Below are 144,179 nucleotides of genomic sequence, written 5' to 3'. Positions count from 1 at the left end.
ATGCAATTGCAGACTGCCCATGTTCGGAATTTTTATATACTCAGTACTTAGCAGCACGCTTTATTGCTAATTAAATTACAACTTGGAAGAGATTGAAATTGTTTTGGTTTGACATGCCGACGTGACCATTTCGAGCGGAGAAATCAGACCATTATAATCCTTTAGACAAAATAAGAAGCTTATGTTTAGCGTTTACAGCGCACTAAGCACTGAAATGTAAACAACTCTATACAAGTATATATCATGCAGGAAGACACTCATTACATTGCAACGCAAATTTTGGAGTGATATTTGCAAAAATAGACATTTATTTCACGTCTTTGGAAATGCACTTTACAAAATTATCATGTTTCGTATTTACATCTATCATGTACATTCTTAAGACACAACATTCAAAATCTTAACATTTGCCAAATTTCCAGCTTCTTCAACCTCGCCCAAATGCCTTTCATTCCCAAAATTTGTTCAGACTGCTCGCACCATTATAAATTCAGGAGACGATTTGCTGCAGATCAATCAAGCTGCAAAAATGAATGGTCGCTTTAGTGAAGGGCGTGTGTGTCACGTTTTACAAATTTTGTCTTGTTCAAGCACATAACTTCGTGATCGATTTTTAATTTTTTTCATCCGTATTCTAAGGTTGCTTATTTTACTGGTGCTAGTTCCACACCGAAAAAACACGTCATCGGCGGGATAATAAACGGCAGCGTTTCGCAATAAAATATAAAACGCGTATAGAAAACTTGGCGTGGCTTTAGTCCATGATCATTAACGGTGATTCATATTTTCTACGTAGAAAGCACGCAGGCTTGTTCTTATAAACAAGACCAGTTTAACGTCAAACAACAAAAATGTTTATCCTTTTGCTTTTTGCTTCACACACCCAATTTTGATTACTTTAAGAAGCTATTTCTGTGATGATACATCCGCATAAGCATATGAGTCAAAAAGAGGTGCATGGTTTTCAGAAGCGGCCAATGTGTTAATAATAAGCTTCTTGTTTTTCTTCTATAGTTACAGCTGATTGAAGTTCAGCTTTTGCAAATTAGCACGTTGTTATTTTTGTACAGGATCGTCCTTTAAACCTGACTTGCAAGAAAAGAAAAGTCAAGGATATGCTAGAAATACCACCCTCTCCAAATTCTAGAAGAAACCAAATCGAGATGTTTCAGCCATGGAAAGATACAGCACCTGCAGAGTCCAATCACTTGCCTATCACATCTTCCGAAGCCGTTGAACGGGCAATGTTGCAATATCGAGCACAAATTTTTGCCTCAGTTTTGCAGCGAAGATGGAACCAGGAAATGGCATGTGCAATGCAGCAGATGCAAGCTATGCCCGTTTCTAAATGCTTAAATAGCGCTGACGGTCAATGGTTGCCCATGGTGAAGCATTTTGAAAGTGTTCCGCAAGGATTTGCAATAAACAGCTACGAAACATTTCGCAACAGAGCAAAAATGTCATGTGAACGTGATTGCACTAAATCTTCATTTGTCAAAGCGTTTACTTCTCCTTCATCAATTTCAGCCTCTCCAACGTCTTCTCCGCCTATATCGCCATCTGTGGAGAAAACCTTTACACCGCAAAGCTCTCCTCTTTTTTTAACTCCAGCAAGAAAAAGCTTGTCTCCACCATCCACAGAAAAAATTTCACCAATGTATTTTGAGAAACAATTTCTGTCGCTAACTAAGCAAAATGAAGAAAAGCCACTAGATGTTACTGAGCTGTTGCCGGAAAAGGAATATATAGCGTCACCTTGTTTATCCTCTCTTAGCTCTGACATGAGCAAACGCCGACGCCGCTGTAAGCGACCTAATGAAAAAACGAGCAATTCCTCAACTAACGTGGAGTCATTTCCATGCTCATTATGTAAAGCTTCTTATCCGCACAAATTTGAGTTAAATCGCCATGTCAAAGTCAGCCATGTGCGACCTCACAGATGCAATCAGTGCGGAAAGGGCTTTGGCCATCGCAATTATCTTAAGGTTCATATTGAAACGGTGCATATGGGTAGGAAGTCGCATCAGTGTCGTTTGTGCGGAAAATACCTTTCAACCGGGGGTAACCTCAATGTTCACGTTCGTACTATTCATCTGGGCGAGAAAAAGTTCAACTGTCCCGTGTGCAATCGAAGTTTCGGTCAGCAGTGCAATATGAAAACTCACATGAAGAGACATTATGCTAAGTCTGATGACTTGTAGGTTCCGCAATTTAATATTTGAGTACCTTATAATTTCCTTGTATGTTAGTTTATCTTAACTGTTATACATAACGATCTTGCCATTGTCATTATCTTTTGCCACTTCAAATCAATCATGTCATTTTGTGATGTAGTGGTTGTTCACGTGCCCTTATTTTGCTTTGTTATGCATTTACACAAAATCGACAAAGACGTTTGCCTTATTGCATCAATTAGCTAACACGTTTGCAATAAAATTTCTTATGCAGAAACTGCAAGTTGGCATATTTTTCTAAACGAAAGACGTGCAATTTTAATTTTGAAACAGATATTAATTCAGGGCAAAAATGTAAAGTTTTTAAACCTTAAAATCAGTGCATGAGCAATTTGCATGTATGCTAATGTTGTGGAACACAGAACACATTACATTTCGCAAATGTAGCTGAACCAATATTGGTTTTCTAATGTTGAGAAAACAAATAAATATTTTACGACTAAACAAAATAATATACGAAATGATCCACTCACGATTGATTGATACTTAAAATCTATAACTGCTGCTGTAATAGGTGACATTCAAACCTTCCGTATATGGGAGTATGAAGATGCACACATCTTGTTGTGTGGTATAGGTTTAAAATAAATATGAGTATAAGGACAAAGCACTTTTCCAAGAAATTAATAAGAACATTAAATTTGTAGTCTATGTAAAGATGTTTTTGTTAATACAAGATAAATCTCAAGCTTCTAGTTAAAATCGTGACCGGAGTGAAAATTATCATAAGCTTTTAATCCGAATCTGTTTGAGTTAAAGAGGACTATTTTAATTAACTTAATTTCAAATGAATAACGTATTTCACAAAACAAAAGCTTTCTAGAAAAAGATGTTAAATGGAAATAAAACTTGCGGTTAATTCATTTGAGACGGTATTTGTCCCGCCCCGGGTCAATCCAAGAAGTCCGTCCAATTCCGCCCACTGTTAATCATGTCAGGCTGCACATGATTAAATAATAAGCTAATATTTAGTGTCAAAGAAAACGTGCAAATTAATAAGAGTGTAGACAAGATTCCAGCAGTAAACATGTTGATCATCATGTAACAATAAATCCGGTTTTCTGTTATATTACAAGTAAACTAATTAAGTCACCAGAATAAAATGTATATCTGTGAGCGTATTAACTCTATGTAGTCATAGTTAACTTCTTCTTTTATGTTCATGAATTGCTTTACAATATACACGATCGAATCCCTGTGCCATGCACATTTGATATACGGTTGAAGAGCAATAAAGAAGATGAGCGTACAAGTGATAATTTCATAATGGCAAATATTTGATCTAAAAATTTGGTCTGCACAACTCTTCTTCTCGGTGCAAATCGAAACGTATATAATTAATAAATATAAATAAACGTCATATATATAGTTGTTTGTTGAGTCTTAACTAAGCGTAAAGGACCTACATTTTATAAAATTTGGAGCATTGCTGCAACGTTTATCGAAAGGCTCATTTTTATGATTGAAATTAAATCTACGCCGCTGTTTGTTAAAAATAGAAGACTTGAAAAAGCAGATATAAAACCAAAATTTAAAAGTGTGTTATTGTTTAAAAACAGAATCTATACTGTCAAGTAAAAGAACATTTTTGCGCTATCTGCTCTTGATATAACAGTGAACGTCAAATTTTATTTTTGATCGGAGAGTGCAATTTTATATTCGTTCCTGCTCAGTAGATTGAAAGTATTACAGAATTAATATTATATGTACGAGTAAAATAATATTACTTTAAGTTTATCCATTAAGAAAAGTACGCAACTTTAAGAAAAATTTTCATGGTGGAATAACCCCCAAGTTAAATGAATTGCGCAAAAAATTCTCTGCTCCAGCCACCAAGAGTAACCTTTCGATGCCAAAAAAATTCACGTTCTTTGACTTAATTCGTAAATGTACGGTTATAGGCTATATACATGTTGATGTTTGAGTATAAGGGCGCAGAATAAAGATGGTGGATCCTCAAATTTCAGGATGAAGAAACATATTTCAAGTATGAGATAGATCAGCCTTCAGGTAGCTTGCCATTGCCGTGTGATGGGTGTTATAGGATATGTTTTAAGGTTAAGAAAGATATTTTAAATGTTTTCTATCTATGGTTCAGTGAGGTTGATCGATAGTAAGGTAGAGCATATAGTGAAAGTCAATCTATAGGTCCGTGGTTCACAGTTAAGAAACATTACGATGAATCGTAGTGCACCAGCCCCATCATACGGTTGATATAAAATTTGTGGACAGACACTAAGAGAGAAAAGCTTCATAGATAAATACCTTAGGGCTTAGGGTGATGTGGTCAAAGAAAGTAGGAAAGCAGAGAAGAAAAACTTGTTCCTATAGAAACTAGTTTTTATTTTGCTCAGACAAAAATAGAAAATTCGACGAAGATGTTTGTACTTTTGAAAAGTCTTTGAAGTAAACAAATTTTTGAAAAATGCAATTTGAAATGAAAATTTGTTATGATATTCTCCGTTTGGAAGAAGTGATTGTCGTAATATTTCGATGTCAACCTTGCGGAATGCTTTTGACCAAGCCACGTTCAGATTTTGCTTGTGTTGGTGTGATATTTTGCTTTTGCTGAACTGTTTAGTAAAGCAGATGTTGTTTATCATAAAAGGAATTTCTGATAAATTTTCAAATTTCTGCCAATGTTTTTTATCCAAAATATATTTTCAAAGTGTGTGCACAGTCAAATTTATTTAAAAATATGTTTCTAAACATTGATTTGTTATTTTATTTGCTTCTTGTTCTGATAAAAAAAATTAGCTAAAATTGTGTTATATGCAATGCGATTTCACAAATAATATAGACCGACTTGTAATGCAACTTAAATGTAAGTGTTTGTAAATGTAGCCACTATAGAATAAACCGGGAATTGAATGAAAATCACACTTAGAAATTTGTTTGTCTGTCAGTGACTTACACAACGGAGCATAGCTTGATCAAGACACTGATAGTTCGTAGGTTACTATTTAGTTGTTCGCAGCCTGGTCCGCCGACAAACCCTCACCAAGATTTCTTTTGCCTAGACCTAGATGCTATGTTATTGCTTTTTCTTGTGGTTTGTATGATGAAATGTTTTGATTGTTTGCTTTGACACCCATTCCGTTTTCCTGCAAGTTGGTCCAGAACATCTTTGGTCGCTTTGGTCGGAAGGTTGTTGAAGTCTTCAGCAGTGGTGTTATCATTTAGGTTAGCATTTTGAAGTTGGAATTGTTCAGTTTTTTTGATAGTTTTTGTTGTTTCTTGGTTTTGGAAAGGACCCCTCCCAGTTTTAGCTACGGTTGTAACCAGGTCATTTTTTCAGACTCAACTCAATTCAAGTCTTTTTGAGTTGTGACTCGTGGCAAGTGGAGTCGGTTTAACCTGTGGCTTGAGTCAAATCAAGTCAATGCTCCTAAAACTATCCTGAGATCACAATGTGCGTTGCATTAAACTGATTATTAGCATAACGTTATGGCTGTTTACAAATTACTCTGGTTGATACTTATTACAGAGATTAAGATGATGGTAGCTGAACCGTGTTAACCCTGTATATAGTAAAATGGAAAAAAAAACAGAATATAAGATGGCACTCTGGGATTAAGTTTTATTTATAATTTTTAATTCTTCTACACTAGCTTTCGCAAGCATAAACTTGCTTCATCAGGTGTACTAAGAAATTAAGACGATGTCTCTACATATGATATTCTAAAAATATTTATTAACCATCTTTTACACCTGATCAAGCAAGTTGATGATTGCGAAAGCTTGTGTAGAGAAATGAAAAATAGACGTTAACCCTAGAGTGCCATTTTATTTCCTGCTTTTTATTATACTGTGCTGATTATACTGGGTTAAAAACACCCGTTCACTAATCATCAACTTAGCCTTTTACAGAGAGTTATAACTGTTAAGGAAAATATCTAATTTTGTTACCTAAAGCTATTTTTCTTGCCCTCACGATTGTGACTCGAATCATTTCGGAATTTGACTCAAGTCGAGTCATCAAAAAACATGACTCCAGTTCACTTGAGTCATTACAACAATGGTTGTAGCTTTTACGTACCTCGTACTTTTCATTCTTTCTGCTTGGTCGCAGTCGGATATGACAGGATACAATTCTGTTGTCTAATACTATTTCTACAATTTGAATACCTTCTGCAGTTTTGAACTGAGCAGACCCAGTTTGCATTTATGGCGATGTAATCCAACTGATTTTTTCTTCCGTTAGGATGTATCTACGTCCATTGTCGACTTTTTTTGTGGGGGAAGCAGGACTGTAGTTTATACAGGTTGTTTTCCAAAATCTAATCTAATCTAATTAGTGCAAACCCTAATATCATGAAGGATATATAGGTCGACACCAACGAATCCCAAACCTATTCCTATCAGCACCAAACGAAGAAAATTTATCCAAAAATTGCCAAATCTTTGTTGTAACATGGCGTAACCGCTAAACAAATTGTTTTGTTTCAAAAAGTACTGTTTCTATGGCAATTGAGAAAGCAAAAACACTACGTAAATTGGGAATGTTGACTTCACTTTAGCCTAGCCATTAAACTAGATCATCATTTCCTTACAAAATCGATATACTAATACGAAATATTGCAATCGGGTTCGCCATTGTTACTGCAGTTTTCGTGTTCGTCTGGACTTTCTATTGGTGATATTCGGCGAATCTACTCGGCTTTGGGTTCGTATCAGCCCATTTCTATAGTCGCAATATGCAACTACTCGTGAGAGTAAAAAAATATAACAAAATTAGTATTGGCACTCTTTAAAAGTATTTTAACAGTTTGTTAAACAACACTAATAGAACGCTCTGAAAGTGTTTATTTTGTTGAAGAAAAGTCCCCCAACTCGTTGTTAAAAACGATGGGTAATCAATAGGGCCCGCAAAAGTCAATAAAGTCAAAAATTTTTAAGGACCTCGTCTGACCACGAATCAAAGAATAAAGTTGTTTTCAGCACCTAGGGGATTGTTTCTAAGAAGTTTATAGGTCAAAATAAAGTCAAAATTTACAATAAAGTCAAAATTTTCAATAAAGTCAAAATTTGTCAAATTATGGCTTTTGACAAAGTTTTTGTGTTTCTCGAGAGTAATTTTTGTAAAAATCCTCGTGGAAGCATTGTAAATCAGGAACTGCGACACAATTAAACCATATTAACCCATAAAAGCAGGAAATAAGTCACAATGCCCACTTGGATCAGCAGTAACTTTTATCGCAAATTGTCCATTGTTTATTCATTGTTACGTATTTAAATAAGTCTTACAAAACACTTCCTCTTCATAAACGTGGTCTTTTCGAAGATCAACAGTTTGGATTTTAGGAATAGCCTACTGACATTCTGTAATACAAAAATGCCTAAGCAAGCTAAATCGTCTTCAGCAAAAGTTTGACAGATTTGTCGAGATTTTTCTGATGAATTTAATGCAACTCAGTGGGGTGATTTAAGGTGCAATTTTTGCGAGGTTATAGTGAAGTGCGATAAAAAGTTTTTTGTTGAAGGCCACAGGAAAAGTAAACACCATCAAGCTGGATTGGAGCAACAACAAGCATTCCCTGTTTAATTTGCTGTTTATTAGAATTTACCATGCGGAGAAAATCGAGGCAAAGTGCCCTTTTCACAAGGACAAAATAAAACAAGCTACCTAAATCTATCGCCAAAGAACACGACGCACTTTTTATAATCAATATAACACCTTGACTTTTCGACAAAATATTACTTTGGGTCTGAAATCGACAAAATATTATGTTTGGGTAACTGGAGGAAGAACTGTGGCCTCTACAAATAAGCAATTTCGTCAGGTCAAAATAAAAATGGCCCTAGTAATCAAATTAGCAGATGACCCGGTGCTTAAATGCTACTCAGTTTTGTTAAGTGGAAATGGCCTGGGGCACATATTCAACTGGCTCTCAGCTAACAAATTATCTTTGGATATAAACAAAACAAAATATATGAGTTTTTCAACCTCTTCGAAAAGATCTTATCATACTAAACAGCTAATCATTTACAACTCTCCAATTCAAAAGATTAAGGAAATCATGTTCTTAGGAATAAAATTAAATGGTAATATTCTATCTTGGAACCAACATGAATTATTTGCTATGTAAACTAAGAAATAACTAAGCAATAACCAGGAAAATGAAACCTTATTTAGATATAGCTGTACAGATGTCTTTCTATCACACACTCATGGAAAGTCATTTACGTTACTGTATATCAGTTTGGAAGCATGGCCACCAATCTGTTGAAAAGCAACTTCAACACCAAGTATTTTTATATACTGTATTGCACTATACACTCGTTTTTCTCTATAGCAGGGGTTCTTAAACTTTTTGGCACACGCCCCCCTTGACGGTACCTAAAAATTTCGCGCCCCCCCTCATTGCAAAATAAAAAAGCATTAAACAAAAAAGCAATTTATTTTCAATTAACTTTAACTGATGTGAAGGATGTAGTTGTTTTTTGGAAACCAAATGTTTAATTCGAGGCTTTGTATAAGATAATGCACATCTTAGGTCGGCTTCACAGTCAAGTTTGTTCCTTGGTTTTGTCTTTATATTCATGAAGATGACGCTGCAAACGACTTGGTCTCAAAACGTCGTTGCTTAGCTTTTCTAAGCATATCACGCATTGCGGTACGACTTTTCCGTTCACTGTGGTATCTATAAAGCCATACTTCAGATAATTTTGGTCATACTTTCTCTTTTTTCCACTCATTTTGTGTCAATACAATTAGTTTAATTACTAAAATACCTGGTTATTAAATCAATACTAAAATTAAATTTTACTTCATTTTACGGTTTTAATATTGGCTGACGTTGGTTTTAACCTATTTAAACCGGGTGCGCGACATTACTATTTTTATTATGTGTGGCCGACACTGCACACCAATTTTCAATCTTTAATGACTCGAAAATTATACGTCGTAAACTGATCGGATATTTACAGGTTAGTAGCAAAAAAATCTGGCTTCCTGTATACATCATAATTGTAAAACTAAAGAAAATGCATTTAGTGCAAATTAAGTATTTTTACACGTGATACATTTGTAAAAGTTTTTCTTGTTCTTGTTCACCTATAGTGAAAGTCAAGAAAGCATGTTTAGACATAGCTCATATAATAGACAGTTTGTCATCTCTCGCGCCCCCCTTACGAATGTTACACGCCCCCCAGTTTAAGAACCACTGCTCTATAGGCTATTATGTATATATTTTCAATTGCATTTCACTAATGAGTGTTTGCTCATATTCAATGTTATTGAGTGTAGGCAACAGCTGTGTATTATTCGTAATACTGTAACATTAATTATGTTGATGTATAGGTTTCACAAAATTTGTAATAAACCTTCACTTGCTGTGTCTTTCTTTCAACGTGTAAACAGTTACTGCTTTTCTCTACCACCTACCACCAAGTTCGAAGTTGCCAAACTCTAGACATACCCAGTAAATCCATCACGGCATGTACATGATAAGTTTGCTTGACAAGCTCTTTAATAAGACGATGGTACTAGAAAACTTTATATTAAACTAAGAAAAACAAATATGCATTGTGGTGATACTCTATTATGGTTTCAATGTGTGTCTCGTGTGGTTACTTCGTGCTATGCGTTTAGATACAAACGTTTACCGCTTCAAGCTAAGTGTTTCAGACTTGCTGTGCAATTTCATGACTTTTTCGTTGCTTGCTAAGCTTAGATTGAGTGAAACTGTGTTGCAAGTGTCTACTACTGTAGGTATGCTTATTGATTATTATATACTCTGTTGATAATATCTTTAGTTACTTACTGTATATATTTTTTTTTTGCGTATAGGCACTTGTGTCTTAGGAAATACAGACCTGTTTTCCTTTGGCTATAATTAAGATTTAATTCGAGCAGGTTACAACATGCATCTGTTTAGTTAAAAGTAACTTGTAAAATTTTAACACTTAATTCATAACTATTTTAGATATTTACTGGACCAAGACCAAGGATTAACCAGTTGCTGGATTGAGAACTCATCAACAGCGTCACTCTATTCATCAGTTTCGGAAAATAGAGGGGTTTCCTTTCAACACTATCATCTATTTCCGTACATCATTATCGATGTACCAGAGAAAATTAGATCTTACAACCAGCAGCAATATTATCACATCTTCCAAAGGTCATCATTGGTGTGCACTTTTGCTGTACAAACTTGGGTTCGTCAAGAACGCCCTATAACTTATTATTGTCATGGCCACCCGAAACCGGACTCTTGCTCGGGATGGAATTTCTTTTACGGTGGGTTTTCTTTTCCCATCCACTGATGTCCAGCATTGAAGCAATTTTCAACCATATGTTGCTTGAACACACCAACTACTCGTCTGCTCAGCTTCGCTTTTTTAACTTTTGTTTTGTGGGTTTAACTAATTTTAGGTTTAGTTGCCGTGCTAGTTGTTACCAGCAATTATTACTTTTTATTTTTGAGCACGTTTTCAGCCTTCTCGGCTTTGTTAATTTTCCCCGTCCATTAGCTCAGGCAAAGACCCAACTGTGCTCCTCCCATCACAATAACCGAGAAACAAAGCGCACACTAAACATCATGTGAAATAGAAACAAGAAAACTGCGAACACCCAAAACCCGAACACCAATATCTTGGTGTGACCCTTGACCGATCTCTGACGTATAAAAAACACATTCAAAATTGCAAGGCCGAGGTGAAGCAAATTCCTTCACAAGCTTATCTCCTCGCAATGGGGATCAAATCTACAATGCCCAAAGTTTTTATCCTGCTCTGAACAACAGTTAGGGCATCATCACAGGATATCTAAAACCTACCAACATCAGCTGTCTGTACCTGCTTCCTGGAATAGCTCCTCCGGACATCCGACGAGTAGCGGCTAGCAGGAAAAAAGATACAAAGCAATACACAACTCGGGCCACATGACATACGGGTAAGAGGCATATAAACAATGACTAAAATCAAGCAAGCTTTGTTCTGTACACCTCCCTTAGGCGCTCTCGCTGAGGAAACAATAATAGGGTTGTGGAAGAAACGGTTGAAGGACTGCCCCCCAAAGCATGACCTTATTATCAAACCAGCTGAGACGCTTGTCCCTGGAAATCAAGCCTCCTGGAAACAATGGATATGCCTCAACAGACTCCGTTCGGGAGTTTTCAGAACTCGAAGCGCACTTGTCAAATGGGGATTTCATAATGGTCCAACCCAGTGCAACTGTTGCCTCGCAGAAGACACTGCGGAACACCTGCTCCAATGCCCTGTACTAACCGACCTTTTGGTATACACCAATGGAGCCGAAGAAACTGTGGAGTTCTGGAAGGACCACGTTTAGAGACACAATCATCATCACCAGCGCATGCTAATAACAACTGGCTTGATCTTTTCGTCCCCACCGCGCTTTTGACGAAAAATAAATTGTTTGATTATGATGAAACTGTAGCGCAACCAGAAGTCATACGCTATATCCTGTATAGGCCTATTGTTAAACTGCTTCTGGTTCACGACTGCGGCTGACTTGAACTCGTGTTATTGGCGAAAAACATGTGCCTAAGCACAGCAACTTCACGTGGGAAGACGAACATCTCTAAACAGCATCTGTGCTTCTTCTTGTCTAAAAGAGGACTGACTCGAAATGCAAACTGTGGAAAACAGGAAAAACACAATGACTTTTTCAACAAATAAACGTGGTTTCCTGCTACTACTTCGCGGACAGGTCGGCGAATGTTACATAAACTTTACCATAGATATAATATAAACACTATTGTATTATACTTATAGTCTACTAAAAGATAAGATACGTCTTGTATACTATGGTTTTAAAGTTGGTTATCGTTATGGTTAAAAGATATGTTTTAGTATACATTGCTTTCATATTATTACCCTGTGTTTATATTATATCTATGTGCCTGCTACAAAAAAATGACAAAAAATTAACGCTCTTACACTGGGGAGATCCCCAGTAATTTTTTTAATTTGTTTCTCATGTTTTTCATTTTCTTCTAAAAAAACGACGTCTATCGGTCTATGTTAGTGTGTACAGATTCACCGTCTACCAACGCAATTCAATGCGAGTTTAGGATTCTGCTTGATTGACAACTGGTAAATAGTATGTCATTACAACAACTTATGTACATACCTAAAAGAATGCAAAGAAACTTAAAAAGACATGTTGTTTATTATGTTGCGATGTAAAGAAAACATGGTTGTTTGAACGCCAATTAATAATTAATAAATAAACAAATAAGTGAGCCTTAAGTGCACGCCATCGCGCTAAATTTTGTGTCTTTTTACGCACGATTTCTCGTCGAAAACTGCCATACTTTCTAGTCAGGATTATGTACGCCGAACTTTTTTATCTTCACACTGGTTTATAATAAATAAACAGAAAAAAGCTAGTTGTTTAAACGACAGTTTATAATAAATAAACAAAAAATTGTGGCTTCAGTGCACGCTATCATGCAAAAATTTGCATCTTTCTGTGCATGAATTCTTGTCAAAACTGCTGTACTTTCCAATCGGTTAGTAGGTTACAAAGTTCATTTGGGTCTAGTGCAGAAGTGCACAACCACAGGATACACTTGTTGACACTAGATCCCAACTACTCAAATTGTGACATCATTTGGTTGTGCACTTCTGCATTAGGTCTGTTCATTTTAAAAATTGTTGGAAATATAGAATATATATACATAACTAAACTTTTTTGAAAGAAATCTGGATCAATTGAAGTTTCATTGCTGGTTGTCTAGCCAAAATTTGTGTTTTTACTCGCACAATTGCTTGTCGAAAACCACCATATTTTCCAGTCAGGATCAAGCCTATTGATTGTATTTCATATTTTTCCTAACACAAATTACTTGTACAAAGTTTATGTTTACCATTAAATCAACATGTTAATTTTTAGTATAGGTCTATCACAGGGGTGGGCAAACTTTTTGTACTGAGGGCCGCATTAGAAAAAATGTTGCAGCCGGCGGGCCGCACACTCTCATTACAAAGTAGGAAAATTTACCCGGTGTGTAAATAAACGCATATTCATATTAAACACAATTTTTGCATTTCACACTCAGTTACGTTTAAAGCTACGCAATCTTCATCACAAAGGCCTACGGTAGCCGCTACCGTATTTGTATTTTATGATCAAACAATTGAATCAAACAATGCGTGAGAAGTGTACGGCTAGTTGCTGAAAGCATGTTGCAATACATGCGCGACTGAAGTGTGTGTGTTTACGCACTGAAAGTGAAGAGAAAAACACACTCGTAAAGGGAATAATATTTTGTCATGTAACCTGTTTAATTAAAACAATAAGTGATGAGTAGGAGTTTCTGCAAGTGCCGGCGGGCCGCATAAAATGGGACCGCGGGCCGCATGCGGCCCGCGGGCCGTAGTTTGCCCACCCCTGGTCTATCAGGTTGTCACTTGTCATTCATACACTAAATGATATATAGGCCTACTGCTTTCAGATGATGTTCGTACGATGTTTTTCCAATTTGTGTAAGTGGCCTGTTACTGGAAGGTCTATTTTGAACTATAGGAGACTGTTGTCTACTTCTGGCAGAAAACATGATAACAATGAATTGGTGGTGGATAGACTAGAAGGCAACTTAAATGGTGTGATATGTGCACTAATGAGATTAAACATTAAATGACCTTTTTTATACTGTAACTGTTGTTACAAAGTTGTATATATGTTGTATATATCAAATATATAAATATATTTAACTGGACATGTTTTGATATTTATTTAATAAATAGGCTATCAAACTATTTGTTGTTTAGGAATTGTGGTTCTTGGAATGAATAGACCAAAAGCAAAAAACTCGTTCAGCAAGAATTTGTCAAATTTGGTATGGTTTTGGAATTTCACCTTAATTATGCATATATATTGTCCATTTCGTCTTCTGAAATTAAACTGTGGTTTATTAAAATTGTGCCAAAATAAGTTGCTATAATTAGTAAAGTTGTTCATTCAGCCTATCATCATTATTAGCAACCTGTGTGTGCCTACTGCAGAGCAAAGACTTTCTTAATCTGATTCTAAGTAGATCTGTCTTATGCCATCTTGTAAATACTAGTTTCTAGGTTTATGTATTGTGTCCAATATGTCTTTCCAGCAGTTTTTTGGTATTTCTTACTTCCTTTTGTTTTCAAGTGATGTCCGTATTTCATCTATTATTGTCAGTTTTGTAATTGTCTGCCATTTGATGTTTTGAGAATCTGGATGATATCTCTCAATTTGGTTTGGCTTTTGATCCATTCTGCTGTTTTTTTTGTCTTGCCGTGTTATGCCTACTATTAGTCTTTCATGCGCTCTTTAAGTTGTTTGGAACTTATGTTCTTTGTTAGATTCCAAGTTTGTTCACTGTGTCATGGCAAGGAAGAACATATTGTTCATCATTTTGTTACTTCCGTGACAGTGGTATTTTTGATTTGAAGATCTGACCAACCTACTCAAATGCCTATCATCCTAGCAATACTCTTCTTCTAATTTCAGTGAACCAGTGAAATAAAATTTGTTGAAATATTTTTTCATTGGATTTGTGCAATTCGAACATTAACTTTGTATTGTATTGAAAACGATTTGCTTTAAGATGATTCTTGCATATTTTTAAATGTGTAATTTAATATAACTGTACTTCAAACTTCCAAGATTGAAGCAAAACAAATTTTTTGTTAATATTTTTAACTGTATTGGTTATGTAACACTCCATTCGCTTGAATACGGAGCTTTGCACAAACCCATAAAGAAGCCTTTAACTAGGCTAGGCGTAACTGCAGTAACGTGGATGGCATAAAAAAGTTGCATGACAAACTAGTATGAAATGGTATCACAAACTTTATTCTCGGACTGAGGAAAGTGTTTGCACAACTTAAACTCGACGATGTATCCTCATCGCTCGAACCTCGGCTACCAATCTTGTCTTTGTGCAAGTTCCGATGGATATACACATTTTTTATTATTGTTTTGTATTACCCGAATTTGGAAGTATCCATCAAGACCACTGAACAAAAGTCTTTGTCTTTCAAACTTTGCTCATGAAAATAACATTGGTAGCACAACTGGAAATCGAATCCTGTTCGCATTTGGCCTTTGGTAGTTTAACCTTGACGTAATGTGCGCTTAAAGCAAAGTAAAACTCTCACGTAATATTTCAAGACTATGTTAGGTGTGTTGCAATTTGTTTCCGTACAGGTGGAATTGGAGTTACGAATACTGAAATACAAATTCTGGTACAGATGGTATTATACAATGTTTAATTTCAACAAGTAGTACCAAGAAAAAGTGAGCAAATGACGAAATCGCCAGTCTGCCAAATGTTTTACAGCTTGCGGATGAGATTTTCATGACACCAAAAAGTGTGAACTGTCATCATAAACGTTAAAAAGCACTGGTTTAGGGAAAAGTGGCCAGTGGGGTCACCTTGCTGTATACCTCTTTGATGGTTAAGAATCTCTGTAGTCGGATTAAATTTCTGTCATTTTTTTAGTAGGTAGATGTAGATTGGATGGATCATTTGGTTGCATATTGCCTAAACAACTGTACTGTAGTATGTTTTATTGAGTGAAATGTCATTTTGAAATTGCCTACCAAACCAAAACATAATTGTTTAATTTGTTTTGTTGTATTCTGTTGTTTTGTCTGTAAATTAGTTTGTTACGTGCAAGTGGTCAATTGTTGTATATCTTTTTTTGAATCCTATTTTTCCCACCTGGGCTATAACCTAGTCCTTTTGGAAAACAAAAAGACTGGTATGCAGCAATTTAAAATCATATAAGCAGTTTACGAAATCGTTTTGTATGGCATTTCAAAATTGTACATCATAAATTGACAGCTATTGTTTCTATAATAATGAGAATACATCTGAGGCATTTTAAAGCATGTTGGATAGCCATGTATTGATTAACTGCATGAGCTGTACATGTTTTGTTTTATATTCCTCCTTGTATGAGTTTAAATATTCATTTGAAAATTTTAAAGCATCGTTTGGCATCACATTTCTTTAAATAACTGTCAGTGCAGGAATTAATATTATGCATACATATTTTCTAGTTGTGCGACACTGTGGAAAAATTAAAATATGACCAAAATTTACGAGTTCTTATTGTTAGAAGCATGGTTCCTGGAATTTTTTGTGCAGGTATTTTAATGATACACAGTTGTTTAGTCTACATGCAACTTCTTTTTTGTCATTTAAATTTAGTTTATTTTATTATGCTGAAATGTTTTTTTTTTTCTAAATAAAGGTGCTGATTTAAAGGAGAGATTAACAATGACTCCAGAAGAAGTTGGGCCTTTTGTTGGAAGACTAAGGCAGCTAATTTTGGACATGCAGAAGTTTCCTGTACCTACAATTGCTGCCCTAGATGGAACAGCCGTTGGTGGTGGATTAGAGATGGCTCTGGGATATGATATGAGAGTTGCATGTATATAATATATCTTGTTGTCATGGACTAATGTTTATGGTTTCCTTAGTCATCACACCACTGGGTTTAGTTTAACTCTCCTTGATGATGTTTTGTTGTATTGAAATGGTTTTACCTAAACCCTGTCTAGGCGATGCTACTTGTAATTTTTGTTTGGCATACTGACAGTGACTTTTTGCAATGAGCCATGCAACGCAAGATACCTTGTTTGACATAAGACGATAAATTCACTTAACCAGTTGCATTTGTGTTTTGTTAAGATTTAACGTTTTGAATGCATTGTTATTTCTGATTCACCATGCTAATATTGAAAGAATAGTATTAAGCAAGCAGATGTTATGTTTCAGTTTGTATGACTCAACTATAAAATCATAATTTAATGAGTCAATGAAAATTTTAAAGTTGAACTGTCACATTAAGTTTTGATTACATTTTCAAGCATGGTAAAAGGATACTTGATAAGAATCACGAATATGAACAGCCAATTGATAACATAAAATACTAGTACCTTAACCACAGTTTGGGTAGTGTTGTCCTATATCATTATCTCAGAAATGTTGGTTTGATTTGTATAGTATCCACACTTTGAGTGTACATTCTGTGCCAAAGGTTCAAGTGTTATGCTCAGGCATTTAAGAAAAAGAGGTGTCTGTGTAATTGTTTTCATATTATCTCCTAAGCGAGACAAGCTGTCTTCCCCTGAAACTGCTGAATGCAACCAAATCAGCAGTTAAATTTTTCACTAAATCATTATACTACTGCTTATGTTAGTTCCTATTCTAAATCTGCACAGTCAAGTTTTTATTTCTCTATTGTATGATTAAATTATAGGTTTGATTGTTTGAAGTCAAACCCTACACTTACATGAGAAATAGGTTTAGAATTGTTTCTGCATATTTTAATGTAACGTTGTTTGTTATTAGCTACTGATGCTAAGATGGGTCTTGTTGAAACCAAGTTGGCCATAATTCCAGGAGGAGGTAATTTTACCTGCTATGATTATTTTTTCATCACTCCCTGTATGTTTTGAACACATTTTTGTTTGTTATGTTGTCAGGTGGTACGCAAAATTTGGCTAGAATTGTTGGCCCAAGTATCGCAAAAGAGTTGATATTTACTGGGCGTACACTGGATGGCAAACAGGTATATATTATTTCCATGAGATTAGGTATTCATTTGCAGTATATTTCGACTGTCCTTAAAATTGGCTTTTAAATTTTTGGACAAACTTTTTTCAATCTTTATGCGATTCACTAACTAGTGATGCAAGCAATCATGAAAATTTGGTAGCAGTACCTTGTTGAATTGGAAATATTCATGTTTTTAGTTGATGTTGAAAAAAATTTTTGTGTTATGTAAAACTTGACAAAATGTTACTGGGGTGTGGCTGATGTTTGTAGAGTTTGTATGGCATGATTTTTCAAGATAACTTCTTGTCTTTATAATTATATATATGTATTAAATGAAAATTTTACCATTAGCTTATAATGAACTTCATGGTTCTATAAATCGAATCGTGTTTATTACTGGCTGTGTTATAATAAGAATGACTTCTGCATGTAACACATGTTACGTTTCCGAGTATAAATTTTCATTATAATATAAGTTCAGTGCATGGATATTTTCTGGCGTATTTAAATCAAGTAATGTTCCGTACTTCCGTTCCATGTTCCAAAAATAATGCTTATTTAAATCAAGTAATTAATAGCAATAAGTAATAGCGGCTAATAGAACAGTATAGAAAAGACTTGTAGCATTTATATTAATAGAAATTACAATTTAGAATTTGCTAACGTGACATTAAGGATTGCTAACGTGACATTGAAGTGGTAGAATCAGAAACTAAATTGTATTAACACTTCATATCGCTACCAAGTTAGTTCAGTTGTGCAGAGTTTGAAAACTATGTGACAGCCTTGAATTTCTCTATGAAGTGTGTATGATTGGACAGACGGTGACAACTAACATGGTAGCATGGCCACTAAAACCAACTTATCAAATGAAACGAAATCTTAGAAAAGCTGACTCACTAAAACTAATTTAGAAAATGCAAATGATAGTTTCTGGTTGTGAAGTAGGCTACTTCTGGTTGTTCAGTATCTTCGTGCTCTGTAGAAAAGAATCTGGTTAAATCATTAACAAAAAAAAGTAGCCTTGATCTACTTATTTGGAATCGAATGCTTCATTCTAGTTCAGTAAAATTTCTACTAAATTAAATAACTAATGCAAATAGTTGGAATGATAAATTTTATTTTGTTTATAGGCGCACGATATTGGATTAGTTAACCATGTAGTTGAGCAAAATGAAACTGGAGATGCAGCATATCACAGAGCTTTGGAACTTGCAAAAGAAATTATTCCTCAAGTAAGTCCTTTAAGAAGATTTGTTTGCTTATATTTTTCTAATTTCTATTTAAGAACCGCCTTGCATACTGTGTGATGCATCAATGTTCTTGTAGGGTCCAATTGCTTTACGAATGGCCAAACAAGCAATAAACTGTGGGACAGAAGTTGACCTTGCTTCAGGAATGGCTTTTGAACAAGCCTGTTATGCCCAGGTATTTATGTATTTTTTGTTTGTTATAGTTGTAGGTTCATTAATCTGTTCATTGTTAGGAGCTTAGTGATAAACACAGGGTAGCATTTTCCCACATTCTCATCAAGAATTATCCAGTACCGTGTTTTCACAATTGGGTAGGACATTGTATTAAGATCAATGACTAGCGGTCGGCAATAGCCGTAAGCTGCAGTCGGAGTAAGGTACAAACTAAGAAACAAATGCATGCAAATTGCAAAGCGCTTTGTTCTTAAGCTTTAGGTGATTTGGAAATGGAAATTGGAGTATAAAATTCAATCGAAGTTTAACTGAAACTGTGAAAATAAAGAAACAAATCTGAGACTTAGAACTTGATATAGAGTAAAACAATTTTTAACTTAATAATTAATAGTAATAGGTCCGCCACATTAAGCCAGTTCCAGAACATAATACATGATTGATTTGCCTGTATTATGCACTCGCCTACGTAGCCTAATTGCACTTACTGGAGTATGTGCGCTTAGTGGACTGAACTAAACGTGCGCTACTTGCTTTCTGTGTATTAAGCGCACTACTTTCGAAATGCGAGTCAGTCAGACTTTTCTCAGTCCGAGGATAAAACTCAGAAGCTTTGGCATGTCGTAGCATTTTAATGCAAATGTTTGTATAGATAAGGTATCTATGCTACTAGGCACTGTTGTTACTGAACATGACTGTTGTGACACTACTGCGGTGGATCTTTACTTGTGATGCACGTGTCACTAGTGATAGGGGAAGGCTTTCCAAATGGTACGCGAGCATCTTTTGGGTCATATGAGACTTCTGTTGCTCTTCGCCGCAATACTGCCAAACCCACAATAAAACACAGTCCATAGCACACACAGTACACGGGCACATGTTAGTAGCTTTCAATGTTGGTTCGTCAATTCTTCCCTGACAGCTCGATCTCGTTCTGTTTAACTTCTTTAATATAATTTATAACTAAGTTAAAACTAGTTATAAGTAAAACTATGACTGGTGGCAACTATTTATTAACTAAAACTAATTACAACTTTCATTTCTTTAATATTTCTCACTATACTATGGTTACCACCAGTCATAGGTTGGCCATAGTTGAAAAAGATCACAACTGAATCATCGGTAGAGTTGACATGGAACTGTTTTCAATACGTTAGATCCAGTCTGCAAAAACTCGTAAAACGTTGGGTCCTGGCGAGAGTGTGTTACTTTTCCCTGATTAGGCCAACCTATGCAAAAACAGATCGCGTTCATATTACGTACAGTAACTCCGTTCGTAGTATATCCGCCTCGTCTAAAATATGTTGTCATTCCGTCTAATTGTTCCGAGTGAACTTCGGAAAATTTCGTAAAAGTGGTTTGAGAATTCTATTGCTCTTGTCCTTCCTAAAGCTCGTACACAGACTGTAGAGATTATTCTTATTACAGATTACGTTTGAGCAAGTTCAGTTAGATTCCTTAGGGCTTAGGACCTAGTTAGAACCTTCAGTACAAGGTACAACTGGTGATATACAGAAATTTATTTCTCCCAACGTTTCGTTAACTTATATCAAAGTGCGAAAAGGCTAAAGTATGACATTGTTCTTATTGGTATATAATAGCATTATGTAGTATATAATAACTTAAAATATATTATAGTATATCATATATTGATTTATTTTAAACTTACTTTAGTTATTGACGTGTAAAGATTTATACAGATCCTGAAATGACATGTTTTCAGGTTATACCAACGAAAGACCGCTTGGAAGGCCTGACTGCTTTCAAAGAAAAAAGGCCGCCTCAATACAAAGGCCATTGAAAAGCACATTTGGAAAACACGAAGAACGTAAATCATGATCATCGTCATCATTACAAACTAACTTGGTAATGTTTTTTGCAGCCTATTTTAATATGTCTTCGGGCGACGACGGTCTTCCGAAAGAAACGTCATCAGACAGCGCGATCATAATTCCGCCGTAAATAAGGATGCTTTTGCTCTAGGTAAAATGACGTTTTTCTTCCCACATACAGTCATACAAAGATTGCTACCGCTATTTTTATCGTACCTGACGCAGCATAGTGCCTCATTGCATTTGTAAACTTGTGTATCATACAGCTTATACGTTACGACTTGGTCGATACTACCGCCACCAAGCAATTATGAAGCTTAATGTTGCCAATTAAAAGTAGTTAAATTGCGCCAATGGGTGACCACGATGAGGAAAAATTGCCTACCTTGTTGATTGATATGTTTATCTTTAATCAAGCTTACCGCTGTCAAAAAATCTATGCAATTATTTATATATGGTGGAAACGTGCTGTTTAGTAATTGCTGGTCTTGGTCTATGACGAAAAGTATCATGTCATGAATTTAGACAGGCTAGACTTAAGTGTGGTATGCAGAAAGTCAATTCGTGGGTAAGATCAATTTCTTCACTATCAGTTAACTTAATATGAGCTATTCGGTCTACTTTGCAATGAATACGATAATTCAGCCTGTCAGGTGAGGTATCTTCTGGCCAATTCAGTATTTGTTTCCGTTTCCGTGAATCAGAAGTTATCTTCAAATAGACCTTCCACAACTGTATCACACTAAGTCAGTACTCGCCTACAGGTAAACTCTATCCCCAACCTGCCCACTGCCGAGGCTCTACCGTACCGGTACAACACGGGTTGCTAACGTTTAATCCACCTTTAACCAGTAGTTTTCATGCTTCATACCTGAATTTAATAAAAAAAAGTAAGCATTAATACTAATAAATCAAATTTATACTTTGAAAGGCAAAACAAAAATGGTCTTGCCATTTGTACTTGACCTTATTGCACAGGCACAGCTGTAGAACAGCGCACAAGTGACTCGCAAATTTCTTTCCAGACTACAAGAAAAATTTGATCACAAACGTCATGATTTCGTGATCAATTCATTACAGCGAACAAATATCAAAAAAATTTGACCGACAACCTCGGATCAGCTGATCCGGGTTTCTGCAGAGCGATCACATTTGATCTACGATTGTGGATCAGCTGAGCCGTGATCCGAGATCAAATTTGATCCGATTTTCTCCATACCACCCTTAGTGCTTTATGCCTATGGGACTATGTAGGGACTATTGGAGTGGGGACTTGTAGGGACTATGTTGTTGCCATTTGTGGATTGATTTCTTGTATATATCTTGCTGTGGTTTGCGTTGTGAAATATATGTGACTAGTTTAAATTTTTAAATACACTACTGTGCAGGATTCGGTCTGTGAAGTGAAGTGAATTGCTATATGGATTATTAAAATATTTTATGGCAATTCTGACAAGGTTACGAAACGCGAAGCAGAATGTCACACAGTTGTAGATGTTAGTAGCAAGTTATTACCTTTACCATTTTGATGCATGTTAATGATTTTCGGCTTTTTTCTGTGTTTTAGCGCATGCTAATCGCAGCTGGCATTGTTTTTTCCCCACCGCGCTTATGATTAAAACAAAGAAGATAGTTTGATCAATTCTTGTTGGTAATTTTTGTACGCTAGATGTCGTGAATGTGCTTTTTCGTTCTCAGCAAATGTATTGTCAGATTGCGTAATCCTCAATGTATCAACAGCAATACTTTTAATTACATCAGAAAAAACGCTAAAGCAAACCTTTTTTTGCAAATTATCAACATGTAAAACACATTTCCTTTTGAATGATGTGAAGAAAATGTTTTAGGCATTACATTACAAAATAACAACTTATGTAAATTGTAGACATATAGCTTAATCATTTTGTTCTCAGACGTTGTGTTAAATATTAATTTGCCGCGTTTTTATGCCTTTGCTTTGACCCAGTAAGGTTTCACAACCCGTTTCTGTTTTTAATGAAGGTTTTGTATTTGCTGGGAATCATAAAAGCACTTCACTGAAGGCTAATTATAAAATTCAAAGTAAAACAGGGGTAAATTAAGTTAGAGTAAATTTCGGTGTAAGAAGCAGAGTCGTAACAAAGCCATCAAACTCGAGTCAGAAGTCATGTTATTCACCTTTAAGACTCAAGTCGAGTCTTTTGGTAGATGTGCCTCGAGTCGATTAATATTTGAAACCAAGCCAAACAGACAACAAAAATACCATTTCTATATCAACCACAAACGTTTAGAATTATTTCAGAAGTTGCTTTATTTGGCTGCACCGTACTTTTTTAGAAAGGGACTCGAGTCAAGTCGAATCTTTGAAAAAAACGAGCCGAGTCACTAACTCAAGCCATTACGACTCTGGTACTGTCACAAGAAAGTTGGGGAAAATATTTTGTTTTATAACTAAAAGATGATTTGCTTGTAAACAGCAAAACATCAGGCCATAAAACTAATAGCATACTAGCCTATACATCCACACAGTACCGTAGGCTAATTGCAAAATTGTTCGAACGCAATGAAGGTGAAAGTTACAACTAAGTATTGTTTTCGCAATAATTGGTACATTTTAGTAGAATCTTATTTCGTCACAAATGAAAACCAAAATCCATGCTGCATTGGAAGGGTTCAAAGAGGTTCTAAGTTTAATAAATTTAAAAACAATTTTCTTTAGTCTCAGTAAAATTTTGAATTAAGGTAATACCATAATTTCACTTTAATTTGGTTGACCAAGTCATAAGTCGTACTCATAATATCAATACATATACGAAGTGCGGTGAGTCCTCGTACTATAGTGCATGTACACAATATATACTGTAAGCGACACCACCAATGGTATGGTGTCATAACCTTTAAACTCGGATTGAGAAAAGTCTTTGCGCAACTTAAAATCAGCAATCATTCCTCATCGCTTTAGCCCTTGTTACCGAGCCAGCCTTTGTAGATAGATCCGATAGATACACACAGTTTTACTTGATTTTTTCTTCAAATTTTCCAATTGTCTTTCCCAAATTCGTAACCGTCTATCTGGACCACTGAACAAAAGCAAACGTCATTAACGATGGAAAACATGCCACGAAGTATTGAAAGGGTTAAATGTACTACTTATGACAACCATGCTTCAACGAAAATTCTTCAATGAAGGGACTACCTCATAATATGTAAGTGTTTGGTGTTCTTCGAGTGGAAAGTACAAAATTTGTTTCAGCTACAGCAATTTTATCATGCTTGCCATAAATAGGCCGATACAATGTTAAGTCAATGCTTGCACACATCACATTCTACATAGTGTTCATACACATAACATAGCCTTGCTGCGAGGTGTAAATACGTGAGCATAAAGTTAAAATGGTTTTCATGACCTCTCGGTCCGTCTTAAAATTCAAACATTTCGAAGATTATTCAAGTAAAATGGTACATATTTTCGATTTCAGATGACGTTGTTAGTCATTTTTTATTTAATGTTTTTACATGAGTATTTTTATTTAAACACTATTTACCTACACTCATACAGGCTGCCCTTCCTTGCAGTTAGGTAATATCCTTTACGTTGAGCTTATTTTATTTTTTACGAAAATCTACGTTGTAAACTAGCCTACTTTATGAGCACAGTAATAAAATTTGTGTGTTTACTCGCCATTTTAGTCGGTAAAGCACTGGGTTACCGGCAATGAGTTGCATGTTTCTGCTCAATTCTTCTTATGTGTGGATATCAGGTACACCATGAATTGAGATGTTTCGTATGCATTTCTGGGTTGTGCCGATTTGCATCTTGAAAGAAATGTTACATGAATGTCCCTACAAAAAGTTTGAAGTCATGACCAAATGATAGTATGCAGAAAAACAAGATGGCATATCCGAAAATAACAAGAAATGTTCTATTTAATAGTGCAGTTTATCAACAGTAAGCTTACCTTGCTTTATTGTTCAACTAAAGAAAGGTATTTATTGAACATCACCTACCGATTTAATCGTTAATCCTCGTTTAATTGGAAAAAAGTTTAACGTAAAGAAATGACAAACTCAAAACTAATTCATCGTGGATTGGCTAACAAAGGTGTGCCGCAGTTTGAAGCAAAGAAATGATCAATTGGGGCGAGGTGGTCTTTGAACGCTGCGTTTTTGTGGCATCAGTCACCGAGTGTTCAAATTTGCTTTCTCCTATTACACACACTCGTTGACAACCATATGAAGACGAAAATCTACCTTGCCCAGCAGACTCAATGCGACTCAAGCTCTAAATCCAAACGTAATTGTTTGAATTCGGCTGATTTCAATTGGTTAAGTAAATTTTGGCTTTCTTCAGAGAACAAAAAACCGAAGGATGTATAAAACGTTTGTCGAATAAAAAAGTAAATAAAACGCACCTGTTCTATTCAAAGTGTCTTATCGATTGCACAAATTGCTGGTATAAACTGAATGCAAGGTGAACAGTCCAGTGATCATGGCGCAAATCATTGTTTGTTTCGACACTTGATCACTCTCCTATTTGTCTTATTGTTTATATTTTAATCGTATTTGTTAGAAGACCATAATTTCAATGCTGAACAATAAACTCAGCAAGTGAAAATAAACGTTAGCTTGATGACGGGCGATTGAAATATATATGAAATAGTTTCTTGGTAACTGTTGTTGTTTGTTTGTTAACTAATCAAAAAGTTTCGCTCTACTTCATAAAATATTTCTAAACAATACTTTCCTGCCTACTAACCAATTTTTACTGAAATATGACCGTCGTAAGCTCATGCAAGTACCACGGCATGATAATGGCACACTATAACTTCACATAGAAAAATAGCTATGCCAACATCTTGCCATAAAGCTTGCTGCATTCACCAATTTTCTTTGTTCTGGCTTGGCTGGATAAATTAATTTGTAGTAACATGCAGTTTAAAGCATTTATTCAAAATTGTAGCCTACCTGTCTTACCTGACAACATGACGAGTAATATAATGTAACTTTTACGCAAGGAATTGTTTCAACTTGATAAACTGCCATGACTTTTCACTAAACTAAACGATAGACACTGGTAGTTCAACGAAAACGCGGTTGAAGTATCATTTTTGCAAGAATGGTGTATATGCTATTCGGTAAAATCTCGCTGGCAAGTGAAGTTGCTCAACTGAGACGTTTACGCGCCAACTTTTCATACGTCACACTGTATCCGCACGTGTTAGAGGAGAATTAAGTACATAGAAGAGCAGTGATGCGGAACTCCTCCTTTAAGGCTGCGTCATTAGCCTTTGCCTTTGCCTTTCTATCTTTGAGGATTATCTGGCAAATTCTGGTTACCAACTCACGACATCGTTCGACCCCGCATGCCTCCGGCTTTGCTATGCAGACACAAACGGCTTTGCAGTTTGAAATTTATAGCGAATGGTGAATGTGTCGGTGTTTTAAACTTTATTAATAACTCTGAAGCGGTTATCGCCCTCAGGTTACCGACGCAAATTATTGACGTTGGTAGACTGAAGAAATATTCTGTCTTAAGGCATTGCAACAAAATAGCCCGCAAATTGCGTCAACAATAATACGGCTTTCATTTTTGAACAACATCATGTAAACGGTTTGTGCTAAAATTGTTTTAAAATATGTGATAACTAAACATGTTTACGTTTGTGCTTAATACTAAAAAGATTTATATGAAAATTTTCTCAATGTGATTTAACTTAAATCTGATTTATTTTAAACCAACAACTTAAGCTATTAAGGCTATAGTTTTTACCTACTTTAGTATAACTAGAAAATATAACTGTAAGACTTTATAGTGTTAAATTCTGATCAACACCACCGTTCACTGACAAAATCAGCCAAGTTGCGAAACACTGATCTAGTTCTTTTTTTTCAATAACACTTGACACTCAAAACAAAATCCGAAAGAATAGACTGGCGTTGTTTTTTCAATACCTCCGCCTACTTACACGCTGGCCACTCTTACTGGAAGAGTTTTCCTTCATAAAAACCACACATCAATTGACATTACACAAGATCACACAGTCTTGATATAGTTATAACTGCATAGCAGCATAGCAGTAATTGCAAACTAAAACATAGATAACTAAAATAGCAAAAACAAAATATGAAAGCCTAAATTTATTTATCGACTTTTTTCATCAAGTTGTTCCAACATAAAATGTTAAATTCTCTATATAGGCAAATATACTGTTGTAAAAATATTAAGGAATTGTCATGCAGTGCAAATGCTTACCTTTACCTATACGAAATAGCTTCTAAATTCAGGTAATTATACAGTACCTTTTGTCCAATATTAAAATTGTTGGTTGATTAATGACATATTCTTCCATACAACATCAGACATATAATGCGCCATGACTAAGAGCATTTCATGACAACGTACCTTCTAGACGATGACGAGCCAAAAGACAGATTCTAGGAACGGGGCGTCCTATTTCATGTGAAGGTAACGCACGGACACGCCTGATAGGCAAACGTTGAGAACAGCCGAATGTTTGCTCAATATTTGCCTGAAGATAACTAACCTGGTGCACTCGTTATAAAACCAAACGTACGAGGAGGTTCCTCGCACTCGGTAAATATTAACCAAGCGACTAAGCACAATGTCCCAACCCGGACCGAGCCTTTAAACAATCTTTCGAACAAAAGCGATTTGAACTGCGTTTGGCGCAACATGTATAACAACGCCTTTCCTTCACTAGCAAGTAACGCTTCGCACAATGGTCGTCAAAGGCACGAGCGCATGACACAATGTGTAACCCGCCTGTAATAACGGTCGTTTTCTTCGCCTCTTTTGACAAAGAGAAATTACGGAAATTCACAGAACTGATAATAATATACGACATGCTTAAAATATTATAAAGTAAGACCGGGCTTCTCTTTAGATCGGAGAAACGCACATAAGGTTAGTGTTGCCATAGTAACAAAACATTGTTTTTCGTTGTTACGTCCCCTCATTATAACAAACCAAAGCTAAATATTAAACCAATATTATATGCCACTAACCAACGTATGAAAGAGCAGTACATAACTTACAAAGTTTTGGAAATTTTCACCACTATGGTCCTTTAAATTTCGTCGTTAGCAATACGTGGTAACGCATAACATAAAAATCAGCAAGAAAAACATACGATGGCAAGTTTATGACGTTAAAATAAGTCTTTTCAAAAAATCAATATAAACTATATGTATAAACTGTTATCTACAAAAAGTTAGAAAAGTGTTTTTCTTTTTAAAGTTTTGTCTGGTATTTTCATATTTTCCTACTTGCCATCCATCAAAGGATGATATAAACATTCCAAAGAACAACCGACATATTACCAAACAGTAAGTCACTACAAGCATGTGCTGTTGTGTGTCCACCTTTTTACTTAAACGACACTCAGAGTATACTTCTAAACACTTCAGTTTAACAATCTCACTGTTTTTGTCCAGTAAGCTTTCATAAGCAGAACGAGGACTAAACGAATATGAGTATTGTCTAAAACGAGTAAATGTATATGCAGATACACTTCTAAGCCTCATTTTTTTATAAATTATATAATTCTAAACACCAATTTTAGTCAAATAATCATGGCTTACTATTTTCGTAATAATGTTTTGTTGGTTTACTGTTCACCGACAAAGTTTCTTATAGTAGGCTACTATAGATAAATGCTACTCGCAACTTTCTATACCAATAAATGTTCCTTTCTTGAGGCTTGTAGGCTTTATAGAGGAAAAATTAGAAATACAAAAGCACATCGTATACCTTTGTTACGATTAAATATTCGTTATTCACCACATTCATTGGATTAAGTTATGTTTTGAAAGAACCTAAAAAATCTGCTTTTAAGTTCTATTTTTTCTCCACAATAGCCTATTATGTGTATAAGCTTGCTTTATAAATACTGTACAGCCAACAGATAAACTCGTTTATTAGAAGTAAATCTGCAGTCTACGCGGTGCTTTCCATCACTTTTTCTTCTCGGCACCAAGCTATAAACTTAAGTTAACGTTGACTTTGACAATGTTCTTTTCAATCAAATTAAAATGACTAAGCAAGCATGTGATTAGTACTAAACCTGGATTCCGTTCCTAGTTTTTTCCAACACATTCGGAGTTACAAATGACCAATGTGGAGACTCGTAACTGTGCCCCTTATTAGATATGATTCACTTTTAGTGACGCATATATAATTTGGTTAATTGATCTTCACAAAAATCGTGTAGTATAACCCGAGAGGTTCACTTTGCCACGCGGTATGTTGCACGTTGGCTAACTTAAAAACAAAACAACTCCATATTGCAATTTTCCTTTTGAATATAGCACTCCTAAACAATATATAACCATTACAATTATAACTGAAAGTTCAACAAAAACGTTCTGTTTATTCCAATCTGTTACGGTTTGAGATATTTATACAGTAGGTTTTGCACTTGCGCTATGCATGTTAATTTTTACAAAGTTATTATGTTGGTCTTTAGAAGACTTTTGGGCCAAATAAGAAGTATCTACCAAGTTGCCCATCGACCTTTTCATTGAAACTTCAGTTATCATTACCAGCATATACGTGTTTATTGTAATAAAAAAATTTAGACGCAATATTACCGTTCATTTAGATTTTAGAACCTATGAACATGAGATTATTCAAGTAATTCTGCAAATACGCTGCAGCGTGTGCACATGTGCACATGTGCCTCCCTGTCTAATCCCTATATTTATTTTGCATTTCAAATTGCTTTAAATTTGAACATAACGTAACTTTATCACTATTCTTTATCTTTATCACTTAACATTCTTCAATTCAATCCATAATGATTTACAATAATTATATCATAGTTTGCAGATATACAGTATTTCACAGTGCAACATAACTTATATTACAGTTTGCGTTTACATACACTCATAAAGAACATAACACAATATGAGCTGTTAATCATGTAAACATTTCCACAGATCTCAAACGTATTAAATTATGTTTTGTTTAGCGCAATACTGTATACCTAGCAGCACAATGCACACACATATTGTAATAAGTTATTGGTTACTGACGCCTCAAGAGAAAATTCATGCATGCTGCTTATTTATTGCTGTGTGCTAAGGAGCAGAACAACCAAACAATGAAAATATTCCACTTGAATTAGAAGTCAAACAATTATCAACACTTACTTCGAAACACGTGTATAATCGTGTGTGAACTTTTTTTCTTTCTTCTCTGTTCGTTTATACACATAGATTATATAGACTGTCGGGTAGGGGTTTGGAAAGATTTTAAGATCTATGCGAGTACAATAGAACATTTTTCTATGTAAAATTCGTGCTAACTCTTATTCAAGATTAACATTTCACACATCACACCAAGAGCGCGAGTATCATCGTGTGGTTTTTTGTTGTTTCAGTACACAACAAAAAATTTTAACGCTGAGAGAAATACCGCATGCCAAAAAAAAGTTTTACACGTGCCATGTAATATACTCGCTAAATATTTTCTCTGGCCGTTTGCTTAAAGCTACTGGGTACATATGTGATACATGGTTTAAAGATAGAATCATACTTTAGGATTCCTCAGCAAGGTTTAGGTCCACGTTGCACGGGCCGGTCTTTTGTATTTTTAAGACGTACTTAAATATATATCTCCGATGTTCAAACTTTACCAATCTCTTTATTGTAATGAATTGTGAGCTACAGTTTTGTTAGTAACTAGCAATTCATTATTACACACAGACAACGTGTCCGTGGTTTTTGTGAGCGACAGTGACAAAAGTAGCATAATAACATCATCATAGTAACATCAATGCTTTTCTTCGTTGGAAAATTACCTGCCCTTTCGTTGTTTCGCAATCCTGTCCTGAAGTGCCCAATGATGTATGTCTTATGTAAATACTGAGTTGGTTTACACAGCTCACTCTGGCGCGTCAAGTGGGACTGTCTGCGCTAGACAAAGCTAAATTCAAGTAGGGCATGAAAATGAAGCAAATATAAGAGTATAGTCTTTAACTGATTCCTCTTGGCGACGATTATTCGTAAACGCGATAGGAAGCGTATGCAATAGCAAATTTCAACTTTAATAAAACAAAGAACATAGCCATATAGTTAACTGAAACTGTTTTATATGCACTGTACAAAGCATTGATTCGAAACATTAGGATCTCACAAGACTTTGAAAGAACATCAAATTGGGCGTTTGGTTAGATATTATAGATTGCACATCACAAAATCGACTTTTTGCAGCATGTTTCAGAACTGCTTCAGCACCACATTGACAATAATGTCATTTTTGTTAACGTTGAGACAAACATTAACGTTAAACTGACACATTTTATGCCTCACCAAACTTAACTATACAATCTTACTTGTAAACACCACTGCTGCACTCCCCCAGAAGTGATGAGGCTGGTACTGAATAAAAATGCAGAGAACGCTCTGTTGATAATAACTTCAGTTCCGTCAAATATATAGAGCTCACGCAATGCCTGCGGCAACGATTCTATTTCAGGCATCTGGTGTTTAATTATTGAATGATTTGTATCAGTCAATCCGATAACACCGGGACGTTAACAAAAATAACCTTGCGTCAACGTCATTGGCGCGCAACTCACGCAGGCAGTGGCGTGATTACGTCGATCCGCTCAGCAAAAAAAGAAAACTCTTTGTCGGCATGTTGTTTCCCGTTCGCGCATTCGCTGTCTGCTTGAGACGTTTCTTGTTCCGATTATGACATGCGTTCTTTACGTCACTGGAAGTTTTCTGCATTTTTTGCAAAATTTATAATTATTGTCAAAAGTATTAATATATATTTTATTGATTTAAAAAACGTATTCTGAGCTTTTCATTGCAAATACTTTCTGAGTAGGCTAGCACGTGACAGAATATACAGAATTTCCCTGACAGTATGCATATGAGATAAATGCAGAATCGATAAGCGGAAAATGCGATTGCAGAAGCAAATGATTAATACTAATTGTATTAACTGTAAATGTAACTTGTAAATTCAAGACATTACTGTACAAGTTTAAATCCTTGCGGGCATATAAAGACAAATATTTTGTAAATTGTACGTTATTTCTTTCATGTTTTCAGGTTCACTTACGACATGTACGTGAAGTACAGGCCTATTATGGAGCAACTGCAAATACATGAAGTTCTATTTTACCAATTTGATCGATATTAGTGTGAATTCGCAAAATATATGTACATTGCATACTGTGTACATACAGAAATATGCTGAAATAGATCTGCTCGACTTGATAAAATTTCAATATAATCAGCAGCAGAGTATGTTTTCATTAATACAGATTTCACAAAAACATAGACTTAGTCAAAGCAAAACCTCAACCGTTTGTCCTATACATTTTTATAAAGTTTTATAAACAATTAAACTTTAAATATCACATCGAAATTCCGCTGTTTCAAACTGCATTTCTAAAAACTAAACAAAAAAGTAACTTATAGGTCTCCTGCACTTTTTCATCAAGCCAGAAGTGCAACTCTTTTCACAGTGAGCACTTTTTATGCACATCGCTTCCGCACTTACACCATCTGCCGGACAAATACTTTTAGGGCTAATAGTGTCGATAACAAAAAACTTTGGTAAATTTTCCAAAGAGCTTTTAAATATTTTACGTGCAAAATAGCCAGGGCCGACCTTAGGTCAACGCGGCCGCTGCGACTGCATTGGAACCCTCAGTTTTCGGTAAGGGATTAGAAAGACGCTGTTTTCGGAGGCCCCGTTGTACTTAACTCTAAAACCAAAATAAGAAAATTTAGCTTTTATTTTGCGCAAATGACAGTGTTACTTTTAAACGGAAACGTTTTGGTTAAAATATAGCACAAAGCAAAGTTATGCTGGCAGCTGATTTACAAATAATTGATATTTGGTTTACGTTGTTATTATAATTTTATTCACAATCACAGAATTAAATGGTATGTAAAATACATCCAACACTGGGAACCAACCAGGCCCCAAAACAATTGTGCTGTGTAAAAGTTAAAAAGAGGAGGTGCAAGTAACCAAAGATTACTAAGTAGGTGTAACTATAACTTCTACGATTCAAGCATCGAGAAGTGTTAGAGTGACGTAACAGTGTCCATCCAATGTCAGTGCACAACTGTACATACAACAATTACCAACATAAACGCAGAGCACGTATTATATTGATACAAATCAGATAGACATTTACGAAGTATATGAGCAGTGCCCAAGAATGCGATTTTCGGGATAATTTCAAATTTGATATCTCTCGGTGTTTTTTCTATATATTTCAAGACGTTATGGCTCACAACACCGGTTGCAGCAATTACAACAGGGATAACTATTACTGCACTTTAACATGCCAAATTCGTTTACATTCTAATTTAAAATCACGATGTTTATCAAGCTTCTCTCGTTTTTCCCGTTATTTCCCATTCTTCTAATTGTTTTTTAAATTAAGTTACTTAAAATCGGCAAGTTGCGCCGACATCAATTCATGCATTGGGCTCCGCGCTTGCTAAGGCTGGCTCTGAAAATATTTATGCGCTTTTATAAATGCACATTGCGCATCATCGCGACATTAGAATTAAAAATTTGCGTTATCGATATACCCTTGTGTGGGTACGCTGAGAGAAATACCGCATGCCAAAAAAAAGTTTTACACGTGCCATGTAATAGACTCGCTAAATATTTTCTCTGGCCGTTTGCTTAAAGCTACTGGGTACATATGTGATACATGGTTTAAAGATAGAATCATACTTTAGGATTCCTCAGCAAGGTTTAGGTCCACGTTGCACGGGCCGGTCAATCTACTCTCGACTTATGAATGTGAATCGTGGATTTTCACATAGTGGGACATGCCAGCAGAATTTTATTTTTACCGACTTATGTTCAAGATCACTTACGTTGATAGAGCCACGAACACAGAGGTGAGACGCATCCATCAAGAAGGATAGTTCATGACAACAATTGAACGACCTCAACTCGCATTTTTCGGACACTATATTAGAAAAAAAATTTGAAAGATTTGTACCTTTGAGGAAAAATTGAAAGAAAAAAGGCACGAGTTGATCAAACGAAAATCTACCTAAATAATCTTCAACCCAAACTCAACAGTGCAAACGTGTTTTGAAATGCTTTTAGAACTATCGAAAGGTAGTGCCACAGCATCCAAACGTGGTTCGCTTCTAATTCGAAACCGGAATAAGCAGGGTTACCATCTATATGGGACACAAACTAAGGACGTCTTGAAACAAAATAAGAATTTCCCATACCAAAAAAGAAACAAAATGGTGGGGCAATGTTTTGACCGATGTCAAAATTACTTCAGCTATAAAGCCTATAATAAATTGTTACCGAGAAAATATTAAATCACCGATAAAAACCTTACTAGTCTATAACTAACATAACTGGTTAGAAAAGCTAATTTGTACTCACCTCTTTTGTGTCTTATTTGCAATAACTTTCTATAATGATGTCACAAGACGTTGGTAGCAAAACACACTGGATGCATTGCTTTCCCTCATCAGCTGACAAAACGAAATGCCGGAAGATGAGATTAAAAGATTTTACATTTAAAATTCTTGTATTGGTAAAAATAAGACAAGAAAAAAGATGCAAGTCAAAATGAGCTAGGACCTTTCTTTGAAATATAAGAACAAAAACATTTTCAAAGATATGGTTCATTAAAATAAGGACAAATCTAAGAAATAAGGACGATCCTGGGTATAAAACACTGACGACAACGATCATTACGACTCGCAAAAAATTAGTCTAAATTCTTAGTATTTTCATAACTTTGGCGGGAACAACGTGAAGCTTTGGGATGATTAGCACAATTAATGCTAAAGCATAACGAAGTTTTCCAACGTTCATAGAAATTAACTTAAAAACACTCATTGTGCTTTTGCTTTATGGTCATTTTTTTGTATAACTTTACAGTTGAAACAAAACTTTTTGATTTGTGTTTTTGTGCTGTAGGGTTGCAGTGGAACTACTTTCAGCTTGATAACCTACTTGGTAATCTATACTATAAGTCAGGGGTACTTTTATGAAGACGTTTGCTTTGCTAAAATAAATGCAATATTAAATTGTTTCACAACAAAAGTGGGTTGATTGCACATTTCACCAGCTTTAGTAGCTAATAGCGAAGGATCCATCAGCAAATACAACCTTGTTTATTTCATACCAAGATATCAAGTGTCTGGAACCACATCTGAGAAAAACAATTATTGTTCTCTAAGGCTTGCGTGTGAGTATAAGGTTATCAAATGTACTCGGCCAGATGTTGGAGCCAGTTCTTTATCTCCTCGTCCAGAACCGTGAGGCTTTCCGCAGTGTTGGAAGAGTGAAGGAACCCACAGTCAAATGGTATATGTTCTGAGGTCTGGGACACTGCTCAACACAAGCATTCTGCTGATGAATTTAGCCCTACAGCATTGCAGGTTTGCACCAAAACGGACCACTCCTGTTATAAGGCAGTTAAGGGTGACCCACAGTTTACGAGGGACGTGAAAGCCTGGTGGCAATGCGATGCGTTATGGTGTCTTGCCGAATAGCGGTAAAAGATGCGGCGGGAGCTCAGACGTTGAGGATCAAAGTTCTGAGGATCTGGAACAAGGCTGTGCAGAGAGTATTCTTCATTAGCCCAAGCTTGATAAGCTAGCTTGTTTGTAGCACAGTCTCTTCTCAGTGTAGCTGGAGTAAGTCCGGCTAATACCGGAAGCAGGTGTGTGGGGGTGGGCTTCAAACAGCCAGTAATGGTCTGCAGTGTATCGTCCAGCGACATATCCACTTTTTTGGGTTGGATGTTTCCGCCACATATTGGGGCAGTATAGTTTGTAGCACTATACACAACGGCAAGGGCAGCAGTACGTAGAGGAGGTGGAGGCGTTTGTACCCTAGGTGGAATCCACGAAGCATCGTACAACGTTGTTTCGCGCTTTTCTGAGAAGTTTCAATCCTAAGTGTTTCAGGTGCGTGTAATGAGGGAGGTCCAATAGGAAGTGTGAAGTGAAGTCCAATAGGACGGCACCAGCTTTGCACCACCGCTCAAAGCTCTCATCAATGTTGCCGGTAAATTTGAATACCTGTTGTACAGTGGAGTGCACTTGCCTGAAGCCTGCCAGTTCTTTTGGCAGTTTCAGATCAACTACAGGGCCAAGTCAAGCCAGGAAAAGTCTTTCTAATATCTTGTAGGGCATACAAAACAACAAGGTGAGCTGGTAGCTCTTGGAATCGTCTTCAGGCTTGTTATGCTTTAAGATATCCACAACAGTGGCCCTGCGCCAGTTTTTGGTAGCGACTAAGTGTTGAAGGCACGATCAGTAAAACTTACGCAGCCAGGCAAGGAATTTAGAACCACAGTGTATCAAAAACTCTGGTGGAATATTGTTATGACCCAGTGTTTTAGGGAATAGTGTTTTCCCAGTGACCCAGTGTTTTCCCGCTTTTCAATTGTTTTATGGTAAGCTTATTCAATAGATCTGAAGAAGTAAATGATGTTGATAGGTGGCCATCGGCTCCAGGTTTTTTTCCACATTATGCTGCATTGCCTTTTTTAGAACGAGCATGCACCTTGCCTGCCCCTCTGAACCGGCCGCACTCAAAGAGTTTCTTTGGGATGGAGTTAGCTGTGACTGGGAAACGCTAAGATCGGATTTGCGCCCTATTTGGAAGTGAAGAGTTCTCCACGCCTTCCTGCTCAAGTGTGTGAAACCTATTCATCGGACAGTGACTCCCCATTGCTTGTTTGGATTCTTGTTTAGGCAGTTCATCAGGTCTGCGGTCTTGGGACCAGCAGTTTCCATATCCTTATCTTGTAGGAATGCTTTTTGATGATGGTCGCATTCATCATCTCATGTCGGAATATACTGGTGACGGCAGCTACGCGGGATGTTACGTTTCACTGACCTAAAAAGGAGATGGCAGAGGACTGTGCAAGCTGTATCTATGTTGGGAGTGGAGGAAGCTAGTAGAGTGCTAACCCCGGCCTCGACTAATTCGGTAAATTGTTCGCACCTAGTTTTTGGAAAATTCCACCTCTTGGTGGCTTTTGTTGGTATTGGTTCCACTGGAGTTGTTGGAATAATCAGTAAAGTGTTGGGACCTAGGGAAGGGGTCCCGGATCTTGCGTTGGGTAATGGAACCCGTAAGGTTGGTGAAGGCCAGATCTGTGTTGGAAATAGTACTCCACCTGCCTGATCGGAAGTTGTCTAGCTGCTTGGAGTCGAACGTTAACAGTACGTCTCTTCACTCTTCTAATGTAGCCCCGTTGGGGTGGGTTGCCTGAAACCCTCATGTAGCGCTATGGCAGTTAAAGTCATCTGCATATGTAGGCCGTAATTAATGCAATTAAAGAAATGAATGGTACGCTGTTATTCAATTCTGCGATCAAGGCGGTTATTAGAAATTATAATATTCGTAATACGCTGATGCATTTAATCATTCACGCACAACTAACTCGACTAATTGTTCTCTTGTTTTCTCCTTTCGCAGTCTACTGGTTTACCAGGCAATTAAGCACAGCAGGAACGCGGCGTAACAAAGAAAAACATCTAAAAATATATCACTTGGACAAATAATTAACTTACACTAAATGCACTCTCCTTAGTTTTACAATTATGCTGTATACAGGAAGCCAGATGTTTTTGCTACTAACCTGTAAAAATCCGATCAGTTAAGACATATAGTTTTCGAGTTATTAACGATTGAAAATTTGTGTGCAGTGTCGGCCACACAAAGACAAAATCCAAATGTCATTCACCCGGTTTAGATAGGGCTAAAACGAAACAAATACACAATGCAATTTTGACGTTGGGAAAATTAAAGGTTAAATTTAGGCAAAACTTTAAATTTGGTGAATATTTTAACATTTTAACACTACACATCGGGTTGTTTTTGCTCATATGTCACACAATGTAGCTGGCCAAAAAATTGGTGGAAGCCAAACCTAAATCCCGCCCTGACCCATACGATGAAGTTTATTAAAATTTTTAATTTCTCATCTTAACCTCTACTGCTGCAGCTTCCTCTGGTGACACAGATCAACCAGTGAAAATGTGTATTGCAGCAGCAATTCCTGAACTCCATAAAGAATACCCTATAGGAACGAATGTGGTTGTGGTGTGGGACGGAGAAAACAATCAACGTCAGTGGTTTTTGGCAAGGGTCTGCCATTTAAACAATGATGGCACTGTAGAATGTGACCACTACTAGCGGGTTAACGATAACAACAATACCATGTGGAGGAGACCAAAAAGAGATGACATTCAGGATGTTATTCCTGTTCAAATCGTCCCTGTCACAGTAGAGACTGAATGGGTGTTCCACGGTGTGACGACCATTGTGTCGTTACTAAAGTGTATAAATGTTTCTCAAATCTCTAGTGTATTTCATGACATTTTTATGTGAATTTCATATACCGGTAACAAGTTATTTGTATATAGTGTTGAAATTGTCATCATTATTCTTGGATGCGACCAGTAATCTCAAGTTGCACCAACAAAAATGAAAAAATTATGAAAAATAATGACCAAAATATAATAGTTTCAATGTTTTAGGAAACTTTTAAGCATGCTGGGCTTTTTGTTGCTGTTTTAAGGTAACAGGCTCAATTTTCTGCTTCTTTTGACACCAAAATCAGCTCAAAAGCTTAACTGGAAGTAAATTTATTGCAGATTCGTCAATTTGTATGGCGGCCATCTTGAATTTTTCATATAAAGTCCGGGCTCCATCCGGAATTTGAACAAATTCAAAAAAAAATTTTTGCACGTTCCTAGGTATGTCCATAGGCACCTTTTAAACTCCAGTTCTGTTGTGTTACTTGAAAAAAGTCAAAATCACCCCAGTATAGCCCACTGCTAAAAAAATTCCAATTGTTTACTATTATTTTAGTTCAAGAATTTAGACTTCGGTTTCGAATAGGGGGAATTACTTTTGAAAGCAAGCAAAGCCACCAGCCAAGTTTCTTCGAAAAATTACTGGTAAGCTACTGCAAGATAAGATAGGCTATTTGGGGACTGGGTAGTAGAGCGCAGATCTGCCAAAGGGCCATCTTCACTGTTGTTTCTCAATTACTTGCTGAGTACACGATCACTAAGTCATCCGCGTAGCTGAATCCATTGGATAATATCGCGTTAGGTTGGTATAAATGTTTAAAAGGCGGGGTGCCAAGACCAAACCTTGTAGGATGCCTTTCTTGAGATGACGTAGCTGACTTTGCTGACCGTGTAAACGAACCTACACAGTTAAAGTGATTCGCATAACAATGTTATTTTCGAAAACTTGCTGCAGCTTTTGTTGTGAAGGAGGATAGGTAAAAGACGGATTTCGGTCCGTTAAATATGCAAATGATTTCTTCTAGCTATCGGCACTCACGTTCAGTATAAAGTCTATGACCGTATAACTTAGAAGTCATAGAAACTTGCATTGCATATGGATAATAAATGAGCATTTTAGTTGAGATTATGTAGCCCGAATTTGCAAAATTGTGTTTATGTTATAGGCCTAATCACAAGGCCCAAGTTTTCCTAAACATGCCGACAATAATAAACTGCAGCTTTATACAATTTCATGTCTTATGCAAGGATGTGCACAATTTTTATGATACAAGTATATTTGTTCACTTGTATCATCATTCTGTAGTGGCCTGAGATGTATCGCCTTCAGGCTACTGTCACTGCACTGGACTGAATGTTATTGTCGCATGTCAACGCATTCGCAAGCAATTGCCTTGAAACAAACGTATTTTTTATTTTTCATCGCTGCACACAATTTGTGGTTTGCACCTGACATACCAGCATAACAATGCTGTAGCCTACATTAGTCGTACGCTGAGTGGTTGAGATGGTAATTGGTATTAATTCACTAGGCTAATTCTAAAAACAACGAAAAAGTGAACTTACCAAATGAAGCGTTTAAAGTTGAATTAGGTTATGTCTTTATAGCCCATTATTGAGTAGCTTACCTAAATTTTAAAAAGCCAAACAAAAGTGCAGAAGTGCACAACCAGATGACGTCACGATTGACGCAACGGCATCCTGTGGACTGTTGTTGTGCACTAGACTCGATTTTAGGTTAGTCTACAGGTCACGTATAGCTAACATGTGATATATGATAACTGATGAGGTAAAAGGTGCATTAGCCTATAGGGTTAGCGTGTAACCTAACTGAAAAATTTGGAAGTCGGCTAACTTATTGTAGGCCATGGCATTTCATTTGCACCATACCCAACAGCTTTGTAGGCCACATCTTTGTATCACATAGTCTAGTTGGCGACTGGTGTCAAATACAGATGTGGTTCTTGATACATTCAGTGTGTAGACGAATACATGTGTGTGCAATGACTGACTGACCATTGTATGCGTTTTCTTGAGATTTTGTTTTACGACTTCATTGCTGTGTGTTGCTAAAATCGCATTCAGTGTGCTGGCATCTTAAGGGTAAAGCTAAAAGCTCTGGTTATAAACAAGCTCCATGATCATGCGGATCATGTGCCTATGTTTGATGCCGGTTGCAGGCAAAGCACCATATTGTGTCATAGGCATATATCGGTAGCCACCATGGTGGATAGCATAGTCATTTTTGTCAAGATCTCGGGGGTGCAGAATGGCTTAAACCAAGTGAAAAATGGTGCATTAGTTTGCAGCCTGCAATAAACATTAGCGGAGTAGCCTGTGGACCCCCTTTTTGGGTGGTAACTATGCGATCTCAAGAAAAAGATTATTATGCTCATTTTCATCTAAGAATGATGAAAGCGGAAATGCAAAAGTTGTTGATTGTCTCATTTTTTTTAGATATTAGACCTTTTCCTAAAGTTGACATTTGGGTGCACCAAGCACAGACTTGAAAAATCTCAGAGCGCAGTTGCCACACTAGCATTCACTGTGAGACGGTTGTGAGATCTAAAAGTATAGTGCCACCCTTTTTCAAAGTCTTTGAAGCTGCCTTCAAGTGTAAGCTGATAAAATTGCTGTATACTGTTTATAAAATTAACAAAAATTTATTACTTGTTTTTGCTTTAGGAGTAATAGTTTTAACAGTTATGCCTGTAAGCACTTATTATGAAATTCTGGGGTTGAAGCGTAATTGCTCTTCAGAAGAAATCACCAAAGCTTGGGAAACCGCACAAAGGAAGTATGTAAAACATCATGAACTGTACAAGAAGGCACAAGAGGCTTATCAAACCTTAATAAATCCCATGAAACGAGAGATGTACAATATTTTTGGTATAAGCAATGTTGATACAAATAGTCGTTTGAATTTTTACACTTCTCTTAAGGATAAAAGATCTGTTAAAGAATATGAGCAAGTTGTTTTCAAGCAAACAAACACGTCTGACTTCTGGATTAATGTAGCAGTCACACTGGAAGATCTGTATAATGGAAAAATACTGGACATTTCCCATAAAGTTTGTTTACCCTGTATGAGTTGTAAAAATATCAAATTTATGAATTGTCCATGTTATGCTCACTCATCCCGCCCGAACTTAGCCTGTGGAATTTGTAAAGGGACAGGGAAGTTCAACCCAATTAGGAATTGTAAAACTTGTAAAGACAGAAAAGAATTCCAAGAGGAACTTCGTGCTCAAATTGAGGTTAAACCAGGAATGTACCATGGACAAAAATTAGTAAAAGAAGTTTGGTGTTATGCAACTTCTCAATTTATCAAACTGGGTGTTAAGATTGTGCAAAAACCTCATCAATGTTTTGAAAGACAGGGTGATGATTTGTACATTATTAAGAAGATAGGAATTAATGAAGCCTTGTGTGGATGCAATATTGTTATTACCCATTTAGATAAAAGGAAACTACTTTGCAACACTCAAGAGACTGTGCTTAAGCCTGGTTGTGAAAAAATTTTGTATGGTGAAGGGATGCCAACAGGCAGTGACAGAAATGGACGACATGGAAATTTATACATTCATTTTCTGGTGATATTCCCATTACATTTACCAACTTCTGTTTTGAAGGATATTGAATCATGTTTACCTGAGCGCCCTGCATTTAAAATGCCTAACCACCCAGAAACTGAGGAGTTTCAATTACATGACTTCGATCCAAATTTTAAAATTCAAGCAGTACCAATAAAACAAAGTTACTATGATGAAAAATGTGACAAACAACAGGATTTTGTTCCTAAAGATCAGTGTTCCAATCAATGAAAAAAATCCTATCTAGAGAATGATTCCTATTAATTAGTATCTGTCAGTGTTAAAACAATGAATCAAAAAATGTATAAATTACTGCATTGTTGTTTTGTATTCTTTTCGTTTATTACTTCGTGCATGCTTATTGTTTAGAAACTGCAAGCACGAAACTTTTGAAAGTATTTCAGTGCTGCACAAAGCATGAGTTGTAAGATTTGCCATTCCCTGGTACTCACTAGGCTTTTTGGTACTAATTGTTAGGGAATTACTGGTGTGATAAATGGTGGGCGCCGGAAATTTGAAACAAGACTTTGCAAAGACTTTCTTTATTCTGAAGATAAAATTCTGATACTAAGGTTTCTCTCATTTTAGTTACTATAAGTTTGTCAGTGAATATTTATAAATCATAATTCTTGGCTGTTTATTAGATAATGGTAAAAGTGCTGGACTTTTAACTATTTTATTGTTTCATGCTTTTTTACCATGCAGCTTTGAAACCTGTCTCTGGGTTTTGCATACACCCATGCATACATTTTTTTGCTTTAATAATTCGCACTAATTAACACTTTGTCCAAAAAATCATTTATTTCATGTAAAGACGTTCATTTCAGGATATTGAAGTGACTACCTTCTATATATATATGAAGTAATTTTCTATTTTTATGTATTCAAAATTTTCATACCGTATAACATTTTCATGTTTGTGATGTGGCACAACAGTGCATATGTCAGGTCAAACTTTGCTTGGTGGCTGACATAAACATGTGAATTCATTGAATGGTTTGAACAGCGTTTGTGTTTCGTATACTTGCTCAATCATTTTTGAAATCTGCGATTTGGTTTTCTATATTGAAAACCATTTTGAATTGTGGTTCAACCATCAATATTTAAATGTTGTATTGCTTAGTTTTGAATTTATCCATTGTTTTTTCAGAACATGCTTCATAAATACAGTTCATAAACAAATGCAATGTTTCGTTACTGCACTACTTTGCAGTGTAAGAAATTTAATTTGTGCAAAACAGTTTTAGCAACTAAGAATTCATCACAATGCATGTCTAAAATTGGAACAGTTTTAAATGGAACTATTCCAGAAGCATTTAACCACATAAAGGAGTTGAATCGAATGAATAGTCATGAACTTAAGGTGGGTAAATGAGATACTCAAGAAGTTACCAGAATGAAGATTGAAATTAAGTTATTTACCGGTATCACTTTTTGTTTGATGTTCTTTTTAAAATGTATGTACAAATTGACTTCAGTCACTTTATGATTGTTAATTGCTGTACAAACTTAAGCAAAAATATGACAAGCTTGTCCAACGTGCATTGGCTGGAGGAGGGGAGCGTGGCATTGAACGCCATGTTCGACGTAACAAAAAAATGCTAGTAAGAGATCGAATTCGACTTCTTCTAGATCGAGATTCTGAAACAATGGAGCTGTCATTAATTGCTGGATTAGGTATTGATACGTGTCGTCTGGAACTTGAACCATTGTTTTTTATTTTATACTCATATGTACTTTCAGGAACATACATTTACAAATTTTGAAATACCATATATACTCGAGTATAGGTCGACCCCTACTTTTTCTCTGAAAATCGGAGATATTTTTATTCTCTCGTGTATGAGTCGACTAGCTTATTTCCAGCACTACCATTCAGTGGTTCACCGTCCCCCGCTTTTGATCTTCATTTCAAAGCTGTCTTCATGATGAACTTTTTAGCCTAGCTTGCCAGTACTTGCGTAGCAATTGCATAACTGTAAACTTCAGCAACACTTCTTTAAGACAAGTCTACAAAGAACACACATGACGCAAATCATATTCGTCTCGTGCGTGTAATTGTCACGTAATATTCGTCTCGTGCGTGCAAGCGTCCCGTAATATTCGTCTCGTGCAAATGGCAGCCGTGCGAGTTGTTAAGAAGTTATTTATACGAAATTTTCAGTAAGCGCAATAAATTTACGTTTCAAATTCATGTATGCGTTAGACACCGTGCCGTCAGCTGGGCTTGGAGGTTTTATTCTGGATGGCCTGTGTATAGGTCGACCCCTGCTTTTTAAGGTGAAAATCAGTTGCAAAGTTCTTGACCTATACTCGAGTATATATGGTACATATATCTTGAATTGTTAAAATGCATAAATATGGTGACGATGACGGATCATCATAATCAATTTTTGTTGTGCAGATATGGAATATGGAGATGTTCCTTGTGCTGGTGTGGTAACTGTGATAGGAAAAGTACATGGTAATTAGTTTGCAATATTGCTCCATCTTTTATCACATTGCATACTAATAAGTATGTACTGGTGTTTGGAATGTCAATGTTTTAACTCTATTGCAATTGTGTAAGGTATTATTTCTGTTCTGTTACAAACTAAATGATGTTGGATGCAGGGATTTGGTGCATGGTACAGGGTAATGATGCAACCGTCAAAAGCGGTTCGATATACCCAATAACCCTGAAAAAGCAATTGCGTGCACAAATGATAGCTAAAGAAAACAGATTGCCATCAATATATTTGGTTGACAGCGGTGGAGGATTTTTACCCAAACAAGCTGAAATTTTTAATGAAGGTGTGAGTGGTTCATTGTCACATTTATGTGTCTACAGCTGTATGCCTGTAAAAGAATTATTTAATGTAAAAATTTCTGTAAATAAAATGTAAATTTATTTCTTGTACAGTGTCTACAACACATAAAAATTCATCTTTTTAACTTGTTTTAGGGGGTGCAATATTTTACAATGAAGCAGTGATGTCATCACAAAATATTTCTCAAACTGCTGTAGTATGTGGATCATGTACAGCTGGCGCTGCCTATATACCTGCAATGGCTGATGAAACTGTGATCTTACACAAAACCGGTAGAGTGACATTTTCAAACAATTTTTGTGTAATTTCCTACATTTATTCTATGTTGTGGTTTGCAGTGTAAGTTCATTAACTTGGCGCTCCTTAACTCAAAAGTTTAAACTGACCCCTGCCCAATGCTTGGTGACTGTGTTAAAACTTTTAGCTTACTATTTTTTTTATAGAATATTGAATGCATAAAGTTCAGTAACCACTTGCTACTACATAATTTGCTCTAATTTTGTAATTAAGTTGGAATTTGCTGTTAATTCTAGAGGTATAAATATCAGTGTATAGCAGAACTTAAGAAAAACTCTGAAATGCGTGAAACTTCTTGATGCATATGTCTGATATTGCTGGTACATTTATAATAAGGAACTATATTTCTTGGTGGTCCACCACTTGTGTATGCTGCAACTGGAGAAAAGGTTACTGCTGAAGAGCTTGGTGGTGCAACTCTTCACTGTAAAGTCAGTGGATGTGCAGATCATTTTGCAGAAACTGAAGAAGAAGCTTTATCTAAAGCTCGAGATATCATTGCTACTCTCAATCTAAGCGGTACTAAATTTATGTATCTTTTATAACTACTTATTTACTTCTGTTTCATCTACTATGTGCTTTTATTGTGTATTAAGTATATGTATTTATGTAAGGTCTTACGCAGCCCTCCACTGCACATGAGGATCCATTGTATGATGTATCCAGATTAAATGATCTTGCCCCTTGCTATGATCAAGGATGCCAGATGAATCCTCACATTATGCTTTCTTCCATTATTGACGGAAGTCGTTTTCATGAATTTAAGCACTTATTTGGTACCACACTTGTTACTGGTTTCGGTCATGTTAAAGGACATTTGGCTGGATTTTTGGTCAGCAATGGAAGACTGACTGGTATGAATCTCTTTAACTTCAGTTATTATAATTGTTGGTCGTTGAAGAATGCATTCTCTAAAATGCTTTGAGCGATTATGTTATATGCAAAATTCACAGGTCCTGCTGCTATGAAGGGAAGCCATTTTGTACAATTGTGCTCGCAACGTGGAATTCCAATTGTCTTCCTTCAACACTTTGATCGAGATACTATTTCTTCACCGCACAAAGTCGAATCATACGATGCAATTTCAAATGTTAGTAGACCTTTCAGTCATGTTGCATTATGTATAATCAAACGATGTTAATGATCTTTTTTACCAGACTTTCGCTGAAATTAAACATCACGCTCAGCTAATTCAAGCTGTTGCTTGCGCAACTGTTCCCTCAGTGGCAATAGCAACTGGAGGAGTCATTGGTTCTGTAGAATCACATGCGCTTGGATCGCTCTCAATGGGTAGTAGGTGAGCTAAAAACAAGTACATTACTTCAGAGGAACTTAAATATTACTTTATGAAACGGTTTCGTTGTTCTACATGAATTTAAACGTGTTTTTGCCAGATTTCAATTTGTGTATCCCAACGTAAGAGTGGGCGGTTACCATCCTAGAGATATGCTGCTAGAGGAAGACCACCATCCTTCACAACCGAAGGATGACATTTCCGGGCACAAACGAACGCTAGAAGCTTACCAAAAGTACCACCAACAAACGGAGTCTTTTTATGCTTCTGCACGCCTGTTTAATGACGGCGTTATATTACCTCACGATACTAGAGATGTTCTTGCCATATGCTTGGACATTTTCAGGCAGAAAACTTCGCATGAATTTCAAAATAAAAATCTATCAGCCGGCAATCAACCAGTTATAAAGATGTGATAGTACTATTAAAAGTGATTTTGTGGTTTTGCTATACTTGTAGTGGTTCGTTAAATATATGTTCGTATGCAGTCGCCCCTTTACAGAAAGTTCTGAAATTTGTCAACAAAGCTGATACGTATTTAATTATTGTCTATGCAAAACGTGAATACAATAAAATCTTCACCCCGCGTTATTATAAATATGAAGGCTGTGATCGTGAATGTATCGTAGAGGCTGGTAACCGAAGCCGGAATTCTTTGGTGAATTTGAAATGTTGCTAAAAAAACCGAGCTTTCGGAAAGCAAAGTGATTTTTTTCCCTAGTTCTTAACCTGTTCAAAAGAATATCAATCAGCTACAACAAGCCTAAACAAGGTGTTTCCAATTTTAGTTTCTTTATCTGAATTAAATTCCTTGCAATATATTTTAAGAAAATAAATTGCAGATTCAGAATATCTTTAAGATTACTTACACTGCTGCCAGGCGCAAGCATCTTTCCATAATTGCTCAGTTCCTAACTTTTTGGCTGACTCAAGCTTGTTGCGCAGTTTTAGTTTATTCGTCCACGAGTTTTCAATCGGATCAGGCCGAATCGTGCATTTCTTTCATTCGATTAACTGATTGCTAATTCGACTAACTGATTGCTAAAAATAGCCTTAACCACCAAGGCATGTTGAAATTTATGCGTTTCCTACCTTGTTGGATCATTAACATGATCAGCGTTTTCACGTAGAATACCATCAATGATATTATAAAATTAAAGGTAAACCGTGCAACTTTCAGAAGTGTGTTATCACTTTATCAACCGTTTGCGTTTCTCAGTACCCTTGAAGTAACTGTCAATTGCAAAACGGTCGGTGACCCCTGCTGGTCTGCTCTGAATCTGGGTCTCGGAAAACTTGTAAGCTTGTAGTATATGCCATGTTAGCCTAAATCAAGTGTTGCTAGTCAATACTGTCTCCAACATCAACTTTTTTTCATATAAACATTTGATTTTGGTTACATTCCTGTACCGTGCCTCTTCAGCATTTTGATCACCTGTGAGGCTGAAGTGAACACGCTCATCAAGGAGTCAGACTGATAAATCCGATGTATATCAGAATCTGGTCAGAATTTTTTTAACAATAAACGTTGCAACATTTTTATTACCCTTCTTACCGAGAGACCAAGTTTTGTTAAATACTCTCAAAACTTTTCAAGGTACTGTTCAAGTTTGGGGATTCCCCATTTGTTTTTCTTTAAAAGAAAAAACGTGAAATATTCATGTATGGTAGAAATCACATGATATTGAGGCCGCCCCAAAATATTTTTTTCAAAAATTCCCTAATGCTTTCAGACAAACAACTTAAAAGCCCCAAAATGGGCCCAACGTTCCATAACATAAGATGGCTTAGAGAAAATACCTCTGCATTCTTTTAGGTTTATATCGAAAAATCAATTCCCAAAGTTTTAGAAAACTTAAATACAAAGGGAAACTTATAAAAATTGCCATCAATATTAAATCATGTTATCATAATAAAAGGTGACAGTGCTGACAGGAAAAGCTTTTTTGTGAAACGAGCGATTTTGGTTTTGCCAGACATAGGTCCTCGAGAACATTAAAAACTTAAAATGCAATAGTCCACGTGGCCACTTGTATCGTGCATAATGTAATGAGCGGATATTAGTTAAGATTTATTTTTTAAATCTTCCAGATTTAGTGAAAAAATCCTGTTCCTGCTGAACAATACTTTTTCTCGTTAGTGCCTATTAAGTGCAAATCGCATCCTAAAAGGAGTATTAATTGCAAGCTAAGTAATTTGTTAAACAACACACACGGTCTGTAATGCCGGTAAAATTCACTTTAGCGATTCTAGAATTGAAGAGAGATGAATCGGTGTACTACTAAATTTTTATTAACTATGACGATTGTAACACCGAAGTTAAAAAAGAACAATTAAATTTAAAAATAATACAAATTTCTTGCTTATTATTAGCAAAACCGCCAAGCTTTCGCAAGATGAATGTGAGAAAAACGACTTTCAACTGCTTATTAAAAATAACACCTCGTCTCTATTACAATAGAGATTTGGGGAAACAACGTGAGCAAAAATACTTAACGCAACAAACAAATCTTGCAAACAAAGAATCAATTAATACTAGTCAATCGTGGCTCTAAAAAACGACTTATAAACAAGTCTGGTAAGAATGAACAATAACAAAAATAGTAAAACTGTTGACATCACCGTGAGTATCAGAGAACAACCGAAATAACAATCAAATTCTGTTGGAGTACCAAGAACAATGCTTTTCAATTGAAACATGAATTCCCAATGAAATTATGAGCATTTTGCATCAACAACGAGATGGCGAAGAGTGGAATGCGATGTATACTGCTCTAACCCTTAGCAGCAAATAATTTCTTCTTTCATACAGTTAACTTTGTCAACAAAAATATTTCAATTTTTACTTCCATTTGAAGTGTAAAAATACTTCTAAACAAACACACTAATAGCTGCAGTGTCAAAAGGTGTAAAAACGGATTCTAAAACCAGTAGAAATTTAATCATTTAAACGCAAAATTAAAAAGTTGCAATGACAAGTCATGCGGTGTATATAAATAAAGTACCAGCTTTGCGCAACATCAGGTTCAGAATCCACGAAATTCTTCCTCCGAGTCAGAGCTGCTGTCGAGATATCTGACCTCTGCCCGTTTCCGCATTTCCCCACTTCTTTGGCGAGAGTGTTTTTTACTCTTCAAGGCAGTCGACTGGCGAATAACCTGTTGCATACAATAGTATAAAAACTTTTTAGTTTAGTAACAGGCGAAGTCGATTTGAAATGTGACGTAGTTGCTAGCATGAGAACCAATGCAAAATGGCTCATCATATGTTCGTTTGCAAGAAAATTACTAACTAATTTCGGGCCAGAAGTAATGGCGTAAACAAACTAACAGAAATAAAAATATATATGATACATATTACAAAAAAAAAACTTTTAATCGTTCAGAATAGATGGATATCTTTTTTATTAGAGCAAATGCAAAATTGATAACAAACACATCGGGATTATCAACAATACAAAGTGGACAAGGCATTGATTATATCAGTTTAAACGGATTAATTAACTTATCAGCAAATAGATAGGAAATTTCCAAAACTTTTACTGGTAAACTTTTTGCTCAAAGCGTTAAAACTACCTAAACAAAGAAACTCAGCATAAGAAGTTCGGACATATTGAACTCGAAAAAGAAAGTCAACATTTTTTTATTATTTTCACAAACCCGGATTATAAGTTTATTCGCTGAAACAACTGGAAAGTATGTTTAACAAGTAAAAACCTCGAAAATGTTGAAATTAGCTGAAATGAAAAGTTTTCACCTGAACGACGTAAGGTTATTATAAAATTTAACTTAGTGATTCAACACACTGGTAATTTTTGGCGACAAAAGTGCAACACTTAAGTTTGTTTTTATATAACGCAGTTGGAATAAAGTTAAAATATACTGCATATGCGTGCTCGCCAACAACATTCGAGCGTTGGTGGAACAATGACACAACAGAAAAATTTCACCCGCCCAAGCACATCGTGGTTTACTTTAGATAGGTTTTTACCCGATTTAGAATCTTTAAAAAACTGATTATAATTTTTTAATGAAATAGAAGGTTTTCCAATTGAGTATGGAAGTAAATAATTTCGCATAAGTAAAACCATAACAATGATATGACGTCACCCACTAAGAGGTACCTCCAGCCAGATTAATCCAATATGGAGGATGAGATTTTTTCACTTTTCCATTTACTTTAACAGCGTAAAGCATTGCAAAGCCTTTGCTCGAAGCAAAAAATAAAATTTGTTTTATTATAACTTCAAAGGTTCAGATTGAAGGCGGGTTGTCAAGTGGATGACGTATGAACTAGCTTTCTGCAAATCTCCAATGAAAAACATAAAACTACTTCCAGTATTGGCAACTTACATCCAACGGAGCGGCAGGTTTCGGCATCTCTCCATCAGTATCTCGATCACTCTCTTCTTCGTCTTCTTTGGAAGGATCTACAAATTAATGATGATTTAAGTGATGTACAATTGGACTGAGAGTAGGTTGTGTTTTACTAACAAACCTGGGGGGATAGATGCTGTAGAAGACAGTTTTGATGGAGTTTTCTTCTCTTTTTCTGAATCGCTGTCTTCTTCGTTTGGATCAAGCTTGTTCATGAGTTCATTGAACTAAAACGATAAGCTTATATGAACATTATTTTCCAGGAATTCTTAAGTACTATAAATAAGGCAAGTTAACAAGAAGCATCGCACCATAATACTAATGCATTGTATGAATTAAATTCAAATAAGGTTTGATCTCATTTAGCACAACCATTTTCTATCCATGCATAGTTATGTAAGTGAAATAATGAAACTTGGATGCAATGGATGTAAATAGATGGGAAAAAATGCGATGTTTGCTAATATGAGCCAGATGATGAAAACTTTAGATCAATGAACTCAGGAACAATGAGATTCTACTGTAATACCAATTACTGTTGTCTCACTAATTTTGTTCAAAATACCTCTTTGAACTGCCTTACAACAGCTGCAATATATTCCGGATGTCTACAAGACATATGTGTTCGGAGCCTTTGAATATGCTGAAGTGCTTGGGTAGGCTCAAACTTGAGATCTGGTTTCTTACGATGACATTGCTTGTCATTTGCTCGATTTACTTCACTGGGAGAATATCGATGGATTTTCCTGAAAACAGCGAAACAATCTTGCAAATCAACTTCTAAAATTATTTGTGAAGATCCTTGATATCTTAAAATGTAATTAAAGTTCGTGTTGAAAACTAGTGTACTAGTAGCCGTTTATCTGGAACAAATAAATCAAACTTACTTGTCAGTGAAACCAAACAAGGTCTTTAAATGTTGTTTGAGCCAGAGTAAAAGCAAACAAGCCAAGGAAAGATGAGCAAACTCTGTGATGCCATCATCATGTAGAGGTAACCTTGATTCTATGGAACCTTCATCATCACTGTCATCTTCAGATAATAAAGATGAAGAACTTGAAGAGTCCTCCTCATCAGAACCTCTTTCTTTTTGCCTTTTCTCTTTCTCTTCTAAATTAGCTGCTCGTCTTTCTCTTCTCTCAGTTTTCTTTTGAAGTTGCTAACATTTAAACAAATCTTAAATCATAAAATCATTGTCATATCGTTAAATCCCAGCAATCGTTAGCTATTTATCATGACGAAAGACATTCTTATTTTAACATGGTCAAGTTCTTACACTAACCTCCTTGAAACTCTGCAATACATTTGAGCCAGAAACAGATACGTAAACTTCAATTTGGCTCATGAGAAACAAAGGCTCATCAAGAGTATGATATGGAAAATGTGCCAAGTTGTCAGCAACAAACACCAACATGCCAAGGTCAGTTTTCTGCAAAAATCGGCTTGTTAATTTATGCAAAAATATAGAAATGCTGATCAAAAATCCCTCAATAAGTAACATTTCTTATGCACATCTTAATAAAGAACCAAAGCCTGAGACTTAATCGAAAACATGGCTGAAAAAAGACAAACAGTGTTGATTGATGAGTAAAAGGATGATATATTAAAAGTCAACAATAAAACTACCATCGCAATTATGGGAACTTTTACCAGTAACTTAATTCTATCTTAATTTTCACTAAATTACAAATTAATAACAAACACATACAAATGTGAACGTAGACATGATATTAATAGTATGTATTTGGTATTGTAATCTATAAAAATATCTTACTAATTTTTACGTCCACACATGATAGCTTGTATTCAAGAAACGATTAGACACTTAGTTAGTTTCTTGGATAGTTATATCCATACTAATTGGATATTTATATCCTACATAAACTTCAATTGTCTAAGGCCTGAAGCAAGATATCCCAACAAACAAATTGTGCTAACTGATACATGATGTGGCCAGTCACTGTAACAACCAGGTATGCGCTAAATAACAAATTAAGATTCTGATTAGCGATAACAAGGGGAAACGGATTTTGATATCTATGCAAAACCCATTTAAATTTGAATCTGTTAACTTCATTCATGGTTCCTAATACAAGTATCTGATGAGCAAGGGAAATATTCTTTAACCATTACATACTTAATGAATATTAGAAACCAAGCTGTTTCTGCTTAAAAGAAATGACTAAAAGTCGTTGTAACATTCTGAATGTCAATCAAGCATCAGAAAAGAAAACAGTACTGTTTGTAAAGTTATGTTTGTATACATATTGCAAAATATAAAAATTGACTTTAATCTATCCGGATGATTTGTATTTGTGAAAATAAAATAGGTCATTACTCGGATTCATGCTTGATTCAGTGCATTTAATGTAACCAAAATCACAAAGAGATAATTGTTCTGCATTTAAAAAAGCAGTAAAAAGTAGGATATATTTCCTTGTTATCTACTGAAACAAAATCTTTAGGGAATAACACACAACTTACCACTGTATCATCAAACAGCTTAAGCAAAGAAAGCAACAAAGTTCTTCGATGTTTACGATCAGAACGTACAAGATAGTAAAGTTGAGAACAACTGGCCTAAAAGTATAATTATTTTTGTCAACTTACCAATTAAAATATTGCATGTAAATGCTCATTGCTCAACTTACCTTGTTTACACCACAGGGCTCATCACCAGCAGTAGCGCTCTCAAGAAAACCTCTTACGATCTTATTAGGTTGTTGGGTATAGGACTGTAACTGATAAGCAAGCCTCATACCCTGAAGAGCTTTTGTGTGAACAAAACCATGGTATCGCTTGTTCAGTTCCACCAGCTAAAAAAGTGTGATATTGACAACATTCTTTACAACTACCAATGCAAAAATTAAAACGGGTAAAGTGTTTGTCATAAAGGTGGCATTTTACTGCAATTTTGCAACATAAAACAAATTCTTAAAACAACACTACTTATGCGCATGTTCTAACAGTGTCTATGCAGCTCTAGATGCAATACGTGCATTGCGTAATTGCACATAGTGCATAAAAATGCCTTATGCTTATGTACGATGCAATTGTAGTATTAATTTTAACTGATAGCAGGTAGTAATATAATCATAGTGTCAAAAAAGTAGTGCAGTAAGTGCACAGTTGTATTTGGAGTAGGAATCGTGTTCATTGGATAACAAGAAGCTGCAGAAACTACCAAAATTTACCTGTTGGTCAGCTTCTTTGTAAACTATTGCTTCGAAATCCGAAGCTGCAGCAATAAGATATGGAACGCATTGCACAGGATGAACCAAACCTTGCTGCAAAGTGAGGTAGACAGTGTGTAGTGCAGCATGTCTTACCATAACATGGCGGTGGAAAAACGATTCCAAAACCTGAATGCATTATGATGTTAATAGCTTTTTTATATGAATTCCAAGGTCTCACAGCAAATGTCATGATATTATTTCCCCAGTAATGCACGCATACCTGCTTAAGGAAGAGCTGCATTACTGATGAGGCCATACCACTTGAAACGTCACATATCTCTTTAATGTCTTCATCAGTGGCTGGATCATCTATGGAAAATTTTACAGGATCGTTGATAGGTATTCCATCCATTTCCTGAACAACAAAACTTGTTAAATTGTTACGAAGATTTCTGGACTTTCTTTCTGTAGCAAAGGCATCTCAAAAGCAATTGACTTGTGTTGATACATTCTATGGATTTTACCATGGCTAACAAAGAGAATGTTAAACACATTAAACATGTCTCCTACATTTAATATTGCAATTTCTGGAGCTAATAGCAGACCTGCTTGTGCTTCTTTACACTTGCTTCAGCAGCTTGCTGCATTTTCACATCTTCAGTTTGCAAGTAATTTTGCAAATTTTGTAGCACCTGAAAAATATATAAAAATGACAAATAAATCTTCAAAATAAAAATTGAGAACAAGAACACTATTTAATAGTGAGTCAAAATTTCATAATATACAGCAAAGCTACACAAGTGTTATTAGTAACGGTCTAAATAGACATAGACAAGTTCAAGGTTTGATTCCACACATATACGTATAGTCAACAAGTACCAGATATTATGTGCTGGTACTACTATTATGTGCTAATACAGACTTTTACATATTTTATTTTTCAACACACAACCTTCAAAATGTGCATTTAATGGAAATCTTTCTTAAAAAGTGAGATGGGCACGAGGTAAAATACCACAGAAGTTCTACAGTACAACATGCGCACTGCAAGCAAGCTGAAACATGGAACAAAAAAGCACTGCCAAAAAGGAGAGAAAAACATCACATGTGCTTACGTATTCTACAGTTATCTCTTTGGAAGTAAAGCGTACCTCTGACTTTTGCACATGTTTAGCAAAATAATGCCTATTATTATACGTGGTTAAATTTAGAAATATATATTTCATCATGAAGCCTGAGGTTCAAACGTCAGTACTCAGAAGGTCTGGATTTGGACTGCAGTATACCAATTGAATAGCCCTGACATAGTGTAGCAAACAGACCTGCTTCTTTAACCGATCTGAAGGTTGCCTGGGATCAAGCAATGTTCGATAGAGGTCCTTGGTTGAATTACGAAACATCATGTTTGGATCTTGCACCATAAGAAGACCAAGAGCAGCGATGGAATATCCACGCAACTCCTCGGTTTTGCTTGTTGTTTCAAGATTGACGAAATACAGCAAGCAGTCATACACCTTATCCTTGACACATATCTACATGAAAATACATAAATTGCAAATAAAAGTTGTAAAGTAGCTAAGGCCTGCTAAACAAAATTTCAAACAAAAAGTACAACCCTCGGTGACAACTATCTACCAAATAATTCGTGGCTAACCTGAGTTTTCCCTTTGATGTGTTCGTTATCAAAATCAAAGTTTTTACAAAAATGTCCGATTATGAACAAAGTCCTGAGAAGTTGTTTAAGATGTTTCGGATGAAATATTGCTTCAGGAGTTTTGAGATGAAGTGCTCTTGCATTGGACAGCCCACCTGTAAATCACAACATGAAGATTTATCAAACTGCCGAAAACAAAATGCAACCTTAAAACCGGCAGGTGATTACTTAACGAGGAAAAAGGTTGGCGTTAATTAGTTTAAATCTGCCTTAACTTTAAATATTGTTTTTCAAACAATGAATGCCGGTTCAAATGGGTCACTAGAACTGCATCAATGGTTCATTAGTACACTTAACTCATACCTAGCCATGATTATTAAAAGGTTTGGATAAAGTTTGGCCGATTAGTCATATAGCCAATTTACTTATTCTAAAAATTTTGTGTCACAAAAGTAAGGCTCAGAAATGCTGGCAAAAAACAAAAATGGTGACATTGAACTAATGGATGATTTCATGTAAAAGATAAACTACAGTACTTACTGCACATTCTCTGGAAGCAATCCCATATCAGCTTGTAGTTAAAAGTAACTTGACAAGTAATAGCGCTTAGACACGCCACTGCTGCAGATACTACATGAAACCTGTGTGTAAGTATCATCCTCATCATATCTTCCTCGATGGATGCAAGAAATGCTTCAGGAGGATGCTCCATAAGAGGAATAGCAAGCTCAAGGATTCGACAAACACCATGCACGGTAAGCACATCATCCGGCATCTACATGAATAAGATGAAGAACAGTGATAATTTTTTTAATCCCATTATTTCAAAATCTACTCCATGTTACTTATATTTCAGTTAGTGAAGATAATTTTGATTCTATCAATTGTTTTCCTATTGCATTTAACTTGCATGCAGATCGACTTCATTTGGCTTGGCAATGAAATTGTTCTAAAAACTTTACCTCACACTTGGTTGCAAGATATGGCTGAAGAGTCATGACATGTGTTACAAGCAGACGAGGTCGAATTCGAGCAAGCTGAACCATTGTTTGAATAGTTGCAACCAACCTTACTGAGCGATCTTTACTTTGTGAGCTACAAAATAGTATTATATCAATAAACTGAAAAATGAAGACGAAATTTCTGAAAGCTATATAAACTAAAAAAAGCGTACTGTTAAAAAACACTTCATCATAATTTCTTTAAAAAAACCAAATGGTACATTCAAGTTATGTGCACAGCACATACATACAAAATCAAAGACACCTACCTTGTATTAGCAGATACACTGCTATCTTGACTTATTGTATGCTGGTTATATTCTCCTAGAAATTATACTCCGGTAGTTATTAGCTAGTCAAGCATAATTATTTTTACAGTACTTGAACTATACTTGAATGAAAAGCACCTGTTTTATTCAGGCTGATATGCCTACTTACCCTGCTTACTGTTGGGATTTTCAAATATTATGACATGTTGCACAAGGCAATCAACGATTTGTTGACATGAAAGCTCAACGTGTGGATTAGGAATTGGTGTATCTATCAACTGCGAAAATTCATATTATAAAAGTTACATCAAACGTAAGGCAGGACCTACATTTACTTTTCTTTGTTACTAACTTGTTACCAACTTTCGATAAATATAAAGGCTATGTAACTAATTACAAGTCAACATGGTTTACATTTTTAAATAACTGTTCGATCCATTCGTATCCACGTTCCTTGTTTGCTGCAACAATGTCTGTAATTAGAAGAGCTTTCTTCTTCAAAGAAGCAGCATCCTGTGGGTCAACTGGCGTAAACCACATTTTCATGAATACGTCATGAACCAATTTCTGAAACAAGACATGAGAACTGATCGAAAATTACAATCAGAATAAATAGCAAGACAAAGGATACCAGCTGCGAAAACAGGGCTAGAAAACTCTAAACACTATACTATGACAATCTATGCAGTATCAATGAACAAAACTGAAGTACAATTACCTTTATGCCATCTTCATCATTGACCCTTCGAATCATCTTAACACATGCATCAGTCAATTGAGGTAAATCAGGATATTCATGACATAAATCTCGCAATATTCTTATAACCCTCTTCCTGACGCTAACTCCAGTATCCTAAAAGCAAGCAGGATATCGCATAAAGGTGCATCTCAGATTTTCCACATCACATATGTTAGGGATCAGAGATGTACATGTATATTTGATCCATGAAACCAATAACCAAGAAGAATAACCCACCAGTATTCTTGCTGTAAGCATAACATAGTAATGCTTTACTAGATCTGGTTTCAAGATTACAAAACGTCCAATGAGATCAATAGCGGCCTCGCGTACACTTGTTGATCCATCCACCAAGCTTGACTGCACACTTTGCGCTATATCATCCTACAATTGAGATATGCATATTTGTCAAATACAGAAACCTGATTCTAAGTACGTAAAATGTTATGGAAGGTAAACATATTCCAGTAGTGACTAACTCTTTCCATTATAGATGGATCAACCGCAACCACTTCAGCCAAGCACTTTATTGCTCTAGTCCTAAGTGCAACAGCTGATTCTTCACGAACTCGAAGAATGTATGAAAGGTAGGAATCAAATGCCTTTGAAAAAGGCCTGGTTGATGCCAAGTGACGTGAGACAAGAGCAGCATCTTCCACAGTCAAACCAGCAGCCAGTTTATCAGCACTGCAAAATTAGAGCCTTGGGCTAAAATTTATCTCTACCAAGTGTGTACTGTAAACCAGCAATCTAGCATGCTCTATTTTTCCACCATTTGTGAATTTAAAATAGTTTGGAGTTTCCATAAGGGGTATTTTGGGTCAAACCTCAAAATGATGCCATAATAAAAAAATGATTAAATTATTTCATTGAGCCCAAAATACCATGGAGAGAGACTCCAAGACATCTTAAGTTTGAGAATGGTGAAGATATACTGTATTCTAAAATGGATGAACGTAATGTTAAAATGTACTGTATAGTGTATACTATACTTATTACTTAGTATACCATAGTAGATATTTTTTACTGTAATAATAAATAAAGATGAGTGGTGAGTGCAAGCACATCAATGCAATTTAACAATTAGAATAGCGGAAACTAACTTTTTCTGCAGTTCGCTCAGATTAACTGGTTTCTTCACTCCTCCCTGATCACTTGTTTGGCCAGAAACTACAGAAGCTGCAACTGAAGCAGAAGAAGTTAATTCCATAAGTGCATCTTTTTTCCTCTGACATGCCTGAAGCCGTGAACTTTGAGCTTCAATTGAATCATCCACTTTTCCTTGGTCTTGAAGTTGTTGGAATTGTTGGAATTCCAGGGCAACATCTCGTAGCCATTGTCCAATGTAAAAGTTATAGGCAAACTGAAAAAGTCAATGAATGATGGAAGTGTCTCATACACATTATGGTAATATGAACTATCAATTTATTTGTGCTGCAGCATTCAAAATGGTGTATCTTGAGGGATACTGCAACAGGAAGGTGAAAAATGAACTTGGATTACCAGTAGGGATTGGTCAGCATCTGCATTTCGTCTCAGGTAGCCAAGAAGAAGATACTGCAACCGAAGAGTCAAGATTTCTTCTTCTGACTCAGGAAGCTGCTTTTGTTTCTGTAATAAACAAATATCCTTAGGTTATCGCAGTCGATTGAAAATAATGCAAGATGAACGATGTACATAGCATTATTCTGTTAATTTCCATCCGCAGAGGCACTTGGAAAAACTTTTCCTTCATTAATGCATTATAGTTAAACTCTGTACTTCAGTTCCAATTTTTACTACTGTCTAAAGGCTATTGAAATAATGCATTTGAAAATGGCACAACAGGTTCTTCACATAAAACATTTCTTATGGTATAAATCAGTGGTTCCCAAACTTTTTCAGCTTGTGACACACTAGAAAAAGTATAAAACGCTCGCGACACACTAACAAGAGAAAAGAGAAGAAAAAGTTGCTTTAAAAACTTTATTTTCATGTGTTAATGCGATGGATGTGCTTATTGGATGGACATGTGCTTTGTTATCAGCTATTGAAGCAGTTAGAATGCTTTTAAGTCGCATATGTTTGTCTGCATGCCTTATTTTAAATATTTATACAGTTCTTTTCCAAAATTCCAAAAATATTCGCGGCACACCTGAGACTCTGTGTTGACACACTAGTGTGTCGCGGCACACAGTTTGGGAATCACTGACCAGTATAAATACTATAAGACCATACTATCCGTACCAAACATCTTTCTATGCAGTAACTACAGCTGAACACTGAATATTCTGACAACAAAAGCCCTAAAATTCATCAAAACACCTTCTATTTGTTGCTAAAAACTTTCTCTACAAGTAATTACTTTTTGCTTGTTTGACTTCTTTTTCTTTGCTAATGCTTTTGTCCTTTTTCTAGCAGGTTTTGAAACCACATAGTCAACATTCTGAGTCATAAAAAATCTTATTTTGTACAAATAACCAACACAAGATGTATGCAAAAAAACTAGTGCTGTGATTTTAAAATAAGCTAAAACACCATGGATACACATCATAAATCAAATACCAACCAATATTATCACATTACTAAACATAGGGCAACTATATAACTACCATGCAACAAGCTACCTTATTTCCTAAACTAAAACTTAGCTAGAGTTTTGGATTTGTGTTAATATAAGGCCAACCGCAGGAGCCTATAGAGCCTATCTAAAAATATGTTTAAATGTAGCAAATAGCATCTCGTTCTGAAGTTTTAATGTCACCTTTAAGCTCTATAATTATTGCACTGCTATTAATGTAGAAATATTTAAGTATATTATAGTCAGTGGGGTAGCAGTTAGACAGTTACAAGTGTGGGGTAATTAATGAACACAGGCCTCATTGAAAATACAATAGATGACAATCCTTGATATTTTTCTTGAATATAAAAACATCGCTACATCAGCTACAGCTGCAATATCTTTTCTTCTGTTTGAGTTGTTTCTTGTTTGTAATAATTTGTTATAATATAATTTGTAATATTTTTGAAAAGCAGAAATGTTATATTTGTTTTATCAATATTTACAGAAGTCTCCTGCTTTGTTTGTAAATAATAATTCTACAAGATTATCAAAATAGACACCAAGCTGCAATAACCAATTAACTAAACCAATACTTACTTTGCAGTTTTACTACTTAAGCTAATTATATAGGACAGTAATGTATGTTGTTTACCTCCAGAGAATGTTAGTTTAGCCCTTCTTACGATAAGATTTAAACTTGTGGTTGTTGCATTAAATTGCAACTACAAAGTGGTAAGACAAATTAGCAGAGTGAGATATCATACCTGCTAAACAGGTCACAATGATCTATGAGTTTAAACTAGTGAGTTGTGACATATTTTTGGCAATATTTACGCAACCAGTTGATCAAAATCATTTGATCAGTTTATTTAGCTAATTGTGCTCTTCAATATAAGATAAACTTGTCTTTGCACTAGCCACCATTAAAATATTAAAACACACCTCTATATTTACTTGAGGTTCTTTCTCCTGTTTGTCCACCTGTTCAATATGTTCATTATCCTGTTCATTCCCTGCTTCCTCCAGTCTACGAAGAAGACCTTGGACAGTGGAAACATCTGTGCGACTTGTGATTGCGTCTCGTCGCAACTTAGCAGCAACTACTCCAAGATAATCCAGCGATGCAACTCTTAGGGACATCTCAGTTGATTTAGTGCTGAAAGTGTGAACCTACAGCAACAGATTAGTTTATATTTAGAGATGTAAATGCAGTTAAACAACTACTGAATGCAGTGAAGTTGTCAACTTAATACAAAACCAGTAAATACTCACGAGTAATCTTCCAAGCAAGCTTAGTAGCATTTCTGATGCAGGCCACTCGGGTTTATTCACTGTAGCCAAAAGATCATGAACTAGATTTTCAAAAAGTGGTCTGTAATCAATATCTTCATTTTTGCTGGCACATCTGCAATGAATGTCTTTGATAATTCTGATTACATTAAGATATATAGTTGGCATGTATAGATGACAAATCATATATTAACAGTGGTGTACACTGTACACAAGTGTAGTGTACAGAAAAATTATTTATCAGAGTAAAATAATAACAAGAAAGTTTTTAGCAAGAGTGATTTTGGCAGCATCCAGCTCTATGTCTACAATCTACAAAACAAACCACAACTTACTTCTTTAAAAACACAGAAAGAAACGTTTGTGCAGTTTTAACAGCCATTTCATAACTGGTGACAACTTTCAGCTCATCGACCTGACAAACATTAAAAGTCAAACGTTAAATTGTATCAGCAAGCACTACTTCTGTTCTGATGACGTTTTGTATTGCTTTTCTCTATTTTTAAAATTAGAAAAACTGTGACCAGGAACCAACAATTACAAGGTGAACTTCAAAAATGTGCAAAAATCCATAATACATGTCATTCTTTATCAGCCATGTTATGGGAAAATTTTATCTTGGTAAACATTAAAACAATTCTGTAAAACTTTTTATTATTTGTGGCAGTATGTATTGGACTTTTCAAATGACTGAAAATATTTTCACAGCAGAGACTTATTAAAGGGAGCATCTAAAAAGGTTAATGATACTATGAGTACGAGTTGACAAACTGCGAGTGGAATATGGTTTAAAATCTTCAGTCTTGCATTTTCATTTTACATTCAGAATTAAAGGCTGCATCTTACATCAACAGAGAAAGATCATATACAGAAAATATTAAACCAATGAGTGGAATTGAAAGTGATAATTGTACTATGAAATAAAAAAATTCATCCTACTTCATGTTGAATTTTTGCATCCTTAAAAGCGATGTCAGTTTTTTCAGGCTCTGGAAGAGGAATGTGAACGATTGCGTGGATCATTTGAAGAATAAGAGCTGACACCATCTGTATATGTTGCAGTTCTCCACCGGATACTCCTGCGCTTCCTTTTCTACCACTCGTATGGTCCTCTTCATCAGAAGAATCCAGCACTTCATCAGCAAATGTCAGCCTGAATAAATTAAAAGTAAAAGTTATGATGACCTATAACTAGAAGAGAAATATTGCCAATGTGATTGGATAGGCACACAGACATATCTATGTAATACCCAGGGTACCTATAATTTCTAAGGTTTCTTTTGCTGGTGGGTAAGCGGGCAAGCGACTGAAAAATATCTTCAAGGAGAAGTGACCGATGTTTGTCATATCGCGAGAACACTCCTGTTGTCAGTCGAATAGCACTAAGCTGCAGTTCCCTCACATTTTCAACAAAAAACGGCGATATACCAACTGAAGAAATCTAATCAAAAAAGATTTCTGATGAAAGATGGCACTTTTGAGAAAACTGAATATTTTTTATATCAGCAAAGTGCTGGTGTTCTAAATTTGCAAATAAAACTGCAGAAGTAATAAAGCATCATTATTTACAAAAATGTCATTACCTGCAATATCGTTGTATCAGTTAATGGCTGAACCATGACCAATTCTTCCCATAGACTAAGAAGAATGTTTAGTTTGTTATAAAGTTGGAGAATTGCTCTGTTTTTTGTACCTTTGTAATGGGCTCTTTTCATCTTGGTGCTGGCTGTGCTGGTCAACTCTGCAAATCCACAAACAGAATTTATGTATTATAACATATCAATGAGCAAACAGTTAAAAGGCAGTTTGGTATGAAGTCAATGGAGGAATTAGACCAAATACCATAGGAATAAAATCAAATGTCATAGCAATAGCACTAAACCCCTTGGTATCCAAGTCAGTTATTATAGACTTGAATCTATTCCAGCAATACATGTTGCAAACCTACTTTGGCTACGCTCTTCTCTTTGATCTTCAGATGACCATTACAACAACATTCCTCAGCAGTTTAACAATATTGACCATGCTTACCTTTCTGCCCTTTCTTTTTCTGACTTGATGTTCCCTTGTACACAAGATCATACTCTGGATAAATGGTATTATTTAGCTGTTGGCGCAGAAGCTGTGCTGCTCGATCCATGACATCATCAAGATAGACAGCTTTTGGCATGTACTTTGCAGTCATAATATTCATGGCAGTGAGTGCAGCTTCAGTTGCTGAGTTAACCCGATCTAAACGACATTCACGATTCCACTTCTGCTCTTCTGGAGAGTTCCCCTAAAATTTATTACAAAAAACATGACAAGCTGGTTCAGCGAAAGTTTTCTGTTGCTTTCTAAAATTTGAGATAATACTAAGCAATACTTTCTGGTATATATTGCAAAACTACACTTTCGATTCTGCGTGTTATTGAAACATAACATAACAAACTAGGTGGTAAGTATTCTATTCAAGAAATATATTAAAATCCAAACCCGTGTGATACAGTTATTGATACTACTGTACAACTATCTAGACTAGAACATAAATTTAATAAGCTTGCTAATCTTATAAACTAAAAACATTGTTAAAATCTGGTCTAGTTGTTGAAACCTTGGGCTTTAAAGGCTTCAGGTTAACTCCATCTCTCATATTTGGTTCTAGTAGGGTAAGCAGTCTGACCAGGTCTTGTTTGGGCATCTACAACATCAAAATATTCTACAGCAATAGCCAACAGAGCTGTTAATTGCATAACTATAATAACCAGCAACTGTTTAAATTTATGGCTCATTAAAGAAAAAGAAACTATAAAAATGTCAATTTATCTGTATATTAACCTCTGAATAACAGCGATTAATCAAAAAACATCACACAAATTAATTAGGAATCGGAAAAGGATAACCTAAATGATCAAAAAACAGCAGTCAGTGTCTACCTGATGCATAATACCCATGGCTTTGATTTTGGCAGTTTCCCCACTCAGATATTGAAGCTGTGCACGAGAGAGAAGCAAACATTGTGGAATCTTGCCCTCCTTTTGACCACTCTGGGCCTCATTTAAAAGTCTGGGATCAAGTGCATCCATTTCATCAAATATTGTTGCTATCATCGAAGTTAGTCGTTGAAATGAGCCAGCTACATCTTTAAAAGTAAATTTGACCAATAACATATGTATCAACCACATTTTCACTCATTAACTGGGTTTAACTATATACACAACATGCACAAATTAAATCTAAATACCTCCATGCATTATTCTAGATTCTGCTGTTCTTCGTCTCTCTTTCTTCCGAACTTCTTCTTGATGAGATCGTTTCCTTGCAGGAGAGGTAAATTCTTCATCAGATACATCCAAAGAAATTAAGTTGCGTTCAGAAGAGGTGGAAGCAGTTCGTTTTCGTTTTTTACCTGAAATGTATTTTATATTTCAACAATTGCTATTATTTGAAGCATTTCCTTTACTAAAAAGCTAACACTCATTCATACCATCTTTGGGCTTCCAATCTTTTTGCATTCTCTCTCTTCGTTTGAGTTTAATACGATCTGCCATTGATATGTAAGCTCCAAATTCATCCCCAGTTGGCTCAGGTAGCGCTTTTGCAAGCATGATGTTGGATGGAAGAGCACTCGGATCAAGCTTATTTAAAACAACTGATGGCTCATGAAAAGACTTTTTATCTTTGCGAGAAGAAGTTTGTTGGACTTGGAATGGCTTGGGAGGTGGCTTGCGCTCCCTAAATCTCCGCCCTGCAATTAATAAGCTTTTTACTTGAAAGCACAGAAAAAAAACATAATATTTAACTTTTTTATCTAGTCTGCATATTTATTCGTGTTTAAGTCGCATGCCAAAATTCTGCCTCAAAAATTAATTTGAATTATTAAACAAAATTATTTGAACAGATTTCATTTACAAAAACAACATTCAGTATGTGTTAGCCTTATTATGGCTACAATCAATGTCAAACTATTAATGGCACCCCATACATTTTGGTAAAAATGCGACTCATACACGGAAAAATACAGCAATTAAAAATGCGTTTAAGCTTTGTGTAAATTGTCTTTTGGTAAATTGTTTTGTGGTAAATTGTTCATTCAATGATTTTTCCTACTTTTTTATGTGTGTTATATTTATGAATGGTTTAAAGATGCAGGACCTTGTTATACTCATTCTTATTCTGTTTTTTTTAATTGCATAAAATCTTTTATTTTTTATACTTGATAAAAAAAATACTCTGTAGACAAGATACACATTAAAATACATAAAATAACCAATTATCAAACCAGTGTTATCCAATGGGTCAATGACCACCGCAGCATACAATTTTCCATTCATTGGCCACTTAGCCACAACCTGCATTCCAGGCTGCAGTTCAGAAAAGCTTGACACCTCAGTGTCATCGGGATACATTATGTCTTTCAACTTATAGATGTCTGCTTCCTCAGCATCAGCAATAAATTTGACACGCACATGTTCAAAGCCCCCCGTTTGTTTGTGCCCTATGTGTATAAGTTTCACCACAATTAACACAAACTCAGGTAAAACTAGACAACAGCCATTAAAGTGTAACATATCAGCAATATTCGAGTTGAAATAATGACTCTAATCTTTACAACATATGTACTTAACTTGCATATATTTGAAAAAAACTTTGTACAGTTTCTTAACCACAACCATTTTATAACTAATAATACAACATTAAAAGTATAAATATCCATAATATAGACCTTGTGCTTTGAAGTCAACACAAATTTATTTTCAACTCATGCTACAGTATAAAAAGAATAAAACTAAACTGTCAAATGCCTTCCAATCCATGAAACTTAACCTCAACCAAAGATAACATGTCCTCGAATTTATGTCTTAAAAGAGCAGAAATTCTTTCTGCACTTGCGCTGCTATGATAGTTATATTCTATCCCATATCAGTGCATGCAATAAAGCACATTCAACAACCAAGAGCCAAACCACTAACACCAATTCTGAAAATAGCTGTGCCTTTCGTGAATCATGGTTACTGTACCTTCAACTAGCCCAGAGAAATATTGTGCAATAACTGTGTGTGGTGAATTTTACACGGAAAATGACAGTAAAAGATGTCGATATCACTGGCAAGTCTTTGGTACTTTCATGAAATGAAATATGTATGACCTGTAAACTAAATGGTCTATTTAGTACATTAGAGTACAAGTGGTACTGTTTTGTAGAAATACACTGTCCAGTGGATTACGGTACACATTTTCAAAATTCTTTTTGGTTGGAAAATTCGCAAGATGAAATGGCGATGTGTTTTAATGGCTTTAAACAATGATTCTGCCTTATTCTATACAAATATACCACACGTCTATCATTAGCGGAGCTTTACGCAAAATTATGCAAATTAGTAGTATACAAAACTTTGCCTGTTGCTTTATCTTTCTCCTTGGGCACACATCTAACAATAACTGTTTTGTGAGGGTTGTGTTTTGCTTGGACATTGGATTTTCCCATAATTTTCTGACTGCTGAGTTTGGCTGAACCACTTGCACCCGATTTTACAGTTTGCTGCACTTGAAATTTTTCACTTTTCCAAACAGCAACGGGAGTGATTTTAAGAAAACCTTGGTTTCTCAAAATGGCTTCAAATTCTGCTGATCCTTTCCCTGAAGTCCAGTCAATCTTGCTTATTTCTAGACCAAGTGGATCATCTACAATTTGGCCTGCATTTTCAGTCATACTTTGCTAAACCTATTTTGCCTTTAAGATACCTGTAAAACTAAAGATAATGTTTTGATATTTTCTACAGAACACCATCTGAGATCCTTTCCACAAAAGGAACCAACCGTAATAAACATAGCATCATGTAACTATCAAATATCTCAACAGTCTTCCACTTTTTACGCAGTGGTTCTCAAAATGTGTACCACAAGCACATTCCAGCTGTGCCACTAAAGTTTTAAAAATACTTTTGATTATTTACATTTTTTTCACTTACAATTACATAACAAAAAAGGTTGATGTAGCCAGGACCGGTTTTAGGCTAATTAAACAGAATTTTGGAAAATGGGCCTAGCGAAGGGGCCTTGCACACTCACTCAAACAAAAAATGAAGCAATCCTAACTAGCCCTACATTCACAGCATAAAAGTTGTATAGTGCTGCCTCTGTGTATGCTGCATTTACTGCACAATTTTATGTTGATATGATTGTGATGTCAGATATACTATGACATAGTACTTGGCTGACACTGCAGTCGATGGGACTTTAAAGTAAGTTACTATTTTTCTGTTGAATGTATTCTAATCTAAATAAAATTCCATCGCTTTAAAACACTAAAAATCATAAGATGTTACTTGTCAAGAATCAATCTATATTTTATCACAATGAAATAAAAGCAACCTTTATGTTTTCATTTTCAAAAAATCTGGAATGTATAGCAAAACCATTCAAGATTTCATTTGTGGGGCCCGCACAAATGAAAAAAGTTTGAGAACCACTGTTTTAATGGCATAAACCAAAACAGTACAAGCTCTGCATCTTCACTTCATTGTATCTAATAATCACTGCTTTGGCTACTATGTAAATTCACTGCTTTACTACTTGGGTGCCTGTGTTTTTCCAAGCAATAATATCTTGTGCAGAAATCTGTACCTGATACAGAACAAAAAATGTTAGTGAGGTAAGCTAAACTAACTGGGCTAATCAATACTACTAAGCCATATGTCTGAAGATAAGGGAGCATAATTTCAATCAGATTTAAAAAAGCAAACATATATACTGTACAAGTGTACATATTTGATATAGCGAAACTATACTTCAATGGAGTTTGTTTCATGCCAGCCACAGCAACTTACCTTTCTTCTTTGCTTTAGCATTTGATTGTGAAGCACAATATTCATTGGACTGTAAAAAAATAATGATAATTAAAAGAACGTAATACCAGCTTTGTCAATGTATGAGTTGCCACTCAAATGTGGGACCCCAGGATTGTTCTAAGGGTCGCAAATACAGCTTGGTCATAAATAGATAATCAATTATCCTCAGTTATTATAGTAGCTCAATACGAGCAAGGTATCATTGAAAACAAAAAGTTTGCATCAGTACTAAATGCTGAATAGAAACTTACTGTTTATCAAATTAGACACATGACTACTATTCCAAAAAATCTCAGGAAACTCTCAAAAATATGCATTTTTTGCAACTTGCTTGGAACTTCAGAATGTGATACAATTGTGTTGAAACATTTTACAGTCAAATTTTGGTGGAGAAAAAAAAATTGGTTGAAAAATGTCTATCAATCAATTTTAATGTATGCATGAAAGTATTTGTACATAAGCATGAAGCTTAAGTTAGCTTAACAATTAGAAAAATGTTGAAATTAAAAATTAGAAAGCTTACTGATGGCGTGTTCATGTAGTTCACATTCTTGATCGGTTTTGCTGATATCATTTGCTGGTCCGTTGCCTGCTGTGGTGGAAAAGTATTATAGGTTAAGGATTCCCGTTCCAGTGAAACATGAGGTTGCTGTATCTGCAAGGATTCAGTGCTTGCAGATTGAAGCCTAGTTTGCTCATACAGGATCTGAGAAGGTAATGTAATGTGGGCTGACTCTTGCAAGGGAAACTGGGACTTCACTTGCTCAGACACTTTCATTTGAAATGGAGTTTGCTGTGCTACTTCAGATATATTTTGAGATACTCTTGTCAAATCGTGGTCAGATTGAAAAGCTGTCTGTTGTACAACATTTTCCTGATAGCTGCTTTCTCTTTTAATATGGCCAGGATGTTGATGTCCAGGCTGCCGAACAACATTTTGCTGAGGAGGATGCACAGATTGTTGATGATTCTGGGAATATATTGCAGAGTGGGATTCAATAGCCCTGCTCGAATGATTCACCGGTTGATAAAACTGATTGTGGCTCTGCTGTTGTGTTAAAACTGCTTCAGTATATGGAGGAGGCTTGGAAGCAAACTCCATCTGAGATCTCTGGTTTGCATGACCAAAATAAGAGTGATGTGAAGATTTTGATACGTTCCACATATCAGAAGACGAAAACATCTGTTGTTTTTGCGTGGGATGTGATGAGATGTTTGGTGAAAAAGCTGTTCCTTCTTGCTGTGCATTTGAATTGTACTGAGGCATAACTGAAGGTGATCTAAAGTGACCTTGAATTGTTCCCGTCTGGTTCAGGTGAGTGTTCACAGTTGATGAGATAAATTGACTCTGCATCTGAGACTGCTGACCTTGCATTGGAGTAGAATGGAAATTTGGGTTATGGGGCATATAGGGGGTGGCATTATAAGCCGGATTACTATGTGAACCTTGCTGCTGCAAGTGTGGGGGGTTAGTTTGAGGGTACATGGGATTTGACTTATTTGCAGCAGAAGCTGTATGAATCTGAGTGGAATGTTGAGGCTGACTAGGCAAAAACATTGACGAATTAAGGCGCTGTTGCAAAACATCTCGGCTTTCATTTGAGTTGACAAATTCAGAGTTTGGATGCTGCTGTGACAAATTTATTTTGTGTTTATGTTTGTGACGTTTCTCATTCTTGGAATTTCTGCTTTTAGTTGTACTCACATCAGGAGTATTCAGTTGTGATGATGGGTGGTTTTCTTTGAATAGTGCTTTCACCATTGCAGTAGCAGCATCTTCTGCTTGTTTTTGATCCATGCCTGCTGAGGCATCGGACTTAGTTTCTGGCATGGTAAGAGAAGAAACTTTGAAGGATTGTTCTGTAGAAACCTTGTTCCCATCAGTCATGGGTGCTTGCTTAACTCGTGAAAGCTTAAGTTTAATTGGGCCAGCTCCTTCAGGCTTGTTGTCCGAAGATACGATCCCATATTCCATAGAATGTTTACTTGAATGTTTTTCTTTGTGCTTGTGGCCCTTTTTGGTTCGTCTTAAAAAAGAATTCATTCGTTAAGGTTGTGCTTTGAAATGAGCAAAGAGAGGCATAGATATTAAGACATTTACTTACAAACATGCAAAAAATGTGGTTAAAAAGAGTTCTCAAAAGATGATTATATTTCAATTTAACATTTTTGTACGAAAAAAACAAAAGCTTGTAAACACTAGCTGTAAATATTACCTTATCTTTAAGCATATCTTGGGATTTTCTTCCTGCTGCACAGGTGTATTGCATGAGGAATTCACCAGAAGATTAGCTTTCTGATCATAAACCATTGTAGTATTCTCAGCGTGAACGGTCTAAAAAAATCAATGGGTAATCTTGTTATTTCTACAGTAAAATGATTGCAGCAGTGTCTATGCATAGGCACTAGTCATTTGCTTTGCTACAATTTACAGCTGCAATTTTATTAACAGCCATATATCTACCATTGCAAAAGAGCAACCATGGCAAAAAATAATTTTCTTTCACACCTTTTCAACTTGTGGAGGATGTCTTGGTTGTGGTGCAACAGCTTGCACCGGTTTTGAAACAGGCGGACGACTGCTGTTACCTTAAAACATAAAATAGAAAAATTACTGAACCAGCAATTGGTTTCGTTATAATTCACAAAACTTTATATACAGAACATTCAAGCATAGAAAATAAATAAAGGATAACAGATAATTGTTATCATGTTTAAGCGTACTTCAGTGGGAACTACCTTTCTATCAAGGCAAACCAATCTATAGCATGTGTACAAATGTAGCAGTAGTACTGCACAGAAAGGTGTGAAAAAGTAGGGTTTCTCGCACAATGCCAAACAGGCCTAAGAAACACGCACAGAATAGCTGGAAGCACAGAGGTTTCACAAAAGCAGATATATATTTTACCCACCAATTAATTTATTACGAGGGTCAGTCAAAAAGTAATGAGCCTGCTTTAAATTTACCCTATTTATGTTTGAAATTTTTTTCAGAAATTTTGACAATTTATAGTTTAAATAGTTGTTTCAAGGTTTATTGAAAACAATTGTTAAAGCCAATCCATGTTCGTCAGCCATTTTGGAAATGGCCTCATTGTTGGATGCTTGTCATAAGCATAGAGCTGTGATTGAATTTCTTGTTTGGGAAAGAGAACCATAATTAAACATCTTCAAAAGGTTGCAAAATGTGTATGGGGAAATTGCAATAGGCTACAGCACAGCCAAAAAGTGGGTATCCAAGATCAAAGGTGAAGAACAAAAGCCTGTTTTGAGTGATCTCCGGGACAAACCAAGGATTGGCAGACTGTCTCCAGCGGTTAATCTTGGAAACAGTGTTAGGGTCAAGGCACTGATCAGAAAAGACCGTAGAGTCACCATTGATGAAATGGCTGAATTTCTAGGAATACCTCACACCAACTTCAAAATCCGTGAAGTCATCAGTTCTTTTGGCTGAACAACCATCAACCACCCAGCATACTCACCTGATCTGGCGCCATCTGACTATCATCTTTTTGGACCTTTAAAAGAAGGAGTTAGGGGCCAGCACTTTTCTGATGGGGAAGAAGTCAAGCAAGCTGTAAAAAACTGGTTGAAAACGCAGTCTGCTGAATTTTACGAGGCTGGCAAACATGTCCTTGTTCATCGATGGACAGTCGGCGTCAAGAAAAAGGGAGATTACATTGAAAAGTAGTTCTGAAATCCCTAATTTCGAAACTATATATCTATGTGCATATTGTGTTTTACTACAACAAATAAAGCTAGATGAGAAATGGGCTCATTACTTTTTGTTTGACCCTCGTAAAAAAAGTTCTAATATTGCAATGTTTCTCAACCTTTTCAAACCATGACCCCAAACTTTAGGCATAAAAACATTGGCATCCCACTTCAGCACAATGTGTGTTTAACGTTTCTCAAGTAAGCTATCATTGCTCATGACTTATTATGAGTCTTAACTTGAACAACGAAATCTTACTTTTTGAAACTCAATTTTAAGACGCTAAATCCAATTTTAAGACATTGTGGAATTCTAAGCAATTTTGAAATGGCAAATAGCGTAATTTGTTAAGTCTAAATACCCACATAAACCACTTGGCAACCCAATTTTGGGTACGGCCTGGGGGTTGAAAAGCATTGTGATATGGTTTTGATTATGAAGCACCAGACACCTTGCCTTGTACAATTACGCTGTATTAACAAAATACCATGCATAGCATGTTTATGGTACCTTGGTAAAGTGACTGCATCCTTGTGCCTGCTACAGGTTCAGCAACCGGTGGATAAGCTGATATGGAAACACTGAAACACGTATCATATGTACAACGTTTTAATTAGATCAAAGTTATCAATAACCTAGTAACATACTTCAAGGAAGATGTATTAAAATAACCATTCAAGGATTTTACTGGCTAAATTAAGATCTCTGACTGCCAAGATACTCAATTTATGAGCTGAAACTCACCTTGTACTGGGATTTTGTGTCATTGGGTTAAACAAAGCTACATGAGGAAGGTTAGGGTTCAAATTGGGCTGCATCTGTAACAACGTACAGAATTTGTGCAACAATCAAAAAATATATTACCAGTATATACAAAGACAATACATGATAACGATATGCAAAATTTAAAAGGATTTGAATATGTAAAAATGCAAGCAATAAATTTCGGAATGTAGGCGACTCCAAAATAGCTATGTTCATTTTACTTTAAACAAAGTGAAGCAAGAAAATCAAGGGTGAACTTCTCGTATTGCTGGTGAATAAAAGAAATTATTCGATTTTAAGCTAATAAGAAATCATAAAAATTCTTGCAACGAAACCACTATTTTGGAGTCTTTCACACAACCAAACACTTGAACGTTTTACTGTTAACTTCTTGTTTTATGCAAAGTGAAAAAATTCATTCAGTTCTGTTTGCAAGATGTGGATTCGTAAAAATAACCACAGGAGTCAATATTCAAATTTATTTTCAATCAACTGCACCACCCTACTATCAACAACTGGAATAGAAAAAGTAAAAAAAGTGGTATTTTATTGAAGCTAATCAAAATTTCATCAAATTTTTAAGCAATATGTACACTAACTACATTTTTGTTGGTGTATACATCTGATGTGCGAGGAAAGACACCAGGTAAGAGAGGAGATGCACCAACTCGTTCACGATTACTGGAATCATGTTGACTAAGAAATATAAAATGACTATTGTAACATCAATTTTTTTTATGACGTACAATGACAAAATTAAACTATTTAAAATATAAACCTACATAAGATCTGAAGGATTAGAAGCAAAAGCATCTACAATATGAGAAACTAATGCAGCATCTGGGGTGTTTAAAATTCTGCTGGCTGCATCAAGATGATGGGGTGTTTGTGTTGTGTGTGGCAATTCTTCAATCACTGCAAAAAATCCAACATACAACTTTCTGGAGAATAATAGTAAGTATGATATCATAACGTAATAAGAAACTCTCTTTTAAATTTTTTCCCCAAAGCAGTAATACTGTAACTCCAAAAAGATGATATTATGATAACCAATTTCCCTAACAGTATCATACATATATATAATAGTTGTTTTCACAAGAGAATACATAGAAGATTCAATAAATTAATGAAAAACTGTCTGATTTTGTAACATTTTGTTAACAAGGCATATAATAAAATACAGTATACTTATGTCATTTCGTATACTGCAAAGTTACGCAACACGCAGCATCCTGAACTGTGTGTCTAGGGTTAATTTTGAATATAACAGATATTGCATATAACAGAATAATTTCGCTGGTCTCGACTAAACTGTTATATGAGGTCCACTATGTGTATACTAACTTACTAAGTTTCCTGTTTCATTATTGTAATAGTTTATTATTTAACATGTCAAGTTGGTGCAAGAGTATGCTAATAAATACCATATTGCACCAGTATATATTTGTATTCTTTTAAAACTCTGGCCAACAGCTTGATATTTTCAAAAATGGTCACTCACACAGCACTGGCTGATTCTCCTACTCATTCTCCGACTGATTACCAAAATATTGCATGTACTTCTTTAAGTATAATCCGCTCTTTCTTATAGGATCTCGATATAATAAATGCACCATCGGTCATCAAATACTTTTAGAGCAGGTGGCAGTGAAAACAATCATGTATGATTGACAATAAGGCATACTGAGTCTCGTTGTTGGATGTTGAGGCGTAAATTGGGAGAAATGACAGGTAAATTAAGATTAATTACATAAGTTTGCACAAAATTTCAAAGCTGTATATCATACTATTTCAAATTTAGTCTTCAAGTAGATTTTATACGCTCTTGTATGTAAGCCACAAATTGGACGAATGAACTAAATATACATATACAATGTATAAAAAAATAAGTGAAGAAATTATATATACACTACAATTTAGAATTCAGTATGTACATATATATATACCGTAAGTTATTTCACAAAAACATTAAAATTGGCTTCCTCTTCATTTTAGTGATGTTTTTACTTATTCAATATGTTTTGTAATAGACTTTATGGAGTGCGGGCGAGCACGTGCAAGTCCTAGACTTTGCCAAGGTTTTGCGTTTTTTTGTAATCCTAAGACGCGTTAAAACACTCAAAGTTTCTCTAAATTAAATTTTTAATAATCTCTGACTGGTTTCTTATCGTGTTAATGTAAGCACACAGTTTTATTTCTTGAAATCGTTTTGTAGCCTATAGCCCTATAAAGAAGTATAAAGACCTGTTAAAGCATTAACTATTCGTACATTTTTACTTAATAAAATCAAGTGGAAATGGGTTTTAAGCATAACAAAATTGGTTTGTTTTTGGCAAAATCTGCAGTGTAAGAAGTTTTTGTTCATTAATGGACACTTTAACAGCGTCCTTCCCGCTTTACAACAAACTGCGTGTCTTTGTTTTAAACCCTGCAACTTGCAGCGCATTCTGGGTGAGGAGCGTGAGCTTGAGGTTTAAACCTTATTTTGTATCTATTGTTTATTTCTTGTTATTTTGAACAAAGTATTGTTGTTTCAAAGTAATAAAATATATTATTTCATTCAACGTTGAATATATGGGATTAGCAGACACACATTTTTGTTTTGTGAAAGCGATATTTAAGCCTATATTGCAAGGGGTGTGTTGGCTCGATCTGTTCTCATAGGTAGGGTCATTTACCATTGTTGTGTCGGGTGTCCGCATGAAAATATTTTAATTACGTTGAGCGTTTTCAATCGTCAACAATGTACGTTCTTAATGCATATATACTTTGCTTTGATTGGGTGGTTGTATTCGTCTATAAAAAACTGTTGTAGTACCAATTTTCCAAACAAAGAACAGTATGACTTATATCCTCAAAATTCTCTAATTTGTTTTCTAAAGAAGTGTTTACACTTTTCGTATATCTAATCTAAGCAACGTGGAACATCTTACGATTACATTTTTACGCCGTTTGAAAGGAACATTTAGAGTAACTTTAGCATTTACTTAATCGCAAAACTTGACATGATCTGCTTTGCGAATGGGGTGAGTTACTAACGTGACGTCACGACAGAATGTGATGACGTCACACTGCATGTCCAGTTATTTTACTAAGCTGGCGCCTATGTATGTGCATAATATTCGGATTCATGTTCTATTCACAGAATTTCACACATGTTACTGTTAGAGATTACATTGGGTCTTCGCCAGGCATTTGTTCAATTATACTAACCAGTAAATTATCGTATATGCCAGTATATCTACCCACTTTTGGGCGCATCCAAACTACTGTATCTTAAAAAAATTAGCAGTGAAGCTTATACGCCGAGTACAAAATGTTATATAGATCAACCAAAAAAAATTTCGCTCTGACCGCATCAAATCATTACTGCCAATATAACCGACTTGCGCTCTTCCTTAACCAATGTTAAATAAACAATGCATTAAGACAGTTCTCTACTGCAACTAAGGTATCACGCTTACACCTTTCCACATGATTCACTTGGCCGTTCTAGTTGTGATTACTTGAGAGTAAAGCAGATAATATTAATTTTTTATTATTTATATATACAAAAGTGCACAAATGCATAACATCCGTTCAAATTCATTTAACAATGTAACAAAAAATAAGTTGTTGTTGCAAAAGGTCAGCCAAACAGGCAATTTTGAAGGAAGTTGTGTTACCTTGACAATAATTATATTATAGAGTAAGACTTCATGGGGTGAGGTGCAATTCTTTTATTGTCGCCAAAGGCAAAACCGTGGCATGGGTTTACATGTGAGCACAGGTTAAAAGTAATATTCTGGACCCAAAAACCGGTAGTAAGATTATATCCCAGGTGGGCATAACCTCTATATCCCAGCATATATATATGATAGTTTACAACAACGTTTTTGTTTTTCTGATCCCTGAATGAACTCTACATCTTAATAATGTTTTAATAGCTACAGGTAAATCAAATAAAGAGGTAATACAAACAAAATTACCGTAAAGAAGGAAAATATGACCACACAAACGACTAAAATATCTGTAAATTGCAGTATAAAATAAGGTTGAGAGTTCAAAGCATTCTATAGATCACTGGAGTTGTCAGTAAATATCAACAACTAAACATGTTATTTTCTACTTTGTATGACCCTATACAATGTTAATCAGATTTTTCCAAACAGTTATAACTACTAACTAGGTTATGCATATTCATGTAATTAGTTTTGGTATCACTTTAACATAGTTCAAACATACAAGGTGGTAGATAAAATTAAGAGCTGACTAGTTAGATATTCGATTTGCAAAATATGATTCAAATAAAAGAAGTCAAGAGTCAGTGGTCGAGGAGTTAGGATTAAAGTCAAATGTTCTGTGTGCCAACTCAACAGCCTTGATATAAATAAGCATTTAAAAAGTCTCTATCTTTGCTATATCTGACAATACAATAAGTAGAAGTACTTACAATCAGTTATTCCAGGAATTGGGTATGGCGGAATACCAGATGGTATCTTACTTACGTCGCTGTTAAAATTCATTCCAGGAATGTTTCAAATCAATTACAACATAAACGGATTACATATATCTGCCTACGAACGATCGACAACTATGTTACACTCAACCTAGAAACTCTGAAAAGTGAAAACTGCAGTTAATAAAACTGCCAAAATGCTGTTTTAAAGAATTTAAGGATGTATTAAGTCGAATCGAGGCCAAGTCCTCGCCCTGACATTGCGATAATTTCTAATACTCGTATTCTGTGGGTATATCATTATTCACATCGAGTTTCTCAGTTACCAATATTTCAGTCTGATTATTCCCACACCTATTCAGTAAATTCTGGATTTCTCGAGTTTTAACCAAACCTTAAGCATACCCTTAGTTGTATTTAATGATCTGTGCAACTGATAATACAATTTATGCCATTGCAAAATTAACGTCGGGAAGATGTTTACAGCTTCTTCAATGATGAAGCATTTGCTTTCTGCTCCTGTGTTGTGCTTAAGTTGATTATGTAGCTTGACAATTGCGCTTGGATTACATAACATTGGTTGTTAACATAAACTAATTAAATATGAAAACAAAAAACTGTTGCTTCGAGTTCAGCAATTAGGTTAAACAAAATGTTTGGTCACTCTAATATATCTATTCTGGAATATTAGATGTTATGGTATCAAGTTCTGGCAAAATTTCAAGAATTTGCATTTAGAAAAGGCCAAGTTTCAGCCCTTTATATATAGTTGAAGGTGAGTACCACTTAATGTTGCTGCTCAATAAGTGTCTACAAAGTTGTCAAGTCGATGGTGGCTGAACCTTGTTAATCCAGTTTATAGTAAAATAAAAAAACAAGATAAAAGGTGGCAGTGTGAGATTAACTTTATTTTTGATTCTTTTACACAAGCTTTCGCAAGTATAAGCTTGCTTCTTCTGGTGTACTAAGAGATGGCCTTGTGACGATTACGTCACGAGTCACGAGTTGTTTTGAGATGTTTGGAATTTAATTTGGGATCTTGTAATTCAGTGTTTACCAGACTTGAGTTTTCCTTAATGACGTCAGATAATTTCCTCGCTTGAACTGGTGTGTCACATATAAATACTGATGTAATATTTTCAATCTTCCCTTTTCGTGTGATCGATTTCACTGGTTACTACAGCGCTATGTAACATTCAGTAAGCTTTGCCCGAAGGTGAAAACCTTTGTGTTATAATAAATAAAATGGGAACTTTATAATTTAGTAATTTGTATAGACAGAATCAAGCAACTAACAGCATAGTCACGCAAATTTGAGAAATGAGAACTCATCCATCGAAGCAGAAGTAAAACAAGTTATCAACCATCAATCGTCCTCGCTCATATTCTAACAATAACCGCCAGCATACGCGGTCTTTATGACAGATAAGTTCGTTGTGTAATACTTCACACGAGTAGTGCACAAGCGAATATCTTTTTGTCATAGCCTAAAAGGTGTCCTGAGAGATGATCAATAACTGCATTCAGTGTGCATATAAATCACACCAGTGTACCATGAAGTGCACTAATTCGTCACAAAACAGCATCAAACAAGGAAACTGGTTAAATCCAGATAATTTGGTCCAAAGTTGCATTTATATGAATCAACATACCAGACTGCAGAGTTGGCAATTTCCATTAAGATCACGGGTGTGCAAAAGAAAAATTCCATTGCACAAGGAAGCAGCATGTGCACTGCGAGTCGTAACCCAAGGCTGAAAAATTAAGTGTATCCTTTTTTTGGAGACATCAGTGTGTCCTGGCGTGTAATGCCATTGCAATAAAAGTTTGTTTATTTATGATAAATCGGCATAAAAATGAAAAAGTTTCATGTGAACGTTGATTAATCTCGCTTGTGCAGGTGTCACACTTTCTATACTATAGTACTATGGTAAATCGCCCTTTTCATTTGTATCAGAAAGGTGATTGTGTCAATTCCGCATTTTTTCTTGGAGCCACTTCACACATAACATTGTTTTTCATTGTTTTCGTGTTCACGTCAAACGTTTCATATAAACAGATTTTGGGTCTCTTTTACTTTTGCACACCTATAGGCCTATCAGGATCAAATATTGATGAATTATTATGTCATAATTTCTTGTCTATTACCTTTACCTCACAACTCCTTTCCATTCAGGGCTTTGAGCTGGAGTGCAAAAGTAGGGTCTAGGGCCTAGGCCTAGTATACAAATGCACAACCACAGGATGCCTTAGTATGCTTGACCCCAACTACTCAAATTGTGACGTTATCTGGTTGTGCACTTGTATACTAGACCCAGAAAGTATAAGAGACGCGAAATTTTTATTGTTTGATCTTCAAAATTTGCTAACAAGTTTCTAGTAGGCTATAAGCCTATAGGCTAGCTTATATGGCGGATACTTTTAACACTGTAACACGTTTTCTCTTTAAAAGTGGAGGGGTCGTGCCCTACCAGTACTAAAAGCGGCGGTATGTAGGCTACATAATGTAGCCTAGCCTAAGCCTAAGCCTACCAAACTTCATTTATTGAACACATCAAGCTTATCCAATCAACCAATCCTGCAGTCACTATAAAGAAAAATATTTTAGACATCTTATAACAGTTGAACCAGTTCCATGTTATCCCACCATAATCATGCATAATCGCCACCGATCGAAAAAAAATTACTTCTACAGAAAAGTAGGAGTGTTCTTTTGACCTACTGAAGTTTTGAGAAGTCCAGAATAGAGTGTAAAACGTCATAGGTTAAAGTCACTGAAGAAATAAAAGGCGGCAAAAGCATCCTAGAAGGTACGGTGGTTACGTCGCATCAATTTTGTAGGCTATAGCATTGCATCGACCATCCGCTCATCTGAATTATGATGTAGGAACCAATAAACGTTTGTACACTGAAAATACTGCTATTAAACGGTCGAAAAACAAAGCGAAGTGGCCATGCAATTATTGCAAAATAATTGAAAACAATTCCTATTATAACAGTTAGGTCACATAAGCCTATGACACTCTATGAGTCCATGAAGAATGTTCAATCTTCCTTCCGGTGTGATACAGCAATGGAAAGGCTCGAGACAAGATTCTGCCAAAAGTAGGTTATAGTTTAGAGAAGTGCACTGATGAGTCCGGCAATGTGTCACAACCCATTATCTCTGCCTCTCAAGTTTTCATAATATTTTCGGTAATGTGCATGCCATTTGCCTATAAACCTACCAGGTATGTTAAACCGAAAGGAAATTTAATTTGCCACTGCTGGCAAGGGCAAAATTGAAAAAAATGATTTTACAGAAGAAAAATCATTCCTTTATAAGAAAAACGTAGGCTGTAGAGGCCTCTTTTTTCAAAGCTAAGAATCCTTTCCCGTCTTCTCCGCTACGGAACTACTTCCGTAAATTCCAGTTGCGTCAGTTTTTTAATTAAAAACGCGTGGATAGTCCAGCTTTGATTAAACTTTGATATAAAGCAATTTAATTTCTTGATAATTTAACAAACCTAAAACATTTCGTTTAAAGCAAGTTCATGCTTTCAGGGTCGGCCTTAGGCCAACGCGAGTGATGCAAATGCACTGGGCCTGGGCCCTGCGCTTCTTAGCAGTAGCACCAAAACAAAAGTAACAATTTAGCTTTCATTTTGCGCAAATCACAGTGTTATTTATCAATTTGGTCTCGAAAGAGAACGTCTTGGTGAAAATATATCACGATGAAAAGCTTTGATGGGAACCAATATGCAAAGAGTTAGTATAGGCCTTGACTATTTGGTTGCGTTTAATATTATTACATTATACTTATTTAAAATCGACAAGGGGACTCGCCAACAGTTGTTGCATTTGCCCCCGCGCTTACTAAGGCCGGCCCTGTATGCTTTGTTGTTGCAACATACTACAAATTTAACGTTGTCGATCTATAGCTAATGATATTCGAAAATGTGTTTGCCGTCTTGTGAAGTATGTCCGTCTATCCGCAACATACTTGAATGAGCAGTGATCAAACATACGTCTGGCCAATGACATACAGTATAATACCTGGTCTGGCTAAAGATTAGATTACTAGGAATATTTGTTCTACTAATAATAATTGTAGGCCTATTGTTTATTTCTTGCCATTGATTGTGGGTAGCGAAAACGATGGTGCTAGCCTCGATCGTTGTAGAATGGTTTAACAAGAAGTGCGCTCACAAACAATCAAACAACGGGAAAAAGCGGCAAAGCCCGGAGGGCTTTAAAGCGTACAATTTTTTTATTTACGGTTGTGCTACAACGATGGAAGGTTTGCACGGCCACCAAACCCAGAATGCGTTTATATTAAAATTAAACGAAACTAAAGTAAACCAGAAAACAAGCAAGTTACGAATATTCCACTAAAAGCAATAAATGCAGGGAAACGTCGAGAGCAAGATTAGGAGTTGTTATTGTGCATGTTGTAAGGTAAAAATAAAACCCCACCAAAGGAAACGTCATCCCAGGGATCAATAGTAATCTTTGGTGTGCAACCGTGTATGGTAACTTTGTAATGTCATCCATGCAGTTACAGTCACACAAAAGTCCTGGGTATTAAACTATGTAGCTTATCTAACCATGAGGTTTTAATTTCAAACATTGTCTCGAAGCTTCTTTAGCTGTAAGTTATTTGCTGGATGAAATACTCGCTATAACTGGAAACAAAAAACTGCATGCCAATTTTTTGCTGAAGTAGCAGAACACACGTAATTAAAAATACTAGCTTATGTTAAATCAGCCATAAAAGACCAAATCATGCAATGAAAAGGTTGGAAGTTTGATAACATAGGTTATTATAATAAACAGTTTTCATTTTTTAAAGGCTGCTACTATATCACTGAAAAAAAAAGTGCGTTCGAAGCTATTTTTTACTAGCTTAATCTCACGTAAATGTTGTAATACAGCAATCTAAACCTATCCTACATCTACCTTCTAACCTAATTTTAACTTCAGTAAAACCTTAAATAACTAAAATCAACTTTTTACATAGCCTACCTATTCTTGTAACCTAACTGCCTGTCTTCAATTGCCTGACCTACTTTCGGTGAGATGTTCACTCTCTTTTTTAAATATTGAAAATGTACAAAAATGATTATGAAAGAAAAATGCATGAAATCTCATTTATCAAACAACACAACCCCATTTTTAATACACAGGCATTAGAAAACTGAATATCGTCCTTAGAAAAGATATTTGCAGAACTTTATAAATTCATTAAAACTACGACTTATAGGTTATTGTTTGTCTCGAGGCCTAATGTGAAGGACTGAAGGCTGTAATAATGTTGTTTGTGTTTCCTGCGTCATACTTGCCAGACTTCATTGTCTAACTACCAAAGTCAATCTAATGTCATAGGCCTGCTGTTTTTTTGTTTCGCTCATCGTTTTTCGTAAAATCAATTTTGAAGTTTATTGTTCTTTGTAAAGGAGCTACCCTTTCTTCCCATCATTTCTTGGAAGTAGGCCCATAGTGTTTTAAATTTAATTCATTTTTTGCTCTGATGATGGACTGAAGTTTGTCCAAAACATGTTAATTAATTCGTTTTAGAAATATATATGTTCATTTCACTCCATTGTGGGCATTAGAGGATTTTGTATCGCAAACAACAAATTCAGTTGTCCAAAAACCATTCTCGTATACCAGTGGTTCTTAAACTGGGGGGCGCGCCCCCCTTGGGGGGCGTGTAACATTCATAAGGGGGGCGCGAGAGATGACAAACTGTCTATTATATGAGCTATGTCTAAACATGGTTTCTTGACTTTCACTATAGGTTCATTTTTACTAAAATTTTGAAGTGTGTCACCATGGCAATTGTATTTTTTGAAATTTGGATTCTGAAATACATCAATTGTTACGTCATAATATTTGCTGTTTCTCCGCATTGAAGCGTATTGTTTTCGTTTACTCATTCACGCACTCCTAGCTCGACTAATTGTTCTCTTGTGTTCTCTTTTTGTGGTGACCTGTTTTTTCTCACAACGGGGGGGCGGCGTAACAAGAAAAACTTTTACAAATGTATCACTTGTAGAAATACTTAATTTACACTAAATGCATTTTCTTTAGTTTTACAATTATGATGTATACAGAAATTCAGATGTTTTTGCTACTAACCTGTAAATATCCGATCGGTTTACGACGTATAATTTTCGAGTCATTAACGATTGAAAATTTGTGTGCAGTGTCGGCCACGGTGGTCGGACGATTCAACCCACGGAAGATTCAACCCCGGACGATTCAACCCAGGACCATTCAACCCAGGACGATTCAACCCACGGACGGTTCAACCCGCGGACGATTCAACCCGCGGACCATTCAACCCGCGGACGATTCAACCCACGGACGATTCAACCCGCGGACCTTTCAACCCGCGGACGATTCAACCCAGGACGATTCAACCCACGGACGATTCAACCCACGGACGATTCAACCCACGGATGATTCAACCCGTGGACGATCCAACCCGCGGACGATTCAACCCACGGACCAATAACTAGCAATAACAATAAGTAGCAATAACTTTTACACAAAAAGTACCGGTACCGAATACCGACAAAGTACCGAACTACTTTTTTAAAATAGTACCGAACACCGGAACCGTCAGTACATATTTTGCCAAGTACCGGTACCGTTAGCGACGGTACTTTTAAAGTACCGACTGCCACCTCTGTTGAATTCTGTGTATTTGTAATTCTTTGCCCAAACGGTGACAAAACTCGTCAACTAAAAGTAAAAAAGTCATGGTATGGTCAGGTGGCGCCATGGAGTCGAAATGTTGGATAATAATTTATCTGTGCCCATTGTCCATCAGCAAGAAGTGACTTGCCAACTTTCTTTCGCGTCTTTTCAACTTTCTTTGCATTGAAAAACAATAAACAATATGAAACAAGAAGTGTTTCTTTAACAAATTAATGGCTTTGGCAGATGATGTTGCCCATTTTTCTTATAGGTATAGTTATCATCACTGGAAGGGAGTGAAATTTACACGGACATGGTGTAAGTTTAACAAAGCGAATACAGCTGTTATAGCGTATTATAATTGCTGCTATACTTTTATGGGAGTACAGTAAATTGAGTTTTTAATTATTATTTTGTTGGTAAAGTATGAGGTTTTTGGTAATCTAGTAATCTACTAATACATTCGACTTGTAGAAAACATATATCGCATGTCTCGCTTTTGCAAGCTTTTTGTGCATGAGGTCTGTATTATTTATCTAATTTCCATATAAGTCATAGAAAAACAATTCCTGGAAGAAACGCGTAACAAAGGTAGACTATATACGATATGTACCGTATACCATTATACCAAGATACTTATAGTAAACTTTCTCTCATATCAAAAGTAGAATTTACGATATCAGTTTGTTGACTTCAATGCTCTTTGTAGTAAACAATATGTAGTATGCATAATCATTTAGCATATAATTACGTTCCAAAGCTGGTTTAAGTAATTCGTTATAAACGTAAGAGGATGCCATGAAGTCTAGCTAAGTTAATCATTTTTCTGTAAATGTTGCAGCAAATATACACTATAGCCTTATAGCCATGGTGTAATTGCAGAATGATTAACTAATTGAATTTTACACCGCAGCAAAAAATAATCAATTAATTATGAATTATAGATCTATTCATAGACATTAATTTATCAGATTATTTCTTCCTCAGTTTCTATAACATATATGCTGTACAGCATCCAAGATTTTCGGGCCTATTTGCTATTTCATATTTTTATCTCCTGTAACACTTCTGTGACAATTAACAGTTATTTGTGCTAGTATACATAGGCTAGCATATGAATCAATTGTGTATGCAAATAGTGAACTGTATAAGAAACCATTCTTGACAATTAAGCAAAAATGATTTTAACATAAAAAGCAGCCTTGTATAATATTAGCTACTTTTGGTGGGCCAGAGCAAACTTTCGTTCATTTGAAGCTATCAGCTTTTTGGGTTGTTATTGGTTCAACGTAATCAGTAATCACATAACAATTCTTTAAGTGATACAAATATTCTCATTTATATTGTAGGCCTATACGTTTACTGTATGTTATAGCAAGCTAGCAACGAACAATTTTACTCGGAGTAATATTGTCATTAACATCTTAAGCATGACTTATTTCACTTTTTTACGTTGAAATGAAATGTTTTCATTTGAAGAAGTCTTTCTTTCGGTAAAAGAATAATTCCTCTTAAATAAATATTTTCTTTTTGTCATTGATTTGTCAGAAATCAATCTTTTTGCTAAAATTAGCACAAAGATTGTTTGAACGTGTCTCTTGTAGAAGTGGTCTAAACCTGGGCGTTTTATTGCGGTTTTCTCATTCTTAAGTATGACGAGGATATACTGTTTGATGTCGAGAATGGCGTAGCCTACAGCAAAATTGCCCTCGTGATTATTAATTATCAAATCAAGTTCCACTATATGGACGCTATGGAATTTTGTAATAAACCTACAAATGGTACCAAGAAATACTATAAAAAATGAAATGTACGCAAAGTTCTAAGACTATTATTTTTGTTATTATTTATTACATTTTGCATACGATTTTATCGCAATGCTGACTTGAACGCTTTAAGTGACAGCAAATGCGGTCAATTGTAACTTGTATTGCGGCACAATGTAGATCATGCTGGGCGTTTTTACAAATTTTTTGTGTGTTAGATAAAACTTTAAAGTATAACTTTTTGGGTATATAATAAACCAAGTTTTTCCGAAAAAACTCTGATAAAGAGTTTACGCTATATTTTTAACAAGAAAGTAAATTTATAAAGTGTTTCATCCAGGAACAGTGTTTTTACTCGCCCTAAAACCATTTTTATAATTGTAGCCAGGCTAAAATGTTTATACAGAGGAAAAAGTTTCAAGCACGTCAGTGGTATAGTCCTGCCGCCCCAGCAGTTTAGTCTGTTGTTAAATGTAGTTGAGCACTAAACGTTTTTTGTTTTATAATTACAGAAAGTTTACGGAGGCAAGTGCTTCATTTACCTCAATGTATATTGTATCAATGTTCTATACTTCTATAGACCGCATCCTTCAATGCAATTATATATATATGGGTTTAATTGTAACCGATGTTATTAAGTTTTTAAAAGCGACTTCCGTTATTCCTATATTCGCCATTTTATTATTTTAACATGGGATTTCCATATATGTAGTAATTCCCTGCTTTTAAGCAAATTGGACACCAGATCCTTTCGAGCAACCAGTATATCCAATATATAGGTGAGAAATCACTCTTAATTCACAACGGAGACTAAAGTTTATCTTTTGTATTGAGGCAGACGCCAAAAATGAACAATGGAGCACGCACATAAATAAATAAATAAATAAATAAATAAATAAGATTGTGAAATAAATTAAACACAACGGAATTAGCAATAAAGTCAGAAAAAGTTTTCGAATGAAAATTCGTCTCGAGTCCGAATTTAAATTCATTCTCGTCCATCTATAATAAATAAACACAGAGATGCGAGTTTTACTAGAACTAGATAAAAGTGTTTGGCGCATCCATGCTGGCCATACGACAAAAGAGATTGAATGTAAAAGCAAAAATAAATTACTAATTTCAGCGGTCTTTGTACTACGACATTCAAACCGTTTACAGGCAATTACTTCTTAAAAATAGCAGCAAACAAGCCACACGTTATCTACGGTTGGCAGTGTCAACAATGTAAACCAGCTTTGAAGAAGGGCAACAGTAACGCTAAGCTTGGTTTCTTCTTACTGCATCAATATTTTCTCCAAACATTATTTTATGGGGAAACTGTGCTAACAGCTGTTTATTGCACAGACGCGAGTTCTCAAAACGATAATGATTCTAAGCACCTCCACTGCAAGAGTTACTGCAAACGGCACAGAAAGGATGAGATTCACAAGAAACATCAGCAAAGATAGAATGAAATTGTTGATGGATTGCTGCAAGGCGAGCTTTGACATCTGCGTTAGCAGTGGAGGCAAATGAGGTGCCTTCATAAGTTGTGCAATTTCGTTTCTGCAAAAAAATTATATTAAAGTCCAAAGCCCACAAGTATCGTAAGCAAACAGTAGCCTATAATCCACACACTAACGTAATGGTATATTAAATCAAAACGAAAAGTTTTAAATTCTTACCGAATCCATGATGGTTATGCGCATTGACGAACGCTTGTGAATGGAAGTAATGCTGACTTTCACGTGGTCCTTCCGAGAGTTTATTTGAAGTGTACCGTCGTTGAAGTACATGGCGATATAATCATCTGTACGGCACCAGGTGATTAAACGAGCGTCTTCCGCTTTCTGCAAAAAAAAGAAAATCATGAACATACTAATACTTATTACCCAAATACCGTGTGACCATGGTATGTTAATTGAGTAGTATGTTGTAGTACCCAAGTAGTAATTTTACCTCCTCTTTGCTCGAAGTCTTTCCGTTCTGGCGCAAATTTCTGTCCATGTATACGGAGAAATTGCGCAACATAGTTGCATATTTTTCAAAGCATGGCGGAATGCAATTTGTGGAAAACTTGACGACACCATTTGTTTCGTTTGATGTGTACTCCATTACACTGCAATCAGCAAAAAATTAACATTATTTTCACGAAAACCCTTGGATGAGAGTGAGACAAAGACAAAAAATTTGGTTTGAAGCTTTACTTACTTTCCGCCGGGAAGCATAGAAATGTGTTTTCCATCGTTAAAAAGCACAGAGATACGTCCATTCGAAAGCTGATATCCAAATCCGTAACGATTTGAGTAGTCCACCCACTTGCTGACCAAGATTTTAGGGCTAACGGTGGCGGAAGGTGTACAAGTTTGATTTGTATCAGTCTTTCGCGGGAGAAGGTTCTCTGTTAAAAATAGAATCTCAAAGTTACAAAACAACATTTGCCTTCTTGTACAAAGGTGAGATAAAATCACTTAACCTTACTAATCCGATGCGCTTGTTAACACGAACATGAACACGCAATCGAGAAAACCGTGAAAACCAAATATAGCTAATTCGCAGAATGCCAACCTTGTGCGCAAGAGGATTCTTGTTTAGAGGAGATGGCGCCTTTGCGTCCGTCTGCAATAGTAGCAGTGGCTGCAGCACGTACACACTTTCCAGGAGAAGGCATCTTGGAAAGTTTCTTCTGCAGCCGGCTGGCAAGAAACTTCACAGGACTGCTGAAACCGGAACCCTTCTGTTTCTGTCCGGATGTGACTTGTTCAGCAGAATTTGACAAGTCTTCGACTTGAACGATTTGAACCTCGTTAGCCTGGGTTAGTGAACCATCGTTGGTACTCAAAGCGGCCAATGTGCGCGATTTATCATCCGATGACGTGTTCGCTGGTGACGGCTCCGGCACATTCAGACTGTTGTTATTTTCAACGACCTCCAACTTGGATACTTGTGGGAGCGAAGATTCGTTTGATGATGTCATTTGATTGATCGCTGATGGGCGCAACGAGGCCAAGTAAGCACTGTGCTGTAAAGACAAAGACAGAAAGTGATGGTAGCGATTATTGGCAATAATTTATTTGGATGGCCACATATAAATAGGTTATGAATACTGTAGTGACAGAATAATTATTGCTCACCTTGGCGAAAAACGCATGCGATGAGATTTCGGATAAGGTTGGGCGTGTTTTTGGCTTATGACGTAACATCCAACGAATGAGGTCGCTTGCTTCAGACGAGACTGTTGAAGGGATGCGGTAACTATTCTTTAAGATGCACCGGTAGGTTTCCTGAAACAAAAAATTTAAGCTAATTATTCTATTTTTTTTAATTTCCTAAAAAAATAACCCGGAACTTTCACCGAGTCCTAAAATACGCAATTTATGTGTCAGTAGACATGACGCACTAAACAACCACACCACCAGCACTTGAGAAAAGATAAATTAATGTTAGCTTTACCGCAGTACGCTAAAATTTACGCATTGCTCACGGCAGCGTCTTTCAGAATCGCGTGGCCCACAACATACGCGTAAAAACCTTGACTTAATAACGTCGCTTTCGTATTGACTGCTATTTCAGGCCCTGTCGTGAGTGGGGTTCGTTGGGAGAAAGGGAGAACATTTTGATTTATCTGCCTGGCGAGACAAACACTGGGGAAAGCGATTAGCGCTAGATTAATTGACAGTTCCAGTAGCACAGCTGGAAAATAAACTTTGCGCATTTAACTTAGTGCTGAACAATTAATATTGAGGTTTTTGGAAGGCTATTCCTTCCTGTTGACTAGCTCCAGGAGTCACATAAATTTCCCGAGTAGTGAGTCACAGGACAAATTTCCATAGTAGCGTTTGGTTCCAGCTCATGCAGCTGCGGATTACAAGTGAGGATACGAGCAAAACATTTTTCAGTTTCTGACACAAAAACATGTCTTCGAAAACATCTGAAAGGGGTTTGTTGCAGGACACAGTATCCCTATATTTCCCTTTACACTATGACACATAGAACGCGTTGTGTTCTGAAGGCGAGGTGAAGTGCGTCAAACCGTAAACTATTTTAGTTTTAGAAAACGCTTTGGCTAAGGTTTCTTGGGCATTTTGAAAGGAGAACGGCTTGTACTGACACCGACCGCAGTATGTACGACGGTTAGCTACACTTACACTATGAAAACAAAACATCTCCCCGACAAAACGCTGATATCACATCTGCCCTATTAACAAAGAGTTCAAACGTTGCTAGGTTACGTTTTTATCACGTCATTATTAATGGCAAAGTAGATTGCGTTGGAATAACACACCAATAAACATAAGGAGAGAACAAAAAGCGATTTCCGCATTCTTACTTGCGGTTGCTATTCGTTTTATGACACATAAAGCCAACAGCCGAAATAAATAAGTACGCCTCCCTATTTATTTTGAAGTATAATAATTCGTGCGAAACATTAAAGGCCCTCTAAGTCCACGACGAGTTATTTTACACGCTGGTGTTAAAAACCGTTGACGAATATACGCTTCATGTCACCGATGAAAGTACATTTTATAAAAGGCATCATGGGAAAAAGTGTCAAACTCTAAAGCCAAATTAAGTCGATAAGCAGAAAAAATTATTGCTCAGCAAAACGACTGCCAATATTCACTAATAATAAATATGCTTACCCTCAAACAATAAGTTTCAAACGGCGGTTTGCCAACCAGCAACGTGTACAAAAGACAGCCAAGTGCCCACACGTCCGCTTCTGGGCCATGCCCTTGCCGCTGCAATACCTCTGGGGCTATGAAGTTTGGGGTACCACAAATTGTTCTGTAATAAGTTGCACGATGTTAGTTTTATAATACTCAGTGTTATGGAATATCCAGCCTTTATTCAATTGAAACTTACTTTTTCTTGCCCCATTCAACACGAGTGGCAAGCCCGAAGTCACCAATCTTCACTTGCATGTCGTCGGTGAGGAGGATATTGCCCAGTTTAAGGTCTCTGTGAATGATGCCCTTTCCGTGAAGATGCGACAATCCAGCAACCACTTGTTGGAGGATGTTGCAGACTTCCTGTTCTCCAAGACTTTGCTTCTTTTTTAAATATTGCGCCAAACTCTATGCAAGCAAAACATGAACGAACAGTTATAAATATGAAGTTGTCAGTTAGTTATCCCTATAGTTATTTTCTCAAAAACGCTTGTTAACCTCAAACATTAACACTTTGAAATTTTTTTCCAAAAATGTTATCTTTACTTTTATCTGTGTAAGGGAACATTGTGTAAAATGCCCCAGAGTCAAAGGGAGCACACACTTCCAAGAAACGACTGTGCTGCTTTAATTGCCGGCAGTGTAAGGTTTATTTTGAAAATAAGCATAATGCCTTGCAAAATATTTTGTGCGTCAAAAGTTGTTTTCAAAACCCAGGCAAAAACTAACCTTTTTGTTACAAAGTTCCAAAAGGATGCACACTGCTTTGTCGTCCTCAAAGCTATCGAGGAATTGTACGACGTTCGGATGTCCTCTGGCTTCCGTGAGGAGCTCAACTTCCACATTAACTTTCTCTCTTTGTTGAGGGCGACTAAGCCGGGATTTTTCGATCACTTTCGCGGCGCAGGTACGCTTTTTTGTAGATTTGCCAGCTTGGTCAAGCTGAACCACCTCGTAAACTCTGGCAAAACCTCCCTGCGCATAATAGAACATTTTTTGAACACAGCTTACATTAAATTGTAATAGTCAAAATGAAACATTTACGAACGTAAAATGAAACCGATATTGTTTTAGGTTTAAAACCTAAATTGCTGAAGTGTTATACATGGCCATGAATATATAAATTAAAGGTGATTAAATAAAAGTAAATGAAATCTGTTTAAAAATGTTTCTTTAGTTGCAAATGAAAATTATTTCCTTAAATCTTAGCAATCGAGTAAAAAAGATTGGTTTCAGCCGGGTCTTTGCGTGGGTAAAACAATATTTATTTCCTAGGTGGAAAGTGTAAACGAGGTTGGCGCTTCCTCAGGTAAGAGGAAACAAAAACAAACACACGTAAATAGAAAAACGTTTTCATAATCACTCGTTTAACAAATTGCTATCATATTTACCTTTCCAAGAAGTCGCCGTTTCTCGAAAGTTTTCTGGGTAACTGGGTCTCGAAGACGTCTGTTATCTTCCGCGGTGCTTTGATCGCATTTGGTGGATGTACATGATTGCGGGTTAATTCTTCTGTGCGAGGCCACAAAATGAACTGATGGTGATGCCGTTCTTGTTTCAGTAGCTGATAAATTTAGCGTTGCTGGCGATGATGGCACTGCACTTAATTCTGGATGATATGGAACTCGGGAACAATGATTGTTGTTGTTTGCGCTATCCAAGTACTGATGCAAAGGCATTGCAATGTCCGATTTTCTCCTTGTTTGGGCTTCACTGTCACAGCACGATGATGTGGCCGATGAATACGCAGAAGAGGCGGTGGTTATGTCAGGACTTGGCGTGGTAGGAATACTCGAACATACCGAAGAACATCCCGATGAGTATGCGGAGCTTCTTCGAGACACTGAAAAGTTTTCGACAAGAGGATCAAAAATCCCCGTGCATATCCCACTGTCTTTTTCTAATTGTTTGCTCTTTCGGTAACTTTCTGATTCTTTGGTTTTAGCAGCGCTGGCGTCAAGACGATTCTTAACAGCAAGCATATTTTGTCGTATAGAATCCATTTGTAAGTGTCTTGCTACTTCGCACATTCTTCGTTTAGAATAATACCGTAAGTACTTAACCACAATCTACATAAAACAACACAAAGTGAACTTATGCCACAAACTACCTTAGCTAAGCAGTGGTAACAACGCTTCCAATGATCGCGCCACCACAGCACCTAGTCTTTGACGCGAAGCATGGTAACCACGGCCAATATAAACTTGACGCTAGAAAAAGCGAGGGAACTTTTTTTCTTCTGTATAAAAAAGAAAGAGGTGAGAGAGGGGAGAGCGTTGATGTCTCGCCATGGCGCAATTACACACGCGGCGCTCTTCAAATTCTTCCGTTTTTGAATTGCTCTCTGGGCGAGTTTTGTATGTGGTGGATTTGGAATGTCATTGTATCAAATTTCTTTGATTCCTTTTCATGTAACGGCTGAATCAAGAATTCGCATACTAAGTGAATCGTGGGTAGGCTATAGGATGATTTCAGGGAAAGCTCTAGGCTGGTTTACAGTGAATGATGTATTATGTACTAGACTACTAGAGCTTTGCAACAGAATTTTGCGATATAATCATTCATGTTATTGACAGGCTCTTCTTCGAAATCACTTGAAAGCGATAAACTCGCTACAAGTGGAAACCCACTATTTGGCATGCTTCGTATACAAGATCCGACGTTTAATCCTAATTTTATGGAATTTTTTGACGTTAATACAAAATACTGTATTTTAATAATTTAGTAAATGTCGTACAGCTTACGCACAGTTGCGTAATCCCGGCATTATGTACAAAATCCCAATATTGAGGCCTATTGAGCACATGCGGCACGTGTTGCTGTTGTTATTGGTCGACCTATCAAGAATAATACCACCTATAATTGTTGCTGACGTCCACGTAAGGGTAATTAGAACACCTGGATGGCTTCATGCTTCTTTGTGCCAGTCACCGGGATTTCACCAAATAGCCTATTAACCCCTAATATGGTCTGAAACAACATCAAAATACTTGGTACTGGTCAAAAGTCTGAACTAGTGAAGTGAGTTCGGTTTGTTACGTAGAATTTGAAACACGCCAAGCGTTCAATCGACAAGATTACGTAACGCTGTCGTAACCCGCTTGTTGTTAGGAAATACTTTAGCTTTTGTTACACGTGTTTGTTTCACCAGTATAAACTTCAGTACACTCGTCAGACCCATCAGCACAAAACTATGCTAGCCTGGTGGTAAGGTTTACAAGTCAATACAACATACAACCATTACCTCATTGATTCCGTGGCTACACCATTTACCATATTAAGTAAGTTAAAGTGCGAAGTTATGTTTTTTGTGTTTTAGCAGTACACGTAAATAGAGTTATCGTCCGGCATACTCCATTAGTATAACTGTACGTGCAATGGACATCTATGACAACCAAACAACAAAAAGAATCAACACGGTTGTCACGGGCATTAGAAGTATGTCGTAATGGATTTGTTATAGCAAACACACAGGTATTTGAAAGTGCTTGTATGACGTTGTTATCCTTTGTTTGCACCAACCGTAATTGATAGAATTTCTCAAGCCGATTGCTGGTGATTTCCCAGTAGTCTACTTTCTTCGTTGTGAAAAGGAAATCAAAACCTAAAGACCTGACTAATCAAACCATGCTGTTCAACTGTCTGATGACGTAATTTCGATATGCGCCAGCTAAGGCAACTTGCATCAACTTCGCGTCGGGTTGGTCATAAATTTTTAGTAATCTTGTAAAAAGAACTTTGTGTGAACTCAATGGCGCGATATCCCTTGGCATCATCAGGCGACGCAAGAACCTTTATCCGATACCTTTCAGACAAGGCTGTGCTTTATTAGAGCAACGCACGGTATTCCTTAAACAATTCAGCAGAAAACAAAGAGTGTAGTGTATGATGCATTCCGATGATTCGTAACATTTGTTTGGAATCAACGCTATCGTTTTTCTTAGATTCACTGCAAATCAGTTCTTTGATGTACGCAGGATGTGTAAGTTAATTGTTCAAAAATAAAGCCTTAATCAGTTGGGTTGTTACAGTATTTCTTTATGACTAATACTCATAAAACATTTATCGTAGTTACTCAACACAGCTAAGTTGTTTATTACGACAAAGCAACTTGTAGTAGAACCTGTTTTCACAAGAGCGTTGAGCCAGTCTATGTAAAACTAAGTCCTACTTTTAAAGTGGCAAAAAGGCGTCAATAAATCAATTAATTCTTCCAACCGTTATCATAAAGAATAATGTGTTGATGCTCTGAACATACGTAGTTCCTTTCAACTTTTGCTAAATGTATTTGAAGGTGAGTGCGAATTTGACCATCACGTTTCACTGTAACAGGCTTATAGCCACGGTTACAAAGACATCAATGCAGTGTAAAAATACCATCTCGATCACAGTCCGTTGGCTTTATTTATAACACTGAGCCGCAACTACTGCAGACGTCATCGTCACATTTTTAAAGACTCAAAATTCACTGAACCACATTTGCGGCTTTAGTCAGATTTAGGTAAACTTTAGCCTTCATTAGCAAAATCTCTGTGAGGATAATTTCTTAGAAAAATAGTTTTGTGAACATTAACATAATCGGACTATTTTGGCCTCGTGCCTAAGAAAGACCGACGTATTCATATTACAGGATACCTGAAATTTATGAAGTTCATTAGCTCACGCTAATGAGGATCAGCAGGGTTACTGAGCCTGGTACGGGTGGCATTAAAAGACATTAATCAACGTCATTCAACACGCTTTATCATGTGCCTTTGATTCTACAGTCAGCTTTGTGCAATCTTAATAACTTTCCATCCAACTGATGAGACACTCGACAATCTCAAGATATCCTGTTTGTTTCAGTGTTCTTTATCTCGTCAACGATAAGCAAAAGTATAGTTTCTGTTTAAAACAACTTGTTTTTAAAAAACCTCTTGATGTGGCGACTTGCTGACACAAGAGATACCGGTTTTTGTCATAATACACGAGATATGATAAACTCTGTCGCTAAGCTGCGATTGGCTTGTACAGGATTGGGAGTCCCGAAATAGATTTGTTAATCTTTAGGAGAGCGAAGACTTGAAAACACTTACTGCTTAACACTAACAAAGTCCTGTAAATGCAAGTCTAAGTTACACTTTTGTTCTGCTCAATGTTTATGAAATTTGCCATTTGTCACGTTTTGGTAACACGGCATCCAAACATTCGGAGGCCGACTTGCAGAAGTTTGCAGACTTGTTTATTCTCTTGTAATTAGTGAGTAGATAATAGTTTACTTTGCAAGCGATTATCTCGATAAAAGTATAGATACTGGGCCATAAGTGCTTGCTAGAGCAGGTACTAGATTTTAAACGGATTACAATGCATAAGCATTACCCTGTATAATGTTTTTGTTTTTGCAGAATACAACACTTCTTCATAAAAGGCTTGAACGTCTGTCGACTACTTCTCTAAAAATGATTACTCGTCATTTGAAGTGATTTCGGCTTTTCGGTGTTACGATGTTTTTCTTAGTGACAATTTTTGCTTCATGCCAGCATGCATATTTCACCCCATGAAAGCCGTCCGTTGAAAATATGTTTCTATCTAACAATAGTGACAATCAACTCAAGAAAGTTGGAGGGTTGCGTTCCGGTTAAAAGTTAGAAAATTCATCCAATTTTATACGTATGCCAAAATTTGCCTAAGGTTTTCACCAATTTCAAAGCAATACAAACTGCAGCATGAGATGTATGTGCTTGCCTTATTTTGTGAATTGCAATAAGTCTTTATGAATAATAAATGTTATTATCGCATTGGTATTACTACAGACATATGTACTGTATATTAGTTTTGACACATTTTCATTTCCTAATGTAAGGCATTATATTGTTTTTTATAACTGTTTTACGATGTGCTCTAATAAAAAATATATGTTTATTAATACTTCATCTCTATTTAATCTTTTAAATAACGATTTTATCTTTGACATTATCCAGCACGTAGCCTATTCCCGTAAGTGAGCTTACTAACGTGTTGTGCGTCATGTGTTAAAAAACGCATCATATTATCTTGAGTGTATTGTAAACCTTAAACTAACTTACTAAAGTTTTACCCCATACCTGACATGCGTTGTTTTATCAGAATGAAATATCTAACAGAACATTCTTTGAGAACTATATGGGTATTTGAAAACTCTGCTAAACATATGCTGTCCACAAAATGTTCAACAATTTAAAAAACATTATTAATATAAATTGTCGAAAGACTTTGTGGACATCCTTTATTGCATAATATTTTCATGGCTGTTTATCGTTTATTTCTGACTAACATATGTATTAGTAGTAGTGTAGTAGTATAAATGACGAATAAGGCACAATGGTGGAAGGTCTTTACAGGTTTGATAAGTCAAAACTCAACCTTAATTGCATCGATTCTATCAATTTACGGTTCAAGTTCTACCCTTGACTTTCTGTATTGCTGCATGATATATCAGGTTGGTGGAAAATGTTTGAAAAACGGCCGCCGAGTCACTGTATATATATATAACAACGAGATGATTCTAGCTTAAATAAACTTTACCAAAGCGGTTATTACCAATCGACGTCAAGTTATGAGGTTAAAAAAAACAAGGCAAGTTGCAATAAAAAAACTCACATTCCCTCCATAAGATTACAGAGAAACGTCACGTTTTTCACCTTAATTGAGTCGAACCATGTCGGGTCTCATTTATCTTGCTAACCATCAAATAAAGGCCTGTAAACATATATGGCCTTGCCTAACCAAGTGCAAGACGACATCTTGGAAAAACTGCTCTCGACTAGTTGTGAAAAATGTTTTCAAGGAAATGCTTTGCAGAAAGCGTTTAGTGTCAGGGTGTCTAATTTAAAATCCGTACTTAAATGTCTTTTCTCCTGTTATCAATTTTGTTTCTCGATAAACATTTTGAACTGGCAAAATCAACATTCCATCATCTTTTAAAATTTTTAGCTCGTATATGTTACATGAATATCTTTTGTTTGGTTATTATTTTGCGTTTACTTCTCACCTTTGTGGTTTGCATCTGGAGTGCTCATACATTGTACAGTGCCCCTTGCTAACAAGCTTTGAAACCAAGAGCCATTTTAACTCAGTTCTACATAGTAGCCGATTGCCTTACTATTTACTAGCTCTTGGAGTGTAACCGTGATTTAAACGAATGTAATTGTCATCTTTGTCGCGTCCAACGGTTTCCTTCAACTGAATATGCGACAGATAAACTCCTGACTTTCGTGAAGGAAATACAGCCCACAGAAGCCGTCTTTTTCCATGAAAATATCATCGGCGTTCAATAAGAGGTTTGATTCAAGCGTCTTGTTTATTTACCTTTTAATTCAGCAACTGGATTGTTTGCGCAAGGACGATTTTATATACGGTACTTCGCAATTGATCCTGTTGATTAAGTACCATGAAGTTACTAAAAGTAAGCAATCATCCAGTTGATGTTATCAATGGTGACATGAACTGTAGGTAGCCAATTGTGTAGGTGTGTGTTTGGTTATGCTTAAATTTGCGCTAAAATTCCCCAAAGCTATAATTGCTATAAACAGCCTTTGCTGTTTATTTCTTTGTAATCGGCAATAAAGTTACTGTAGCTTATACCAGAACGCTCTTTGAAAAAACTTCAATGCAAGTGTGGATAAGGGTTTTTAATAGCCCACATTCTTTTTCAGCAGTGAGTCAATCGCTAATTAAAGTCTGTCGTAAACACAAATTTTTGTAAAATATTTCTCTAGGAAAAATATCTGAAATGGTTTTATATGTTTATTCCAATCCTTTTTGCTTACCTCATTTATTTTTCTTGTGTTTAGTTGCAAAAGTACTGATCGTGCAATATTTTTCAATTTATGTCTAAGTTTACTTATAGATATTTTAAATCTTTATTTTAAAGAGTTTTGCTGACGATTTAGAAAAGCATTGACGGTCTAATGGTTGTCTATGTTCACTTCCTTTCCTTCAATTTCACTCCATGTTAATTTTTCGCTTTTGAGCTAAACATCCACGTAATTCTATGTGACTATGTACAACGTTCAGTGCAATAGTATCATGGATCCGTAATGACCACAGTTCAGTTCCTGCTCATATATCATTAAAACGGAGGATATGGTGATAAAATAAGGAGCTGAAATTGAGTGACAGTTAGGAATTGGGCGGAAAGTTTCATTTGTAAAGCAGCTGTTGCCGGTTCGGTATGTCTTTTAATCAGCTTTATCACTACAATTTAGTATAACTTTCAGTAATAATTAATTCGCTAGCGGTGTTAGTGACATGCACTTTCAAGGCGTGATAGCGGTAAGTCTAGCGCTGACAGTACCGGTTTTATTTCTGTGAAAAGGTGTGTCTTTTTCCTCCCAAAGATGTGGTTTATAAAGCGAGACAAATTCAAAGGTTTATACCGAAAGGATATCATCTGCTTTAATAATCACCAGAATCGGCGCCTTAAGCCGTAAATTATCGTCTAGGCTTGCGCACTGCTATTGTTCAGCGCAAAATTAAATGCGATATCCCTTTAAGTTGATGCCAGTTGGCGTAACTTTACCTTACGTTAAATATTTTATACCCTTTCATTAGAGTCTATTAACATTTTCTTTGTTCCTGTCACTGACAACTGTTTCTATATCACTGTTGGGAAACGCCACCTAATACGACCTAGATACAGACAGCCAACTACATCAATATATGTACTGGCGATGGGATGTTCAAGGTTTAAGATTAATATCTGTCCCCAAAAGTCATCGTAATATTAGATTAGTTTTTTGGTAATATTCGTAGAGCGTTTTTGACTGTAGATGTATACCCAGTCTTCCTGTCAACTTCTTTTATAATGCGTCATATGTTACCGTCTGTAGTACCAGCAAAATTCAACAAAGACCCTTCAGTATTGCAGTGTGCTGCGTACCATTTGGCCAATGTAAAAACTATTGTTTAACGATTAGCAAAATTTTCTGTTAGTATAAAAACATCTTACAAAATAGCATATAAGGTTTGGCTTATATCGTTAACCAAGTTATTAACCACAAATCGGCTTACAAACTCACGAAACGGCACAATAACAAAGTTAAAAACCTGCCTAATATGGCACATCATGTATCGGCTTATGGCAAAAGCAAAATGAATCACTCTTCTTCGCATATAAGCTGTATTTATCTGAAGGAATTTAACCTTATGGAAATAGGCAAGTACGATAAAGCGTATAAGCATAAGCATGGCGGTTACCACTCTACGCAGTGATTCAATGAACGTGGTGGCGTTTTTATTGGTCCGTCAAGATTCTTTGACGCACTAAACCTTTCGGTGTGTGCTGTGCGGCCTCGGACGTTTCAGTGATAGACAAGCAAAATACCATGCAAAAATAAAAGCGCGGAGGCGTCGGCAATGTTTACATTAACGTCATTTTACAGACTAATAACGGAGATATAGATATTACAAAGTTGATAGCCACATTTAAGAACTAGCTTGGGATGCTGCAGACTTGCACGGGACAACACACCTTCTGTAAATAACTTTTCCAATTTACAGTAATTACCATCGCTTATGTCTAAATATAGTCTTGCGACGTATTGCCTAGTTTAACTGAAGAATCTATTAATGTCTTGGAAACTTACACGTGATATGGAGTAGACTTTGAAGACAGTTAAACTTTGAAAACATTGGCACACAGGTACAATACTTTCACATGACTATATGCTGGTCAAAGTCCACGAAAACCCATGATTAAAAAGTCGTGTATTTACACATTCGGCTTGGCCCTTGCTACTTTGTTTTAACCATGACGCCGGTAGGTAACACATCTAAGGTGCAATCATGGGTGCAGCACGAGTTGCGCAAGACGGTAAAATAGTTTACAAAGCACTCAACGTGACGTCATCTCGACATTGCACTACCTTGTGTTTTCCAAAAATATATTCCTTGCATAGAAATCGCAAAGACCAAAGCAGGGGAAAATATACTCGGCATATAAGTGTGTGCGATTGTCAACGGTCTTCATGAAGACGACTAGACCAATGAGTACAGGTAATGTGATGTAATAATTTTCGAGTTTTTAGAATGCTAATCGTCAAAGACGATTTGTTTAACGCCCATGTTAACACTTTCTCAGAGTTTAATAAAAGCGAGCTATCTTGTAAAACCTAGTACGTCAAACAAATATAACAAAATATTTTCATAGACAAATGACAGTTTTATGAGGTTTGCAGTATGTGATATTGCTTCATCACGACGAGTCAGCAAAATGAGGTTTATAAATACAGTACCAAGGCCTTTTAGCGGACATAACATGTGTGGCAACTGACATAACATGTGTGGTATTCCAAAACATGAAAATTCTTGTTATAAAGCCAAACAATTATAATTGTCTGTTTTTCCATGACCAGCAGATTTTCCAAAGACATTTACATACTTTGGGAATTTTATTGCAAGGTTTTAATAATAAAACTCGATTACATGTAATTTTCATAAACCATTTGCCGCAAACATAGCAAAAGGAATTAGATCAATCCGCTGCTATAAATATTTGGAAAGTAGCAGACGATTAGGGCGGCGTCCCAACTCGCTCTCCAAATAAAACGCAGGTAGGAAACGTCTCTGTCTTTGTGGCTTTACGCTTCTACAAAACGGGACAAACTTTCCTTTTAAGCTAACCTCTTTTGTTTGACTTTGGTAGGTGCTGAAGCGTGTGTGGGTGGGGTAAGTGGGCACAAAAGATTTTTCACATTTTAATGACATAACGTAACCTTGCGTAAAGACGTATCGGTCTAAATTGATCCACGTTTCGTGCGTAGCTAAGGCAGGCCTTGGTAATTCGAGCAATATTCTTTATGCTATATATATTCCAATATAAAGGAAATCCCGTATGTCAGAGACACCACCTTCATGTTTGCGCTACTTCAATACTGTATTGTTCTGGATTAGTTTTATTGTCGACGTTCTTTATGACTTTTACTTTACACGCCTACCATTTGTTTGAGGGCGTAAATAACGCGTGGTCACGACAAAAAACTAAAATTTCTAAAATTACACTTTACCGCCACTAAAACAAATCTTTAAGCTGTCTAACTATTGACGAAGTTATGTCAAGCGCATAACTCAATCATCAATATCAATCACCTTTACCGACACTTGCAAATGCTAGAAAAATAGTGTTTGTTTTGAAGCAGTTCGATATCATAAACGAGTGGGCCATGACAGCAGTGGTTATGTATAAAAGTAAATTACAAGCTAATATTTCATTTTGATGACCCTCTGGGAAAACCTGTATCAATTTTCGTGCAATTATATATTGAATCAGAGAATCTATTTCTATGATTCACTATAACCGGCAAACAAAAATAAAGTACAGGCTCGATTGTCTTGAGTTGAAAATCAATCACTGGTTAAAAATGTTTTGCACGCGTCCGCAATGTATGATGTCAGGACGACATTGATTTTCAGAAAATTGCTCCAACATTAGCAGTAGAGTTTGCAAAAAGGGTAAATGGAAGTAAATATTTCACCGAAAGTATATTAAGCTTAGTCAAGCATCTTCTTGCAAACAATAGAAGAACAGACGGGGAAAGGTTAAAGTCACAGAAATATTTCAAGTACTTATTGTTAAGTTGAAGGTTAATTTACATTTGGACATTATGTAGGTTCTTGTGTTATAATTTTCAAGTAACGTCTACGAGGAACTGAGAAAATATTTTCAAATGTAAAATTTTTCCCGCGGTAATTGGGTGAAATAGTGACAGACGAAAAATTAATCATCGGCAATATGAACATATGCTGTATTTAGACAAACAGACGGCTATAATTTCCTTCTGGAAATATTACCGACAATGTACAAACCGGTTTCTGACATAATTACTATCAAATTTTTCCCATTGTCAAAATAATGCTAAGCAGGTTGGGATAATTACTTACTAGTCTGTTTTCAACACTAGCAATTTAGTAGATTTATCTTATACAATATTTAAGGGTAAAGGCGTTGTCCAAGTTACATTACTGTAATTACAATGTGTAACGCTTATAAACATAACGTCGACACGGGGACACAGCAGTTGCCAACGTTACAATTTGACATCAATGTAGCGAGGTACGACTGGTATTGGTGCGTCATCAGGTGCCTGCGGTTGCTGGTACCTACACTTACCATTGCCGGTATTTAGACACTAATAAGGGCTAATTGCAAAGGTAAAAAGGGCACCCCTGCTGACCTATTCTATTTTTTTAGCATAAAGTCAACTTGTGGAACTTTATTTATGCGTTGCCCTTTCCTACAGCCCTTTATTATATGCTTTAACAGACGTGTGGCTTGCGTCAAACTTATGTGCGATCGTGACCCGAATAAAAGGTTAAAGTTAATTATGTCGTCTTGAACACTTCTACATCGAGTTGTACAATCTATACAACCTAAAGAAATCGACGTGCACTGAAGATAGCACTCTCGATATAGCACTCTCGACATAGTCTTGCCAACTTCGGAGAAAGAAAATATTTTACAATGATTTTATTTATAATGCTTGAAAGCGATCTTGTAAGTATTATGTTCGCTCTCTACGTTCCAATCATATTTACCACAACAAAACCAACAAAAGCCATCACATATGACAACATGTCTGAAAAATCGAATAATTTAACTGAACCGAAATCACTCCTATACTGTGTATTATGTTTTATCCAAATATAGCTTGTTCAATTAGTTTTGTGTGCTATATGAGCTATGTAGTCTTGTGCTGTATCCGGCCGCTGATTCAATGTTGGTCTAATAGCTGTTACAGAGAAGCTCTTTTGAGCATTCATTGTTAAAACGGCAGCGATCCGGAAACATACTTTCAAACAACAGCCAGCAAAAATATGAGCGATTATTTACAATGTTCTCAAAACGTTTTGACATAAAATCTATGCAACGTCATCAGTTTTTGTCAGTATGTATCGATTACGTATGACATGACGATGTATTACAAATATTTAACTCCTAGTAATCGCTATACTTTGCACATTTATCCAAACAATCAGCAACACTGCCAGCCTTAACAGACGATATTTTAAATTTTTCTTTTGTTGACCGTTTTAAACCCAACGAACATGAACAGGAAAAAACTTACATAACATTTACAATTTGGTAAATTTTATGATAAGGTGCCAAAAATGCAAAGGCTAATTGAGGAGTCAAAAGTTAAAGCGAATGTTTGCATATATTTCTAGACATAGTTTAATTGTTTTCTGCTGTTAAACATGTTAAACGCAAAGGACATGAACTGCAAGAAAATCTTACATAACACTTCCAGTTTGGTAAATGTTATGTTTAACAGTTGACCAAAATATGAAAAGGCTAATTGAAGGACCACAACCTAAAGCAAGCCGAAGAAAAGAAAAAGTTCATTAAAAGGACAATAAGTAAGAATGGGTTTACAACATTTGCACAAAGATAATATTTTTATGACAAAATAAATGCTACTCAAATCAATAAGCATGTTGACGCGAGGTTCGAAAGTCCAATACAAACATTACTGAAATGTTGTTGCCTGCATTTGTAATTTTGTATCATCCAAGATTTACTGTTCTATTTTTCTGCTATCTTCATACAGGCAAAATAAACACAACATGACACTATATTTCTCTATAGGAAAACTTTAACGTATTTATCTACTTTTTTAGCTTAAAACGTTTTGACGATAAAATCACGAGAACACCAAATATGTCGGAAAGAGAGACACGATACTTATCTTTGCAGCCTCATCCTACGGAGCCCGAGGATAAAATGCCAAGTTAAGTCAAGCCAAATAGCTTGTCAGGTATACATGATGAACTCAGGGTGGTCTCAGACAAGCTATTGTAACCAGCACATTGTTTGCATGAGCTAATCTGTAGTCCGGACTTGTAAACTCTCTGGCCGGAACATGTAAAATTATTTTTAACAATGTTCTATCTACCAAGGAAACAGGGAACGTATTCAAGAAAGATTTATGTAGCTGACTTAAGATTTTCTCTTTCAAATATATGTTGGCAATTTAGCAAACCCCAAAAATATACTTGTAAAAACTGTATTTGTACGCAGATGTAAACAATATAGACTAGGACTTCACAATTTTACCATATTTATCTTTAAGGTTATATTTTTAAACATTTCTGTCGTACTGTCGTAACGAGAACAAGATGAGTTACCATGAAAGATTAACACTTGTTTTTTGGGCACTTTGAAGGAAATAATTTAATACGGGATTTTAGCCATCCTCAAACTCTTTTAATTTCAAAGATTTTAATTTTCCAAAGATGACAGTTAAACTTTACCTTATAAGTTTACTTTAATTAATAGTGCAAAATAAATTATTAATTGTAACACCGAATCGATTTTCGGCCATTTTTAAATTGTGTCAGATAAGTTTGTAACCTATTTTCTGGAAAAGTTCCATTCAATTGTTTATGTGCAAGTTTCAGGAAAACGTAGATTGTAACGATGATAATGTTGCTGAGTACCTTTGAAGTGAACAGGTAATGTGAAAAAGGTGATATAGCGCACCTACAAAGCCAAAGATCCAAACTTATTTCAAGCCTCAGATACGCCTTGTATTTGCTTGTGATAAATATTGTATGTTATCAAAACCCAAAACAAAAATAACATCAAACGTTTTGTCTAATTAAGGAACGTTTGTTTATACTCATCTGCTGCTGAGTCACACAGTTTTACGAGATAAATACGAGATACGAGATACGAGCAGTTGATTCATACATGAAGATACTCACAGTATACACACCCAAATTTGAATGACATTGTTTATATATATATTAAACAAATAGTTTTAAGCAAATGCTTTTTTATATCTTTTGAAGTGTATAACCTTTTTTCAAAACAGTGTGTTTATCGTTAACCAAATTTTCCCAAATTGACGTATAAACCCCCTTTTTTGTCACTTTCCAGTGATGAAAATTAAATCACTTCGTTACTCGCCATGCAGTTAATGAATTCTGTTGAATCGTGTTCTTCTTGCGACCTCTTGTGGTTATATAATATGTAGATTTTGTTGACAACGTTGATCAACAAAGTTTTGTTATTTATTAAACTACACTGTTATTTTGTTAAACACCACAATTAAACACGAAAAGTGAGGCCAAAAATAAACACCTAAAATGGTTACATGTTTAAATCGCACATGTTTATTCTGTTTGATGTTTAAATGTTGTACATGTTTACTAACTAGGTGTTTATTATCTGATGCGTATTGTCACTTACCAGTCAAAATTTCCAAAATAGCTTTTATTACAGCAGCGCAACAGAAACAAGGCAGGTACTACCATGGGCGCCGGAATTATTTTTGGCAGGGGGAAAAATTCTAAAAAAAGGGCACTTTTTGAATGTCATTTTATTGGCAATTTGCGCCGTCTCGGATTCCTGGCGTTTTATTACAGAAGATATATTATTGCTCATTTATCACTTCCAACGTAAATGCCTTTACACTTATTCACATATCTTTAAAAGAAAATACATACACACAAGATTAGTAGAGACACTTTAGCAACGAGTGACTCAACATCAAGTCAAATAAACTGCACTTACTAAAGAAAAAAAAAATCAAAAAATTGCTTGAAATGAACACATCATGCAAATGAAATAAGTTAAATCTGCTTTGACGTTAATTTTTTTGTTAATCATAAACTGCACAAAATTTCCCATACGCCCCTTGGTGGTAAAGAAAGAAAGAAAAGGTAAGGGGGCGATGGGCTCTCTGCCCTCAGGCGACCGTGAGTAAATGTGCTGCAATAAGTTTAGTGTCAAATCATTGCTCACAATGTTCCATGTTCATATTGCTTCTCAAAGAAGATGTATTTGGAAGACTTATGATAACCAGACAGACTATCCTTCAAGAGATGAGCTTGTAAAAAACCCAAAATAGGGTAAGCCTTTGGGTATTGCAATTGCCAAGCATAATAACAACCGATAAGTTGCATTAAATAGCCCAAAACCACCCTCGAATCGTTGTTACATCTGACATGGATCGAATCAGCGACAATGAATGCTTGCATGGTGCCAGCTTCGTTGTAAGAAACAAGCAAACTTGACGGTGTTTTCTTTCTGGAGTTTAAACTAATCCGAAATGCCTTCAAAAATTAAAACAAAAATGTCAATGCATACAAATTGTTCTGTAAAGCCACCACTTAAATAAAGCAATTACAACTCACATCAACAGTCTGAATTGTATCAAAAAGATTTGTTTTGCGAATTGGCTGAAGTTGTTTTTGTAACCTTAAAAAGAGATTAAGTTCTTCCTCTGATGATGGATCCTACGACAATCATTTTGTTAGGTTGTTACACCATTTCAAATGAATCTATATTTCCCTCAATAGATTCCAAATGTCTCAAGATCTGAACACATTATTCTTCAACAAAGCATAAGCAATAAACTAACACACAAACAACCAACTTTGCTTTTCGTTAATTGCTGGATGAATGCTCAGATTGCTCACCTCAGTCTCATGGCATTGCCGCTCAACATTGCTGTTAAATATGTTGTCAAGTGTGGTTAGCATGCTTACATAACCCTCTTCAATTGCATTGTAATAAAATTTATAACCGTTTCTGAACTCTTCTTCAATCTGCATAATTTATCATCACAACAATAACCATGTTGCAGTTTCTAAACATGATTTACAACTGCAATCAAAACAAAAGCATCAAAATCTAAAACACCTTATCATAGTTTCTCTCAAACACTCACAAAAGGCATGTGACCTAATAATGGAAACTTTTCAATTATTCCACTGACGCAACCATCTTTCGTTAAACTAATTGCTTCTTGTCGAAAGACAGCATTGGCATTAAATGCCTGTTTTAGTTGACCATAGTCCCATTCTGATTCTTCCTTTTCTAATTGTTGTCTAATAACTTCTGCCGCTTTTTCTTTTGTCCATTCTGAATCTACAGTAATTACAAATATAACACTAAACAATATAACTTATATTTTAAAACAATAGTGAGATGTAGTAATTAGTTAAGATTTTTGATAGGGTATCTTTACTCAGCCTGAGCAACGTCTTTGGACGACTCCAACACGATTCCTGCATTTTCCATACAAGCACAATTTTTAATTGCTTTTTGATTTTTATAACGTATTGCCCAACCCTGACACTGCTCACCAGGACCATAAGAGTAAAGGTTAATAATGCCTTACCCAAGAACATTCAAAAAGTAGTAACACTGGACATTGACAATAAGCTGCATTGTTGGAACCTGGTGCTAAACCAATCCACCACTGAAGCAACACTTATTGGCATGTGCAGTCTACATCAAAATTAACTCAATACATCAAAAAAATTTAATTCTGCTTCACCTGCCAGTCTTTGCAGCTGAAGGAAACCTAATGATGAGGGTCGTTTACTATGTGATGACACAGGTGGATGTCTTTTCTTCCAACGTAAATTTCTAAGCTTTTCCGATAACTTTCTAGAGAAAAAGCCCTTAAAGAAACAGTTTACTATAAATTGTTATAGCTTACGAAGTAAAAAAATATTTTATAATGTAAGAAATTTATCATTACAGTGTACTGAAAACTTTTGCTTTAGACTCCATACATAACTAACTTTCAATCACTAATTATGTCTTCATTCTATACTAATTTTTAATTCATTAAAGCAGCAGTTTTCAAACGTTTTTCCCTCAAAGCACATCCCCCACTAAAGTTTCACAAGAGACAAATGTAGTTGATTCAACAATTTTCTTACTACTAAATTATCAAAATTAAATGTTTACCCAAGGTTTTGCTGTAGAATCAGAAGTTCCAGGAAAGTTTAAAGAGGGGTATCTTTTCAGCATTTGCTTTCCAAATGCCTCATACTCAGACTTGGTCTTGATATCACCATTAACTCATAAAAAAGAAGCCGTTTCTGCGACAACAATATGGAAATTTCTTTTGTCTAAGACAGGTGCAGCAAGGATAAGCTCAACTTCTTCTTTGAATTTAGGTAACACTGTGTTATGGCTCTCAAAAGCATTTCCATCACCCTCACAAACTTCAGAAATAACTTCAGTCTCTCTGCTGTTTGAACAATGTGATTCACATGACAGCTGGAAAGATAAAGGAAAAATTATTAGCTATAACAGTAATTTAGCTTTGAACTGTCACCGTATTATTCCTGATCTTATTCAAATTTTGAAAAATATTAACAGGTGACACTCCACTACTTCTAGACCACTAGACTAGACTACACTACTCTAGACTACTTCTGTTTGCATTTCCATAAACACAGGCAATTTTTTCACTATTCCCACTTTCCCTGGATACATCAAGTGTAAATCACTTTCAGTAAGTTTTTTAAAGGCAAGTTCGTCGACCTCGTTCTCTGCAAACATGAAAATAATTTAAATTCAAGGTAACTAGAATTTAATGAAAGTTGCAAGCAATACAGATAAAACATGATCAATTTAAAAACTTTTGATACTCAACTAAAAAATAGTCACTTAAGTTTTTGCAAGTTAAAAGCATGTCGACGATTTCTACAACACACTCAAACGTTTACTGTATTAAAAAGAGTAATATTTCCAACACATTGATCGATGCATTATCTTGGGAAGTTGGAAATACAGTAAATTAAAAGTGTAGCAATGTAATTATCTAGCTGAGCCTGCAAACATGGCTTCACTACTGTATAAAATAACAAAGCATATTATTTTGGAATACAATCTTCTCCAAATGACACTGGAAGTAAACCTAACTCAGATAAATAGCTTTTAATTAAAATATACATTGTACGTCACCAAAGCTCCTTCGTAGCACATTACAAAGAAAGTTTGTTGTATTTAGCAAAGATACATTATGTCATATTGTGTCCAGCAGGTGTTAACTACGCTTAAAAAATACAAAAACATATAAATATACCCTGGAAAATTTGTAAAGTAAGCGTATAATTCAAATTTTTTCCATCAAAAGAACAATGTTCTGGCTAAAAACTTGGAGATTGTTTACAGACATCTTAAATTTGGTGTTTTTAAGAGGAAGTTTGGGGGTTCTAGATTAGTTTTAAAGCTATAATCGTTAACAACCTAATATTTCATTTGGATACCATACAATGTAGTTTTAAAAAAGTTGTCTTCATTCATTTCTATTTCTAAGCAAATAGGTCATGTCGTTCAAACTCGCGTTCTTAACGACATGATGACGAACCAGTTTTACTGTTTTAGAACTGCCAATTAACCGCAGTATTTTAGCAATATTAAAACCTTATACCAATTTGGAAATACCAGTAGTTAATACCTAATAGACTTTGATATTTTTACGAATCCGAATCTGCGGACTTTCAACTTAACAAAACCACTGATGACGAGCAAACGAACCATACATAACTTGTCACGATGTTGATGAATGAAAGAAGGTAAATTACTAAAAAATTTTCAGCAATTCCACTGTTGGTATGATCGATCGATTTAGGAATAAACGCTTTGTGGGTTTCTTATGGGACAATTTTACACATAAAGCATTTTAAAACTTCTGGTATCTTTGTTTACATGATAAGTGATTTGTTGGTTAAAATTTAAGTACGTACGTTACAACGTAATCACTTAGTAGGCCTACTACTAATATACCAACATCTTTTACAAGACCCCTGACTCAATTTTAGCGACGAGCTCAATACAGTCTTTATCTGTCCCTGTGTGAAATGCGCCAATTCAAATATATTGTACCCGGTTTGCGGTTCGATTTGGAAAACATATTTTCATGGCACTCAGGTAATTTCGCTTCCAGCCCATTACCATAGTTGCAAGCGTCACATAGTGGCAAGGTCTACATCAAACCCGACATCAAGTTCGAGTATAATGACATTACTTTGTCATAAGGACTTTCTATATTAAGGTCTTCGTGTGTGTGTGCATGTAAAACTTACTCTTTCAAAATAACGAAAAGTTAAAAATTCAACAATTTTGGTATCAATTGACCAGCACAAGTGTATTTCATAATGTTGTTAGCTACGAAATTAGCGATACTATCTTTGTGGACCGTCTTCGTCGTCTGGCAACTAACAGCTTTAAATCCAGCCCGCTACTGTTTGTTATCTTTTTAAAATCCATATAGGCCTACCCTGTGCCAAGTAGACAAGAAACACCAAGGCCGACCAAATTTTGAAAACCTAGTAATCGCAATATCGGTTTTACCCAATTTGACGCGGCCCGGGAAACATAAATTTTCTGTCCAAGTTTTAAGGGACCACAAATAAATGTCCGTTCTGTCTTTCTTTAACAATCATTGCTACTTTTGAGAATCTCACGTGTTAATTAGTGCAAGCAAACGAAAGGCGGTTTTCAAACTGATTGAAAATGTCTTGCATTCATGTTATAGGTACCAATGAAAATTTTTTAAAATGGGAACCCAGATACATGGAAGTGAATGGGACCAAATGTCGGTTCAAATTAATTATGACGTCATAAGTCCTTACAGCCTAAATCTGAAAAATTTCACTCCCAATCATGCCATCTGGCCTAAATAAATCAATGAGTGCTGTCAATCATATCTGGTGCTTTGCTATCAATTATATCATATTGTGTGCTCCCAACGTAGTAAAAGTTAAGGTTAAGGGTTAATGACAATAATGATCATAACAGACCTTGGAGTTGTAGTGAATCCAATTTTTAGTTAGATTTAGTAAAAGAAAACTACGAGTTTTTAATGACAGAATACAATCAGAAAAAGACGAGAAATAAGGTGAATAAAACTGGGCGAAAATTACCGACGCCGATGCTTGAGGTTATTATTTGAATTATGAATAGGTACCATCAAGCTATATCTTTCCAATTTCCCAAAGCTTTTACGAACTACAATAGATAACGATGTCCGCAGCTACCAAATTTGTCTTTGGCCGAGATAATACGTGGTTTTTAGTATTCAGTAATCATAACGAACTCTTCTTGTGTACGATTCGTTATTTCCGAGCATACAGACATACCAAGTTTTGTCGAATTCTTTAAAAATATAAAATAACGAAATTCATTATTTATCGAAGAGCATGGCATGACCCATCTGGTCTCTGGAAGGTTGTTTTGTCGGAAAATATGTCCTTTTTTAAATTCGATTATGTCGTGCACTTAATAATAATAGTTAATAATTTATTCATAGCACGGGCTGTGGCAGCATACAGTTGTTAGTTAATATAATATTCAGTATAAACCGTGTTGGCGCCGAAAGATGGTAAGTGAAATTCAGTTTCTTAAAAAAATATTGCTCTATAGTTATGTATAGCAGTTTATACTTGAACAAATTACTTTTAAGCATTGTGAAAGGGCGCATATACAAGTCAAAGTTTTAGAAATATAATGACAAGGAAGAACTAGGCAAAAACGATCACCTTTTTAACAAACCAAATTTAGCAGCCTTCATGTTTGTTGTAAGGCTGTAGGTGTTTTATTGAAGATTTTAACGTGTTCCTGTTGAACAGAAATGAGTAGAATAGTAGACCTAAAGTTAATCTTTGAAAAGAAAAATACGTGCAATTATACATAACAGTTAGTTATAGGAAGTCACAATGTTTCTTACGCTAATGCTATAGCACCGATACGGGCTTTTGAATGTTTGCGTAATGACGGTATGAGTTTAGACTCTTCCCTTGATCGATCTATCTTTTGTGAATAATCCTCTATGTTAACAAATAAAGCCATGATAACCTTTAAAAGGAGGTACGTTTTGTGACATTTCATGATAATACCGCTAATATTAAGCTGTTGAATTGGCACTAAATGAATTGACCTATAGGTAATTGACATGTCCCTTTCAGTTTGTCGCTTGGCTAGGTCGAGGTCTCGCTTTTATTATTTGCGCAAGGCTCAACTCCTTTAGCATACTAAGCATTTACCGATTTCCTTTAAATGAGCCCATGTTTACCCTTCAAATATCAACGTGACGACTATTAAGAATATGTGTCACTTCTGTAGACGAGTCAAAACTGTCAGCTTTTACTTGGCTGGGATCTGGGATCGTTAGATAAGGCAAGACGCAACAGTGAGGTAACAATGCGGCATTTTGTGAAATACGAGTTGATGTAACCAACAGCTCAATTTGCAATTAGCTTTCAAAACAATTTTCTTGTAGGATGTCAGGTTGAATTTTGGTAAATTTTGGTAAAAATCTGTGCTTGAAAACGAGTCGGTTTCAAAACCTTAGTAGCATTACAGCATTACATTACACTCAGGGGTGTCAAACTCAATCACACCAGGGGCCAAAACTCAAAACTTATTTAACGCCGCGGGCCGTAAAGATAAAACTTGATTGAACGTTTCGTGACACGAGTACATGAATTGAAACAGGCAGAGAAACAACACCAAATTTTTCATGTTTTTGACAATTTTTGACTGGGCTAGTTTTGATTATTTTTCTCTTACGCCATTATGTTTCGTTCATCTCCTTGCAAAAGCATTAAAGAATTAACAAACAATAAAGAAAAAAAGCAGCCCAGATTCAAAGCGTTAAAATAAATCTATTTATTCTATCGTATGGTGGGGCAACTGCTGTGCTGCTGTATTGTGTGATTTGTTATAATCTTGTTTCTTGTTTGAAAAAAGTAAGTTATACTGTACAATGTTCTCGAGGGCAGGAAGTAGTTCAATGTATAAAATAACATTGCGGGCCAAATTTGATTCTAAAGCGGGCCGAATGTGGCCCGCGGGCCGGGATTTTGACAAGAAAGCATTACAGCAAGTCGGTTTCAAAACAACCTACAGAATTCAATTTACAAAGTGACTATTTCAGCGTTAAGTGTTCACGCAGTTCGTCCTAAAAGGTATGTGGTTAGGTTAGGAGAACGGTCATGAGGTACGAAAAACGTTTATGTTAGCTATGTACGGTTTATTTGATAGAATTAGAAGAAAAATTTAAGTTAGGTGTAGGTTAGTATATTATGTTATACCATTTAACTGAGGTTAACAAGAATTAATCTTGGAAAAAAACCTCCGAGTTTGCGTTTGTTTCTGGTGAAATAGTGACAGTCATCAGTTATACAATACAAACATAGTCTTGCATCAGTGTTTCACTGCTTTGGCCAGGAAATAGAACTTTAAGTTCGCTTTAGATTTATTGGCCATGTTAACCTGGTTGTCTTCTATCGTTATATCATTAATACCTTGCAATGCACCTTGCAATGTACCTTGCACGTTATAACCTTCCGTGCTTGGCCGCCTTTTCTGTTCGTTGATTGAATTGTTTATGAGCATATTTCTTGTTATATTTTCCTATAACGGGGTTAGCACTACTCTTTTCGCTTCCCACAGTGAACAGGGACAGATATATGATGCAACATTACACGCCCGTGGTGCAATTATCTTTAGTTCTCTAAAGTTCCCAGTTCCGACGAACAGACATATCTCAACACAGTTAGCCTATTTCTCAGCAGCAAATTGAATTTCAGGGAGCAAGGCTTTGTTAGACAAGTAATGAATTAACATGTACGAGTGGTTGGTTACGACTTATACGTATGAATCGTAACTTCTAACACTTTGCTCCTATTAACATGGAACAACAATTGTGGGTTATCTTTCTTTGGCTAAATCTTGTTTCTATTGTTTCTTTTTCCACTCATTACCAAACCAATTTAATGCACCCTTGACCTGAGTGGGCACTGTAAAATATTGATATAAACTTGCTTGATATAAAGGTTACTGAAACTGTTTTTTGCCTAATGTGGCAAACGTTGTTTTGAAATGCTTAATGGGTTCTGTAAGCAATGTCGTTGGAAAGAACTATAAATTTTGCATTTACTCACCCGCTATCACAAAACAGTTTGTGAATAACGGAAGAACAGTTTTTTACTCAAAGCACAATTAGGGTTTTATTATTGACATGATTCATAAATATGAGTTAAAATACGGTGTTAACTGATTTTGCAAACGTTAAGTCCAAGTCCAAAAAATAAAACTTCATTAGTTTCTGGAATACACAGACAAACTCTTACCAGATTAAACCTGGCAGATCAACAATAGCTGTTGTTGGAGTAGATTTATGCACTCAATGTCTCGTTAGAGTTTGACAATACTGAAAGCGGGAGACACATCGTTAAAATTCCATCAAATTTAGGAATTAATCCAAACAATTTTTTAGTCTACTCTTTGTAGGCTAGTACTTGCCCGTTACGCGGTTTCACCACCGTCAAAGTTCTTTTAACAACAGTTTAATCTAGGGTATATCACTGGCTGACATCGTGTTTGAACAACAATTTAGAAACAAATGAATTTAAGTTTGGAGCGTATTAAAATTTATTAATAAAGATATGTACGGAGAGCAATCTTTTAAACCTGGCAAACCATTATACCCTATATCGTATCAGTATTCAGCTTAACTAAAGGAATTTCTCATCAAATGGTACTAGTCTGCACTACTATTAATTCTATCATTGCATTGCAGAATCAAAGTATAGAAACAAATAGGTCAAGTAGAACTTAGTGCTGTCAAGAAAATTTTAAAATCTTATTTATATACAGCAGTCCGCGTTTATATTTCTGTCGCCTTAGTGAAGAATAATAATAATAGAGCAATGTAGGGAAAAAAGAAACGAACAACTGACGATAAATATTCCAACACACGGCAGTTATTTGTGGATATGCATGCTACTTTCGATGTTTCGTTTCGTCAGAAGCAGAAGATCACGAAATCTCGTTACAGCGGAAAATCCACACGAAAGCAGTTGTATAGGGTAAGTGTTTTCAAAGAATGCTAATCCGATTGTTTCAATTTATGTAACGGTTATTGATGTAACTTATATAATAACTTTAACGTTATTCGTCTACTATTTTACTGGGTTAAGTATATCCTCTAAAGTAGCAGAAACACTTGTTTTTGATGTTTTTGGGACAGGCCAAGTAAACTATTTGTTTGGAATTTTAAAAGTCGCCGATGTTTTAGCTATTTGTGGTAGAACTAATGGCAGGTTCGTTGAACTTCCAACAATCAAAAACGATATTTACTTAAAAAAGTTTTTTTTTCAGACTAGGTCAAGGATGAGTGAAGAGGGCCCCCATTCTGATGCAACTGAAAGAATGGATATGGCAAGTAACTCTAATTCCAGATCTCTTTCGATTATAATTGTATCTCGGCGTAACAGTCCAATCAGTCGAGCCAGTCCAATATGCATAATTTTGAATAGGTGAAACCAACATAGGTCCTATTCCGCATGCGGTCTCAACTGTTTTCAAGATTGTATGAGCAAAATACCGTGTGTCTATATGTAAGCTTACATATATGGTGTACGAATCTCAGTCCATTTCAGAAAAACAATATAATCATAATTAATTAAATATTCAACATTCAGCATATAATAATCAGCTCAATCCATTTGTTAATTCAGCCCGGTCATCAAACAGAGGATAAATTGCTTAGTTGCTTACGCAGTATCAAAATGATCTCACTTTGTGTTAGGAAAGAAAGTAATGAGTTATCGATTTTTAAGTTTTTTTTCAGACATGGTTAAATCTGTTTGCAATTGTTTGCTTATTTTAGGTAGTTCTAAAGCAATTTTTGCCACTAACACCATGTGCACACGAAGAGCTACTTTTGAGTAGTCTATTTTTTGTCAATATATGCGCTGAAAATTAATTGCGTTATCGTTATTCTCAAGCATTTTCCTAAACAAATGTTCAAACCTATATTTGTTTGATGAAATAGTGACATTATTTTTTCACATAAAAATGCAAGCTCGGTGGTTTCAAGCAAAAAACGTCCGATAACTTTCAGTTTCAGTTTCTTGCAAAAAATGTCCGAAAATTCGTGCATACACTTTTCTCAGTCAAATGGTAAAAATTTACACAGAGTATCACATTCCAGTAAAATTCAAAGAAATCAAACGGATTCAATTTCAATTCGTTGTACTGTATAATCCACCTACCAAACGGCAAGACTATATATACACACTCATCAGCCGGTTAACAACTAAAAAACCAAGGGTATGAAAACATTACAAAATAGCCTGTATCAATCTTGGTTATTCGGGTAGACTATGAAGCTGAACTCTTATCAGAAAAAACCCGAGAAACAATTTCTGATTTTATTTTTATCTCATAATCAGTATCTGAAAGTATCCACATAAATAATTATGTTTTGATATTGTTATCAAATATGTCAGCTTACCCAGCGTACAATATAGTTGCATATAACTGTACAAAAATTCAATGCTTCCTGCAAAAAAATAATCTAAAGGATTTGGTATTTTATAAAATTGCATGCAACTAAAACTGGAACCCTTAAATGTTATTCAACGTTTGCAGGTATTCGTTTATATTGAAATTACTCGCTTTTCATATAGGCTATTCAAAGCGGCAATTTAGCAGAACTCATGCAAATACTTTCTGCACTATCCGAAGAACAGAAGGTGCTCTATTGCAATACGATCAGCAAACTGGGTGGTTTGACACTTTTACATGTAACTGCCAGGTATATACTGTAGCATCCTTGTATACTTTGTAAGTGAAAACCATGCATTACTTATTTATTCACCTATGTAACATTTACTCCATACTTTTTCATGCAAGTTTCAAAGTAGGTAACTGGGTTGGGAGTTTTAGTATTTTATGAAGTCACAGATACGTTGAAAATATATCCAAACATTGTATTAAACTAAGGGTATCGCAATGTTTGTTTGCGGTAAACGTACGGCCATCATGCAGGCTGAATCTATATGTCATTTGTTGGCGAGAACAAAGCGATATAGGATAACCTATATTGGAATAATCCCTCAAGACAACAGATAAAAAATAAACGCTTATCGACAGCTCTAAATATTTTGGTTAATTTTAAGAGTTTGGGTTCGTACAAGCAACAGCATTTAATAAAATTGAAAAAATTGCCAAGAAATATTTCGAATTAAAATTACGTAGCTTGAATCGTTTCGGAATTAGAATAACGTTAGGTGCCCGGATGGCCTTGACTTTGGCTGGATTTGTGCTGTGAGTGGAGAGGATTAATTATATACTGGTATAAGAGACAGCAGACATACAGACCAATTACACGCGATTCTTTCCATATGAACAGATGGTAGCCGTTAAAAGGTTATAATTAAACATGAATCAAGATGCAAATATTGACTTGTATGCTTAATTGATTTGCAAATAGCTATTTTTCGAGAAAGGGTAACAAATGTTACGCCTTGACCTTAAAAGCTCTTTCGGTTTTTACGGGAGAAGTTTCCCCCGTTTAACGTTAACCTCTAATAAACTTCTATTTTCTTGTAACTTAGGAACTTGGAAGTATAGTAGTAACTTTTTTCATGTACTTTCTGTTCAACAAAAGCTTTAGAAACCTTTGTAGCTTATTTAGGCTATAAACTTTTTTTTCAACAAAACAGCAGGTAACGTGAAAATAACAAATGTTTAAAGACACACAAAAAACGAAAATCAATAAGAAAATGAAAATTACGGTAAATCTTCATCGTTTAGCTTTACACATGTGGGCACGAAAGTGTGGTAAACATCTGAAATTACGTGTATACTCAAGTAGTCATCCCATTGACTGCGAACAATCCGCTAGGGTGCGGTCACGAATAAGAAAAGTTGATTGTTTAGCTGAGACCGGAAAACAACTTTTTGTTGTATTTGCAATTCGTGGGCATTTAAAGTTAAAGCTGTAAAACACAATAATCTTGGATCTTACAGCTTTGCACACTTGTGCAAGGGCGTATGATAGATATAGGCAACTTGCATAAAATACGATACATTATCAGAGCAATTGAAGTTACTAAAAATGTAAACAGTAGGGGTGGGAATGGATGCTCTGTTTTAAGTTTTCGCTGACCTGTTTTCATTACCGATTTATTTTGTTGCAACTACTTGCGATATTGGGATGATTATTTTCTTGACAATGAGTGCTTTCGCAATATTTTAACCTTTATTAAAATATCAGAAAAGTCACGCCGGGACGAAAAGCCCATCATACCAAACACAATTTATAGTTCTATTTTTTTCTGTTAGTTAGTTAGTCGTTTACGCATTGTAGAAACATAGCATTTGTAATTTGTAGCACAGTATTTTTTGTGTGCCTATATACTTTTCCATTCGCATATGTACTGAGGAATAATTCAAATTATCTAAAGGTAACCTAACTGTATCCTAATTATCATTGCTAAATCTAAATTTTAATTATCTAAATGATATCCTGAACGTTCAGTAACAAAAATTAATTATATTTTTCGTAAATCTAATCTAAAAAATATCCGAAACCCTCAAAATTATTGTTAAAAATTTAAATTATGGTAAAAATTGATTCTTTACAATGCTCTTTCTTACGTAGCTATTTCGGATTTTTTCAATGTGGACTTTGTGTATAGGCTATATGTATGTAATTATACACCACGTGGTATCGCGTTTGCTGAAAATATTTTGACTTGACAGACGCGGAGACGCAAAAGCAACGGAATTGCTTTTACAGTGTGGAGCTAAGGTTAACTCACGTGACAAAGAAGGGAAGCTTCCAATACATCACGCAGTTAAATTTTTCAAATCACGACATAGGACAACATTCCAGCAGGTTGTGCCTTACTCTTTTTAAGTTTTTATTGAGTGAAAAGTAAAAGTGGCAAAATGACACCTTATGAAATATCATTCACAGCACACTTTTGCTTGAATCATGGTAATTAGCAAAAACTATTTTGCTTTATAGCAAAAAACGACAAAAGACTCTTCAAATCGATTCATCACGGATGATAATTCACTGAAATGTCTTTGTGTTCTTCTGGATCATGGGGCTTATGTAAATGGCTGCGATAAATATCAATCCACCCCATTACATTATGCGTGCAACAAAGGTCATCTAGATGCAGTTGAATTACTGCTAGAGTCCAAAGATTTAATGCTGGAGGTTAAATTTGTGTTTTATGTTTAAGTTCTTAAAATAACAATAAGCAAATAAATTCTATTAAAGAAGATTAAAAACAAAATAGATACATGTATCATCTTTTTTTAACTCGTCAATGAACGACAGGTATACGATGACAATGGATCTTCCCCTTTGCACGAAGCATCGAAGGGCGGGCACCATGAGGTGGTCGACATCCTCCTATCAAAAACAGGAGATAACATGCAAACGTTAATTTCTGTACAGGACAAGAATGGCTACACCGCACTGCTCCTGGCTTGTAGAGAGGGCCACACTGAGGTACATCTTCTGTAAGGTCTCGTACAACACATTATGTATGACTTACATTAGTGTCATTTTAGAGTTGTTGAAATATTTTGTAATTGGTAGTTGAAATTTACTTGAGCTTGGGAAAAATATAGTTTAATGAACGCTAGATCTTCTCCTATTTGTCAGTCAGATGAAATCATGACTTCATGCATGTCATCAATTTTATCCTATAGTTTATATTATCGTTCCAAATCAATAAGAAGAAAATTAGATATTTATTGATATACAGGCTTTACGTATAAACAGTTTTTTAATGTTTAGCTTTGGTGATCGCTGAGACATATTACAACACTTTAATCTCGATATAACTGCTAATTTTCGACTGTAATTACAGAAGTCCAAATTTTAAACGATCGTTGCAGAAATTAAGGAGGCCGCTTTGGTGCCTCAAAACACCATCACTGTGTAATTGTGCATAGGCTTAAATGTAGAGTAATTCGAATGAGACCAAACAGTTTGTAAACGCTGTTCTCTTTAACAGAAAGATGCTTATTTGATTAGTGACCACTAAGTTGTTAAATAATATAACTAGTACTATACTGTAGCTGCATATAAACAAGAAACGTTATATAAAAAATATCGTTATTAAAAATATATATTTAATGTTAAGATATGTTAAATGTTCTCTGCTTGGTACTACACCCCAGGTTGCGAAGGCAATCCTTTTGTCGTTAAAAAACCCAAGCAATCTTCTATCAAGAATGCTAGAACGCGACTTTGCAGGAAATACTTGCCTACATTTTGCCGTAGAAAGCGGACAGGTCGAAATGGTGAAACTCTTGCTTAAAATATGGGATGAAACTGCGGTTACTTGCGAAAGCACTTACATGCACAAAAGTAATTTGCATTCTATTACGGAAAATTTTTTTAAAATGCACATAACCTTATAAGTTCCACGTATGATTTACTCGCTGTATAGTTTATATTATTTTATCATATAAATGTTTTGTAAACTTAAGTGTTCTCTATAGGCATGATAAAATGACAACTCGGTTTTGTCATTCTTTAAAATTTGTCATTCAATGTTGTCATAACTATACATTGACAAGCATGTTGTGTTAACTGTAGACAAAACAACTGAAAAATATGTGGACTTAAAACGTTTGGATGGGTACACTGCTCTTCACTTGGCTGTCGATGCACGTTCTTTGGAAATTCTTAAAGTTCTATTTGAAAAGGATCCTTGCCCACACGCTTGTGATGAGGATTTGGTAACACCTCTACATCTTGCAGCACAACACAACCATAAAGAATGCATGGAGTTTTTGTTGAGCAGGCACGTTAGCTATTGATAATGATGTGGCTCGGTAGCTGTGTGATTTGACCACCAATATAACCCAAGTCTTGATGCTTTCAAGCACGGCGTAAACGACGCTTGCTTCTGCTCAGTATAGTGCTAGTGAGCAGTTTTAAATTCAGGCAATGCAAAAATGCATCAGTTTACATGAACTTGCTCAAAGACAAGTTCTGTAAACGATCATCGCCAGCTTTAGGTCTGCAAAGACGTCCGAGACAACCTCATATTCTGCCCAAGGATAAGGCTCCTGATACAACATCGTACATTATTTTCTTATTTTATAGATTATCTTTATCACTTTGTATTATATTTTGTTTTAGAAAAAGTCCTATTGATGCGAGAGACCGTGATAATTTTACGCCGTTGTTAACCGCCTGCAAGATGGGCAACATGCAAGTTGTGCAATCGCTTTTGGATCATGGTGCAAGTCTTTACGCTTGTGATCATAGCTATAATAATTGCTTGATGTTGGCGGTCAAAGAAGGACACTTCGACGTAGTTCAGGTTAACTTCTACATAAGTTCATATCTTTGTCTAGAAAACTATACTTGCAGGCTGCAAACTTTATATGTTTAACTGTTTCTTGTCTTTAGATTCTTTTGTCCTCTCCTGGTATTGAGGCTCTACTGTGTGACACAGATCTATTTGGAAATTCTCTGTTGCACATATCCACTCTTCAAGGCGATGTCAATATTTTCAAAGTAAGAATTTACTCAATTACTTTAAAACTTCATTGATTTTAAATTTTCTACTTAGTATTGCGCAAAATCGCTATAATCAAACATTTTGCAATTATTCATGCAAAGATTTTACTTAATGCTGGAATCAAATGTAACGTTCATAACGACTTGGAGCAAACACCTTTGCATCTTGCCGCAATGGAAGACAATGTCGACATCATTTTTGAAATCATAACAACAAACCGTGTAACGATCTTCGATGAGGATGAAAAATGTCGAACACCTCTACATATTGCCTCACTCTATGGTTGTGAGACCGCTCTTGAAAAACTCATCGAGCTTGGCGCCAACCCGAAAGATATGTGAGTATTGGTAACTTATTTTGTAAACAAGTAAATGCGTTTTTAAGGCTAAAAGATAAAGTGGGTATCCTTTTAGCGATGCTGATTCGTGTACTGCACTTCATTTATGTGTTTCCGAGAAAGGAGGATTGACATGTGCAAAAATCTTGCTTAAAACGGAATCAACTTTGATTGACTGCAAAACAGCCGACATGGTAGGATACTTTTTTAGCTTTTTAAATAAATACGTTGTTGTAAGACGTGATCTGACAAAAGACATGCAACTTTAGGAAACTGTTCTCCACTTGGCATGCTACCATGGAAACGACGATCTAGTAAAACTTTTCCTGGAATATGATGCTGACGTAACGGTACGTTTATCCGATGGAAGGAATCCATTAGACGTTGCACTAGACGAAAGGAATGAAAGCTGTGCAAGAACCCTGATAGAGCATGTATCGTGGAAGCGTTCTCTTAGCAATGCTCTTCTTTGTTCGGGACCTGGTAAATCGGAAATATTTTAAACAATAAATCTACTTCTTTTTGTATTTTTATTTTGTTTAATAACCCAGCTAAAAACATTCCATTCAGGGCGAATAACAACTCCGTTCCGGAAAATGATCGATCAATTACCCGACGTTGCTGAGCTTGTCATGACGAAATGCATGTCTGATAATGGAGCAAGAATTGAAGATTCTGAGTATAAAGTAACGCATTGTAAAAAACTTGTATATTGTAGCCTGTATAATGGCTAATTTAATGTACACTATACTTTGACTGGGTTTATGTGTTGTGATTATTGAATACATTTTTTTACATTTTCATCCTATTACATATAGTATGCTTAGTATAAGTTATTTAAAGCGATTTCTTTCAAATAGATAGCTTACAACTTCGAATTCCTGGAAGATACATATTTGATCGCTGAATGGAGACGTCAGTCTGAATCACAAGCACTGTCTGCAAGTACATTTGCCAACCAGTCGGAGACCCACAAAACATCGCCGGAGATCGTCGAAACCCAGTTTGTAAGGATGTAATGTGATTTTTATTCTTTGCTCTTTTCACATTATTATGTGTTTTAAAGACAAATATGGCTTACACTAATGAAGAAAAAGGAATAACTCGACAGAAAACCAATCGTTATAATCGCAAAGCGCAAAAAGACCTTATGCCATGGGCTGTAGAATTAAGATCTGATGAAATATATGGCAAGAATGGAAAACTTAACAAGCAACAAGGGAAACCTTATGTCAACAAGTCATCCACGCTTTCTGAAAATCATCCAATGCATCTGATGGTAATCGTCATACTTTTAAGTATTTAAGAAAGAACCAATAACAGCTACATTTGTATACCTATTTATATCTTATAGGTTGAACACAATTGCCCGAGACTCTTGTCTCATCCTTTGGTGAATTGTCTCGCCAATCACAAATGGAAACATGTGCGCTACATTTACTGGTCGAACCTTTGTGGTTATCTTATCTACTTGATTCTGCTTAACATCTATATGTGTACGACGCCTCCGCGGTTTGCAATTAACAGCACCTTGGCACGGACTGATTTTGAAAATGGCGTGCATTGTATCAGGTATTTGGAATTATGTATCAGTTCTGAAAGAAACAATGATATTAACCGCTTTAAAGCAAATTTCTAACGCTAAATATTTATGACATTTCCTGCTCTGTTAGGTAATTATATTTACTTTTGAAAATGACCGTTAAGTGATGGCATTTCATAAACTTTTTAGAGTTATCTTTGATGCACAAAGTGTTTGGGGCTCTGCCTGCCAAAACAACAGAAGTGGTTTTCGTTATACCACCACTGTTTTAGTTATTTCATTTTCATCTATTCAATTGTTTAAAGAAGTAAGCATAAACCTAATTGGTTTTTCAAAACTTGCAGTATTTTCAATTATTTAAAACTTTAATGCAACATTATTGAAAAACTAAGCATAAAAATTAGCATCAATTCTATTAATATTATTCACCTGTAATAGAATAAATTAATTTGATTGAGGTTTTATTAATTTTATAAAAATTAGATTCTGCAATTTCTTCATCATCGGTACAAATATTTCTTGGATCCACTTAATTATTTAGAAGTAGTTCTCTACTCACTGTCCATTCTTGTATTTGTTAATACTGATAGTCTTGCTCAAGACACAGGAATAAGAGAGGTATGCACCCAATACAATGTACTGTTCAGGTTTCGCTTTTTAGTAACTTATTTGAATTAATGGATTTGTGATTAAAAAGTAATCATTAAAAAGTAATCACATAAAAGTATACACAATGGATCTATTGCAGGTTTGGCAGTGGCAGTGCGGAGCTTTTATCATCTTACTTGCGTGGATAAACTTAGTTTTGTACGTTCGTCACACGGGATTGGGAGTATATCTCTTTATGTTCCGAAGTGTCACATATTCTTTTATGCAGTTTGCATTAATTGTTCTGGTTTTTCTTGTGGGATTTTCTTTGAGTTTCTACGTGTTATTACAGAATCAGGTGAAATATATTTTGTATATACTAACTAATGTTAAACATAATAAAAATACGAAACGTGTATCAAAATCATTGCATAATTTTCTCCATCTGTGCGTTGCCTCAAACGAGGCTTTTATTTTCTAGTACGAATTTGACACGCCACTAACGAGCATGGTAAAAAGCTTAGTCATGATGATCGGTGAGTTTGATTACTCTAGTATATTCCTATCTCAATATACAAGCAGCAGCTACGCCGACAGGGTCAATTATGAGGAGAGTACTTACCTTATTTTCGTCGTTTTTCTTGTGATGATGAGCCTGCTAATGACCAACCTATTGGTAAGTCGCTGTGCTTGGAGAACTATGTAGTCTACATGTAATTTGTTTTATTAATTCAAGCTTAACAATTTATTCATAAATACTCATTAGGTCGGTATAGCTGTTGATGACATTTCGCTTGTTCAACGTAATGCAGCGTTCAAACGCCAGGCAGAACTGGTAAAAAATCTTAAAAATCCTTGCTCCTTACAATAACATTGAGGATGCATTTTCATAACAATTATGCTTTAAAGACAACTAATAATAATTTTCGTGTAATGTTTTAAATACTATTGTACAATCAACTTCGTTTTCATAAATAGGTTGAAAATCTACTAAACATGGAATTCGCATTGCCCGAATTCATTCGTCGCCGGTGGGTAATTCGAGAAAGAATAGTGCAACCAAATAAATATAAAAACCGACATTTCTTTATCAAGTTATTGATGGAAGAAAAGAACCTAAAAGCTTCTAAAATTGATAATTTTTTGCATCCATACAAGGTAAGTTGCAGTAAAGTTATGTACAAAAAGCTGTGGTAAACGTTTTACAAATGTATCATTTTACACTTGACTTTGTAACTTTAACAGACAGAAAACCAGAAGTTACAAGAAGAAATTAACTCTTTGAAAGAAACAGTTTGTCTCCTGACCAAAAGCGTTCAAGGATTAAAAGGGAACGAAAGATTGTAAAAATATAACTAAAAACAAATTGATCCAGCTTTGTTGTAACGCAGCTTGAATCACGCAAACACGGTTGAAACGCAATTGCTGGCTCACCATATTTGAATTTGTAGGCTACGTGAGCTTTATTTGGCATTATTGTCAAAATTAGTTTTGATAGTTTAAAATTGAATCTTGAATTAATCTTGAAATTAAATCATATCTTGAGGACTTGTTTGAAGTTTTAAATAAGTTATAATCTGATTTAGTGTATCTTCAAAGATGTTAATATTGCCTCTTAGGTAGCTTAGTAAACCAAAATGCACGTATACAACTCACAGTTAAAACCACATTTATCAATAAAATCGAGAGATTTTAACTGAGATAGAAAATAATCTTATGGAGTCAGTAACTGCGGTTTCACGCCTTCATGTGCAGGGTTGGCCGTAGGTCTATTTTGCGCTTTTCGGAGCTCAGCGCTGCTTCGCGACAAAAAATAATAATTGCCCTTTTCTTTTGCACAAACCACAATGGTGAAAAACTTGCAATAAGCCAAGAAGCGCTTGTATTGCTTGTGGACTATAGAGTATCTGCATTACGGACCTGATAAAGTTTATGGTTGGTTAATACTTCGTTATCGCGTTTAACTCTGGCAATGATGACATGTCAATTAATTTTGGAACTACAATTCACAGTCATGTAACATTTTTGCCCACTTGGTGTTGACAAAGAGTAATTAGGATTTCATTATGCACTCAACGGCCGCCACGAGCCCCAGTCTAAGTGTTGACAATAAAAGTCTTAAGTCAAGTCAAGTAAAATTACTAACCGGATCAAATCAAGCCAAGTTAAGTTAAAATATAATGCAAGTCAAATCAAGTCATGTCATTGGCTACACCGTTAACAGATCGTTCGTAACGAAATGAACTGTCTGTAATTCAGATGGTCAATACATAAACAACCAAGGATTTAATGAATCGCGTCAAGTTGCTTTACGAGACTTGAGTCAAGTCAAGTCATTTCAAGCTTTGACTCCAGTCAAGTCAAGTAATTTAACAATATGACTCGAGTCGACTCGAGTCAAGTCATTGACCCGAGTCATTACAGCACTGTTCATAATAAGGGAGGTTCTTTCGTCACCTGTTGCTGAACAGTCCGCCTTTAGTCTTTTATATCGTAACAGGTTTTGTTTGGCATATCATATTAGCACAAAGATACTATTTCATTTAATATTTTGCTTATGACATACTACTTAACTTTTGTTTATTTGTCTCAATTATGATTCAAAATGAAACCGACAGCTATTGATTATACAAAGATGATTGTTTGTATTTTATGAAATGCCTTTACGTATCAAATTACAAAATTAACTAAGGTCGCTTAACAAACCAGCTGTACCCAAAACGTAACTTAGCGTGTATTTCACAAACTTAGCTTTTTTTGTAAGATAGCATGTTTTTTACTGTTAACTCAAACATGGATAATGTAACAAAAGTGATTAAGTTATAAAAAAGTAATTTTTCCATTAGTATTAGAAGATAGTGCATAATAGTATATTTTTTTATTTTATTGTTCTACAATCTTTTTTTCAATTCTCATTAGATGTGGCAATAACGTTTGTGGAATTTAAAGAGAACAAACAGGATATAACAAGAATTCAACCAAATATACTGGTCAAAATAACATATGTTTCCGGCACAATATGGCGCTGTGGGGTCAGAATCATAAAATAACCAATCCAAAAAAACCTGTTCGATATTTGGCAGCCATTCATGTGCTGTACTTCTAGAAACCTTATTCAAGAAAACCGAAAAACCGAGCATCTTCATTTGATATTACAAAACTAAAATTCCACGTTTTGTACTAATTTACGGTAGAACTACCTCGCTAACTGCTGAATAATTGGCGATTTTATTTTTTAAAGCTAATCAATCTCTGTGATTGCGCTATACCTATCTTGTAAGCTTTAAGTTATGTGTTTCTTTATAAAGTGTTCTTTTAACGATAATCTCAAATATACGCAATTATTTTAATTTTGTACTTTTTCACATTAGTGAGACTTGATACTCACAAAAACGTTGGACAAATTGCACAAACCTTCAAACAAGATTGCACGAAAAAAAAACAGAGCAAACAGAAGTACATTAAAGATAGCAAAAAAAGGACACGGATGGAATGGTCTTGTCAATAAGTATTCACACTAAACATACAAAACAAATTAGATGTCGAAAAGTTTATAAACTTCATCTATGGCACAAATTAAAATATTCCATGAAATGCAAAGTGGAAAGCGTATTAATTTAACCTACCTTGAGATCATTTAAAAGTGAATTAAACGTTCTCTATGTATGCAGGAGCCAAAAATTTTATAATTAATTGTGAGCTTACTTTTTTGTATGATGCAAGTAACAGTGTCGTTATTTACATGATTTTTTGCTTGGTATTTAAAATGCAGAATCAGCTGGCTTAGTTAGCAAATCTGTTGTAAACGCATACTAATTTCTGTTTGGGATATGTTGATCAAAAAAAATCACCAAATGACAAAAATGGTTTTAATAAAACATTCATTTTCTGCGTCTCTGATAACAAATAAACCAAAGTCTCTTTGTTTTTTCGACAGTATTCTTGTTAAGGCATGGTGGATGTCTTTTCTCTTTGATAGTGATTCATTGTTCCTTGTTCGGGTATGTTGGGTTATGACTAAAAGGTGTAAAATCAATCTCCATGAAGAACAATCATTAGCTATGAACAATTGTGACAGTTTCTAAGAGCTTGCTTGTTTTCTGTCAATCAAATATGATGATAGGTGCATATAATGGAAATAATATAAATCCACAAAAAGAAATTTAATAAGTCTAAATTGAAAATTAAATAACCATTTTTACCCAACTACATAAATAAAATTACAATAAAACCCATATTTTCGAAAAAAAATAAGCTTGAACCCGATTGCGTTTTATTTTACATTATTCAAATTTTTTATAATCGTTTATTATAATATAGGACAACACGCAATATCACCTCACGGCATACATATGTTGTGCTTTTTTAATTTTATCTTGTACATTAGCTATAGATACTTTAATAACTATGCAATCTGTACATTTCACCGTAAAAACGTTTGATGGTTATCATCTTCTTTTTAGTTAGTTTTAAAATCATAAAAAATTATTTCCATGGAAAAACGTGAACAAAATACCGGAAAACAAGGCTATCAATGGGATAATTTTGTTTTGTCCGATTTTTACACATCGCATTGTAATGTAAGATTGTTTTATCTCAACGCATGTGAATTCCCTAATATTTTATTAATACAAAGTACATTATATCACATTTCATTTCCTGCTTCTAAGCCTAACAACTTATACGCATATAATGATCAAAACTTTAAAATATTCTTATTTTCTTACAGAAGAGTAACGCAGTTTTTGTTAAAGGGAAATGGTATTAAACATTTCACTACATATGAAGTAAAAATACCATTAAATCATTCCAGAATTGGTTAGCATAATTATTTCATTAAAAGTATCTTAATAATTTCAAAAACTTTCTATGCAACAATTTTCATTTCGCTTGTCTCATTTCATTCTATCCCACGAGAAGTTGGCAGCCCTGGAAATAATTACGCTTTTTGCATGACTATATATACAAGCCAAGGTAGCTAAGTTAATAAAATCATGGTTTAGTTATTTTTAAAATGGAAATAGTATTCCTATTATTATTATATCGTTTGCAATCGAATTTCAGTAGCAAATTACAATTTCTTTAACATCTGCGAAAACAAAACAAAACAAACCACGATAATAACATTATATATCACGTTAACATGTTCCTTGTACGATTATCTTATATTGTAATCCTTATTCACTATTGAAAAATATTTTTTCAATTTGTGAAGCTCCCAAAAAATTTACTATGACATCATGATGTACTGTATAACTTTTAATGCAATATCATATAGTCGGTCATCGAAACCATAAGAAAAGAAATAGGCTACATATTTTTGTATAGTACCAACGTCAGTTTTTGTGGCAGCAATTTAAATTAAAAATTTGGCAAACACTTCATCGACAAGGTTAAATAAACAGTATTCAACAAAATGTAAAATTGATTTTGTATTCAATAGAATTATGAACGTGTGGTAATTAATGTATATGCGTGGTTTCGCAACCCGTGCTGTAACCTGTTCATCATCATTTGCCACAAAAAGCAGCCATCTTTCGATTACCATATACACCCAGAAATGCACTTAAAACAACAACTTATTACTGTTACCTATCTTAAATACCCAGCGTAAATATGACATTAATTTGTGACGCCATTTTGACAAGCAGCAATGTCAAATCAAGCTAAAACTGTGAATAATGGCAGCACACTTAACCTAACCAATGCTATCGCTTTATCTCATCAGCTTCCTTTAAGTACCACTAACGGTCACTGGCCCTATTCTTTATAAATAAATTTCTTGAAACTTATAGTTCGAGGAACGACTGCATGATATCACAGAAAAGTACCATTTTAAACAGATATTTATATTTTCAGTAACGATGTATACTGAAACGGTGATGTTAAAATCTTTTTCTTACTAAACTAAATTCCACAAATGGTTATGTGAACTTGATATTTGTCCCTTGCGGAGCAGAACCAAATTTCAACGTTTTACGCTGTTTAGCACAATGGTGCTGATTGTTATCGTAGATCAATCGCTGGTGAGAAAATTGGATCGCTCGAAAAAACAATAAAACGAGTAAGCAAAATTTTGACAGACAAAAAGACATTGACCGTTATTTCAAGCGCTACGGTTGCCTGACTAAATACTTAAGGCTGCACGCATCTTTTACCTGGAGGTCTGTTGGTGAAATCTAAAGCTAGAAAATTTTCAAAAATTATCTCTTGCAGCTAATCAACCTAAGGTTACAGTTTTGTTGATTTTGAATGTTATAAAGTCAAAGAAATTGAAATAGGAAAAAGACAGAAGGAAGGAATGTTTTTTCAGGTGAACTAAAACATATTGTAAAACGTCGTAAATTTAGTGTTAGCATTTTTCTTTGCTACGGTTTTCTGTAGTACTTACCAACTTTTGTAACCTATTATTTTCAAGTAATTTAAATTTCTAGATTTGGACACTGCAACAAACTTGGCTCAAAATCGAAGAACAGAAAGAAACAAATTAACAGGAACTATGAATAAATAAAGTCAAAAGTGTTGAACTTAGAGCGTAAACCCCAGGTTACTAAAACTAGAAACATTGTGTAATTTACATAAGCAGTATCTGCATGGTAAACACAATTACTTTAAAATTTGTTTTAAAACTTAATTTTCTTCATATGTGTGCTGTATTGTTTGGAAACATTGCTCATCGCCATTTTGTTTTAGTTACTATTTCAACACAACATTGATGAGAATGTATGCCTACACGTATAAACTTTATGCCTAACGCAAAACATTATTCAAAAATCTGTTTAGGTGTAAACGTCTTGGGCTCACAGTATAACTGTATTTGCAAAAATATAGGTTTGAGATATGACTAGGTTCAGGTGTCAATATAAATTTTTGCAGGTCACTCAGAAATCGGCTGAATTGGAAGACAATGTCTTATGACGGGTACGTCTTAAAACAACATTCAATCAATCAATTGCTTGTTATACTGCTTGTGAAGGAGGACTGGAGTAGACAACATTTTCGGTAAATCACATAAGTATGAGTGTACAGTTGTACCAACTTTTGTAAACCCATCCAAATTGCTTTTCCTTGCATGGTAATTCCTATTTTATCCTGTAAGAAAAAGTGTTAATTCTTTTATTCAGCAAAATGAACAGTCTCTGGAATGAGAATATGTGGCGTCCCTTATGATCTGTGAGAAATCAACTTTGTGAAAATTTTTATCAGTTTGATGAAAGCTACATTAAACCAAGTTTGACCACCTGTTTTAGCATACCTTTAGAGATCAACAAGTTTGTTCAGTGAGACTTGTATATAGAGTGGCTTACTGTGAAAATTTGCCAAGAAATAATTTCGCGTATCCATATTTTACCACAAAGTAGAATTTCCCTTGTCGAGCTGCAAGAATCCTACGTTTTCCTAAGCATCTCAAGGATCAATTTGTTATGACGGTAACTTGGGATAATCAAGACAAAAATTTCCATCCTTGCTTTAACGGGTTTAAGCGCTTATAATGATCACGTGGGAAGGTGACCAGCACTGTTGCTTCTGTGTATCGTTTTCAGCGAGCATGAAGATTCGCAAAATAAACAATCTGGCGCAGAGCACTCAAACACAACTCAATTCAGAGCATGATTGCTTGATTGTTGTGTTTGCACGCTTGGATATTTTATTAGCCACCGCTCGAAAAGCTGAGTTTTTGCCTAATCCAGTTGTTTTTTCACTACATTGCTTGTTTGAGGGCATGATCGATATCTTTGGTATGTGATAAACTAATGTGCAATAACAAATTACCCTGCTATGGACCTGCGCCCCACTCATTGGAGAAAACGTAATAATTTATTGCTATTTTAACAGGTTTTGAGTCTTTGCAATAAAACGAAACCAAAACGACAAAGAAAAGAGGTTTAGTGGTTTAAAAGGCATGGTAATGACCAATCTTGTTTTATGAAACATATATAAAACCCTGATTATAACTGCTATTATTTATAACCGTATATGATAATGTGCCTTGCTGTTATATGGTATTCATATGTTTATACGAAAATTATTTAAGAATGTTCTTCTCATCACTGTATCTTTGCAACATGTTAAAAGTATGGTTCATACAGCATAGGTTGATCTTATTCTAAAATTAAACAAAACGATTTAAGGTTATAATAACGAAAGTCCTTCAATTTCTCAAATCAAATTTTCCTAAATAGTGATTTGACAGTTTTGTAAGGCAACAAAAGAAGTAATTGGATACTGAGTATAATATTGCATAATAAGCAATTCAAATATTTCATAGATAAATAATCAATTAATCCAGTATAACAATAGCAATAATACATATTCAATTTTAATGTTAAATTATAATAAATTTAAATCAAACGAGAATGAAATCTAGCAAATTTGAACAATAGGTTATTGATGTTTTTGATTAGATATTGAAAAAGGGATTTGTCCAAATTAGTCTTATATGAAATAATACACATATATATAGAAAGAAGAAGTGATTTTATTTTGTTTTAAAGATATAAGGGTAAAAAGTTGGTGCAGTATTAAGTCTCTTTCTTTTATCGTGAAATGCTTAGAACAGACTTGTTTTGAAGGACTTGAGTCGAGATAGCAATCTAAACTTTTCCATTTCGCTGGGTAAGTTTTTCTTTTTCGTGAACTGATAATGAATTTGTTTGAAACGGGTTAGATAAAAGAGACCGACAAACCTGACATCTTCTGTCATGGAGTCGCATCATACTTTAAAATCACGCCTCACACTGTGTAAAGACAAAAAATAAGTTTTCACCATACTGTCCACCTGCTTTCACTGATAGTTTTATGATTAACTGGAAGGTTGCAATAGTGTATTTACTGTATTTCATTTCGAATTTTTCTTATTTAATTGTAACGTGTTCTTATACACTAGGAAATGTTTGTTGTTCAACTGTCTTGAAATATGAGAAATTAACATCAATGAAATAAAAGTAATGTTGTGCTTATGACAAATAGTTTTAACTGTAAGGGAATATATAAAAATTATAGGGAGATTTTAAAAGTCTAAAGACGCGTATACATGAGAAAAGTCTGTAAAGAATTAAGACAAAGATAACTGAAGGGCTTTACTCCGTCTGGGCTTCACACGTTCTCGAGAAAAACCTTGCATTTTAAACCCAAAGTGAAGAAAACTGCTGAACCATACCCAATCCCTTTCATTATAAACCATGTAATCATACAGATTTAGCCTAAACACATGTGTCTTGATCTAAAATATTTCCTTTGCGAAACTCACCAGTGACAAATTCTGTTTACATCGCATATATAAATAAGAAGATATCCAAAAGAATCGGATACCGGCGTGAAGTTGATTACCCTTTTTTTAGTTACTAATTCAAAACGTGAAGTTGGTTACCTTACGTGCATATTTTTTAATTAGTGCTATTCGCATATCAATTTTATTACCTAATACATAGTTAAAGGTAAACTTATTCCTTTACTTATTCGTGTGGTTAAAGATGTTTGCCGACAATGAATCAATATCCGAAAAAGTAAGTAGCACGGAACCGGTAACTACCTTCACCCTGGTGAATAGGATTTCGTCTACAAAAATTCACCATAAGGATACATACAACGCCACAACGCCACAACGCGCACCGTTATCTAAGGACAAAAACCTTTTCTATAGTGCTAGTGCTAAACTATGCATTCCTATAGAGTGCAGTCTTGTAACGTTTTATCATTTAACATAAACAGCAAACAGGTTGAGAAAAGATAGCAAACTTTCCACTGTTCCGAATCAAAGGACGTGATATCTAGTCATTGAACGTTTGAAAGCGTTTTGTTCGGGTGTATAAGCAACAGAAAGAACATAAAGGCACAAAATTAACATTGAGAATTTTATTGTGTAAAGCATAATCGATCGCAATATATGCAGATATTTTATGCCATTTTCTCATACTGACGTGGTGGAATGAAAATTTTTAAATATAAGTTGCATTTACATCTCCTGAAAATATGTGTACAATCAGAGGCAAAAACAAAGCTCTACAAGATTCATAACAAAATTCATGACCATAGTTAGAATGTTATTAACTCATGCCCACAATTCTAGAATAGCTTATATCACTTATATTAAATAGTACAGAAAATTTCGAAATGATGTTCCTGTTTCTTGTTTTTTTGAAAAAAATTTACGCTGAGGTAGACCAAATTAAATATATGCTTAACATCAACATGTTACCGACGTTTTATTGAATATTCTGCATTTAAAAATACCTATGGATTTTCGAACATGTGTTTTTCATTGTAAAACTGACAGCGTTTACAATAAATGCAAATGAGACACCACATATATAGTACGTTTTGGGCAAAATAGCGATTATACTTGCTAATTGGAATACATTTCGTAAAACTGTCGAGTCTAAAGACACAAAGAATAAATGCAATAATGAGTTACGAATTTATACTTTACCTTCGCTGAAAACAACAGGTTACACGAGAATTTAAAAGCTACGCAATTTTTGCTTAAGGTTAAAATACGCAAAATATTTTCAAAAACTACGAGATATAGTACTAAACTTAAATGGAAGGAATGTAGCGTTCAAAATTACCATAACCGCTGGCAGATCTCATGTATGAGGTGGACGATAAAGTATTTAGCTGCGGAGTCTGCAAGGTGGTAAAGTCAGCACCTAAATTTGTTACCCCAGTACTGCCTTCACTGTGATAGTGGTGAACAGGACTAGCAAAAGTGCCGGGATAGGTGGATCTTATCGGCAGATTTGAGCGTCTCTGATTGCCGCTACCAATAAACGGAGTCGTCGAGGTCATTCCTGACGAATAAGCTTGCATGCTCATGGAAAGCGAACCGGGTGAATTTCCGGGAAAAGAATATGACGATGCTCCACTTCCAGATGCAGAATCTGCGGCGGGATTTGTGGGTGGCATGCATCGCATAATAGGCGGAGTCATTCCAGCGTATCCACCCGAAGGGCTCACGGTATTATTTGTTGAGGAATTTCCGTGGCCGTGAGAAACCGGCGGAAGCACCGATGCATCTCTATCAGGTTGCCGAGTTGGATCTTGCCTGGAAGAGTGAAGACCGTTGGTTCTGCCTGTTTCATTATACAGGCTTCCCTGCATATCTTCTGTTGGGTGGTCGGAAGGTCTACTGCATGAACCGATGATATTTTCGATGCTGAACATACGGGGATTTGGGTTCGATGGAGATGCTGCCATTGGTGAAGGATAATGGCTCAGCATTTGATGAGGTGCTGTTCCAGTTCCTACAGAATGAATTATAGGAGACAAATAATTGCCATGCATAACGCCAGGTTGACCGTAATAAGCGTTGGCAGAGGGGTGCTGAGTGCCATAGGCTTTCATCACATTTGTCGGTGTAAAAGCGCTTTGATCTTGCATGTAGGAACTAAGCAAGGCTTTCTCGGAGTCGGTGCGCTTGAATCGCTTTCTTCTGCGCAAAAAGGAACCATTATCGAACATGTCTTCAGCAGCTGGATCTAAGGTCCAGTAATTACCTTTTCCCGGTTTCCCGGGTTCTCGTGGTAGTTTAATAAAACAGTCATTTAAAGTCAGATTGTGACGAATAGAATTTTGCCACTTTTTGTTCTGCTCTCGATAAAAAGGAAATCTTTCCATTATGAATTTGTAAATCTGACCCAAAGTGAGCTTACGTTCGGGAGAACTTGCCACTGCCATGGCTATTAAGGCAATATAACTGTAAGGGGGTTTGCCCCGCTGTATGGGGCGCTTCCTTCGACGTCCAGAACTTGTGGTTGTCACAACGTCTGGGTCCGATACCGCGATAGAACTTGAACAAAGAGATGCGTCATTTCCAATACTTTCTCCCGTATCTGACAGCTCCTTCCCAGTATCTTCAGCGTTGTTGCAGCCAGCGTCTGAGAGCGCTATATCATCAACACTGCAGTCACTTAGTTTAGACACACTCGCAGAAATGTCGACGTCAACGTCACCGACATCACACTGTCCCTCTGATTTGCCTGCTTCAACCGAATTAATTTGTTGAATTTCATGTTCGGGTTGCGGTTGAATAGAAGTTTGGTGACCGCTTCTGTCCCTGTATCTTTGGTATATGCTATCTTTGTTTGAATGAGATCGGTTTTTCTGATACGAATCATTGCCGACAGGCGGAGTAATTTCTCCACTAGACCGAACCGATTGAAGTTCGCAGCTGGATGTATTGCTAACTTGCTGCTGGGGCCTTTGGTTGATTGACATTTGGGGGAGGTATGATGACGCCATATGAAATGCAGGATAAGGGAGGTTTTCGATTGTGTGTGGATCACTAGAATGCTCATAGGCCTGGTTGGCTTGGCTTGCAAAATGATGATCTGGGTAAGGCTGATAGGAACCCATCGCATGAGGCTGAGCTAGCGTCTGGTGATGGTTTGATGAAGATTGAAGATGATTGTTCGAATGGTGGATACCTTGAGTCTATAATAAAATGCAAAATGACATTAAAAATACATCTAAGCAAAATTCACTTTGACAATGTCGGTAAAAAGTTCGCTAGTAAAAAGTGATGTATGATCGTGAAAACGAAATAGTTTTTATGTGCAAATATTTATCATGTATTTTATTTTATGAATAGCAACCTAGCAGTAAAACGGAATTTCTATTTATTGTACTTTCAAGCTGAGCCATTTGCTCAACAATGTTGCATTAGTTACCGTATAAAAAAACATTTAAGGTAGATGTACAGAAAACTATAAATGCAAGTCTTTCAGCAAAAAACAGCTAAATACGTTATATACAAAGTGTATATTTTTAGCTTGTATAATTTAAAAAATGTTTAACATTAGAAGATAAATATATATACTGATAGGTCTATCTACACAGTCCATAAGCAATGAGCGAACACATTATGATAATTTTGCATTTTAATAACAAGTTTTTAGTATTGGTGTAAAACCAAAAATCCGGAAAAAGTAGCTGATAAGTTATATGCCGACCTTTAATGTGTTTCCGATAATGGGGTTTTGACGCTATACTCGCCGATGCGTTGAAGAATCAAAAAATTGGTGCTAATAATACAAACGCATACTTGCATTGGAAAATATTATCAACAGTCTAAAATCCATAGACAGCATTGACAAATCGAAGAAACAAACTTGTGCTGGGTTTCGTTTCAAATTTCATACCGGTATACCGGTAACCAATATGCAACGGTTATTGCCACGGTAACATATCACCAAACAAAATTTAACTTATTCAGATAAGATAAACTTACACTATCTATTCTTTCTGCAATTTCTTACTGTCCTTATACAATTAATAACTGCTTTGCTGTCGCCATATTGTAAAACGACAACCGAGTTGTCATTAATTATTATAAGAACAGTTATGCAACAAATTTATTACCCCATCCTACTTACAATTTTACTTCCTGTTTTAATTGATTAATAATTAATTGCATTTGATAGTAACAGAGGAAAATCTATTGTTAATGACGTGATTTTTAATTTCAACCGAGACGAGCAAAATGGCGCTCGCCTAGGACGGAGGTGACATTTACCGCGAAAATGTCTATGGACACCCGGCCAAAACTTACCATTGCAAAATGCGTTTGCAAGTTATTGCGATTTTCTACAACCACAACCTAATTGCTTCAATGAAGTAATTAAAATTAACTTGGGAAGAAAAACGGCAAATATCGTTTCGTTTCATTGCAAAACAATTAAATTCAGGTTAGATATTCTTGTGAACATTTTAAAATTACTTAGAAAAAGTCAACCGACTAATTCAGCGTAGCTTTGAGAAAAAACAAATATTTACATTGCAGAAGTCTGTTGAATTATGATTACGTTTTTGATCGACGAGAAGTTAATTTTTATTTGATAAGAAGTAATTGACCATGAAAACATGATGAAACTTTTTGCCATAATTTTACGCTTTATGTTGACTTGTACCTGAAAGTTATATAGAGGTGAACGTCGGCTTCAATTATATTTATTTAGGTTAAAGAGTGAGTGAAAAAAACTTGAACAACGCATCGATTTAAAGCTTGCTTGGATTTTGTGTGCTGGAAATTTTAAAACAGTCAAAAGAAGCCACAAACAGCAAATATCCTTGCAAGTTATAGGCATTGATTTTATTTAAAAGAAACAACCTGTGGAGGGTACAACATTCTTTGCTATACGCACATTTAGCTAATGCTTCTCGTGCTAGGCAAATATATTCCAAATAAAACTTAAAACGTTTGTTATTTAGGCAAAGAGACTTGTCAAACGTCATTACATGGCTTATGAAGATTGCATAAGTTTATTACAACGAGCTTCCTACTTACCTCGTGATAATAAGTCAGCATATTTAAAAATATCACGAAGATGGAGATAACTCGTGCGCAGTGACCAGAATTCCAAAACCAGTACAAATAAAAAATAAACTAATTTGACTCGTTTGCAAGTATCGTTTTTTAACAACAGCGTTAACAACCTGTAGGGAAAAATTTATTCCATACAACATAAATATTGGTATTTCGAAAAAATTAATTTGACAATATATAACAACATAAGCCTCAGTTGCCAATACTAAACCACTCACTTAGCTAAAACAATTAACAGTGTATTTCTGTATTACATATAAATTGGAACGATATGAAAAGTAAATATCTGTTTGTCGGTTGTCGTTCAAATGACTAATATGTCTCTCTAATATTATTGCTGGTTGTAACTTAATCCTGGCGCTGTGGATCTTGTGTCGGCGTACTTTCTAATATAGGGAGGTATTTTTAGAGACTCAGGGAAAGTTCTAAATCCCCGTAACTCGTGTATAAATAAGAGAGCAAGTGCAGGCTTAACCTTAATCTTTCTGAAAATAAAGTTGAAGATAGGTGCAAAAGATTTCGCATACGTATGGGGAATGAGGCAGAAAATATATTGCGTAGAGATTTTTCAAATTGCTTAAACTAAAATATCAACTATAGGGACATCTTAAATTCTTACCACCAGGTATATTCCACCTAGTAATTCAATGCAAACGTTTAAAAAAAAGTGAAACCTCATTAAATCCTTTTACTACTGCTATACGTATTTCCATTCTCCATCAACGAATCTCCCCTGACTGCATCGTTCCGCCATTTTTTGTTGTTTTTAAACACACTATTCTATGCTGCTGTCATACATAATTAAGACGTAACTCCTGCTGGTGAAGGAATAAACTCCAAAAACGTAAAGCTAAAGAATCTACAAAATTATGTTTAGTGGTTTTAATTTCATAAATTAAGTTATTTTTTGGAATGTTGATATTGTAAAGCATAGCTACAGAAAATGCGACTTTCCTAGCAGTTGGCACTGGACAGACATACTTAAACTATAATACAACATCACCCTTTATCAGGCTTGCCTTGCGTTGACTGATAGGTATTTTGATAACTTTTACCTGGCCAGTCAGGACGGCACCCTTGTTCTACTGTCTGCTTGTGTGAAGGAATACCTGGGTACCTAAACAACGACCAGTGAGTCAATCTACCACGAAGACAAGAAGCCTCTCCGCTCGACAGATCACTCTTTTGGTCTCGCTCGGTTGGCAATCTTTTGCGTTTCCGCCTTTTTCTCCTTTACCCAAAAGTTAAACTACGCCGAAGTAAGATTTTTGATTGATGAAAACTTTTTGCTTGATTACCCTTTGTCATTTTCAAATCACTAGCTCATATTTCAGCATTGGCGATATTAGTTATCAATGCTTGCATGCTTAGAATACTGTTGATATCATTTATTATACATGTTCATTAGGTCCATAATAATAGACTCCGCTGTTTTTAACAACGTTACGCACTTGATGCTGTTTCCAAGCAAAGCAAAGCCTTTATCGTTAAACACGAGCTTCAGTGAATTTAATTCTGAAGTTTTCTTATAATGGCGAATATTGTATAAAATTATTTGCAAGCTCGGTTTTCCGGCTTTTATTCTCTTTCACTGCTATTTGCACAACACAAACACTTTGAATCATGTAGATAAATATACCTAAAACTATACAACACTGATATTTAAATCAATGCAATAGGTAAGAAAGATACCTTATACTGCATCGGAGACATCGAATCGTCTATTGGCGAGTCTCTTTTATTTGTTGACAAATGTGCTCTGTCATACCCTTCACTTGATCTTTTGCTTTCAACAAGTTTTCCATTACCAGCTTTTTCTAACAGCAGAAGAGGCGGAAGTCGTATGCCTGGCAATGAAGTGGAGGTATTTTGTCCCGGTGAAGTTTCTTCTGTAGCAGTTGGCTTGATCTCGTCACTTTGCTGGGCATCGTTGATAGAAGTCGGCTTAACGCTGTATGTCGAACTGTGGTCCAGATACACAAGGTCAGCTGGACCATTTAGAGCGAAGTCAGGATTTTGTTCTGGCAAACTGCGACCTTTTTCATATTCGTAGTCAGTAATGGAAGATACAAATGGTTGATAACTGGCGTAGGTTGAGGAGCTGGACAAATAAGTCGGAGATGAGAATGCCTGCAATACGTTGTTGCCACACGTTGACTGAGTCAAATAAGAAATCTGGTCCGATCTTGTGGGCATGTAGTACGCATTATCCTGCATCGTTTTTTCATTGTTTGTAGCTTGTGGAAGGCGAAAAAAGGACTCGGAGGCATCTCTGCTAGACCGGATACCAATGAGCGATGAAGTTTCTTCACTCAACTGTACGCTTCGTGTTTTTGCTGAATCAACATCTACAAAGTTTCCGGTGGAAGTCATGAAGTTAAATGGTGTACTACCTAAAATGGGGAAAAAGTATTTAATAGTTTGTGTCGAACAAGGAATTGAATCACTGTTTGAATAGCGAAAACTTTGTCATGGAAGAGAAAATCTATGATACAATTTCTTTTAAGTTTTAAACGTTAAAAAGCCAAAAAAGTATTAAAATATCGGATTTACGAACCTGCTTCTGATTTAACTCCAATCAGCTCAGTTATATGTTGGCGATTGGTTTTAAATTCTGAGTTTTCGGGGCTTCTTCCCTCCATAGCTATGACTCTGATCGGATTAGAAGGAGTTGGCGAATTGGAATCCATGCAGTCACTCAATAATACTGGAATCATATCTACTGCTCTTAGGCTCATAACCCTTATAAATCGCTACCTACCGAATTTCTCCTAAATTAAGTTTGTTCGTTAGTCTGTTTCCGAAACGTAATCCACCGATTTATAAGTCGACATAAAACTTTCTAAAAAAATACCATTTAATAAAAATTGGTTTGGTTTCTTTATATTTTTACCAAAGGCTTTTCATTTAAGTGCTTTCTTTTTTTATCGTGGGAACACTTATCTTTCTTTTCAATGCTTGTCGACTTGAAACTGATTTCTCAACGTAAAAGAAAAAAATCAGTCTTACAATCATGTTTGTATGTCAGCACGACGTCTACGACACACGCAAGTTGTCGTCACTATTGTTGCTTAACAAAGCAAAATACTTTGGGCAAATATTCAACAAATTCGAATAGGGTTGGTAAAGCAGATAACACTAGAAAATAATTTCACTTTGTTCGTGTCTGACATCGCCAAGAAAAAAACTTGCAGCTTTCTATTATACTTTACAATATAAATTGAAAAACCTCCAACATTTTTTCGGAACGTCATTTCGAAAAAATTTAATCCGACAATTATCGTTCTAAGTAACTTAGATACCGAAAGAAATTAATCAATCGAAGCCCTTTCTGTATAAATTAGGTATTTTAAACAATATAATAAGCGATTAAATTCTTATGTATCTTTACACATAATAGGCTTCCCAGTAACTTAAGCAAGATTTAGTTTATTTTTTTGTCCAAATATCTCCAACTTTAAAAATACTATTGCTAAGCTATAATAATCATTCAATAACTTTAATCTTGTTTCTTCAACGGTTTAAAAGTAATGATCATCGACTGATCGCTGGTTTTGCCTGTACATGATTACTTGCATGACCTAACTGTCCGTCCTATCTTGCCTTACCCTGAAATCACAAACTGGTGGTAATGGTTTTCCCAACAGCTCTATATTGGTTTGTCGTGCTCCACAAGAGCATCGCATGATGACGATTCGTGCTGGAGTGGCCTCTCAACAAATTTCATTGTTTTTATTGCCCAGAAAATGTGCAACCGCTAAAGAATCGGCACCAGGTGAGCTCCATAGGCAACGGCAATAACAGAGAGCGTCCCGACAAAAGAGCAATCCCCCTTCCTTTGTTGCAATGATGAAATTAATTTATAAATAACTTCTCTGGCTTTTCTTCATAACTTTTCGTTTTGCTATTTATGAGTGCTCCACTCAAAGTGTACTGTAAATGCGTTTCTGTTTTAATTTATTAACTTAAAATTGAACGAATAAAGAACACCTCTATTGAACTCTTGAGACACGAAACCGCGCAGAACGTTAAATTCAAAATGTTCGGTTTAACGTTAAAGCGATTACAAAGATATAAAACCTTTTCCTGTAACTTCGTTGGTGCTTATAACTTTGGAGTTATTATCGCGATATCGCTTTGGTTCGATTTTGTAACCATATCAGTAGCACGAAGCCACTTAAGGCGAAGGATTTATCGGAGCTCGCCTATCAACCACCTATTCAGGTAATTCATTCGCGATTTTGTGTCGCGTCGTTTTGAATCATTCTTCCGTGTCGTCATAATGCAACTTCTGAAGACTTGGGCACAATCCGGACGAAGCATCGACTGCTGATCAGTGACGCTTTATCGACACGGCCATTGTCCTCCGAAACGGACAAAGGAGCAGACGAAACGAACGATTTTATTTGTCAAGCGCATTAAGACCGAACTGGGGCCGGGAAACAGATTCCATCAACGTTTTACATGATGTAAAAGAGCATAAACAATGCCATTTGTTCGATGTATATCGACCTAAAGTTGCATTTTTCAACCCAGGAGAAGGTCATTTTTTGTTGTGAAAGGAATCGTTTTCTCATCTGTCGTCTATATCCGGATACCTTGAAAGCTTTTTCCCTCTCACTGAACGCTGTTCGAAATGATTCACTGACACAAAAACAATTTGCACCTAGGCATGTCTGAGCTTGATATTCAACCGACTCAACTTCAAACCGGAATTAAAAATTACAAAAATCAATTGATTCTTGCATTTTCATTCAAGAAAATTTGAGTGTTACAAACAATCAGGTTATACTCAGCTGTTTTAATTGCTTTTCATCGCACTTATTTCGAATTTGGCATATCTTAGCACAAAACAGTAGCAGGATATAATGGTCAAATAAGAATTACTGGATTGTTTTTCAACGGTTATTGATACTATACTATGCATGTTATACAATCTTTGGCATTATACACGAAACTTTGATATGTTGCTTTAACAATGTTTGTAATTCATGTTTCAGTAAGATGATTGTAAGCGCCACGTGACTCCAAGGATAATGTGCGTAGTATAGGAGCTAGCGGAATATCTTACATTGCTCGAAAATCAAACAGTTTGGATTGTCCTTTGTGTCCTTGAACCCATTCAAGATATAGGGTGCACAGTACCGTATTGTGTTTGTGGAAGGTACACTTGCGCTGTGAAAATAACCGGCAAACCTTAATGCAACATCGGCCATAGATTAGGCACGCGCGATGTATTGGTTATGTATATAACTGGTGTAAGTATTGCGACAGTCAATGAACGGTCAAGCAAAACAAACCTTGTAGAAAAAGTGAGAGAATCGTAAGTATCATATCGACAAGTTTTAAAAATAGTACAATAAAGGGCAAGCGTTCTGTAAACTCCATGTCCTCAAGTTGTAACAATTGATACAACAAAATACGTCCACGTTGTATTCCCTTGTGATTTGTGTCAATTAGAAAACCAACTGAAGACGTCATAATTTCCCACGCTTCTTCTGACTAAAAAAATAGGAAATGTAACCAAGTTATTCAAACAATCAAAAATAAACATTGAATCACTTCGTGCATAACGCCAGGGTGTGCAGGCCTTTACCACCCGCATGCCCGAAACTTGTCAGTTTATTTGCTTTGTTCCAGGTTGTCGGATTTATTAGGGCTGAGCAAACATTACTTGAAGAACGTCGGCGGTTAAAGTTGATTGTTGGCGGTAGGCCAATATCATTTAAGAACTTGTATAGGACAACACTCATTAAAGCTATTCCGGGAATTTACAATCAATTGGTTGATATGTTATGGATTTACTACGAATTTTGGAATGATATTAAAATAGATAATTTTAGCTAAAGAAAAACTAACGAGAGCTTCTTCGAGAAACGTATGCCACACTACAGGATAAAAAATTATTACAGACAACAATTCAAATCAAAAAAGGTCAGGTAGGTAAGCAGGTTTGTTGAAATTTGTGCTAATTTTACGTGGCTTATATTTCACTCCAGCTTATGCACAATCGATTGGCAAATTCCACACACGTGACTCCATATCCTAGTTAATCTTGTGTAAATTTGCACAAACGGA

General features: G+C 35.6%; 9 protein-coding genes and 1 long non-coding RNA gene across 16 annotated transcripts in view; 6 read left to right on the top strand and 4 right to left on the bottom strand.

Annotated features, from left to right (window-relative positions):
- Positions 1 to 2,451, top strand: part of LOC143460624 (uncharacterized) — a 4,522-nt gene extending 2,071 nt beyond the window's left edge. Inside the window, exon 2 of the mRNA XM_076958209.1 lies at positions 1,071 to 2,451. Within this exon, the coding sequence (XP_076814324.1) occupies positions 1,071 to 2,201 (1,131 nt within the window). The 3' untranslated portion in view covers positions 2,202 to 2,451. The remainder of the gene's footprint in view (positions 1 to 1,070) is intronic.
- A 9,757-nt stretch (positions 2,452 to 12,208) lies between these two features.
- LOC143459396 (methylglutaconyl-CoA hydratase, mitochondrial-like) lies at positions 12,209 to 22,398 on the top strand. 2 transcript variants are annotated; one of them, XM_076956537.1, is made up of 10 exons: positions 12,209 to 12,296; positions 13,661 to 13,808; positions 13,977 to 14,044; positions 16,249 to 16,336; positions 16,443 to 16,622; positions 17,546 to 17,602; positions 17,680 to 17,765; positions 18,886 to 18,987; positions 19,082 to 19,180; positions 20,900 to 22,398. In XM_076956537.1, the coding sequence occupies exons 2-10, from the start codon at positions 13,661 to 13,663 to the stop codon at positions 20,975 to 20,977; spliced, it is 906 nt and encodes a 301-aa protein (XP_076812652.1). In that variant the 5' UTR covers positions 12,209 to 12,296; the 3' UTR covers positions 20,978 to 22,398. The 2 variants fall into 2 exon arrangements, with proteins under 2 accessions (XP_076812652.1, XP_076812653.1); XM_076956538.1 differs by lacking the exon at positions 12,209 to 12,296 and having other exon boundaries at positions 13,646 to 13,808.
- Positions 22,399 to 40,965: 18,567 nt separating this feature from the next.
- Positions 40,966 to 43,045, top strand: LOC143460189 (uncharacterized). Its single transcript, XM_076957608.1, has one exon. It carries the CDS (start codon positions 41,006 to 41,008, stop codon positions 42,122 to 42,124), a length of 1,119 nt encoding a protein of 372 aa, XP_076813723.1. The 5' UTR covers positions 40,966 to 41,005; the 3' UTR covers positions 42,125 to 43,045.
- LOC143460188 (uncharacterized) lies at positions 42,148 to 46,885 on the top strand. The gene is made up of 10 exons (XM_076957607.1): positions 42,148 to 43,256; positions 43,408 to 43,570; positions 44,298 to 44,357; positions 44,507 to 44,686; positions 44,838 to 44,975; positions 45,337 to 45,519; positions 45,615 to 45,854; positions 45,954 to 46,090; positions 46,158 to 46,297; positions 46,395 to 46,885. Exons 1-10 carry the CDS (start codon positions 43,080 to 43,082, stop codon positions 46,708 to 46,710), a joined length of 1,734 nt encoding a protein of 577 aa, XP_076813722.1. The 5' UTR covers positions 42,148 to 43,079; the 3' UTR covers positions 46,711 to 46,885.
- Positions 46,886 to 48,564: 1,679 nt separating this feature from the next.
- Positions 48,565 to 77,245, bottom strand: LOC143458637 (nipped-B-like protein A). Of its 5 annotated transcripts, XM_076955466.1 has the most exons (46): positions 77,084 to 77,245; positions 73,434 to 73,566; positions 73,251 to 73,347; positions 72,631 to 72,704; positions 72,397 to 72,467; positions 70,681 to 70,760; positions 70,388 to 70,506; positions 69,877 to 70,198; positions 68,695 to 69,801; positions 68,151 to 68,199; positions 65,603 to 65,818; positions 64,808 to 65,068; positions 64,565 to 64,729; positions 64,257 to 64,462; positions 63,935 to 64,021; positions 63,373 to 63,619; positions 62,925 to 63,082; positions 62,601 to 62,782; positions 62,281 to 62,494; positions 61,677 to 61,756; positions 61,324 to 61,456; positions 60,994 to 61,221; positions 59,854 to 59,934; positions 59,013 to 59,120; positions 58,613 to 58,872; positions 57,989 to 58,196; positions 57,747 to 57,893; positions 57,489 to 57,623; positions 57,185 to 57,337; positions 56,940 to 57,048; positions 56,771 to 56,825; positions 56,463 to 56,595; positions 56,041 to 56,275; positions 55,501 to 55,655; positions 55,169 to 55,378; positions 54,452 to 54,538; positions 54,127 to 54,261; positions 53,865 to 54,032; positions 53,322 to 53,486; positions 53,155 to 53,250; positions 51,953 to 52,099; positions 51,558 to 51,829; positions 51,236 to 51,416; positions 50,792 to 50,897; positions 50,647 to 50,723; positions 48,565 to 49,452 (listed from the first exon to the last, which is right to left on the bottom strand). In XM_076955466.1, exons 1-46 carry the CDS (start codon positions 77,154 to 77,156, stop codon positions 49,321 to 49,323), a joined length of 7,857 nt encoding a protein of 2,618 aa, XP_076811581.1. In that variant the 5' UTR covers positions 77,157 to 77,245; the 3' UTR covers positions 48,565 to 49,320. The 5 variants fall into 5 exon arrangements, with proteins under 5 accessions (XP_076811581.1, XP_076811578.1, XP_076811579.1 ...); XM_076955463.1 differs by having other exon boundaries at positions 68,695 to 70,198; XM_076955464.1 differs by having other exon boundaries at positions 68,695 to 70,198; positions 73,254 to 73,347.
- A 9,105-nt stretch (positions 77,246 to 86,350) lies between these two features.
- LOC143460401 (serine/threonine-protein kinase PLK3-like) lies at positions 86,351 to 92,303 on the bottom strand. The gene is made up of 10 exons (XM_076957892.1): positions 91,583 to 92,303; positions 90,921 to 91,166; positions 90,388 to 90,599; positions 90,165 to 90,309; positions 88,656 to 88,805; positions 88,090 to 88,543; positions 87,733 to 87,922; positions 87,481 to 87,640; positions 87,207 to 87,371; positions 86,351 to 87,087 (listed from the first exon to the last, which is right to left on the bottom strand). The coding sequence occupies exons 1-10, from the start codon at positions 92,219 to 92,221 to the stop codon at positions 86,914 to 86,916; spliced, it is 2,535 nt and encodes an 844-aa protein (XP_076814007.1). The 5' UTR covers positions 92,222 to 92,303; the 3' UTR covers positions 86,351 to 86,913.
- A 13,091-nt stretch (positions 92,304 to 105,394) lies between these two features.
- Positions 105,395 to 108,579, bottom strand: LOC143460652 (uncharacterized). The gene is made up of 7 exons (XM_076958246.1): positions 108,385 to 108,579; positions 107,914 to 108,228; positions 107,495 to 107,621; positions 106,883 to 107,082; positions 106,632 to 106,760; positions 106,347 to 106,448; positions 105,395 to 106,265 (listed from the first exon to the last, which is right to left on the bottom strand). Exons 2-7 carry the CDS (start codon positions 107,974 to 107,976, stop codon positions 105,951 to 105,953), a joined length of 936 nt encoding a protein of 311 aa, XP_076814361.1. The 5' UTR covers positions 107,977 to 108,228; positions 108,385 to 108,579; the 3' UTR covers positions 105,395 to 105,950.
- A 5,981-nt stretch (positions 108,580 to 114,560) lies between these two features.
- LOC143460629 (transient receptor potential cation channel subfamily A member 1-like) lies at positions 114,561 to 125,279 on the top strand. The gene is made up of 24 exons (XM_076958217.1): positions 114,561 to 114,830; positions 115,123 to 115,182; positions 116,436 to 116,563; positions 118,516 to 118,651; positions 118,784 to 118,981; positions 119,105 to 119,278; positions 119,956 to 120,145; positions 120,377 to 120,584; positions 120,926 to 121,109; positions 121,199 to 121,306; positions 121,412 to 121,647; positions 121,724 to 121,841; positions 121,917 to 122,130; positions 122,218 to 122,333; positions 122,508 to 122,654; positions 122,714 to 122,926; positions 123,002 to 123,219; positions 123,380 to 123,497; positions 123,674 to 123,808; positions 123,939 to 124,136; positions 124,260 to 124,454; positions 124,545 to 124,613; positions 124,757 to 124,936; positions 125,024 to 125,279. Exons 1-24 carry the CDS (start codon positions 114,738 to 114,740, stop codon positions 125,123 to 125,125), a joined length of 3,738 nt encoding a protein of 1,245 aa, XP_076814332.1. The 5' UTR covers positions 114,561 to 114,737; the 3' UTR covers positions 125,126 to 125,279.
- Positions 125,280 to 129,956: 4,677 nt separating this feature from the next.
- Positions 129,957 to 132,694, top strand: LOC143459941 (uncharacterized). 2 transcript variants are annotated; one of them, XR_013117811.1, is made up of 4 exons: positions 129,957 to 130,091; positions 130,213 to 130,324; positions 130,655 to 130,780; positions 130,903 to 132,694. It is a non-coding gene; the product is annotated as an uncharacterized LOC143459941 (long non-coding RNA). The 2 variants fall into 2 exon arrangements; XR_013117810.1 differs by having other exon boundaries at positions 130,655 to 132,694.
- A 924-nt stretch (positions 132,695 to 133,618) lies between these two features.
- On the bottom strand, positions 133,619 to 140,872 carry LOC143460712 (uncharacterized). The gene is made up of 3 exons (XM_076958315.1): positions 140,659 to 140,872; positions 139,794 to 140,494; positions 133,619 to 136,210 (listed from the first exon to the last, which is right to left on the bottom strand). Exons 1-3 carry the CDS (start codon positions 140,837 to 140,839, stop codon positions 134,315 to 134,317), a joined length of 2,778 nt encoding a protein of 925 aa, XP_076814430.1. The 5' UTR covers positions 140,840 to 140,872; the 3' UTR covers positions 133,619 to 134,314.
- Positions 140,873 to 144,179: the final 3,307 nt, after the last annotated feature.

The sequence above is a fragment of the Clavelina lepadiformis genome, chromosome 5, assembly GCF_947623445.1.
Source record: "Clavelina lepadiformis chromosome 5, kaClaLepa1.1, whole genome shotgun sequence".
NCBI classification, from domain to species: Eukaryota; Metazoa; Chordata; class Ascidiacea; order Aplousobranchia; family Clavelinidae; genus Clavelina; species Clavelina lepadiformis.
This window is presented reverse-complemented; position numbering and strand designations above follow the sequence as displayed.

Bases quoted from the DNA above. Each gene is read 5' to 3' on its own strand.
- LOC143460189 (XM_076957608.1), top strand. From the start codon at position 41,006: ATGCCTGTAAGCACTTATTATGAAATTCTGGGGTTGAAGCGTAATTGC.
- LOC143460188 (XM_076957607.1), top strand. From the start codon at position 43,080: ATGTTTCGTTACTGCACTACTTTGCAGTGTAAGAAATTTAATTTGTGC. The intron at 43,571-44,297 runs GTATTGATACGT...TTTGTTGTGCAG, and splicing joins GTCATTAATTGCTGGATTAG to ATATGGAATATGGAGATGTT. The intron at 44,358-44,506 runs GTAATTAGTTTG...TGTTGGATGCAG, and splicing joins TGTGATAGGAAAAGTACATG to GGATTTGGTGCATGGTACAG.
- LOC143459396 (XM_076956537.1), top strand. From the start codon at position 13,661: ATGATGTTCGTACGATGTTTTTCCAATTTGTGTAAGTGGCCTGTTACT. The intron at 17,603-17,679 runs GTAATTTTACCT...TTATGTTGTCAG, and splicing joins GGCCATAATTCCAGGAGGAG to GTGGTACGCAAAATTTGGCT. The intron at 19,181-20,899 runs GTATTTATGTAT...ACATGTTTTCAG, and splicing joins AACAAGCCTGTTATGCCCAG to GTTATACCAACGAAAGACCG.
- LOC143458637 (XM_076955463.1), bottom strand. From the start codon at position 77,156: ATGAATTTTAACAGCGACGTAAGTAAGATACCATCTGGTATTCCGCCA. The intron at 73,348-73,433 runs GTAGGTTTATAT...TATATTTCTTAG, and splicing joins TCTAATCCTTCAGATCTTAT to TCAACATGATTCCAGTAATC. The intron at 56,596-56,770 runs GTAGGTGTCTTT...ACTATTTTGTAG, and splicing joins AGTGTATCTGCTAATACAAG to CTCACAAAGTAAAGATCGCT.
- LOC143460401 (XM_076957892.1), bottom strand. From the start codon at position 92,221: ATGTGCGAAGTAGCAAGACACTTACAAATGGATTCTATACGACAAAAT. The intron at 91,167-91,582 runs GTAAATATGATA...TATTATGCGCAG, and splicing joins AACGGCGACTTCTTGGAAAG to GGAGGTTTTGCCAGAGTTTA. The intron at 90,600-90,920 runs GTTAGTTTTTGC...TTGCTTGCATAG, and splicing joins TGGAACTTTGTAACAAAAAG to AGTTTGGCGCAATATTTAAA.
- LOC143460629 (XM_076958217.1), top strand. From the start codon at position 114,738: ATGCATGCTACTTTCGATGTTTCGTTTCGTCAGAAGCAGAAGATCACG. The intron at 119,279-119,955 runs GTACATCTTCTG...ACTACACCCCAG, and splicing joins GTAGAGAGGGCCACACTGAG to GTTGCGAAGGCAATCCTTTT. The intron at 124,614-124,756 runs GTAAAAAATCTT...TTTCATAAATAG, and splicing joins TCAAACGCCAGGCAGAACTG to GTTGAAAATCTACTAAACAT.
- LOC143460652 (XM_076958246.1), bottom strand. From the start codon at position 107,976: ATGCTGAAAAGATACCCCTCTTTAAACTTTCCTGGAACTTCTGATTCT. The intron at 107,622-107,913 runs GTAAACATTTAA...TGTTTCTTTAAG, and splicing joins ATTCTACAGCAAAACCTTGG to GGCTTTTTCTCTAGAAAGTT. The intron at 106,761-106,882 runs GTGAGTGTTTGA...TAAATTATGCAG, and splicing joins TATTAGGTCACATGCCTTTT to ATTGAAGAAGAGTTCAGAAA.
- LOC143460712 (XM_076958315.1), bottom strand. From the start codon at position 140,839: ATGAGCCTAAGAGCAGTAGATATGATTCCAGTATTATTGAGTGACTGC. The intron at 140,495-140,658 runs GTTCGTAAATCC...TCCCCATTTTAG, and splicing joins TGGAGTTAAATCAGAAGCAG to GTAGTACACCATTTAACTTC. The intron at 136,211-139,793 runs GTATCTTTCTTA...ATTTTATTATAG, and splicing joins TGTCTCCGATGCAGTATAAG to ACTCAAGGTATCCACCATTC.